A 144,179-nucleotide genomic window follows, 5' to 3' on the forward strand; every position below is an offset into this window, starting at 1 on the left:
CTAAGACCTTATCTGGATAAATAACTGGCAACTTTTTGCAAAATTTGGAGACACATCCTAAATGCTAAATGTTTGATAACTATGTGAAAACGTCATCTTCCATGGAAAATGTAGATTATATATGCTGGATATGTAAGAATCCGGATCCTTTCTTTGAGTTTCATTCTGGCCCATTTTGAGATTACAGGTAAATCACAAAGCCCTCCCCCAAATCCCTAACCTTGTTTTCAAATGAAATCAAAGTTAATTTTGAAGGGAAAAGAGGTTCTCAAGTAGAGTCTGTGATATTATAGAGATGTGTGGCATCCTGAACAATTGCCTTAGGATCCAGGCTTCTGAGGCCAGGTTAAGATAATCCTGCCCAATTGCTTACCTTTTCCCATCTGGGTGACAGGAGCTCCTAAAGTTGTGACTCTCAACCAGAGGGAAGGTGAAAATGTTTTGTTTGAAAGAATCCTCAGAAACTTGGAAGAAAAGACCCACAGCTTCCTTTGACATTGAATACCAAAACTAATTTTATAGATGAAAATCCCGACATCAGCGAAATGGCATTTTGGTGTTCGAAACAAGCAAGGCCAGGACTGAACCCAAGTCACCAGATTCCCAGGTCCTCTGCCTTTTCTTCTACTTTTGTGGCAAGGCTGGCAAATCCTCTTGTATGAATATTCCTCCTTCTGATTGCCCATTTACAATTAGGCCTGGTAATTGCTCCTGATGAGTCGTCTGCCAGACTGGTAATGAGCACCCCGAACATGGGTGGGATTCCCATTGAGCAGTCTGGAGGCAGGCTGGTTTGCACTGCGTACTCTGAAAGAGCGAGTAGTTAACCTTTGCTTGGGTTTAGTAATGGAAGCAAGACAAGATCAAGTCTGGCTTTAAAAACCTCATGTTATTTCTGCAGAATTGTGCTCATTTGAGAGCTCGATTACAAGTGTGCAGTGTCAACAGGCCATCCTGACAACAAACTGTCAGAACTTCAACAGCTAAGGCAAAAGAGAACTAACCAAGGAATCCATGTGTAGCTATGTATCTCATTGTATTCTTAAGGTCAGTCTTCCTGAATTCTCTGGTTTTATTTTGGAAATAGCCCAGTCTCAATTCCGGAAAATGATCCTTACAGTTCTATGAAATAAGATTTGAGGTATAATAAGTGTCCCTTGGAGAGAGTTCTAGCTCAATATCATGAAGTCAAACTTCCAGGCAAGAATATCTTAGGGTTGATATTTTCTGAGAACAAGTATAATAGGGTAGTTTATATTAACTTCCAAGTCTGAGCAAGCAGAATGTTTTATACTTAAAGTATCACTTCAGCATACCCTGGACAATCCCTTTTGCCCAAAGAGATTAATTATCCACTACTATGTAAAAAAAGAAAAAAATTCCAAAACATAAGTGACTTAAACAATAAACATTTATTATCTCAATTCATTGCATTGGGAATTTGGGAATGGCTTCATTTGGGTGGTTCTGGCTCAAGGTCTGTTATGAGGTTGTGGTCAAAACAATGGCTTGGACTGCAATCATCTAAAGTTGCCCTGGGATTAGTCACACTGAGTTGCAAAGAGCCATACTAAGTAGTGAACTGTGATCCTCCGGTCTCAGCCTCCCAAATGCCAGTATTATAAGCATGCACCACTACGCCTGGCTTAAAAAAGATTTTTGATAAGACTTTTTTTTAAAGTTTTGCTGCTTAAAGAATGGATTCTTAGTCATTTAGAAAATAATAAGACTATTCAGAAGAATGAATTTCCTCAGTTTCAAACAATTAAAGCCTGATAGAATACTTTGTAGACATTAACTGAAAAATAAATTCACCACTGTCATTTACATCAAAATAATTTCATTAACTGCTGTTCATATTAAATAAGGGGTCCTCAGCTGGGCGTGGTGGCACATGCTTGTAATCCCAGCATTTGGAAGGCTGAGACAGGAGGATAGCGGTTCACAGACAGCCTTAGCTACTCAGTGAGGCCCTTTGCAACTCAGTGAGACCCTGTTTCAAAAAAAAAAAAAAAAAAAAAAGGCTGCGGGGTGTAGCTCGGAGGTAGAATGCCTCTGGCTTCCATCCCCAGTACTGCAAAAATAAATAAATGAGAAGAAATAAATAAGGGTTCTCAATTAGTTAATTCTTCTTTCCTTAATATTTTAAAGCTGATGCATCTTACTTTAAGATAACCCAGGAAGCTGGGTGTGGTGATGCACGCTTGTAATCCCAGCATTTGGGAAGCTAAGACCGGAGGATCACAGTTTGCGGACAGCCTCAGCTACTTAGTGAAGCCCTCTGCAACTTAGTGAGGCCCTATTTCAAAATAAAGAATAAAAAAATAGGGCAGGGGGTATAGCTCGGAGGTCGAATGCCCCTGGGTTCCATCCCCAGACCCGCAAAAAAAAAAAAAGATAGCAGAGGGTAAATTCCTCCCCAGCCTCACCCCACTGTTCACACATACCCTCTTGGTACTAAACAAAAAGAAGTAATATCCTTGTTAAGAAAATTCAAATTCATACAAAGATTAAAAAAAAAACAACACAAGTTTGCCTCCAGTTTTTGACCATTCCCAGCACCCCTGACAGACATTCAAATGACAGACATAGATACCTAGTTTTTTCAGTAGTAAACAAATATTAAAAAATAAATATAGGCCGGGCATGGTGGCGCATGCTTATAATCCCAGTACTTGAGGGGTCGAGACAGGACCACAGGTTTTTGGCCAGCCTCGGCAACTTAAGTGAGGCCCTCCACAACTTAGTGAGACCCTGTTTCCAAATAAAAAAGATCTGGGGGTATAGCCCGAAGACAGAAGGCCCCTGGGTTCCATTCCCAGTATCACACACACATACACACACAAGATACAAACTTGTGTACTTTAGAAATATAGCCTAGAATTTATCTGTTCCTCAGTTATCAGTTTCATCTTTATAGGACTTTTATTGTTTTTGTTGTTGTTCTCTTTAAACTCTGAAAATTAAGCTTAAAATCAAAATAAAACCTTCCCCAAGTTCTACTGCATACGTACTTTGTTGAGCATGGTGGCACACACCTATAATCCCAGTTCTTGGGAGGCTGAGACAATAGAATGGTGAGTTTGAGGCCAGTTTCAGCAATTTAGTGAGATCGTATTCTAAAATAAAGAATAAGAATAGGACTGGGGGTATAGACAGAGGTAAAATGCCACTGGGTTCAATTCTTAGTATCAAAACAAAACACTCTCTCCCCAAAATAGCTACAAAAGTATCACAATTTCAAATAGCAATGATCTTCCCAGTAGAATTTTTCTACTAAAAAACTATGGTTTTAACTATAATTTAGTATTTAAAAAACATGTTCTTCATATCATTTAATTCAACTCAAATCGTTAAGTGAATATCTACCACAGGCAAAGCAGTATGCTCTGTGCCAGGTAAGATGCAGCCTCTCCTCACAAAGAGCCAGGTGCTCGTTTGGTAGAGGGAAGGTAAGCAAGAGGCAGAGGAGAGAGAGAAGTCAATGTATAATAAGTTACCTGAGGCTGAGGAGGTGGCTGGGACCATGCTGCGTTAAATGAGAAGAGAGGAAAGAGCTAGCCAGTGACCGGAGAAGACAGACTTGGCGCTCTCTCACTTGCTTCCAAGCTCCTCACTGCCTCCTTTTCATCACCGTGTTTTTCCCACCAATTCCAAGCTGTCTGGGCTTGGCTGCTTACAAACACTTTTGAACCTCAGGTGACAATGAGACAGTGAACCTGGACTAGGATTAACAGTGCTACAGGTCTGAAATTACAAAGGAAAGAATAACAACAGACAGCATGCTTATTATCTGGGTAGAGACTTTTACATATGATTTTGCCTCTGTAACACTTAAAAAATTTTTTTTCCTAATGTAGGGTAGGGTAGAAAATCATGGTGGTCTCACCCAGACCATGGAGGTGACAAAGAAATAAAATTAGAATTCAGATTCTTTTTAAAAAAGAGACAAGGAGGGATTCAATAAAGATACATGTCCTTCCAAAGTCTAAAACAACACAGTATCACTGAAGGTACATAGTCCTCTATTCTTCAAGGCAACAATAACAGTGTGACAAATAATTTTTGGCTTAAAAACTTTATAACATTATAAAAGTCTGTTTCCATTCTAAGTCAGCCAGAACTCTAAAGAACCTACTAATTTGTTCTTCCTCTCATCTCCATGGCTATGGTCCTCCCACAGAAATAACAAAAGACCAGAAAGAGGGAAAGGTACAACATGTTAGCACAAGCAATGTTTTCCCATCAAGTCAGGCACTGACATATGGGAACATTACTGTAGGTTTTTCCAGGAAAATATTTTCTTTGCTTTTAGAATAAATCTGAAAAAAAAAAAAAGAAAAGAAAAGAAGAAAAGAAGACACTCTAGATAACAGCATCTTTACGAAAACAGAACCAAAGTGAATCTGAGATGGCTATTAAATACAGATGTGGTATTCATTTTTTCTCATTATTTGAAGTCTACTAGTAAATGGTTTATAGATTTGAGTCTTACTTCAAAATGCAATAATTTTAGATGTGAAAGCTTACCCATTTTTGATGAAAATTCTGGACTACATTAACACTGAATAAAATATTTATTATTAGCCAGGTGTGGTGACACAGGCTTGTAATGCCAGTACTCCTGAGGCTAATACAGGAGGATTGCAGGTTCAAGGACAGACTCAGCAAGTAGTGATACTCTCATCAACCTAGTGAGATACTTTTTCAAAAATAAAAAAATAGCATTGGGGGTGTAGCTCTATAGTAGAATAACAGTAGGTACAATCCCCAGTACCACACACAAAACAATATATATATACATTTTAAATATCTAATACATATAAAATCTATTGTCACTTTTTCTCCTGTGATGTGAGATTGTTTAATTTTCCTAGCTCTCCAAATGACACAGTTGCAGAACCTCTTTCAGCTGGTCTTGCCTGAAAATAATAACAAAGATTAAAGATATTAGAAATGGACATAGATAGCCCTGGTTAATCCCTTAATCTTGTCACACAAGAAAAACCCACCCTGTTAATAATGAAAAATAAACAGAAACATGATCCTACTAAGACAAGTGATGCTTTAATAATATTACCTGAGAGTCATGATACTTCCATCCTATCATATAATAGATCTGGTATGTGGCAGGAACTGAACCATCCTCATTTCTGTACATTTCTATAAAGATCAATAATGATTAAAGTAAAATACATGCAAGTGGAAAAAACAAACAAAAACAAAACTGATATTTGCTCAATTAAAGTCACCTCCTCTAAAGAGAAATAGGTACTTGGACTGTAGGATTCTTAGAATTTCTCACATAAAAAATTCTTAATACGGAAATAATAAGGAATCTTTAGAAAAAGTTACAGTGCTGCAGGATCTATGTTTTGAGAAGGAAGGACATAAAGTTCAATGGTACCTTAACAAAAAGAAAAAGCAATGGCCATCTAAAGGGAATCAACATGACCTGGCCCAAGCTCCTCAGTGAGACCAAGGTGGAGAAGGCAGTCATCCCCCTTACCTCTGTAAACTGCGGCAGCTGCCAGCATTGTGTTTCGGTGCAGCAGGGATTTTCTATTCCAAGAACAGTTACTTTCACCCATACCTGAAAACATACATGCAGTTCAAGAGAATACAGAGATATCCTGAGTAGCTCGATATTCTAAACTTAATATACCTCATCTAACAGTGTATCTATCGTCAGTTTCTGAGTCATGTAAAATAACATAAATCTCAGTTCACTTTCGGATTTAGCCAGGCTTCTTAGTGATTCTGAAGCAAAACTACTTGAAGTCTCTTGAATATTAAGACAGGCAAAGAAATCACATTTTAGGAGGAAAACCCTACAATGCTTTTTTTGCCAGCAACAGTCTAAAGTAAGCAGATAGGTGACTGGCTCTCCAGGTGAGCCATCAGTACTGACAAGTGCCTTTTGAAGAATACCACATCTCATGCCCCTTTGTGCTGTATTGTCTGAAGGAAGACAGGACAGTGCCTGTCTTGGGAGAGGGCTGTGAGATTCATTAGAAAATACTAAAGATACCAGATATTATGAGATTTTACTAATCCCAGATTAAAAAAGAATTTTTATGTCCATTCTTTCCAGAACTACTTATCTTAATATCGTAAAGTTATTTTTGGACTTCTTTAAAGCTGATGGTTAAAAGGATGTTATTTTGTTCACTAAAAATTAACATATATTTTTCTTTATGTCTATACTTAAAATTGCTTTGAAAAGCCACATTTTAAACCTGCAAACTCAAAATTAAAAAATTTAAAAAACATGAAAGCCCTTTAGGTTCATCTTCATACTAAACTTGACTACACAATCAAATGTCACTTTCTTATTTTAGTTTTTCTTTCACAAATCAGAAAATGAATAAGCTTCTCAATATCAGTATTCTTCAAAAGCTAAAAAATAAACCAGGCGTGCTGACACACACTTGTAATTTCAGCTGAGACAATGAGGCCCTTTGCAACTCAGTGAGACCCTGTTTCAAAATGAAGACTAAAAAAGAGGCCTGTGGGTGTAGCTTGGAGGTAGAATGCTCCCTGGGTTCCATCCCTAGTATTGCAAAAATAAATAAATAAACAAACAGACAAATAAATAAATGTTAAAAAATAAACCTATGAAATTTTCAATAGCTTTATTTTAAAAAATCAAAAAATTTAGCAAGCCAGGTGCGGTGGCACATGCTTGTAATCCCAGCATTGGGGAGGCTGAAAGAGGAGGATCGTGGTTCGTGGACAGCCTCAGCTACATAGTGAGGCCCTTTACAACTCAGTGAGACCCTGTTTCAAAATAAAGAATAAAAAATAAGACTTGGAGGTATGTATAGCTTGGAGATAGAATGCCCCTGAGTTCCATCCCCAGTACCACACACACAAAAAAAATTTTTTTAGCTACAATAACTAAAATGGTTTCTTCTAGCCAATCTCAAAAGGTTCCATTTATTCCCTAAAATAATACATTTTTTATAAACTCATCTGGTATTCTATGGCTTAAAAAGCCTCAATTCGTGAAAAAAATACAGAAACTGGTAGATTAATCATCAAGAAAAGTATGGAACTTATGCTTGCTAACACAAAGCAGCTGGATTATTTCAGACCAATTCCTCTAGGTCTTCAAGAGGGCAGACTAATTAGATGAATTCTACAGGCTTCTGCTGCTAATATTTTAGATGAGATTGGGCACGTTCAGGGTGGTATGGCCGTAGACTGCTGCTAATATTTTAGACTCACTACACAATCTAACTTAAAACCATTTTCCTTGCATAGTGACTATAAACTGCATAGGGACCAACAGTAAACCAGAATAGCCTATCGCAGATGAATACGGTACTTCTTTTCAACTTCCCAGTGCATTAGCTTATTAACACGTTAGACACAGATAACGCCACAGTAAAAACCATATTAAATGTTTTGAATGTAAATCTAAGATGCACTAGAGAGTGTAAAATGCCTCCTAAACAGTCAGTATTTGGATATACTAATATACGAGGTATATACTGTCTCTGCAGGTCTGACCTGGTCAGACATAGTGAAATTCAAGAACATGACTGTACAGTACTGGCAGTAACTCTGCTGACAGAACAGCCCTCTCTTCCCCCATAGTAGAAGCAGTGCCATGCTCTTCTTGTGAAATTAGCACGAAGTGTTGAAAAGAATCAAGACTTCTGATTCACAGACTTATGTAACCTGGAATAAAGTAACTCAATTTCTATTAAGTTCAATTTTAACACCTTTAAAATGAAATAATACTTCATGGCATCTTGGCAAAGTTTACTGAAAAGGATCCAGAAAAACCATTTGTAAAGACTTTGGACTTACTCTGGGTTTTCGGATAACAGAAAAATATCAGCCAGTAACTATTTAAAACTCTCACAGTGTTTTTAAGGTTAAATTCAAATGCTTATTAAGAAAAAATGAAAACCTTATGACGGTTTACTAAGAACAATACTGAGTATTGCCTTAAAAAATAAACAACTGAACTTACCTTAAAACCACTGTGAAAGCCTTGAAAATTTCTCATGTATTCATCAGTTGATATGTAAAACTTGTTTTGTAAAATTAGGTCAATATTCTGGACTTTTTTCTGTGAATTAATAATAATGGCAGCTTAAAAGAGACACACGACAACCACTGAGAAAAAAAGTGTAAGACAAATGTAAAATACCAACTAATATGACAGTAACACCATTTCCAGTCAGCAAAGCTGCACACTCGGAAGTCTCCTAGGCTCCTCCACAACCATCCCATCTCCCTCTGACTTTTTTCCATGATAGAGTGGTTGAGATTTCAAGATACATAAATCACACTGCTTGCCTGGGTTTAAATCCTGGCTCTACTATATGTACTAACTACATCATCTTGTATAGTTATTTAACCTCTCTGTGCTGCCATTTCCTCATACATAAAACACAGATGAACTATGCTAGCTTTAGTCTTACCTTCCTCATAAACAATGCTGGACAGTGAGCTTTCCAACACACTAATATGACCATCTCTCCTCTGTGAAAAACTCTCCAACATACTACAATGCTCGCCTAAAAGAACTCGAGATGAGTCTGATCTTCTACCATTTCCCATCATCTCCCCATTCTATACGCTCAAGGGATACTGAGTTACTGTGGAGTTCTTCTATCAGGAGTGTGACTTTATACCATCCTCTGCCTCCATGACTTTACACCATTCATCCAGCTTGCTTCCACCCTTCATTCTCCTGGCAAACTCATTAGAGCCTAGATGCTGTCTCTTCTGCAGGTTTCCCTGATACCCATGGTGGATTTAGGGTGTTTTTTTTTTTTTCTTGCATGTCTCTCATTTTACAGTTGAAGGCTTGTCTGTTTATTCATGTCCATATTCCTTTCTGTACTAAAATACGAGACCCTTGAGATCAGGAACTCTGTGTTTCTATCACTGGCTCAGGAGTTGGCATATAGTACAGGCTCAATAAGTGTTAAGAATGAATATAATATCAATTAATGTTTATATTTAGCTTGTTACATATCACTTTTACAAGTTATCTTTAGATAATTCCTCTTAATCCCTCCAATAATTAAGAGAGACCAAAACCTCAAATGTGCCAGGAACAGTGGCAAATACCTATAATACCAGCTAACTTGGGAGGCTAAAGCAGGAGGATCATAAGTTCTAGGCCAGGCTGGGCAACTTAGTGAGACCTTATCTCAAAATAAAAGTGAAAAGAACTGAAGATACATCTCAGTGATAGAGTGCTTGCCTTGCCTGTGTGAGACCCCACATTCAATCCCCAGTGCCACAAAAAACAAGAGAAGAACTGACAAAGTCTCCTAAAGGTAAACATAAGGAATAGTTCCTCAAAAGACTTATTTAAAAAGCCTTCGGGGCAGAAGGCATTATAAATTAGAAAAAGGCCAGAGGCAAACTTCTACGAAGCTAGAAATATTTCATAAACTGGTCTGGAAGGTGATTAAAAGTTCAAGCTATACAAACAATGCATCTTACTGAACACAAGTTCAATTTTTAAAAAATGCACACATAGCCAGACGTGGTGGTGCATGCTTGTAATCTCAGTACTTGGAAGACTGAGACAGGAGGATCCCAGGTTCGCAGACAGCTTTAGCAAGTAGTGAGACTCTTAGCAACCTACCAAGACTCTGTTTCAAAATATAAACTAAGAGCCAGGCATAGTGGTGCATATTATAATCCCAACATTTGAGAGGCTGAGACTGGAAGATCAAAGTTTGCTGACAGCCTCAGCTACTTAGTGAGGCCCTCTGCAACTTAGTGAGACCTTGTTTCAAAAATAAAGAATGAAAAATAGGGCTGGAAGTATAGCTCGAAGTTCAAATGCCCCTGGGTTCCATCCCCAACCCCCCAAAAAATAAATAAATAAAAATTAAAAAGTAGAGCAGGGAGGTCAGGTGTGGTGGTGCATGCTTGTAATCCGGGCATTCAGGAGGCTGAGACTGGAGGATCGCAGTTCCCAGACAGGCTCAACTATTTAGCAAGGTCGTTCGTAACTCAGCAAGACCCTGCTTCAAAATTAAAAAGACTAAAAAAATGGGGCTGGGGGTGTAGCTTAGAGGTAGAATGCCACCAGGTTCAATCCTCAGTAGAGTGCGCGCGCGCGCGCACACACGCGCGCGCACACACGCGCGCGCGCACACACACACACACACACACACACACTCACTTATCAAGTATGCAATATAAGACTATGGATTCAAATTAAAACTCCAGACTTAGTGTACACAGCCAAGATGTTTCTTGATACCAAATTTGTTCACCTATAAAATTAGAATATTAGAAAACCTCAGAGAACTATAAGAAGTTTAGGATAAAAAATGAATTTTTAAATCAGTGGGCAATAACCTTTTCCAACTAATGGTCTAACTTCTAGTCTCTTTTCAGTCTTGACATGAATCATAAGCACAGCATTTATTATAGAGCAGAACAAAAATAAATGCTGTATTTGTAGAAAAGTTTTATCATTAGTGTGCCTAAGTGAGAAGTAATCAGCTCATTACCATCTCTCAAGCCTTGGGATGGAAGGGATCTAGACAGGTCTAAAATTTTTTAACCTACTCATCTCTACCAAAATTCTCCATTACTCCATCTCTGCCTCTATACCAGGGACATGTCATCAACAACTGCTTTACTTCCAAAATCATTAATTAAACATCCCATTTTCTGATCATTATCTTTCTGTTCTTCCACATGTTTAGGTATTTCAGCCACCACCACTCTCTGACTGCTTTTGGGATTGCTGATATCCAGATCTTTCTTCCAATTTATGAGTTCACATCCCCCCAAACACACGTCTCCTCCTCTAGTTGTTTTTCAGCATATTATTTCTATTACATTCCTGAGTTATCTTTGCTTTTTGTCTTTTTGTCATTCCCATCTTGCAAAACCCCAAACCAAACTAACACAACTACCTGCTTATTTGTGCCTAATCCTGGGCAGCCAACGACTGTTGACTTAACTGACCAACTTCAACTGTGCCCTTCAAACTCTCTAATTTTTCTCTGGTTAATTCACCCTCCCAGTCTCTCCAAAGACTATTTCAATAATTTCCACATAATTCTTAAACTTCTGACCCTTTCATTCTCCACATATGGTATTATTCCCTGACTGACAAAGAAAACAGACCCATGAGGTTGAAACTTTCTGTTATCAAGCATAAACACCTACACTGCTTAGGACTAGCCTTTCTCCTTTCTTTTTTTTTTTTTTTTTTTTTTGGTGGTACTGGGGGTGGAACCCAGAGGCTTTCTACCTCCGGGCTATACTCCCAGATCCATTTTCTATTTTATTTGGAAACAGGGTCTCACTAAGTTGCTGAGAGCCTCACTAAGTAGCTGAGGCTGGCTTCGAATCTGCGCAATCCTCCTGTCTCAGCCTCCTAAGCCCGGGGATTACAAGCGTGTGCCACCACGCCCGGCTTCTCCTTTCCTTTTTTAAACCCACAGTCAACTCTATCTCTTGGCCTTCTTTTTTGAATACTGTTTATACAAATGACTCTGGAACTTTTTTTTTTTTTTTTTTTTTGCAGTACTGGGGTTTGAATCCAGGGTCATTCTACCTCTGAGCTACACCCCCAGACCTATTTTTTATTCTTTACTTTTGAAATAGGGTCTCACTAAGTTGCAAAGGGCTTCACTAAGTAGCTGAGTCTGACCACAAACTTGCGATCCCCCGTCTCAGCCTCCCAAGTACTGAGATTACAAGCCTGCACCACCATGCCTGGCTGATTTAGGATTTTTTAATCATTCCAGCAGCTTCCACTAAGCTACCTGCTCATATACCCAGCTGCCTAGCTGACATTTCTCAAGCACTTTATATTCCATACATACATATAGCAACACAAGAGCTGTTCCTGCCCATCCACACCTGGGTCTTCTACTGTTTCCTCTCTCTTCGAAGGGCACCGCTCATCTGATGATGAGCCCAAAACTCAGCAGTTATTTTTGAAACATTTCTGTCCTTCATCTGCCCACATCTAATCCATTAGCAAGAACTGTCAGATTTTCCCCCTAAATATCTCTGGAACCATTCATTTCTATTTCCATTGCCACTCTTCTAGTCCAAACCACTACCATCCCTTCCAAGCTTACTGCAGTGAGTCTCCCTCCTAGTTTACTAGCAATTAATTCTTTCAAAATATAAATCTGATATTGTGACCCATTCCCTTTCCCCCTAGTATGCCTCACAGGGTATTTTAAGATAAAGTTGCACAAAGCATAACATGGCCTGTGAATTTCTGCTGCATAACCTCTGGCTCCCATTCACCCACCAATCCATGTAATTCATCATATAAACAGAATAAAGACAAACCATCACTCTCACTCTATTGTGCTTAGACCTGAGATGACACTGTTGTTAGAGTCACTGATGTGTAATACCACCCTTAAATACACCCTTTGAGAAAATTCTGCCATCTTTCTAGAAGCAGCCATGGTACTGTCTGTCTCTATTTGGCAGCACTGACTAAAATTCTAGTATAAAAGTTATCTTTGTGACAATGTCTGTCACAAAGTGTGGTGACTGTTGTGTGTCTCCTTTATTTGACATCATAAGCTCCATGAAGACAGTCTGCTTTCTCCTCACCAATTCTTAGTGCTTACTTAAATGTCTACCATAGAGTGGACTCTCAAAATATGCCTTTTAAATGCAATCTAAAAATTCATTAAAATGCTTACCTTGTAAATCTTCCATCAATTCAAACATTCCAGGATAGTTAACTTGAATTTCATCGGTATCCTAGTTAAAAAGAAAAATAAATATTCCTTAGATGTTCATCATAAAAAATTCCAGGGTTGAGAAAGGGCCGTAGAGATTTCCCAAAGCAATCTCTCATAATAAGCAGAAACTTCTCCTTATAATACTTTTCACAGACATTACTTGGCTTATACCTGATTTAAGATCTCGCTGGGTGTGATGGTACACACTTGTAATCCCAGTACTTGGGAGGCCGAGACAGGAGGATCACAGGTTTGCAGCCAGCCTCAGCAACTTAGTAATACCCTCTACAACTTAGTGAGACCCTGTTTCAAAATTAAAAATAAAATAGGGCCGGGGTATAACTCAGAGGCAGAATGACCCTGAATTTAACTTCTAGCATATACACATACAAAAGATTTCATATGGCTGAATAAAAAAGTTCCCCCATTGTGAGAGAAATCTTCACAAAACCCTAACAACTGATTCTAGCTCTCTCCTTGGGAACAACAAATAACCCTACTGTATATTCTACAAGTCATCACTCTCTTCTCGAAGTTTTAAGAATTCTTCCAGGAGACTTCCGGGAGGATGGCAACTGAGAAAAGCAGCATATACAAGTCCCGCTAACAAGTGATCTCTATTGCCACAAAATCAGCACTTTTCATAGCTAGAAAACACCATCAGCAGATAAACAAAAACTGTAAATATAAGGGACAGAGAAAAAGAAGACTAACCATTATTCTCCTCAAACTATATCGTGAAAGAGAAAAAACCGGGACTCTCCCAAATAAATACATCTTATGAAGCCAACATCACACTATTACCCAAACCGAATAAAAGACAGTTCAAGGAAGGAAAACTACAGGCCTATATCTCTGATGAACTTGGATGTAAAACTATTAAACAAAATACTAGCAACACGCATTCAAAACCACATCAAGAAAATCATACACCATGACCAGGTAGGGTTCATCCAAGGGATGCAAGGCTGGTTCAATATACGAAAATCAATCCATGTAATTCACCATAGAAACAGAATCAAAGACAAAAATCACATGATCATTTCAATAGATGCTGAAAAAGCATTTGATAAAATTCAATATCCATTTATGATAAAAACACTGCAGAGAATTAGAATAGAAGGAACATATCTCATCATTATTAAGGCAATCTACAATAAGCCCACTGCCAACATCTTTGGAGAAAAACTTCAAAAATTCCCCCTAAAGACAGGAAGGAGACAAGGATGTCCATTATCACCTCTTCTCTTCAATATAGTACTAGAGACTATAGCCAGAGCAAAAGACAGAAAAGGAAATCAAAGGAGTACATATAAGAAAAGAACTCGAACTTTCACTATTTGCAGATGACATGATACTATATTTGGAAAACACAACAAACTCAACCAAAAGGCTTATAGAACTGATCAACAAATTCAGCAAAGTATCTGGATACAAAATCAGTATTAAAAACTCAGAAGCTTTTCTGTACACCAACCATAAATAGACTGAAAAAGAAATTCAGAAAACACTTCCACTCAGGATCTCCCACAAAAAAATAAAATACTTAGGAATAATATTGACCAAGAAGGTAAAAGATCTCTTCAAAGAAAAGTATAAAACACTGAAAAAAGAAATCGAATAAGATCTTAGAAGATGGAAGGATCTTCCATGTTCATGGATTGGCAGAATAAATATCATTAAAATGGCCATCCTTCCAAAAGTGATCTACAGATTCAACACAATGCCCATTAAACTATCAACATCATTCCTCACACACATAGAAAAATCAGTCCTTAAATTTATCTGGAATAACAAAAAGCCCAGAATAGCCAAAGTAGTTCTCAGCAACAAAAACCATGCAGGAGGAATCACAATACCGGACTTTAAACTATACTACAAAGCCACTGTAATAAAAACAGCATGGTACTGGCACAAAAACAGATACATAGACCAATGGAACAGAATAGAAGACCCAGAAACAAGTCCACACACTTTCAGCCAATTGATTTTTGACAAAGGGGCCAAAAACATACACTGGAAGAAAGTCTATTCAACAAATGGTGTTGGCAAAACTGGTAACCATAGGCAGAAAATTGGAAATTAATCCCACTTTCTCATCCTTCACAAGAGCCAACTCAAGATGGATCAAAGATTTGGAAATCAAACCAGAGACCTTGAAGCTCCTTGAAGAGGGCATAGGTCCAACACTGCAACACATAGGCACAGATAAACACTTTCTCAACAAGAACCCAAAGGGACAACAAATTAAAACGTGAATCAATACATGGGATTGCATGAAACTGAAGAGCTTCTGTTCAGCAAAGTAAACTGTCAAGAACCTCAACCAAAAGGCAACAGAATGGGAGAAGATTTTTGCCACCTACCCCTTTTACATTTTGCCTTATATAATTTGGTTTATGTTTTTGTATTCTGAACATATTGGTCAATAAGATTTCCTCGAAGGAGGTGCAGTGAGTGAGCAAAAATGTCAAACCCTTTCCAGATTACTGATAACACATACAATTTTCTACCTCTCTATTGAGAACTGAACCCAGGGAGTTCTACCTCCAAGCTACAACCTGAGCCCTTTTTATTTATTTTGAAACAGATCTTGCTAAGTTGCTCAGTATGTCCTCAAACCTATAATCCTCTTGTCTCAGCCTCCGAAATACTGAGATTACAGGTGTGAGCTCAGTTTTCTATAATTATTTATTTTTGTGGTACTGGGGATGGAACCCAGAGGCTTTCTACCTCCAGGCCTATTTTATATTTTACTTGGAAATAGGGTCTCATTAAATTGCTGAGAGCCTCACTAAGTAACTGAAGCTGGCTTTGAACCTTGCTCAATCCTCCTGTTTTAGCCTCCCAAGTATCAGTTTTCTATCTTTAAAGGAGAAGTTGTGTCTGAACTATACAATTCATGTGTTACATGGTCTTCCTGGTAGTTACCACAGTCAGTGTATTAAAGCCAGCTCTTCCAAGCAGATGTCCTAGGTCATTGACAGCAGTGAAAGGAGAAATGTGTGGAGAAAATCCTCCTTCCCTTTCTGTTTCTGCTAACTGTAATGAACACCGAAGTTCATAAAGCGTGTCGCCTCCAAACATTGCACCAACAAACACTCCATCTGGTTTTAAGACGTAATGAATCTGTAATAAATACAAGACAAAAAACTATTTAAATATTTACATATAAAAATGGTAAAAGAATATATGATGTCCTAAATCAGCATTTTATGACTCCAATCTTATTTTGTCAAATTAATTTTGGATAGTCATTTCTGTGTGATGTAGTTGTAAAGACTACATAAATAAAAAAAAGCCCTCTTTTTTATTCTTTATTTTGAAACAGGGTCTCACTGAGTTGCAAAGAGCCTCAATAAGTAGCTGAGTCTCTCCGCAAACCACAATCCTCCTGTCTCAGACTTCCCAATGCTGCGATTACAAGTGCGCGGCACCACACCCAGCTTCAAAGTTTATACTAGATACAACTTGCTTTCATAGTCAGAAAATACTGAAAGAAAAAGAAATTTAAGTGTGGAAGACTTAAAATCACAATCCTCCCAGTGTCTGTGCCTCTAAAATGTCATTTTGTAATTACTTCCATAAGAGATGGAGTCTCTTTCCCTTTTCCTTGAATCTGGGCTGACCAAGAGAAGTAGCAGGAGTGAGAGTACACTAGTTTCCAAATGGCCTTGTAGGCTTCCACCTGCTCTCTTGGAGCCTTGCCCAGCGACCACACTGTGAACAAGCCTGAGCTAGCCGGGCAGAGGATGAGAGAGATGTGCAGCAGAGATCAGCCACTTGTTCCAGTGGAGGCCATCCTAAAACAGCTGACTTCCAATCTGGCTGATGATCAGACACGCGTAAGCCAAGCCAGATCCAGAAGAATTTCCTAGCTAAATCAGCCAATGTGCCAACCCACAAAAGTGTAGGCTAAGTAAAGTAGTTGTATTAAGCTATTAAATTGGAATGATTTTTTTATGCAGAAAAAGCTAGTCTAAAGAAAAATCATGATTCACAGCATCAACCAGTGGATGTTAGATTTAGGAAGTAATTTATTTTTAAGTTTAATAAAACATCTTAATTGATAACAAACAAAACAGTGGTCACACTGAATTTCACAATCAGAATTGTTTACTTGGTGATTCTCTTAACCTAGAATTTGTATTAAACTTTCTTTCTTAACCTACAATCTGTAATTAATCTTTTTTTTTCTTGGAGGCAGTGAGGATTGATTTCAGGGGCATTCTACTTCTGAGCTACGCCCCCAGCCCTTTTAGGTTGAAATAGAGTCTTGTTAGGATGCTGAGAGTCCCGTTAAGTAGTTGGCTAGGTTAGTCTTGAACCTGAGATCCTTCTGTCTCAGCCTCCCAAGTTCTAGAATTACAGGCATGTGGCACCATGCCTGGTTTAGTACGCATGCACGTGTATGGTACTGGGGACTGAACCAAGGAATCTCTGAGTTATACCCATAGCCCTATTTTATTTATTTATTTATTTTAATTTTTTTTGCGGGTCTCAGGATGGAACCCAGGGGCATTCGACCTCCGAGAAACACTACCTGCCCTATTTTTTTTTTAATTCTTTATTTTGAAATAGGGTCTCACTAAATCGAGGAGGGCCTCACTAAATAGCTGAGGCTGTCTGCATACCGTAATCCTCCAGTCTCAGCCTCCCAAATGCTGGGATTACAAGCATGCACCACCATGCCCGGCTTTAATTTGAATTTTGAAACAGGGTCTCACTTAGTTATTGAGGCTGGTTTTGAACTTGTGTTTCTCCTGCCTCAGCCTCCCAAATACTGGGATTATAGGCATGTGCCACTAGACCCGGCTCTGGCTTAGTTTAGACTATTCTCAACAATAAGGACAAATGGGAATTCTGAAGTTAATGAGAACTCACATCACAGTAAGCTCAGCTCTTCTAAGCAATGCATGTTTTAAATTCATATTTAATGTATTATGAAACACAGTAGTATACAAACAAACCAACTAAAATTCTTGGTCTCTTCCCTTATGCCTCTTCAGTGTTACTTCCATCTCTTGTCACTCAACTCTATTACATCAAGTACCTAAGATTTAGCCCTCAGCTACCTGCAGCCCCTCTTTACCTCACAGGTCTTATCAACATCTATGACTTCTCAAGGCTGACCTTCCAATCTCTATCTTCAGACTGGACATCTTCCCAGAACTCCAAGCTCATCTGCAACTGCCATCTTCATGGGCATGTGTCTCTCACAACGCCCCACTCTGTACAGTAAAACATCTATTCTCAAATCAACTTCCCCTTTCGGTTATATTTTGCTTAATTTCCATCTTCTATTCCCTTTATCTATCATCATTATCATTTCCCCCCTCTATTTTTACTAATATTCCGGTAGGCATCCTGAATCAGAATGTTATATGAGCTTTGTGTCTTCCTTCTTTTTTATTCAGAGCAAACACACTCCTGAATGTTGATTCTCTGCAGAGTCCTAGAAACCTTTCCTTTTTTTTTTTTTTGTGGAACTGGGGCTGGAACCCCGGGGCTTTTCTACCTCTGGGCTATACTCCTAGACCTATTTTATACTTTATTTGGTAACAGGGTCTCACTAAGTTGCTGAGAGCCTCACTAAGTAGCTGAGGCTGGCTTCAAACCTCTGTGATCCTCCTGTTTCAGCCTCCCAAGCGCTGGGATTACAATCGTGCGCCACCACGCCTGTCTTCCTTTCATTTTAACTCCTATCATGTCACCTAGGCTTGTTTCCCTCAAGCTTGGACCTTTAGAACAATCTCCCTTCAAATTAACCAATTTCACTATGCTCTAGTTTTCTAAGAAATGAAATATATTTTGTAGGATTAACTCGCATATAAAACAGAACACAGTAACCAGCAAATAATATGTGCCTAGCTATTATGGGGATTATTATACTGCCCTGCAAGCTTTTCAATCATGTCATATTCCTCTTCAAAGTTCTTCAGCAGCTCTGAATTAAGTAAAAAATAAAATCCAGCTTCCTAACCTGGCACCTAAATTCCTTCTGTATGCGGTCTCAACGTACCTCGTGGTCTCAACATACCTGTCTCCTAGCATGACTAACTTTGCAAATGTTTCGTCTGTTGCTTCATGCTGCTGAGGCTCTTGTATCGCCCAAGTATGCTACGTTTCTGCTTAACTGGAAGGCCTTCCCAATTCAAACCTCATTTACCCTCTAAAGATCTGCTGAAGTAATTTTTTTCCCTTACTGCTTTCCTAGACAATTCCAAGCCACAGTGATCTCTTTCCCTCCTTTGAACACATACTTTTTACCTAGTCCTCACTAAAAAATGTGAATTATCAGGCATTCATCTAGCACAAAGTATTAGGCGTGGAGAAGATACAATATGAACAAATACCTTCTTACACAGAGAGTTTTACAGGCAAAAAGGGACAGAAGGAAATCACAAAGAAAATGTCTTTTTAATCAATATTATTTTTCACAGTTACTAAGTATTTCCTAAATATTCAAAAGTTACTTTCATAATAGATTTCTTGAAAATTTCAACGAAAGAAATCGCTGTCCATATTTATATGCCAAAGGGCACCAAGAAATAATAAATACTTGATTTGATTTCATTGTCATGCCCATAATGGGAAAATCTTTAAGTTTCTAATAAAATAATGCAGAATAGTAGAATCAATCTGTTTTTCTCACCTGTTCAAGTGCTCTAGGAAGGTCATTCACCCAGTGCAAACTAAAATGTAGAAACACATACTTGCTTTAACTTAAGTAGTATAATTACCACTAGTATGATAAGTCCCCCAAAAGATATTAATTTTGAAGTCTGAAATTACATAAAAAAACCACTGATTATTTTCATACAAACTTTAAATAACAGACATTTCTAGGCTGAAATCTTCTGTCACAATACAAAATTCTCTCATATCAGTATATCATTTTGCCTGAGTAAAACTGAATCTAGTTGTTCATCATTTAATAAAATAAAAATAAAATAAAAGCCATTCCTACTTAGCATTTCATCCAAATAATTGTACTCATTTTTCTTTTGCGGGTCTGGGGATGAAATCCAGAGGCTTCAACCTCCAAGCTACACCCTCTGCCCAATTTCTTATTCTTTATTTTGAAACAGGGTCTCACCGAGTTGCAAAGGGCCTCACTAGGTAGCTGAGGCTGTCCGCAAACCGCGATCCTCCTGTCTTAGCCTCCCAAATGCTGGGATTACAAGCACGCGCCACCACGCCCAGTTAATGGTACTCTTAATATCTTATTTGAAGTACAAAACAAGTATCTGATAACATGTTCAAAGAAGTTCATCAATTAAATAACTAGAGAAATACAGTATATAGTATCATAAGTCCTACTTTCTTAGAAAAAATAAAAATCAGATTTAAAATTTTCCTTAAATAGCAATCTTCATCAAGAGCTTGACTAAGTTTTCTAATAAAATGCCACTTTTTTCATTATTATTATTATTATTATTTTTTTTTTTTTGGTGGTACTGGGGTTCCTGGAAGCCCTTCTACCTCCGGGCTACACTCCCAGACCTATTTTTACATTTTTATTTGGAAACAGGGTCTCCTAAGCCAGCGTGTGCACGCAGCTGGCTTTGAACCTGCGCGATCCTCCTGTCTCTGCCTCCCAAGCGCGGGGATTACAAGCGTGCGCCACCACGCCCGGCTTTTTTCATTATTTTTTATGAATGTTTTTAAGTTTTAGAAATTGAACTCAGGGGCATTCTACCTCCAAGCTACAACCCTAGCCCTATTTTTATTCATTATTTTGAAACAGGTCTAAGTTGTGGAGGGCATAAGTAGCTGAGGCTGGATGCAAACCTATGATCTTCCTATTTCAGCCTCTCAAGTACTGGGATTACAAGTGTGCACCACCATGCCCAGTTAGGTTCTAATTTTTTTAAAGCAATTTTTAAGTTCACAGCTAAATTGAGAGGAAGGTATATAGATTTCCCACATGACCCAATCCTTACCAAACTGTGATGGCTGGTCACCATAAAAACAATTACCAAAAGGTCTGACTAGGATATGGAGAGCACAACAAATCTTTGAAAGAAACACTATCAAAAGACATAAGATGGGGTGTGGTGGCACATGTCTATAATCCCAGTACTTGGGAGGCTAAGACAGGAGGATTGCAGGTTTCTGTCCAGCTTCAGTAAGTTAGCAAGGACCTCAGCAATGTAAGGATACTATTTCAAAATATAAAATAAAAATTGGGCTGAGTATAGTTTGGAGAAAGAATGCTCCTGGGTTCAAACCTTAGTACCACCAAAAAACCAAAAAACAAAACAAAACAAAAAAAAGAAGATGCCATAAAGAATATTTTATTTGTTCTATTAGACTCTGAGATCCCTGTCTGAACTCAGGTTTGTATTCCCCCAAAGCATCTAGCTCAATACCTTATATATTATAAACTATTCAATAAATATTTATAGTATAAACATGTGATAAGTAAACAGTAAACTTGAAGATTACATTAATGTAAAGAAGAATTAAAGTTAAAGGAAACACTAGCATTCTTTTATTTGCCAGACTATAATAAGAGTGCTCTAATACTTGAAAACTGGAGCCAATATGTATACTCTTTCAAATTCCTGTACCATTAGTATCAATTACAGAATACTAATGTACATTGGGGGAAAATGCCCTTCTTTTACAGATGTGCTTTAGCAAGTTGTAGAAAGTTGGAGAGAAAAATAAAATTGAGGAAGCCAGGCATGGTGGCACACGCTTGTAATCCTATCATTCAGGAGGCTGAGACTGAAGATCACGGTTCACGGACAGCCTCAGCTACTTAGGACTCAGTGAGACCCTGTTTCAAAAATAAAGACTAAAAACAAAAAGAAAAAAAAAGCTGAGGCACTATATTTAGAGTCTGTAAATTAAGATGATTAGTTTTTTAGTTTTTAAAAGTTACTAAGCATTGACTTTATTATTTTCTCTACAGCATAAAACTTTATTGCATAAATCATCAATTTAAAACATATATATTTTTAATTGGTACTAAGAATTAAACAAAAAGGTCTTCTATGTCCAAGCTACACCCCTAGCCCTATTTTATTATTAATTTGAAATGGTCTCACTAGGCTGATGAGTCTCACTCCTTGCTGAGGCTGTCCTTGAACCTGTGATCCTCCTGTCTCAGCTTCCCAAGTATTAGGATTGTAAGTGTGCACCACCGGGGTGGACCGGCTTATACACTCCAGCCTTATTTTTTTATTTTTTGAAACAGGGTCTTACTGAGTTGCAAAGGCCTCACTAAGTAGTAGCTGAGACTGTCCGAGAATCATGATCCTCCTGTCTCAGCCTCACAAATGCTGGGATTACAAGCATGCACTACCACACTTGGTTCTAACATATATTTTAAAAGTGGATTTACCAACCTTAAACTGCTTACCACCAAGTCAAATGTATTTTCTCGGAATGGAAGGAATTCTTCATCAGCTAAAACACTGACAGTAGGAATTTCTGTTTCTAAGGAATTTTTCTAAAGGTAAAAAATAAAAGATTAGCTATGTACATGCATATTTTTATTACATTACACCTCATTATGATATGTAATTGCAATGCATCAATAAAATAATTTAAAAAAATAAAAGGCCAAAACATATTTATATAGTCTTGAATACTAACAAAGTCATTGTTAAACTTAACACTGTTAAGTTAACTGTTAAGTTAACTAATTGAAGTTAATGGTATAGTCACTTCAATTTCTCTCTTCACAAAAGGAAGTGGCCAGGCATGGTAGTGCAGACCTGTAATCCCAGTAATTGGGAGGCTAAGACAGAAAGATCGCAGGTTCAAACCCAGCCTCAATAACTTAGTGAGACTCTCAGCAATCTAGCAACCGTTTGAAAATAAAAATTAAAAAAGGCTGGGGGTGTAGCTTGGATGCTCCAGAATGCCTCGGATTTCAATCTCTAGTACCACACACACAAAAATCAGCACATAGAAAATACTCAAAAAAATAAACTGGGGGAAATGTTAGTAATATACATGATGGAGGATTAATATCCCTAAAACTCAAGCTCTTATAAACAACCGAGAATATGAACATGTGGAGCTGGAGCCAGGCATGGTGGCACATGCTAAAACAAGGAGGTTCAGGGCCAGCCTCAGATACTTAGTAAGGTCCTCCAAACCTTTGTGAGACCCTGTTTCAAAATAAAGAATAAAAAACAGGGCTAGGGATATAGCTCAGAATAGAATGTCCCTGGATTCAATCATCAACACACTCACACACACACACACACATACACACACACACACACACACACACACACACACACACAGAGAACGTGTGAAGGCTATAGTCAATAAAAGTATAGGCATGACACAAAATTATTTACAAATGACTGAGAAACAGCAATAGGCAGCCAGGGGTGGTGGCCCACGCTTGATATGTCTGCATTGGGAGGCTGAGACAGGAAGATCAGACGATTGTAGCCAGCCTCAGCTATTTAGTGAGGCCCTCTACAACTCAGTGAGATCCAATTTCAAAATAAAGAATAAAAACTAGGGCTCCAGGGGTAACTCAGAGGTAGAATTTCCCTGGGTTCAATCCCCAGTACCAAAAAAAAAAAAAACAAAAAAACAAAAAACAAAAGAGAGAGAGAAAGAAATAGCAACAGGCAAAAAGCATTAAATAGTTGTTTGGCTGATCTAATAACTATAGAAATACCTCCTCAAAAAATGAGACTTCTAATTTTTGCAATTCAGACTGACAATGGAAAAAGGACTAGCCCAGTGCTGCCAAAGAAAAGGAGGAAAAAGGGCTTTCATATAATGCCTCATTCAATCTTTCTTAGGGCAGCCTGAAGATGTGTACTGAAAACCTAACATCAATGAGTTTATTAATTCCATTACCAAGAATTTATTCCCAGGTAGAAAAATAAATGAAGCACATACAGTTACTTCACATAAGGATGTTCACTGCAGTAGTTTACCAATAAACTAGAAATAAAACTGCCTTTCAGCCGGGTGTGGTGGCGCATGCCTGTAATCCTAACATTCAGGAGGCTGAGAGCAGAGGATCGCGGTTCGCGAACAGCCTCGGCTACTTAGTGAGGCCCTCCGTAATTTAGTGAGACTCTGTTCCAAAATAAAGAATAAAAAATACAAAATAGGGCAGGGAGTGTACCTTGGAGGTAAATGCCCCTGGGTTCCATCCCCAGACCCGTTTAAAAAAAAAAAAATTACTGCTTTTCAATAGAAATTTAGCTAAATAAACTCGAAATAGTCAAATATTGGAATACTATGTAGCCACTTAAAAAGATGATACACACACAATACTCAATGACAGAAAAGAATGAATTTCTGTGAAAAACATAGAATGTTAGCATAATACAGTTCATAGGAAATTGGGGGAGAGAAATATTTGTATGTTGGCAAAAATGGAGACCAAATATCACCAGTAGTTGCCAGAGATGATGTTTCTTTTCTGTTATTTTTTAATACTGTTTAATTTTTCTTCGTGTGTATAATATTTATAATAAGGGGAGAAATAAAGCTATTTTCATTTGGAAAGAAAGAACTAAAAGTCAAACCAGGAGATCAGAAACAAACAGTGTTAAAAAGCTACCTACCAAAGCATTTTCTGCAATGTCTGTCTGGAAAAACTTTTCAACAGTTTCCTGTAATGGAATAATTAAAACTGATCAGAGGATACAAAAACAAGTAAATATATAAAAGTGCAGTAACAAAATAAAACAATTGCTGGGAAGTTATTCGTTATAAATTAATTTTCAGCTCTGTGAGAATATTTCTCTGCAATACTAACTAGTATGGCACATAAGCTATTTTGGGGGATGGGGGAGTGCTAGGGCTTGAACTCAGGACCTTATACATTCCAGGCAAGTGCTCCACCACTGAGCTAATTCCCAGTCCCATAAGTATCTTTAATAAAACATGGTTCAGTGGTAAAGTGCTTGTCTACCATTTACTGGGGCCCTGGGTTCCATTCACAGGAAAATGCGTGAGCGCGCGTGCACACATGCACTCTATTTAGTAATTTTAACTTTATTTAATAAAGTGAAGAATACAGCTGTGAATACCAACATCTTTATTTTACTCCACTAGGTTAGGGCTTCCAATGTTGACTCTTTAATGGTTTGATATACTGAGTGTCAGTTCCTATACTCCTCTGTCACAAAGACCTGGAATGGGTTTCCTGTTTTTGGTTTTTCACTCCAAGAGTTTACAAAGGGTAAAGAAGGTCTTAACACACGGAGACTAAAGGTAGGGTTTCACTTGCCCTATTTCAACTATTTTCTCTTTCTTCCAAAAGGAAAGGCGCTGTGCCATTTCTGTCCCACAGTAACACTTTCCACTCGGCTCTTTTCTCCAGTACCTGCTCTTTCCATCTCTGCCATTACCAATTTTCTGTCTGTCTTCTGGTCTTTTTCTCTCACCTTACAACAGACAAAAGCCTCCCATTCTTTAAAAAACTCTGCTCTTGCCGGGCGTGGTGGCGCACGCTTGTAATCCCCGTGCTTGGGAGGCAGAGACAGGAAGATCGCGCTGGTTCGGAGCCAGCCTTGCTGGCTTAAGAGACCCTGTTTCCACATAAAAAGTAAAAAAAATAGGTCTGGGAATGTACCCTGTGGGAGTGTAGCACAGAGGTAGAAGGGCTTCCAGGAACCCAGTACCACCACCAAAAAAAAAAAAACAAACAAAAAAAAAAACAAACAAACAAAAAAAAACTCTGCTAAGGACCTGTTAGTTGTTTGGTCTATAATCCAGTATAACCCAGGACTCTACTTACTGAGATCTTTCTTCACAGTTCTTGGTAACCTATCTCCCCTTTCACTGCTCTATTATCTCAAGACTCACAAATAGCCAACACAGCAGTCTGTTCTCAGTCTTGTTTCACTTGACCTCTTTGAGGCACAACACATTTGTGTGTGTGTGTGTGTGTGTGTGTGTGTGTGTGTGTGTGTATGTGTGGTACCAGGGATGGAACCCAGGGGCAGTCTACCTCCATGTCACACCCCTCAGCCCTATTTTTTAGTCTTTTTATTTTTGAAACAGGGTCTCACTGAGTTGCGAAAGGCCTCACTAAGTGGCTGAGGCTGTCTGTGAACCACGATCCTCTGGTCTCCATCGCCTGAATACTGAGATTACAAGTATGCGCCACCATGCCCAGCTATAACACTATTTTTTTTTTTTTTGGGGGGCGGTACTGGGGAGGTAAACCCACCAACCTATATCCCCAGCCCTATTTTTATTCTTTATTTTGAAACAAGGTCTCACTAAGTTGCAGAGGCCTCACTAAGTAGCTGAGGCTGGCTGTGAACCTACCATCCTCCTGTCTCAGCCTCCCAAGTACTGGGATTACAAGTATATGCCACCACAACATTACTGAATGTATCTTAGAAACTTCTTCAGTGCTTTCTCCTCTGGCCCCTTCCTATATTAGAAAGGCCAAACCCTTTTCAATTCACCCATTATCCACTTTTCCCTGATTACTTGAGGGTAACTGGTGCACAGGTAAATGTTTAATGATGGGCTCTCAAAAGACAGAGACAGAGAGAGCACACACAAATGTACTCTGAGTTGTACTGTTTGCCAATCTCCACGGTGTAACTACAGCAATGGCGGATTTCATGCTACCGATATGATGTTGCTAAGTGTAAGAGTTAGGAAGAGATGGTTCTCGTGAGTTAGCTCCAGCACACCACTGTGGGAACTAAGGCCAATCAGACTCTCACTTGAAAATCTGAACTAAGAGAATTAAAATTGGAACACAGGCCCCTGATTTGGAATAACAAGACTTCGGGGTTTAAGCAATGAGCAATGGTATGATGATAAACACTTAGTAACTGATTCTTGGTGGGGGGCTTCTCTGAAGAATTTGCCAATTTTCATTGTTTAAATACTTGCACCATAGCTGATTTCACAATGTCACTATCAATACAATGTCACTGAACTCAGAGTTGGGGAAGAGATACTATCAAATCTCATGAGCTAGAATGAACTAGCTTCAGCGCTGCACTGAAGATAAGGTACTCAGGTTGGGGCCACACACACCAACGAACACTATGAATAGTGTACATGCTAAGGGAAAACTGTCTGCAAGCAAACACACTTCCTTGAACTGGATGGGGCTGGCAGGTGGACTCTGATGACTTCCTATTCTCCCTGAAATGTTTACCATGCTCCTCCTTAAACTTAGCTTGTGATTGCTACTCTAAACAAGCTCATGAATACCTCTCCCTGAAACTTAACTTATGACCTCCTTGCCGTTTACTTTATTAAAACCCTCAATTAAAAGCTGGACGTGGTAGAACACACTTGTAATCCTAGCATTTGAGAGGATGAGACAGGAGACTGGATTTTCAGAGAGCCTCACCTACTTAGTGAGACCCTTTGCAACTCCTTGAGCCCTTATTTCAAAATAAAGAATAAAAAATATGGCTGGGGGTGTAGCTCAAAGGTAGAATGCCACTGGGTTCCATCCCCAGTACCACAAAAATAAAGAAATCCTCAATTTAAAAACAGGATGCTGAGCCGGGCGTGGTGGTGCACGCTTGTAATCCCTGCGCTTGGGAGGCAGAGACAGGAGGATCGCACAGGTTCGTAGTCAGCCGCGCTTGCTTAAGAGACCCTGTTTCCAAATAAACAAAAAAAGATCTGGGAGTATAGCCGGAGGGAGAAGGGCTTCCAGGAACCCCAGTACCACAATAAATAAATTAATTAATTAATTAATTAATTAATAATAATAATGAAGGATGCTGGATACAGAAGGCCAGGACAATTGTCATCCATCTCCTCCCTAATCCCACAAATATTAAATACAAATTTCTCCTAAATATTATATCTGACTCAGTGTCACTTTTGTATGAAACGACTTAACACAAAGCTGCCTTGAGCAGTGACCTTCGGTAGCAAGGAACCATGAAAGAATTTTCAGAGAGCTGCCTGACTCAGCAACCTTCTGTGGCAAGACTATCGATCAAGAAGTGTCTGCTAGAGCCCAGAATATATTCTTGCCAGAGAGCTTCCTATTGCAATGGCTTTAGTTGTCACCTCTGAGATAAATAAGCAACATAGCCTCTACTTTACTAGACATGCCATGTTTCAATCAGTGTACTATTCTTTTCAGACATACTCTTGCTCCTTGCCCCACTACATCCTCATTTTCCCCAACTACTAAAGTCCTAAGTTTAAGGTTACTTTGCGTCTGTTAATAAACTAATCATTTAGTAAATATTCATTTGTATGTTCTAGATACTATGAATTTAGTAATGAACAAAAATGAACAAGTCCAGTAAGAAGAGACACCAAAATACAAAACAAAAACAAACCAAAAAAACCCCATACATCAGGGGCTAATTAGTACTACGAAAACAAAGCAGCTAGCCAGTGGAGAGTAGGGGTACTCTTTAAAAGGTAACCAGAGAAGAAATCTCTGATGAGCAATTATTTGAGCAAAGACATGACACGGGTGACTAAGTAAGCCACGCAGATATCTTAGAGAACAGAGACCAAGAGCAATGCAAAGTTCTGTTGGAGAAACAGCAGGGAGGCAAGAGATGCTGAGAAATAAAGAATGAGAGGAAGGAGATAGGGTCAAGGTCATGATGAAGATGCAGAACACTTATGGCTTTACAAAGTAGGACCCCAGAGAATGACTCAATTAGATGCAGAGTCAGCAGTTCCAAGTGGGACAAAGAATGATTTATGTTTCAAAAGGACTACTTTGCTATGAGAATAGCCTGCTGGTGCAAGGGCAGAAGCTGGAAGACCAAGCAGGAAGGTGCTACAATAATTCTAGGCAAGAGGTACGTAGCTAGAACAGACAAGTTAATGGTAAAGGTGGGCAAGAAGTAGTAGAGTCACAGATATATTTTGAAATCCAAATAGCATTTGCTGATCCAGTCAGTCATCAAGTTCTGTTCATTCTACTAGGTGTCTCAAATCTCATCTTTTCTATCTGCCCCCAAATGGGTGGCGTGTCTTAACTTCCATGCCTATACTACCTTTAACACAGCCTCTTGGTTAGTCTGTTTCTCTGTTCTTTATTCTTTAACCCTTCCTGCATGTGACTCCAATATTAATCTTCCTTAAATGTCACTATATCACATCCTGGAGCATTCTGCCTTTCTACTAATGCTTTGACTTCCAATGCCATATACTACCAAACCAAATTCTTTAAAATACCAGGTAAGATTTTGTGCCTCTGAAAAGCCTAAAACACATGACTGCTACTGATTTTTCAGTATATTCTGTTGCACTTTAATGACTGTATCATTTTTATAGCACTTACCATTTATCAGTAATAGAGTTATGGAGCTTCACAACCCCCACCCCCACTCCAACCTGTATGTTTTTATCTAAGTAGTTTTTTTTTTTTTTTTTTTTTTGTGGGTCTGGAGGTGGAACCCAGGGGCATTTGACTTCCAAGCTACACCCCTGCCCTATTTTTGTTTTTTTTTATTCTTTATTTTGAAACTGGGTCTCACTGAGTTGTAGAGGGCCTCACTAAGTAGCTGAGGCTGTCCACAAACGGCGATCCTCCGGTCTCAGCCTCCCAAATGCTGGGATTACAAGCGTGTACCACCACGCTCTCCAAGTAGATTTTATATAGAAATCCCATCTTAATCTTTATGTCCAGCAGTATCCTACACATAAGGGCTAAAAGAAGAGATGTATCTCTTTATGAACTAGATTAGAAAATGCAAAAAAAATAGTACAAACATTAATAAAGATAACTATATTTAATTATAAAAAACTTCACCAACTGATGAAATTAATATTTTTCTAGCTAAAATATCTTAATCATACTTTTTTGTTTTTGTTGCAATACTGGGGATGGAACCCAGGAGGATTCTACCTCTGAGCCTATTCCCCCAGTAGTATTCTTTATTCTTTATTTTGAAACAGTGTCTCACTGAGCTGTAAATTGCCTCACTAAGTAGCTGAGGCTGTCTTCCAACTGCATCTTGTCTCAGCCTCTCAAATGCTGGGATTTTAATCACACTTCTTATGTAAACATCAATCTGATTTGTTTTTTTCTTTTTTGCCTCACACATGCTAGGCATAATCCCTCGCCCCTGGATTTTACTGTGAATTGTCAAAAGTTTTGAAACAAAGTGAGAACAAAGAAAAATATAGATTTAAAGAAAGAATGGCAGTAGTGTTGAACACTATTAAATAAAATAAGTTAGCAATTCTAATATGATCTAAATATGATTCAATTGACTAATTAGGAAAGTCTTCCCTTAAAATTAACCCACTTTCCCCCTCAAAACAAATTAAGTTATTGAATAAATATACCTTATTCAAATGCTGTGCTATATAACCTCTTCCACAACCAACATCCAAAGCAAGGGAGAAATTTCTAAAAAATAAGACACAAAAGTTATGCTTTGTAAAACAGACCATAAAATAATACTATTTTTATTCAAGTTTTAAAAACATTTTAGTAAACACAACTTTCAAAAAGGTGTTACCATCTGACTTTTCTGACTTGACTCACAAGCTATAACTCCCAGACAGCAAAGAGTGTAGAACTAGTTTGTCTGATCCAGTCACTCTTCTCAGGACCTCCTAAGAAACAAGCTTTCCAAAAGGTGGCTCCATGATATGTGTTCCAAGAACACATTTAATGAGGATATTTTAACTCAATAGTAATCCAGATAAAGAATAAGAGGTTAAATATAAATTAACATAAAAAGAATTGGCATACTCATCAGGAACTTTAGTAATTATCCCCATTTCTCAAATTTGTTGAGGCAGCAGTATACTTAGCAATCTTAACATAAAATACAATGTATTAATATGTTAGTTTTAAAAATATACCTAAATAATAGAGGTGACTTTTGCTAAAAACTCATCATGTTCAAAGTAAAACTTATGAATGTAAATTTTAGAATTAAAAATATGAGTTCAAATTTAGGACCTGCAATGTACTAGTCCTATGACCATAGACAAGTGATTTAAAATTGTTGGATCTTACTTTCTTCATTTATAGCATAGAAAAGTTAGTCAGGCGTGGTGATATACTCTTGTAATCCCAGCATTTGGGGGGATGAGACAGGAGGATTGCAGTTTGAGGGCAGCCTCAGCTACTTAGTGAAGCCCTTTGTTATATGAAATAACACCTGTAAAATATTTAGCACAGTACAAATACTTAACAAAAATTAGTTATCATTTATTACCACTGAATACAGCAGTATTAAGTGAATCTCAGATCCAACAAGTAAAACATTTAAAAAGTCTATGGAAAAGCCAGGCATTGTGGTACACACTTGTAATCCCAGCATATAGGAGGCTGAGATGAGGATCTGATTTAGTCGAGGCCCTTTGCACCTCAGGGATACTCTGTTTCAAAATAAAGAAGCAAAAATAGGGCTGGGTGTGTGGTTCAAAGGTAGAATGTCCCTGGGTTCCATCCCCAGTACCACCAAAAAAAAAAAAAAAAAAAAAGTCTATGGAGGAGCTGGGTTTGGTGGTGCACACTTGTAATCTCAGCATTTGGGAGGCTGAGACAAGAGGACTGTGGTTCGAGGAAAGCCTCAGTTACTTAGTGAGGCCCTTTGCAACTCAGTGAGACCCTGTTTCAAAATAAAGAATGAAATATGGGGCTGGGGGTATAGCTCAGAAGCCGAATGCCCCTAGGTTCCATCCCCAGAACCTCAAAAATATAAATAAATAAAAGTCTATGGAGTTTTATTTAAAAGTTACTCAAAGATCATTACTGTAGCATTCTTTCTAATAATAGAAAATTCAAGGATATTTAATAATTTGATTCCAAATATCTAATGTTTAAAACAAACTTTTAGCCATAATCACAGGTCTCTTCAAAGACTTGTGTTTTGCTCAGTGTTATGACATATAAAGTTTATAAAATCCAAAGTGATTTGCAATATTTAATATATGCTTTATTAAATCACAAATGACCCATAATCCAGGCAAAATGACTATAGTAGCTATTAGGGGAAGGGCTATTTAAAATAATGTTAATCATAAAACAAATGAGTTGGGGAACCTATTTGCAATGATGAAGTTTTTTTTTATCTTATAAACCTAATTCATTCCAAGATTCTTTTAAGTTGTGAAGATGTATCTGTTTCAAAGTTCTTGTGATTCTAAAAAATTATTATATTTTTTGGGGGCAGTACTTAGGATTGAACCCAGGAGCACGCTACCTCTGAGCTACACCCCCAGCCCTACTTTTTATTCTTTATTTTGAATCAGGGCCTCACTGAGTTGCAAAGAGCCTCACTAAGTAGCTGAGGCTGGCTGTAAACCTACAATCCTCCTGTCTCGGCCTCCCAAGTATTAGGATTACAATCATATGGCACCATGCCCGGAAATAGATGTCTTTTTTAAAAAAAGGTTCCTGTAGTCTCAGCTACTCAGAAGGCTAAGGAAGGAGAGTCACTTGAGCCTAAAAGTTTGACAACACGGCAAGACCCCTTCTCAAAAAATAAATAAAAAAGAGCTGACTGTATTTTATTAAAGTCATCACTTACCTGGCTATGTCATATATACGGTCTGCGATTCGATATCCAACCTGAAAGATTCCAAGAGGCAATTATGTGTGTATGTGTTGAGTAGGTTTAACAAAATTAACACTCTTTTCCCAGTCTTCACCAATTCATTAATTTCAACATAAGTACTTCCCTTTTTCCTTTTGTTCCTATTTTGTCACAACAGATTTGTTTTCAAATTTCCAATTGAAAAATAAAATATCCCAGGAAACAAACTAAGATAAATTACTTCAGAAGTCAGCTTAATGAACTCAAGACTCAATATTCTTTTTTTTTTTTTTTTTTTTTTGTGTGTGTGTGTGTTCCTGGAAACCCGTCTACCTCCGGGCTACACTCCCAGACCTATTTTTTTAATTTTTGGAAACAGGATCTCTTAAGCCAGCACAGCTGACTTCGAACCTGCGTGATCCTCCTGTCTCTGCCTCCCAAGTGCGGGGATTACAAGTGTGCGCCACCACGCCCGGCAAGACTCAATATTCTTAAAAACCTGTTTGTGTGTGGGCATATGTGCACATGTGTATACATATACACCTTTACATTTCATGATGAAAGATCACAAGAACAAAAAGTAACAGGAACAGCCAGATGTGATGATGTATGCTTGTAATCCCACTACTTGGGAGACTGGAGCCAGATGTGGTGGTATAATCTTGTAATCCCAATAACTGGGAGGCTGAGACAGGAGGATCGCAGGTTCAAAGCCTACCTCAGCAACTCAGTGAGGCTCTCCACAACTTTGTGAGACTCTGTTTCAAAATTAAGAATAAAATAGTGTTACAGGTGTAGCTCGGAGGTAGAAGGCCTCTAGGTTCCATTCCCAGTATCAAAAATAAAATAAGATGAAAGAAAAAAGAAAAAAAAAGAAGTCATTCTACTGGGCTGCCTTTATCTGTAAGAAAAAAATATATGGGAGTATGATATTGTCCACATTCTACTAACTCCTTCATAAACATCCCAAGGTGCTATTAGGGACTGAATGTTCAGAATATAGTAGTGTTTATTTTATTTTATTTTATTGAGGGAAAGAAGGCAAGAAAAGAGAGGTAAAGCAGAAGTTTTTTCTCAGAGGAGTCCACTCTGTACATCATTCCCAATATCAACACTTTTTGTTTATTATAAAAAGAAGTCTAGCTGGGCATGGTAGCCCATGCTTGTAAGTTGTAGTACTTGGGAGGCTGAGACAGGAGAATCACAGGTTCGCCACCAGACTCAACTACTTAGCGAGGGCCTCTGCAACTAAGTGAGACTGTCTCAAAAATAAAGAATAAAAAATAGGGCCGGGAAGGGGTGGGGTTAGGTTAGCTTAGAGGTAGAAGGACTCTGGGTTCAATCCCCAGTACCATAAAATAAATAGAAGTCTAATATATTATCTCATTTATTCCAGTTCTACACATTAGCAAGGCTTCAAGTTGTAATCCTGATGCTTCTCTTAGAAAAGGAAGTAGGAATGCACATCTGCTAAGTACATGCCATCATGAACATTTCAGGAAGAAACCAGCAAATGGCAGGATCACTGTAGTATGTGCCCTGTACCTTACAGATACATAAAATTTACTGCCAGTTGACTTACTCTCTCTGTAATAGACTTTTCTAATCCCTAAGCTGCAGTCTCATCTAAGGCTTCCTTAGAACTAACACACCGTCAATCATCTGATCATACCAGAGATTATCCAAAGCTCTGCTCAAAGGAGCAGTAAATTAATATTTGCCTTTTTTCATACTAAATCATTGAAATCCAGTGTGTATTTTATACTTAATAACACATCTCGATTGAACTAGCCACATTTCAAAGGCTCAAAAACCAATGCATGGCTTGAAATTTTCAACTGGACGGAACACAAAGAAGGAAACCCAAAGTTCTTACCCTATAGACCCTAATAACGTGCGCCCTCCTGACCTTTCTAAGTTTCACTGCAGCTCCAGTGAAACCTCCACAGGTTCTCTGGGCCTCAGAGGCTTTGCACTTGTCTATCCTTTGACCTATGAGGCTCACCCATCAAACCCCATCGAATGCCCCCAGGCAACTTCTCTGCTGGGCTAATTCCTCATTCAACTCCTCTGCTGAATCCACCATCCAGGACCATCCCGTTCTCTATACCACTTCATTTCCCTCACCTTACTTATGTGAAATGGCGTTCTTGTCTTCACTTGTCTCGCCCTCTCCCCTAAAGTAAAGGCCTGGAAGGGCAGCGGACTTGCTCGGCAAAGCAATAACTGCTAAGTAAAAGACTCAGTGAAAAGTACGTTCCAAGATAGCCGAGCCTGTGCGGGCGCAGTGGCGCGGGGCCATAAATCCTAGTACTTGGGAGTCAGCCACAGGAGGATCACAGGTTCGAGGCCAGCCTCAGCATCTTAGCAAGGTCCTGTTTCCAAATGAAATATAAAACCGGACTCAGTGGTAGAATATCCCTGGGTTCAATTCCCCGTGCCAACACACAAACAAAATACCCGAGCCTTTCTTTGGGGACGGTGGACCCGGAAAGCCAAGGCCGCTGCTCAAGGTCACAGGACCAGGAGGTGGTGAGGGCCGAGTGGAGGGTCGCCGCCGCCCCAGCAGGCCGCCCGCAGCCTCACCTCCTCCTTCAGGTAGTCAAACTTCATTGGCTCGGGCTGCACAGCCGCCCAGTTCTTCTGTTTCCTCTTCAAATCCCGATCGAAGATATTGAGGGCTCCGGGCGAGGTGCGGCCGGGAGGAGAAGCACCGGAGGCGACCTCTCTGCGGCCGAGGTTCTCTATCGAGCCCCCTGCCACCCGAGTCCGGCGCCGCCACAGGCGCCACAGCCCACACGGCTTCAGCATCTCCCCCGGCGTCGCCACTCGCGGCGTGTTCCGTCGCGCGCATGCGCAGGCGCGGCGACGCAAAGACCGCGTTAGAAAGAGGTTCGCGGAGGAGCGCAGTGGAAGTAGTTTGGCCCCGTGCGCTTGCCGTTACGGCGCAGCGTCACGCGGGGGATTGTGGGTGTAGGTCCCTTGTGAGTCTCCGCCCGGGGTCCCAGACGGTGAGTGAGGATGGGCTCGGAGAGAAAGGCTCTAGGCTGGCAGGACCAGTGACCCACAGGATTTGTGAGGGCTCCTGGTCTTTCTTCCCCTTCGGGCCTTATGATTCAGGCTTCCTCAGTCCGCCTCTAACTTAGTCTCTTGGAACCTCAGCCCAGTAGCTTCCTCCTGAGGACTAGGAGGTAGGGAGGAGACCCTCGTTCTGCAGCCAGCCTGGTGTTCGCCGAGTCAGAGTCGGGTGGACGATCGATCGGGAGACAGTCTTCAGAGGTGAGGTCGGGTCACCCTCCTTTCTATGACTCCGACATCTACCGAGTGATCTCCTTCTAAATTTTAACACGCATTATCCTTACTAGTAGGATGAGGTTGTACCTCTGTCATAAGGCTGTTCAGGGGGTTAAGTTCTGTAATACAGCTAAAATGTATAAATACACCAGAGAAACATTTGACTATTAGTGGTTGGTGTATCGAAGTCTTTTCTTTTTTCAAATGTAAGAAAAATAACAGCTTTAGAGTCAGCCTTCGGGGTGTGTGTGTGTTTTCGGGTTTTTTTGTTTTTTTGTTTGTTTTTTGCAGTTCGAGGGATTGAACCCAGGAGCCTTCTACCTCCGAGCTACACCCCCAGCCTTATTTTTCATTCTTTATTTTGAAACAGGTCTCACTAAGTTGCAGAAGGCCTCTCTAATTAGCTGAGGCTGGCAGAGAACTTGTGATCCCCCTCTCTCATTCTCTCAAGTATTGAAATTACAAGTGTGTGCCGCCACTCTCGGCTAGCTTTCGTGTTTTGAAATAAAGCAGTACTGCCTTGTTTAATTAGTCCGTTTGGGGGCTTTTAACAGTGACTTTGGCTTTTTGCAAAATTCAAGTCCGGAGACACTAAACCATAAGAGATTACCTGCAAGTGAGCAATACTAATTTACGATCACATACGTGGAGATTTTAATGTGTTTTGAGGGAAATCTGTCCGTTTGAGCCCTAATTATTTCTAGAATAAGAAACTATAGAAATAAGTGATATTAACTTGAGTGAAGAGTTTATCTGTTTGGTTTTGTTTGGATTTTGATTTGGTACTAGGGATTGAACACAGAGGCATTTGCCCTTCAGGCTACATGCTCATTTTCCCTTTTTATTGCTGCTATTATTATTATTATTATTATTATTATTATTATTCTGAGAATTGAACCCAGGGGCATTCTACCCCTGAGCCACACTCCCCAACCCTATTTTAGTCTTAATTTTGAAATAGGGCCACGGTAAGTTGCAGAGGGCCTCACTAAGTGGCTGAGGCTGGTCTTGAACCTGTATTCTGTGATCCTCCTGTCTCAGCCTCCCGAGTTCTGGGATTACAGGCATGCACCACCTCACCCAGCTGAGTTTACCTAGTTCTGGAAGGGTAATCTGATTTAAAGAGGGAACTTTTTGAGCTAAGCCTGATCTAATTTTCATCTTTAGCTAGGAAACCAATCTTGTAGTATCTTAAATATTGAATCTTCCTGGTGGGAGGAGCAAGAGGTAAAGATTAACAGAGAAAATGGGACCAAAGTATGAAGAAACAAATGAGATTAACTGAGACATAATAATCTTTTTTTTTTTTTTTTTTGTAGTACTGAGGATAGAATCCAGGGGCATTCTACTCCAAGCTACACCTGCACCCCTTTTTTTGGGGGGGGCGAGTCTGGGGATGGAACCCAGGGGCATTTGACCTCCGAGCTACACCCCCTGCCCTATTTTTTATTCTTTATTTTGAAACCGGGTCTCACTGAGTTGCAGAGGGCCTCGCTAAGTAGCTGAGGCTGTCCGCGAACCGTGATCCTCCAGGTCTCAGCCTCCTGAATTCTGGGATTACAAGCGTGTGCTACCATGCCCGGCTACACCCCTGTTTTTTATTTTTTACTTTGAAACAGGTCTCACTAAGTTGCAGAGGGCCTCACTAAGTACTGAGGCTGTCCTCGAACTGCGATCCACCTGTCTCAGCCTCCCGAATGCTGGGATTACAAGCATGTGCCACCATGCCCAGCAAGAATCTTTTAACTGAATTAGTTTTTAGTTTTCTGTAGGATACAGAGCTAGAAATACAGAAATTCTCAATGAGTGCAATGTGTTAGTATTTGTCTCCTGATAAAAAATCTTGTGAATTCTTAAGTTTATTTCTCCAAATGCTCTGTAATGAAAAGAGGATTTTTATTCTATTGTTAATGTTTATTGTAACATTTTGTTTGTTTGTTTTTAGTATTTGATTTCTTCGAACATATTTTCAGCAAGACATTTAAAAATGGCATCCAAACAAGAAATAATGAGTGACCAGCGGTTTAGACGGGTTTCGAAGGATCCCAGATTTTGGGAAATGCCAGAAAAGGATCGAAAAGTCAAAATCGACAAGAGATTTCGAGCTATGTTTCATGACAAAAAGTTCAAATTGAACTATGCTGTTGATAAAAGAGGGCGCCCCATCAACCACAGCACTACAGAGGACTTGAAACGTTTCTATGATCTTTCAGATTCGGATTCTGATTTTTCTGATGAAGATAGCAAAGCACTGAATGAAAAGAAAATTAAGAAGAAAAAGCCCCAGACCAAAAAAGAAATAGATTCAAAAAATCTGACTGAGAAGAAAAAGAAAGAAACTAAAAAAATTAATCAAAAGGATTCTGGAAATAAAAATGATGTAGATAATACTGAAAGAATTCAACAAATGAAAAACTCATGTAAAGATGAGAAGATAGATTCAGAAATAAGTTCCAAAAAGAATAGTGAAGAATTTATACAAAAAAGTACAAAAGAGAAAAAAAACATTGAACGTAGTACAGACTCTTTCCCCAAAGGAAAACGAAAGACAGTGGACCCAAACACCTCTGAAATTGTGAACTCTCCCAAGATCATTTGTTCTAAGACCAAAAGAGGAAAGCAATCAGGTTGGTTGGAAAGAGATTCTTTGGTGTTCCGATATTTAATTTTATACTCTTTCTTAAGAGTGAAATATATATTAACAATTTTTATACTATATTAGGAATGGTCAAATGTATATTTGTAAATATAAGGCTGTGAAAGAAAAATATCATGCAATGAATTTTTTTTGGGGGGAGTGCTAGAAGACAGATGTAAAAATTAGATTCTTAATTTTGACTTGTATTGGGCACCAGTGAGAGCTATATTCTCTAACCAGATAGGGTGATATGTTATCACATGATAAGAGATATGTTTAAAGAAGGTAAGCAGACTTTTGGTACACATTCATTAATTTATTTAGCTAACTACTAATTTAGTGACTAGTGTGTAGCAGGTAGAATTTGAGAAAGGCATGGTTCCCCCACTCAGAGCTGTTGCTAGCTTATATCATGTCTTTATGCAAATTAGTAAAAGGCATGCCCTTTTGAACACAGAGCTCTCCGGGGATTAGTTTGGTGTAGGGGTGGCACTTTGAGTGAAGCCAACTGATTCTTTTCCCCTGTGTGGAAATAACTCCCTTGCAGGGTACATGGCTTGATAACTTAATCTATCAGCTAGCTTTGATTTCAGCCCTCTGTCCCTCTTTGTACAAAAACAGCATGCTAAATTGTGCAGTGGCCCCTATCTAAAGTAGTACTGTCCCATAGGAATGTGTAATTTTCAATTTTTGGTAGCCACATAAAAAGTGAAAAGGAACAAGTAAAATTAATTTAATGACACATTTGTTTTACCCAACATAAAAAACTATTTCAATATGTAATCATTATTAACAATGACATTTTACATTTTACTTTTGTACTAATCTTAAGTTGGATTAGTCATTTCAAATGCTAAATTGCCACATGGACTACTTAAATCTAATGTGGAAGAAAGTCAGAACCATAATACAAAATAGAATAATAGTGTCATAAAATATGTTCAACAGAGGACTGTCGAAGTTCATAAGAAGGAGTCACTCAAAATGTGGTAATGAGAAAAAAAATTCCTGGAGGATGCAATATTTTGATGAAGGTTTGGAAAAAAATTAAGTTGGAGGACCAAAGTGTTTTATGTAGAACTACTTGAGCAACTTTATGGATGAGCATGTTCAGAAGAGATTAGCAGTCCCATTTGATTAGATAATAAGATCTTGAACAGGTGAATGGGTCATAAAAATAGAAATAGCTTTTTGAAACTAGTAAGAAACACCTGGCTCTAGTTGTGTTTACATCTTTTAAGTTTTGACTGTTTATGTTGTTGATAGTTGTTTCTGATATTTTGGTAGTTCAAATGAACCAGACTAAGATGATGAACTATGATTATAGGACCCAAGGAGGGCAAGCATTATTACATGGTAGAAAAAGGTCTTTAGGGACAAGAGATCGCGTTAGGAAGGTAGAGAGTATCAAGCAGTGGACACTTAACTGGATTGCAGAGACTTAGGGATGGAGTCCCATTCCATTTGTTATGGAATCGGGCAGCAGATGTCATGAGGAATAGGGAGCAAAGGAATAGAAGTCTGTTTACTGAAGCTGAATAAAATTGGCCTGGGAGCAGTTACAAGGTTGATTTGATGCTGAATTTGTGAGGTAAGTTAGTTTAGCATCTTTGAAGTTCCACTTGATTTAGGGAACTGGGCTAATATCGCATCTATATCATCCTTTGAATTGATTTTACAGAATCTTATTGGAAATCCTTTATTTTCTCAGTAACTTGGAGAAATGAAGTTATATTTTAAAAAAACAGGTTAAAATGATTTATGCAAGGACACACAGAGCTAAGAATGTAATTCATGTCTTCCGAATCTACATCATATAGAAATCTACATTTCTATAGTAGTTTATATTGGGTCCACGATCTAGACAAAGCATTATAAGGAAGGATCAACCCTCTTTTGTTCAGTAATTACTCATCCGTTATTCCACCAACTACTGTGTGCAGGAAACTTTTTAAGAAATTAATTTTGTAAGAAAATAGTAATATGAGAAGTTGCAGTTTGATGTTTGTCGTTATAAAATTTTCACAGCCAACCCTTGCACTCCTAAGAGTTTAATTTAAATAAATAATTGTACATGTGTGCAAAGAATGCATTCAGTATTATTTTTAAATTTGAAAATATTAATGCAAATCATGAAGAAATTCATTAAGTACAATCCAAACATCTGTTATATATTCTTTTCTTTTTTCTTTTTCTTTTTTTTTTTTTTTTTTTTGGTGGTACTGGAGATGGACCTCAGAGGCTTTCTACTTCTGAGCTACACCCCAGCCCTATTTTTTATTCTTTATTTTGAAACAGAGTCTCACTAAGTAGCTACGGCTATCCAAGAACCACGATCCTCCTGTCTCAGCCTCCCAAATGCTGGGATTATAAGTGTATGGCCACCACCCCTGGCTGATGTATGATATTTTAAAAATAGGTTATAAAAAAGCAGAAATAATATCAATCAATCCTTGATTCTTAGTATGTTGCTAACCGTAGAATTTTATTACAAAGTTCCAGAGTTAGCAGTAAAGTTATAATTATTTTTCTCTCTTTTTTTCTTTTTTAATGCTTTTATTTAGCAAAAAGTCCTAGTGATTTTGAAAAACATTAGGCATTCCATTTACAGAGGACAAAAGAGATCATTCCAAAACATTCCTTAATAATCATAAACTGATTTTGTTTATCAGAACAAAAAGAAAAATCCACCCAAAAGACCATTCTTGAGTTGAAATTATATATCTGGCTTTCTTAGATTAAGGAAATTCTCTCATACACACTTACATATATTAATTTAAAATCCATTTTTCAGAATAACTTTTACACATGACTGTGAATAGGTTCTTGAACAAAATGGTGATTCTTAACTGTTTTTAGCAAGAAAATTGGACGACTTCATATTATCCACAGCTGGGTTATAAATTTAATTTTGTAAACTTGAAAAAGAAATGGTTCCTGTCTAGTCTTCTCTGCCCAAAGCAAATCGAAATATCTATTTCTTTCTCTTCCCCTCTCTCTCTCCTGTCTTTTTCTTTTTTGAATGGAACCCAGGGGCATTCTACCTCTGAGCTACACCTCACACCTAGTTTTTTATTCTTTATTTGGAAACAGAATCTCACTAAATTGCGAAGGACTCCACTACATAGCTGAAGCTGGTCTCAAGCCTGCAATTCTCCTTTCTCAGCCTCCCAAGTAGTAGGATTACAAGCGTGCACTACCATGCCCGACTTATTTTTCTCTTTACAGGCAATTTCATCCATATCATAGCTTCTTTTGTTAACTATATATGAATGAGTCACAAATTTGATATCTAACACACAATTCTCAGCTCTTTTAAAGCTAACAGCTTTATGATATTTTCTCTTAGATAACTCAAATACTTCAAATTCAGTAAATCAGAGCTGAACTCATAATCTCCCTCCAATACACAAGGGAATTGATTTCCATTGTTCCATGCTCATCTGTCTGTCTAGCTCTGCAAGCCAAGAAGCCAGGACTCATCTTTGATACTTCCAAAACTACTTTTCCCCATATCATATACCCCTGTCACTACTATCGACTTTGTGCCTGTATCTGAAATCTTTTCACTGTTTTACATTTCTAGTGCAGTGGACTTAGTGCTGTCTTCATTTCTGAGTACTGAACTATCCTTCAGATTGCTCTATTCACATTTACTCTGCTCTCCAGTAAGCTTTCTACTGTATAGCAACTTTCTCAATATGCAAATTGTGTGTGTGTGTGTGTGTATGTGTGTGTGTGTGTGTGTGTGTGTCATGGCTCCTACCTAACTTTTCAGGTCTATTTGTTACTTGACTCCTTGCTTCCTGCAATCCAGACCTGATTGCTGTCTTTTTCCAGTTGGCAGATCTTTACAAAAACTTTCCTGTATTTGGAACAAACTTCCCTTACCTCTTAGTCTGTGACTTCTCTCTATCTTTCAGCCAACAACTTGGTTATCACTCACATAGAAACCTCTTAGAAAACATGATATAACCATCTTAGAACTTATCTTGTAATTTCTTATTTATGTGCATATATTGATTTCATTGGGCTTCTTTTTTTTTTTTTTTTTTTTTTTTTTCTTGTGTTGCTGGGGCTAAAACCCAGGGGCATTCTAACTTTGAGCTATACCCAGCTCTATGTTACATTTTATTTGGGAACAAAGTCTCACAAAGTTGTAGAGAGCCTCATTGAGTTGCCAAGGCTGGCTTCAAACCTGCAATCCTTCTTTCTCAGCCTCCCAAATACTGGGATTACAGACATGCACCACCAGGCCTAATTGGTTTTATTGATCGATACCTGCTCATTTATCCTCTTCACTCAACTGGAAGTTCAATGAGGGCATTAGTTAGTTCACTTTTGCCAATGATTGTATAGAGCACCTAGCATGTGGCAGGTACTTTGTAAGTATTGAATGAATGTATGAATCTATTTGCATGATTGGGTATCTGCTATAATTTCTATTAAATAAGGTGGTTAAGCATGAATTTTACCAAATATATATTTTCCTTTGCTCTGTTTCATAGAGGTTATATTTTTACTGGATCTAATGACAATTTGCAATCAGTCTAATTCAGCATCTACATTTCTCCTTAACATTTTGCAGTGGTTCCATTCATAATGGCAAAAGATAGCGATGGTGAAGTGTTTGACAAAGATGCTCTGGAGGAAAATTCGGACAGTGCTAGTGAAGTAGGAAGTGATGAGGAATCTGAAGATGAAATCCCAGGTGCTGGTAGAGTTTCGGCTGATGAGGATGGAAGTGAGGATGAGGAAGATGAAGATAGTGAAGAGGATGATGAAAGTGACAGTGGCCCTGATCTTGCACGGGGTAAAGGAAATATAGAAACTAGTTCTGAAGATGAAGAAGATTTGGCAGATTTATTTCCAGAACAGCCTGGTTTTGAGCATGCTTGGAGAGAATTAGATAAAGATGCTCCTCGGACTGATGAGGTAACCTTTTGAATAAGATTATTTGTGAACAATATGGCACAACTATCTTTTATGGGTGGTAGGATTGACATTTTTAAATAAAATGAGAAGAGAATAGGAAGTGTAGCTCAATGTTAAAGTTCTTGATTAGCATGCATGAAGCTCTGGGTTCAATCAATCCCTAATACTGCAAAAAATAAGTTAGAAAAACTGTTTTGGCAATAATGTTCTTTGTTTGGGGATATGTGTATATTTTGGCACTGGGGATTGAACCCAAGGACATTTTACCTTTGAGCTCTACCCTCAGTGCTTTTTATTTTGAACCAGGGTATTGCAAAATTAGTTGCTAAGAGTCTAAGTTGTTGAGAATGGGCCTCAAATCTGTGATCCTCCTGTCTCATCCTCCCAATATGCCTAGCTTGTTGTTGTTGTTGTTTTTTGTTTTGTTTTCCTGTTTATTTTGTTTGTGGTGCTGGTGACCAAACCCAGGGTCTTATGCATTCAAGGCAAGAGCTGTACCACTAAGCCATACTCCTAGCCCTTGGTGATAATATTTTTGATGATTCTTATTAAAACATCTGGATATGGAATATGTTTATATAAATTAGCTTCCACCCAAGCAGGTAAGGGAGAATTCCTATATAAGTAATTAAGTCAATTGAAATTCTTACAAAATATTTATGTACCTACTGTACCTTAAGGAAATGCCATGGGGTAATATTACTTGCCCAGGCATGCGTGGTTAGCCAGCTGACATTGGTAGCTACAAAGTCAGCTCATAATCATGGTCTGATTTAAGAACTAAGAACTAAGTAAAAGAAAGTGCTTACTGTAATATTATTACTGCTACTTGACTCAATTTTACTAATTGAAACCACTTAGAGTACTGATCATTTCAGAACATGAAGAAAGAAGGCATAGTATTTTTAAATCTTGTAATGAAAGTGGTATAGATTATATAATATTTAACTTTTTCCTTCTTCAGATTACACACCGATTAGCAGTTTGCAACATGGATTGGGATAGATTAAAGGCAAAAGATTTGCTGGCTCTGTTCAATTCATTTAAGCCTAAAGGAGGTGTTATATTTTCTGTAAAGGTGAGATTTGACTTCATTTTAAAATTAGTTATTCCTAGATACTTTTAGGGAACTATAACTTTTTAAAAAATGACTTAAGATACTATGACTAGTTTTCTCTTTAACAAATATAATTAATCTGGAAATTGTCTAGTAGAGTTGGGCATTTAACTGGTGTTAGAGGGAAAATTATTCTTGGTGGGTTACATGATTGTGTACTTTAAAAATCCAAAGAAATACAGAGTCAATATGGGATATAGTACAAGTATTAAGTTGCATAAATTGCATTTCTTATTGCTGACATTAACCAATTAAGAAAAATTTCTAATTATACTAACAACAAAACCCAATTCAAGTGAAAGTTAAGAAAAAAGTACCAGTTATCATCTAAAAGAATAAATAAGAATGGTTAACAAATTTTTGAGAAATCATTCAACTATAAAAGGAATCAGCCTACCAGTTACAGTATTTAAACATTTTATACTACTATGAGAATTAATAGTTTTGGGAGAAAATGGGAAATTTTCATGGGGCACAGGATAGATGAAGTCATACAATAATTTAGATTAAGCTTTTTGGCCAGGCATGGTAGCACATGCTTGTTATCCCAGCACTTGGGAGGCTAAGACAGGAAGATGGCCTGGGTTCGAAGCCAGTCTCAGCTATTTAGGCTCTCAGCAATTTAGTAAGATTCTGTTTCAAATAAAATATAAAATAGGTCTGGGAGTGTAGCCCGAAGGTAGAAGGCCCCTGGATTTTATCTCCAGCACCACAAATAACAATAATAATAATAATAATAAGCTTTTTAAAGATATTGCTGGGACAGTAGACACAAATTATTGGATAAAAAATAACAGAATCAGTAAGTGTGCCTATACGTAGCACTTATAACTTCTGTTACAATTGTATAAAACTCAAGTTAGTAAGAAACCCTTAAATTCTCATAATAAATGTATTAAACTCAGCGGTATTAAGTTTGTGTGTGTGTGTGTGTGTGTGTGTGTGTGTGTGTGTGTGTGTGTGTGTGTAGATTCCTCTCCGGGACTTGGGAGGGAGAGACCTGAAATGAAGGATCTGGAAAATTGCCTCTTGTGCAACTGACTATTTTATTCTCTGAAACTAGGTTTTTTATACCCTTTTTCCAACTAAGTTAAGTATCACATTCTCATGGGAAAAAAACAGACACCGCAATACCATGAAGAATGTTAGAGATAGGGAAGGTGCCATAAATCACTAAAATACAATCATCAAAGAAAACTAACAAACTAAACACAGGGGAGGACAGAGTGGCCCAGTCAAGAATTAAGATAAGCTTCCTCTTTCACTGGGGGGCCTTGGGGTGTGAATTCGGGAGGGGACTGGAGTGCTGCCTGGAGTCTTGAGGGAGTCTAACATTTCGCCAGCTCCCCTTTTTACTCCTTTGGAATCTTTCATTCCTCAGGCGTTTTCCGTGTCCTCCGTCAGTGTGTGTGTGTGTGTGTGTGTGTGTGTGTGTGTGTGTGTGTGTGTGTGTTACTGGGGATTGAACGAAGGGACATTCTATATCTGAGCTATGAAACAGGGTTGTGCTAAGTTGCTGAGGCTGTCCTCTAACCTGTGATCCTCCTGTCTCAGCTTCCGAAGTACTGAGATTACAGGCATGTGCCACTATTCCCAACTATAAATGATACTTCTTGACACTCAAAATGGCCAGGATAAGAAATACCAAATACCAGTGAGAACAGATCCTTTGTTTATCTCAAAATTACATCTAATTTATATGGTAGATTGTCAACATGGTAGGATTGTTCCATACTCTGAAGGAGGCATTCTATCTCTGAGCTGTACCCCCAGCCCTATTTTTTAACCTTTATTTTGAAATGCGGTCTCACTGAGTTGCAAAGGGCCTCACTAAGTGGGAGGTGAGGCTGTCTTCGAACTGTGATCCTCCTGTCTCAGCCCCCCACATGCTGGGATTACAAGCGTGTACCACAACACCCGACTCTGAAGAATTTTAAAGAAAATATTGGATAAATAGTATGACTTAGAGATGAGTTGGATATTAAAATTTTTGTTTTTAATGTTTTATGTATTTCATTATTATGTTTCATGTAAACTGTTTAATTTAGTCCTTTCTTTTAAATGTATTTCCATTTAAATTCCTTGAGTTTGTGTTCTTGCTTTTCTTAATTTTTCCTTTGAATCGTAGAACCATCTTGCTCTGGTTATGTGTAGAGATAATCTATTTCTGTTCCCAAGCCCCACTTCTGTTACTCTAGCCAAAGTGATTTATTTTAAAGGAAATTCCTCAGTACTCTTTACCTTTCTGTAGTTAAGTTTATTAATCAATTAATTTGTTTGTTTATTTTATGGTACTGGGGATAGAACTCAGAGGCATTATATCTCTAGGCTATACCCCAGCCCTGTTTTATTTTTTGTTTGGAAGCAGGATTTTGCTAACTTGATGAGAGTCTCATTACTTGCTGAGGCTGTCCTCCACCTAGGATCGTCCTGTCTCAGCCTTCCAAGTACTGGGAATTGCAGGTGTGCGCTACCATATCTGGCTCTGTAATGAGTTTAGAAGTCAATTTTATCTTCCTGTAATGAGTTTAGAAGTGAGCTGCTCTTTTCGTTGAATCAAGTTGTGACTCCTAGAGTTCCTGACCTTGACAGGTCTGCATATTGTATGAAAAGGAATGAATACGTTACATCAATCTTATTTTTTGTATTTAGATATATCCTTCGGAGTTTGGAAAGGAGAGGATGAATGAAGAGCAAGTTCAAGGACCAGTAGAATTATTAAGTATTCCTGAAGATGCCCCTGAAAAGGACTGGTATTGGAGTCATCATAGAACTTAATGCTAAACTTTATAAATTCCTATCAGTATCTCAGAATGCTGATGATTTTAGTAGGACTAAGGTTTACACTTCTGTCAATGACTCTTAACAAGTTGCAAAATATTATAGTCTGTCAGAAATGGCACACAATTCAAATATCATTTTTTGTGCATATTTATATACTCTTGAAAATAATTATGGCAGTTTTTAAAAATCCTTTCATGATTGAATTTATTTAGTATTCTTTTACACTCGTTGCTCTAAATTAGTTTTTCTTTTTTCTGAGATGTTACATGCCACAAGAGTGGTACTGAAGGTCTGTTTATCTTCAAATCATATATATATATATATATATATATATTTTTTTTTTTTTTTTTTTTTTTTTTTTCCAGTTCTAGGAGTAGAACTCCGGGAAATTCTACCTCCCACCCACACCCTCAGCCCTATGTTTTATTCTTTATTTTGAAACAAGGTCTCACTAAGTTTCGTGGGGCCTCAATAAGTACCTGAAGCTGGCCACAAACCTGTGATCCTTCTGTCTCAGCCTCCCAAGTAGTAGGATTACAAGTGTGCAACACCATACCCAGTTATAAATTTACTTGTATGAGGATTAAATAGAAAATAACAGTTCTTTTAGCAACAGCACAGTATAGAAAAAAAATTATTTTTCAGTACTAGGGATGGAACCCAGAGGCACTGTACCTTCGAGCTACGCCCCCAGCCCTATCTTTTAGTCTTTTTATTTTTTGAAACAGGGTCTCACTGAGTTGCGAAGAGCCTTGCTAAGTAGCGGAGGCTGTCTGAGCCTCAGGCCCGGCCTAGAAAAAAAATTTAAGATAATTTTTAAGCCACTAGATGGAGCTATATGTGCATGTAATAAAAATGCTGATTTAATAGATTGGTGATAGAAGGGGCTAATGAAACTCTTCAAAAAATATGTTGAAGCTAAGTGAAATTAAACATAATTGTTGAGACTTAATGGCAGATGAACCTAAAGCAAATGTTTTGTAAGATCAGGGATATCTTTGTAACAGAGTTAATGCTTTCCAAGCATATCTTATAATACAGTTATTTGGCCTAATGGTTTTACTTGAAAAGACTATTGGTAGCAAAACAAACAAAACAAATTATTCTAAGAAATAAAAGGATGAGTATAGATAAGTACATGCATTACTCATGCTCTTCCTCTTTTAGATACTATTCTAGTCCAAATACCAAAATCTGTACCTTGTCAGAATAATAAATTGAGCTTAAGCACTTAATGTTAATAAAAACAGAATAATGAAGGAAAGACGGCTTGGAATGCAGACCATCTTGTAATATATTATTCTTTAAACAGTTTGTTTTTTAAAGGAAGATAGGTTTTTGTGCTCTTATACCAGTAAGTTTAATGAGTTTTTCCCCCTTTAGGACGTCTAGAGAAAAACTGAGGGATTATCAGTTCAAGCGACTGAAGTATTATTATGCAGTAGTGGACTGTGATTCTCCTGAAACAGCAAGTAAAATTTATGAGGATTGTGATGGCCTAGAATTTGAAAGTAGTTGTTCCTTCATAGATCTAAGGTAACTGTGTGTGCTATACCAACTGAGTCTGATAGCATATCAGTAAAATATTTGAACTTGTAGTGCTCTGTTGTTTTATATTCTATAAGAATTACTTACTTTTGGATGAACTGTCATATGGAACATCACTCCTAAGAAGAATAGTAAGAAGAAAATACTAACATATTATATATGAATCATTGCCCTATTTTAAATACGTTGGCTGTGGTTTTTCAGTATATGCTGAGGCTTAGGTGGTTGTAAATGTCAGTTCTAAGAAACCAAGAAGCTGAGTTACTATACCATTTTACCATTTTGCCTAGTCCTGTTGAACTCACTAAACCATTCTACTGTGACTTGTTAAATAGAAATCCCTTTTTTGATCTAGTTTTCTTAGAGGTATTATTCTCAAAATGAAGTATTTCAGGAAAAGATGCATCATTTTATATTTACTTTGACCTTTTGTGCTTCAAACATTTAGAAAAAAAATTTAATTTAAAATTTAAGGTGAAATTTTATTAGCATGCTTAAGTATATAGCAAGAACTACATGATCTCATCAAGCAATTTATTTCCTTCTCTTTTCTGTTAACAATTTTACTATGAGGTTCTTGTTTTGAATGTTTAAGTAGCAGTTACCAAACATTTGTTAGAGTGTGAAACTGGGTATCATGAATTTGTACTTATTTTCAGGATAAGTACTAATTTTGTACTTATTTCAGTCCTTTTTCTTTTGGGAACATTTCCATGTAAGCTCTAGTGATACCTAGAAAAGAGATCAATTACCATGAAAACATGTATATTGCTACCATCCAGTTATCTAAGGAAACTTTTTTTTTTTTTTTAATGTGGTACTAGAGATTGAACCCGGGAGCATTCTACCCCTGAGTTATACTCCCAGTCCTATTTTATTTCTTATTTTGAAACAGGGTCTCACTAAGTTGTGGAGGGCATCACAAATTTGCTGAGGAACCTTCAGTCCTCCTGTCTCAGCCTCCCAAGTCCTGAGATTATGAGCATGCACCACCATGCCTAGCTTAGGAAACCTTTTTAAAATCAACATCAAATATTGATTAAAAAAAAAAAGCATGCATATTGATTTGCATTTAAAAATATTGATCTTAGGTAATTTTATTCTACTTAGTTTGTGCAAAAGTATACCTGAACAGGGGTTTTATATAAACCTAATGAACTTTATTTAGGCCAAAAAAAATAATTTTTGGTAAGATACATAGTAATTCCTTTTTTTTTGTGTGTGTGTGTGTGTGTGGTACTGGGATTCCTGGAAGCCCTTCTACCTCCGGGCTACACTCCCAGACCTATTTTTACATTTTTATTTGGAAACAGGGTCTCCTAAGCCAGCGCATGCGGCTGGCTTCGAACCTGCGCAATCCTCCTGTCTCTGCCTCCCAAGCGCGGGGATTACAAGCGTGCGCCACCACGCCCAGCCATAGTAATTACTTTTTTTTTGCACATACATAAACAATCTTCTGTGTAAATTGTGAAAAGTTTTATAACCATTGATTACTTAAGTCTTTAGGATGGTTTTTGTTTTGTTCCATCCCTTAGTCAAAGCTTAAAAATTATGAGTGACTAATTTACCTTTTTTGTTTTTGTACTAGGAATTGAAGCCAGGGGCCTGTACCTTTAATTTATATGCCTAGGCCTTTCTTTCTCTCTCTTTTTTTTTTTTCCCCCCCTGGGGGGGGCACTGGGAATTGAACCTAGGGACATTTTACCTCCTGAGCTACACCCGCAGCCCTATTTTATTTTTGTTTTGAAAGTGTCTCACTAGGTTGATGATCATCTCACTGTTTGCTGAGGCTGTCCTGGAACCTGTGATCCTCCTGTCTAGCCAAGTACAAGGATTATAAGCTTGGACCACCATACCCAACGTTAGCCCTTTGATTTTTTATTTTCAGAACTGGAGATGGAACCTAGGGGCATTCTACCTCTAAGCTGCACCCCCAGCCCTATTGTTTTATTTTTTATTTTGAAACCAGGTCTCTCTAAGTTGCAAAGGGCCTCACTAAATAGCTGAGGCTGTCTGCAAACCATGATCCTCTGGTCTCAGTTTACCGAATGCTGGGATTATAGGCGTGAGTCACCACGCCCAGCTCTAGCCCTTTGATTTTTAAATCAGAGTCTTTCGAAGTTGTTGAGGCTTCCAGCCTGAGACTCTTCTGTTTCAGCCTCCCAAGTACTAAGCTTATATAGGTTTGTGCCATCTGCACCTTTTTCTTGATTTCTCTTTTTCATTTCAGTGATACTTTATGTGTATAATACTTTGCATTCAGAACACTTAACCATTAATAATTTTGTTTGATATTCAGAGTATCATAAAACAAGCTAATGACTATGCTATTACGAGTTAACCCACCTGCCTATAATCCCAGTACTTGGGGAGCAGGGACAGGATGATCAAAGGTTCGGGACAGCCTTAGCCATGTAGCAAGACTCTCAGCAACTTAGCAAGACCATGTTTCAAAGCAAGTAAATATAAAAAGCGGGGGGTATAGCTCAGAGGTAAAATGTCCCTGGGTTCAATCGTCAGTATACCACAACAACAAAGAGTTCAGGCCTTTTTGAAACATGATGGATCCACATGTGCTTACATTTGACTTTTGTTGACTCCCAATATAAGGTATCTATCTGCGTAGCATTTTCTTTTGTGGAATTTCAGATTAATAGTTTTTGAATTTTAGAAATTTTGTGCCAAGGTTATTTCTAACACTGCATGCCTCTTCTACATGGGTATTCTGTTGAAACTTTTATATAGTATGTCTATAGACTGCAACTAATTAATTGAGAGACTGAACTCTAGTTGTTTATGTTATGCTTAAATAAATTTATTTTTTTTTTTTTGCTTCATAGGTTTATACCAGATGATATTACTTTTGATGATGAGCCCAAGGATGTAGCCTCAGAAGTGGATTTAACAGCATATAAACCAAAGTATTTCACATCTGCTGCAATGGGAACATCAACGGTATTTCTTAACTTTTAAAACTGCATAGCTGGACTCTAGGACTTTAAGAAGAAGCTTGTGTATTATTTACCTATAGCATCTTTAGAAATGGAAATTATTGCCGGGCGTGGTGGCGCACACTTGTAATCCCCGCGCTTGGGAGGCAGGAGAATCGCGCAGGTTTGAAGCCAGCCGTGCGCGCTGGCTTAGGAGACCCTGTTTCCAAAATGAAAATGTAAAGATAGGTCTGGGAGTGTAGCCCGGAGGTAGAAGGGCTTCCAGGAACCCCAGTACCACCAAAAAAAAAAAAAAAAAAAAGAAATGGAAATTATTCAAAATTTTAATGCACATAGTATAAATAGAAATGAGACATAAGTATACAAGTGTGTTTGTTTTCAGATTCTAGTTATCTAGTTACCTGTCTAATCCTGAGTCAGCTGCCTGCTAATGTATATAGGTGTGCCTGGCTTTCCTTTTTTTTTTTCTTTTTTATTATATTTGGAATTGAATCTAAGGGTATTCTATTTCCAAGCTACACCCCCACCCCTGGTCCTTTTTATTTTATTTTGAAACAGGGTCTTACTCAGTTGCAGAGGCTGACATCAAACCTGTGATCCTTTTGTCTCAAGTCTCTCAAGTACTGGTGTCATAGATGTTAAACTTTGCCCTTAGCTCCTTCCCACATTCCCTTAGTAAATTAGTTTTTTTGGGGACAGGAATGTAGCTCAGTGATAGAGCACTTGCTAGGATGCCATGGACCTAGGTTTGATCCCAGCACCACCAAAATAAAACTCCAAATAATTAGGTGTGTGTGTGTGTGTGTGTGTGTGTGTGTGTGTGTGTGTGTTACTGAGGGTGGAACCCAAGGGCTTTTCTACCTCTGGGATATACTCCCAGACCTATTTTCTACTTTATTTGTAAACAGGGTCTCACTAAGTTGCTTAGAGCCTAAGTAACTGAGGCTGGCTTCGAACCTGTGTCAGCTGTCTCAGTCTCCCAAGCGCTGGGATTATAAGCGTGTGCCACCACACCCGGCTTCAAATAATTAGATTCGTTAATAGGTAATATGCCAGCTATTAATATCCAAGACAATAGAGGTAAAGAAATAACATTATCTCAAATGACAGGTAAGCAAAGTAGTGAAATTTTAAAATAGGAGCACATCTTTCTGCATATATGATAAAAATATTTTTAAATTTTTATTTATAATATATTTTTTGCCATACGGGAATTGAACCCAAGGTATTGTACATACTGGCCAAGCATCATTCTACCACTGAACTACACCTCAGCCCCCCCCCCCCCGGCCCGTGTGTGTGTGTGTGTGTGTGTGTGTGTGTGTGTGTGTGTGTGTTACTAGGGGTGGAACCCAGGGGCATTCTTCTTTCAAGTTATACCCCCAGCCCTATTTTTTATTCTTTATTTTGAATCAGCTGAGGCTGTCCTCAAACCGCCATCTTACTGTCTTAGCTTCCCAAATGCTGGGATTATAAGTGTGCACCAACATGCCTGGCTAGCCCTTTTTAAATTATATTTTGGGACAGAGTCCTCCTAATTACTCAAATTGACCCCCAACTTGGAATCCTCTTGCCTCTGCTTCCTGAGTAGCTAGGATTACAGGCATGCTGCAACACCTGGCGTGATTTAAAATTTCAAAAACAACAGAAAAAGGATAATGTAGGACTATTTGTTATCACAGCAGTGCTTAAGAACAAATAGCTGAAGGGTTTCTGTGTGTTGAAATAGTTTGTTACTTAGCTGAATGACTTTTCTTTTTTCTTATGCTAACCCTCTTCCCATAGTTGTACTCTCCAACAGCCACACTGGCTTCCCTTTGCCTTTCCTGTGTGATAGAAAACTGTGATCTTACTTATTGCCACTCACTGTGTTGTGGTGAGCACTATGTGGTATTGATTAGTTACTGAGTATAGTAAAACACTACTACTGTGGGATAAATGCATTCTAGAAGAATCAGTCCCATAAGATAATGACCACAGCAGCATATCCAGCCAGCCATTCTGGAATTCCTGAGTCCTGGATGTTTCATCATCTCTCCCAGTTTCAGCAGTGGTTTGGTGATTATTAGTTTAGACTTAATTATCAGAATAAAGATAATTCTGAGTCCTGGGACTAGCTGTAACTTCTAAGACAGTGGCAGTGACTTTAAGGGTCCCTTAGTCAATTGGTACCTATTATTTTTGTCTGGGGTTGAAATGACCTAAAGGGAAAAAAAGAGGACATGGAAACTACCCTGTGTTGAATATAAAATATCTAGTAGGTCTCCATATAAGAATAAGTACTGAGCAGAGATAGAAGCCGGTCACCTACCAATCATGAGGTGAAGTCAGTATGATGAAGGTTTTTATCCTTCTAACCAACAGATGTCTTTTTCATCAGTGACACTTTTTTTTTTTTTTTTTTTTTTTTTGCGCAGTACTAAGGATTAAATCCAGGGACGTTCTACTTCTGAGCTACACCCTCCGCCCTATTTTTTGTTCTTTTATTTTTGAAACAAGGTCTCACTACATTTTGGAAGGCCTCACTAAGTAGCTGAGGCTGTCTGCAAACCACAATCCTCCTACCTCAGCCTCCCAAGTACTGGGATTACAAGTGTGTGCCACCACCCCCAGCTCAGTTACTCTTACTCATCTTTCTTCAAAAGTGAACTCCACGGAGATTGAGTTGCTTCATCAACAGATCTTCTATAATCTAAGAATTTCTAATGAAAACTGTTTTCACTGGTTTCTAATAGTATTGACATTTTTACCAGTACATTTTCGTATTTTTTTCCACACAATTAAATCAAACACTGATTTGTACTCCCAGTAATGAAGTATTCTGCATATAGCAGAGAATTATTAAGAGGAAGAAGGTACAAGTTTCTAAAAGTTATTCCCTTTCCACTAATAAGATACTGTTCATTAATCATCTCATTAATGTGTTTGTTTTAGTTTAACTTGTTTAATGTACTATTAAACATCCAAATTAACCATATTCTTTAACAAGTATGAATTACTGACATTTGCTTTTCGACACATTTTTGTGTCATCTTTTTCTTATTCATTGGTGAAAGGTGGAAATCACTTGGGATGAAACTGATCATGAAAGAATCACAACACTCAACAGAAAGTTTAAAAAGGAAGAGCTTTTAGACATGGATTTTCAAGCCTACTTAGCTTCCTCTAGTGAAGATGAAGAGGAGATAGAAGAGGAACTACAAGGTACTTGTGAATCTTTTAGTTGTTTGACAGTGTTTCAAAATAGGTCTTTAGCACAGTGACTTAAAGGGGAAATCCAAACTCATTCTTAAGCTGTCTGCAAAGCATAATATTATATACATCTATATAATATATACATCTATATAATATCTGTAGCTTAATATTATTTACATATATGGATAATTTATTTTATTTTATTTTTGCGGAACTGGGGATAGAACCCAAGGGCAGTCTACCTCTGAGCTACACTCCCAGCCCTATTTTTTTATTCTTTATTTTGAAACAGGGCCTCACTAAGTTATGGAGGGCATCACTAAGTAGCTGAGGCTGGCCGCAAACCTGTGGTCCTCCTGTCTCAGCCTCCCAAGTAATGGGATTACAAGTGTGAGCCCCCTAGCCCAACTAAAATTTGAAGTGTTTTCTTAGACTGAGTTTCTTTGACCATGATCATTTTGTTTAAAATACTGACCAAATTAAAAAAAGGGGGGGGGGCTGGCCTTTTAGATTTGTCCTTATTTATGTAGTTACATAATCTCTTGATAAACTTGTAAAATAGCCCTTTTTTTTTTGGCAGTACTGGGGATGGAATTCAGGGGCATTCTACCTCCGAGCAACACCGCTAGCCCTATTTTTTATTTTTTATTTTGAAACAGGGTCTCACTGAGTTGTGAAGGGCCTCACTAAGTAGCAAAGCTGTCTAGAACTGTGATCCTCCTATCTCAGCCTCCCAATGTAAAGTACTCTTATTACCTCTTTAACTTTTGACCCCATGGTCCTGAAAGGCTGCCAAAACTATAGTTGAGTTTTAGAGCAATTTCTTCTATGGATCAAAAAGGAAATACATTTCAGTGTAAAACGGGTCTTTAACAGTAGGGTCATCCCTATGATAATGCAGTGGTGTTTGGTTTGGTTTGGTTTGGTTTGATTGGTACTAGGGATTGAACCCAGAGGCATTTTACCTCAGAGTCAAACCCCCACCCCTATTTTCTTTTTTATTTTGAAAAAGGGTTTCACTAAGCTGAGCATGGTGGTGTATACTTGTAATCCCAGCATTCGGAAGCCTAAGACCAGATAAGACACTTGAGACCCTGTTTCAAAATAAAGAATAAAAAATAGGGCTGGAGGTGTAGCTTGGTAGTACGATGCCCCTGGATTTCATTCCCAGGACCACCAAAAAGAAGAAGGAAGGGAGGGAGGGAGGGAGGGTCTCACTAAATTGAGAAGGGTGTTGCTGAGTTGCTGAGGCTAGTTAAACCTGTGATCTTCCTGTCTCAGCCTCCCAAGCATGGGGATTATAGGTGTGTACCACCACACCTGGCTTTCCTTCTTGATTTTGACATGGTAATTCTTCACTGACTTGTCACTTCCTTGGAAATTTTTTTCTTTTTTTTTCTTTTTAATATCTTTGAGTCGGGTGTGGTGGAGCACATTTGTAATCCCAGTATTTGGGAGGCTGAGACAGAATGCCCTCTGCAACTTAGTGAAACCCTGTTTCAAAATAAAAGACAAAATAGGGCTGGGAATGTAGGTTGGTGGTAGAATGCCCCTGGGTTCAATCCTCAGTATCACAAAAAAAAGCAAACTTTGAAACTTTTTAAAAGATTTTATCTAGCCAGGTGTGGTGGCTCACAGCTTTAATCCCAGTACTTGGGAGGCTGAGACAGAAGGATCACAGGCTCGTGGCCAGCCTCAGCTACTTAGTGAGGCCTTCTACAACTTGGTGAGACTCTATTTCCAAATAAAGAATAACAAAATAGGGCTGGTGGTGTAGCTCAGAGGTAGAATGCCCCTGAGTTCAATCCCCAGTACTCCTTCCCCCCAGTTTGATTTTCTCAGTGAGGGTTTGGTCTGAAGTACCTAGTTTGCCTAATAGAAGCAAAAATTCTCAATTTTAGTATTTTTTTGATGATTGAAATGATTAAAGGACTACTAAATTATAAGTGTTGTTTGCTTAAATAACTTACTTTGTAAAAGTAAAGCCAAAACAGTTTTTCCCAACCTTAGATCTATCTCTGGAAGTTTGGTTGTAATTTCATGTTGTTGTTGTTTTTTCTTAAACTATCTGCCTGATCCTTCACATGGTCAGGCAGATAGTTTAAGAAAAAGACTTCTCAATAGTGAAAAATTATGAGTTAGAGGCTAAATGCTGACAGAAAATGAAGAACCATGAATCCTACACAGAAGTATTTTAAATTAGGAAGAATAAGCCATGCGTGATGGTACATGCCTGTAGTCCCACTACTTGGGAGATGGAGACAGTAGGATTGCAGGTTTGTGGCAAGCTTTTGCAACCTCATGAGGCTCTCTGCAACTTAGTAAGACCCTGTTCCAAAATAAAATGGAGCTGGGATTGTCGCTCAAAGATAGATTGCCCCTGAATTCAATTCCCAGTACCATGAGAAAAAAGTATTAATAAATAAAAATAAAGTAACAGGAACAAATATTTTTTAACTTAATAGTTTAACATTTTCCTGGTGTGTTTGGTTTTCCTCTTTGCATATTGTATTGTTTTTATAGCCCAGTGGCAAATTAAATAAATCCCAAGAGATTAGTTAGTATTAACATAGACTATTAAGCTGTGGATTTTTTAGGTCCTATGCTTGGTCTTTTACTGTTTCTTTTACACTATTGAAGACAGTGCCTCATTTTTAAAGTTTCCATAAAATACTACTCTTGAACATACATGTATTGGAAAATTATATTAAATCATTCCATTTTATTTGTTCAGACATCACATAATAAAACTACATATTTGCTTAAGCATTTAATAGCATTGATAATGTATAATTTGCAGTGGTAGTTATGTTAAGCACAGAAGTCTTCACAATTTTGGGGGATCTCAGTGGCTGTTGCTTATTAATTTTTTTGGCATTCTGAAGAATTGAGTGACATTTTGTTTCTTACTGTACAGAGAACAACAGTCTTTCTTTTTTCAAATAGCCTGTATGTTCTTTCCCCAGATAAATATAGGGAGAGATATCTACCTTTCCCTAATATAATGAATAAGTGTGTATTAATTTGTTAATACATTCTTTTTAGGACTTTGGCCTCTGCTGTTTTCAAATCTTAACATAGTGAAATAACTTAGGTGAAATTTTCTAAGTGCCTTGTTATACTTTCTTTTGGTATCTATGAAATAAAGATTTTAATAATACCTGGACCATGCTTGGAAAGATTCAAATTATGTAAATATTTTAGTATAATTTTTGTATCATATAGTTTTGCTTCTTAAAACTCTAAAGATTAGTGCCGTTTTTGAAATACTAATTTTTTTAAATAAAGTGTTTTTTTCTTCGATACTTTAATCTGTAATTTAGCCCCTCTTAAAAACTCGGTTAGTATATTTGAATGCTCTAGAGTCAATAGATGTTCATGAGAGTAGCTTACTGTTAGTTTTTTTTTAACTTCTTATATAGTATTAAGGCTTTCACAAAGTATTGTCCTTGAATTGGGAAAAACAGACTTATATGAGTTATTCCACATTTTAGAGTTTGAAAAAGTAAAATTTTAGTACTGGAAAAAATCAATTTAAATAAGCCATCAGAGACTTACCACTAAAATTTCAACCTGGAAGGAGCTTGCTTCTAATTATATTTTCAGAAGTAAGCTTTTAATAGAAAGAAATACATTGCCATTTTTTAAATGTGTTCCTGATGTTTTATCCATTGAATTACAGGATACATGACCGAATTCTATCCAACATTATTATTGTGGCACAAAGCACAAACAGGAAAAAAATGAATTTCAGCTGTTTGAATTGAAAATGTAAAAGTGTGATAGGATGGAAAGAATGTCTTTAACTTTTTTTTTATTCTTTTAGACAAAATAAAAAACATTTTACCAACATTTTTTCATATCTTTTTTAAGATTTAAGGATAGTGGGTTACTGATGCTTCACAGCTATGTGTTTAATAGTGTGAGGCATTTTGGGTGACCATTTAGTCATGGGTTGTAGAAGAAAGGGACTTCCTCTTTTTGCTTCTAAATTTTCCTCTATTGGGGACATTTTGTCAATTCAATAAGTCTGTATGTTTTACATTAAATCTCAAGTTTCTAATTTATGTTTTTGACTTGGAGAATTATAATGGAAATACAGAGCAGACAAACTTTATGTATTAGTTTTATTGTCCATGAATTTTCTATTGTTCCTTTGTATTCTAATTATTTTTACAAAACTAGGAAATAAAAATGTGAATAATTGTCCACGCAGTGGAATTATTTGAATTAATTACTAGTTTATTGACTGTTATACAGTAACAAGATCCTTGGAGTAAGTATGTTTACAATCAAATGGAAAGGAAGTAGTATTCTTAGGTTTGGATTATAAACAACTTCCTGTATCTCTTTTCTTCAGCCTGAGAAGCAAAATCCAACTTACCAAATTCAATCCAACAACATTCAGCATCCTTTAATGAACAGGACATTTCTAAAACCACTGTGCTAGATGATAAGGAACAGAAAATCCCTTGTATCTTGTAGGGAAGGGGAGTCCAAGATTGTTATGTAATTGGAGAATTATTTTGAAATAATGAATTAATGAAAAAGATAGCTCTCAAGTATACTACTATGACTGTGCTCATAGCAAAAGAGCTAAATTTTTCAGTTAATTCATTAAATATTCAGAAGTTTAAATCTGATTTTGATATTCTGTGGTGATAGTATGCCAGACAACATTTTTTCAAAGACTACTGGTAGCCAGGGGTGGTGGCACACACTTGCATTCCCATCATTTGGGAGGCTGAGACAGGAGGATCGTGGTTCTCAGACAGCCTCACCTACTTAGTGAGGCCCTTTGCAACTCAGTGAGGCCCTGTTTCAAAATAAAGAATAAAAAATAGGGCTGGGGGTATACCTTGGAGGTAGAATACCCCTGGGTTCCACCCCAGTACCACAGGAAGGAAGGAAGGAAGGAAGGAAGGAAGGAAGGAAGGAAGGAAGGGAGGGAGGGAGGGAGGGAGGGAGGGAGGGAGGGAGGGAGGGAGGGAGGGAAAAAGAGACTGCTGGTGTGACGGATCTAAGCACTGGAGTTAAAAATGAATTGTTTCTGCATTCTAAGTGAAGTTGATTTTTTGTTAGGTGATAATGGAGCTAATGTAGAAGATGGAAAAACAAAGAAAAGTCAAAAGGATGATGAAGAACAAATTGCCAAATATAGGGAGCTCTTGCAAGTTATTCAAGAAAAAGAAAAGAAAGGAAAAGAAAATGATATGGAAATGGAAATTAAGTGGGTTCCAGGTAAGTATTAAATACTTACTGAATGTTTCTTGTCTTTATTTGGGATTATTGAGTATGTTTTAGGTATGAAGGTAAAGAAGCTAACTCTTCTCTGGGAACCTAAGTTTAAAGATCTTATTTTCCAGAAGTATTTTTTGGTGAGTCAGTTAACATGGTATTATAGCATTTGGTAAGTCAATTAACATGGTATTATATCACAGCAGGACTAGAATTTTAATAAGCTTTCTAGCTTCCTCTTGATTAGTTTATTTGATTTACTAACTACACATAATTCCTATCCATTTATTTATGAAAGGAGTCCTTTCCTAAGTTTGATTCTTACATCTTCAGAATATAGAAACTTGAATACAGGTGATCTAAAATTACTATTGTGTGTGTGTGTGTACTACTGGGGATTGTACTCAGGGGCATTCTACCTCCCAGTTACTCCTCCAGCCCTATTCTTTATTTTTTATTTTGAAACAAGGTCTCACTAAGGTGTGGAGGGCCACACTAAGTAGTTGAGGCTGTCTGCAAACCTGCAATCCTCCTGTATCTGCTTCCCAAGTACTGAGATTACAAGCATGCACCACCACACCCAGCTCTAAAATTATTACACTACACTTCTTTTCAATATATATAGTTCTCAAGTGTTTTTTTTTTTCTTTCATACTGCATACTACTTCTTAATTGGTAAAGCTTTACTAACATAAAATATATATTAGTCTTCCATCCAATTTTGCCATAGTCAAAGAAATATGGCATAATAGAGTAGTACAATACTAGTATAATGCTAATTAAAACAATATCAAAGCTAAACAAAGATAAAAGATAAAAAGATGACTACAATGCATCAATAAAAAACAGATAAAAATAGTATAAACAGGTTTTGTTCTATAGCATACACATTTTTTTTCCTAACACTCTTGGGCAAATGAGCATGTACTTTTGCAACCAATACTGTTTTTGTAAATTTTTGCTTTTTTTTTTTTTTTTTTTTTTTTTGTCCCTCAGTCTCCTTGGGGGATTGATCCCAGGATCTCCCACCAATACCAAAATCTTGAAGATGTTCAATCCATTTTATGAATTGTTCTATTATTTGCATATAACCTATACATATCCTCTTATAGACTTCAAATCATCTCTAGAATACTTAAATGCCACCTGATAGTCGTTACACTGTATTGTTTAGGAAATAATGACAGTACACAAAGTCCACATATTCAGTGCAGATGCAGTTTTTTAAAATATATATTTTGACCCATGGTTGGTTGAATCTGTGGGTGCAGTATTCATGGATAAAAATTTTTACCCCTTTGTTAATGAGTTTTAAACTATAATTTTTTTCAAAGTTTTTGCTTTCAGAGTAATACTTCAGGAAGTGAATTGTGAACTGTACCCTCTGATATTTAGCACATTTTTATCTTGACTCTTATTTGTGAATGTAATGTCAGCATTATATAAAATATATTGAAAATGTAAAATGAAAAAATGTAAGGGTAATTTCACTACCCTTATTCAACCACTATTAAGGTACATTACAGTTGAATTTACCATTTCTCTGTTGCTGAATATTTAATCATATTTAATCTTACGCTGTAGTAGACCTGTGGCATTGACAAAAAAATACAACAGATTCTAAACCTACAAATATCAGTCTTCAGATCTCTTCACTTTTATCATTGGCCAAGTAAATGGTTTGCATTTTTAGGATCTTTTAAATTAAAAAAACTTTTCTTAGATGTTTTTCCTTTTTTTCCCCTTGCTTTAGAAATACTTTATGTGCATGAGGACTTCTAGAGAGTAACCAGGGCAGAGTGTGATGGTGGCAGTCCAGGCTAACTTACTAGCTAGTTACATGACTTCCTCCCTCACAGACCACCTATACATATGCAGTAGGTCAACCTATGGTTTTCTCACAAGCTGTTAAAACTACCAGGGTCAAAACCTCAAACGTTAAATCTCAGATGCCAAGTGTCTCGGTTTTTATAATCTATAGCTTTTTCCATATCTTGAATTATTTTCTTAGGATAGTTTCCCAGAAATAGAATTACTAGGAAAAGGCATGAGTATTTTTTATGCCTTGAGATTATTGCCAAATTTCTTTCCAAAAATGTTATACCACCTTAAAATGCTTTGAGCAATTGATATGAATGCCAGTTTCATGGAATTATGATCATTGTTATGTATATATTTTGTATTTTCTAATTGAGTGCAAGAAAATTGACTTTTTCAGATAGACAAGTGAATACTGGAATTTAAAATAATGTTTTAAATATCCTAAACTAATATTTTTGAAGACCTCTAAATAGAGTGTTGCTACCTGTAAACTCTTAATACATACATGGGTACATATGAGTGTAAAGATGTAAATGGTCTTTTACTACTTTACATGTTATATGAAACAATTGATCTAATCTTTCTGAATATCAATCTACTTTTGGAAAGTAGGACTAAATGATACCTTTCTTGCTTGAGAGATTTATAAAGTACTTTATAAACTACAAAATGCTATTCATGTCATGTATATATTTTGGCAGATATGTGTTTTAAGAAATGTGTATTTTCAAGCCAGGCATAATGGTTCACACCCATAATCCCAGTACTAGAGAGGCTGAGGCAGGAGAATTGCAGTTTTAGGCCAGCCTTGGCAACTTTAGCGAGACCCTTGGCTTAGCAAGACCCTGTTTCAAAATAAAAACTAAAAAAGACTGGGGATATAACTCTGAGATAGGACATCCCTGGGTTCAATCCAAGTAAAAGAAAGAAGGGAAGGAGAGAGAGGGGTGTTTTTATTAATGGTTACCCTGAATCCCATCTCTTCTGATGTTATACTTCAGTAAACCACAGAGGGGCAGCAGGAGATTGTCATTTATTGGTCCTTTGTGACTTGAATCTCCAAAATATTAAACTTTTAGAAAAATAAGTACTCTTTTTTTATTTTTGTAATGCTGAGGATTGAACCCCAGAGCATTCTAACTCCAAGCTACACATCCAGTTTTTGTTTATTTGCTTTTTGTTGTTTTTAAAGGCTTGCTAAGTTGCTGAGGCTGGTCCCAAATCTACAATCCTCCTGTCTCAGCCTCTCAAGTACTGGGATTACAGGTATGTGCCACCATGCCCCCCGCATGGAGTATTGTTTGGTTTGATTATTAAAAATAATTTTAGTTGCAAGCTGAGCATGGTGGCACATGCTTGCAATCTCAGTATTTGGGAGGCTGAGACAGGAAGACCCGGGTTCATGGCCAGCCTCAGCTACTTAATAAGGGCCTTTGCAACTTAGTGACACCCAGTTTCAAAAAGTAAAGAATAAAAAAGGCCTGGAGGTATAGCTTGGAGGTAAAATTTCCCCAAGTTCTATTCCCAGTACCTCAAAAAATAATAAAAACAATAATAATAATAATTTTACTTGAGACTGTTTAAACCATTATTTTCTAATGGGTTATAGAGTATACTAACATACAGAGTTTAATCCCTTAAATATAAAGTATTAAGAGAGATAGATAACAAGTTTATGGGTATAACAACTGAAATGAACTATTCTTCTATTGGTATTTAGCTCCTGTGGAAATGTAATAGTACAACCTTATTAATTACAATTTAAAGAAGTAAAATAAGCCAGGCATGGTGGCTCATACCTGTAATCTAGTACTTGAGAGGCTGAGGCAGGAGGGTCACAGGTTCAAGACCTGCCTCAGTAATTTAGTGAGACACTATTTCAAAGTTTAAGCCGGGCGTGGTGGCGCACGCTTGTAATCCCCGTGCTTGGGAGACTGAGACAGGAGGATCGCACAGGTTTGAAGCCAGCCTCAGCTACTGAGTGAGGCTTTCAGCAACTTAGTGAGACCCTGTTTCCAAATAAAATATAAAAAAGGTCTAGGAGTATAGCCCAGAGGTAGAAAGCCTCTGGGTTCCACCCCTAGTACCACCAAAAAATAAAAAATTAAAATTAAAAAAAAAGAAAAAAACTAGAACTAGGGTTGTAGCTCAGAGGTAGAATGCTTCTGAGTTCAACCTTTAGTACTCCCCTCAAAAAAAGTTAAAATGTTAATTGTAAGATTTTTTAAAGAAAGTTCTAATTCATTATTTTAATGTATGTGAAGTAATGTCACATATTGTAATGTCACATATTTCTGTGGTGCTAAAGTTATCCTGACTCACTCTGACTAGTAGATAAAGTGGTGTATGTAGTTAGCATTCGATTTTCTTTTTTTTTTTTTGCTTTTTTTATTTATTCATTTGTTTTGATGGTACTAGGGATTGAATAGGCATTTTACCTCTGAGATACACCTCCAGCCCTTTTTTTTTTTTTTTTTTTGCGGGTCTGGGGTTGGAACCCAGGGGCATTCAACCTCTGAGCTACACCCCCTGCCCCCTATTTTTTATTCTTTATTTTGAAACTGGCTCTCACTGAGTTGCAGAGGGCCTCACTAAGTAGCTGAGGCTGTCTGCGAACAGCGATCCTCTGGTCTCAGCCTCCTAAATGCTGGGATTACAAGCGTGTGCCACCACACCCGGCTTTTATTTTTTATTTTGAAACACATCTTACTGAGTTGCAGAGGTCCTCACTGAGGCTGGCTTCAAACCTGTGATCTTTCTGTCTCAGCCTCTCAAGTGTGGGATTACAAGGGTATACCTCCCCACCTGGTATATATTAGGTTTTCACTAATGAATGTACCTCATTAGGGAGCTTATGATACACATACAAATAAAATGTATATCACTTTTGTCTTTTCCATCTTTCCCAATATTAGTACTTCATTTAAAATATGTAAGATTTTTTGTTGTAAGTTTGGCATGGTGGCTCATGCTTATAAATCCCAGTACTTGGTAGGCTGAGACAGGAGGATCATATTTTCAAAGCCAGCCTTGGCAATTCAGTAGGTTCCAGCAACCTAGTGAGACCGTTTCCAAATAAGAAATAAAATCAGGCTGGAGGTGTAGATTGGAGATAGAATACCTCTGGATTCAATCCACAGTACCAAACACACACACACACACACACACACACACACCCCAAAATTTTTTTGTTATAATTGATAAAAGATAACTCTAATGTCTGAAATTCTCTCCAGAACACAAAGAGATAACACCATATTTCTAATCTTAAAAGAGACTACATATGATAAAGATCTTTTTCTTAGCTGTCTCTAGCTTAATAGACTCTAGTAAAAAGGCTATCTGATCTTTTTGTCAACTCAGTGTCTTAAGTACCCCCAGCTTTCGTTTATTAACCAATCAAATACTTTTTGAGCACCTACTACATACCAAAAAAATTATTCTACATATCATGTGAAGAAAAATATACAAGATAGGCATGGTGGCACACACTTATAATCTCAGTATTTGAGAGGCTAAATAGGAGGATTGCCAGTTGAAAGCTAGCCTCAAGGCTCTCAGCAACCTAGTGAGACTCTTGTTTCTTTTTTGTATTATTACTATTATTTTTTTTATTGGTGTACTATAGTCTCACATCATAGTGTAGATCATGAGCCGGGCGTGGTGGCACATGCTTGTAATCCCAACATTTGGGATGGTGGATGACGGTTCGCGAACAGCCTCAGCTATTTAGTGAGGTACTCCACAACTTAGTGAGACCATGTTTCAAAATAAAGAATACAAAAACAGGGCAGGGGGTGTGGCTCAGAGGTCGAATGCCCCTGGGTTCCATCCCCAGACCCGCAAAATATAATAATAATAATAACATAGATCATATTGACAGTGGCATATATTCACATGGTACTTGATACCCTTCCTCCACCCCCACTTCCACTTTTTCCTCCCTCCCAATACTGAGTGTCCACTGAGACTGTTTCTAAATAAGAAATAAAATCAGTCTGGGGGTATAGATTATAGATAGAATGCCTTTGGGTTCAACACCCAATACCAAAAGATAAAAGGAAAAATATACACATATCTGACATCATAGATCTTATATTTTGGTGAGGGGAAGACAAAAGACAAAGAAGAAAAGTATTTGAGCAGAGACTAAGTAGCGGTCAGAGTAAGCAGTGCATAGGAAGACTATACAAGTAGAGGAAATAGAGATGAGTGTAGTTTATCTGTTAACAGTGAACAGTGTGACTGCAAGAAGTCATTTAGGTCATTAAAAAGACACGAACTGCTGTGAGTGAGATGAGCAGCCAATGGAATGTTTTGAACTAGGAGGAAAATCTGAAACTTACCTGGCTGCTCTGATTATTAAAGTGGGAGAGAAGGACAAATTGAGATCAATTGAAATGATTCCAGTAATCCTGAAATAATGAAGATGATGGGTAGATAAGATTTACAAGAAAACATAAAGAATTCTCCTTCTTTCACATGTTAAGTTTATGATGTTTACTAGATTTCAAATAGATATGTCAAGAAATCAGTTGGGGCTGGGCGTGGTGGCGCACGCGCACACTTGTAATCCTGGTGCTTGGGAGGTGGAGACAGGAGGATCGCGCCGGTTTGAAGCCAGCCGCGCTGGCTTAAGAGACTGTTTCCAAATAAAAATATAAAATAGGTCTGGAAGTGGAGCCCGGAGGTGGAAGGGTTTTCAGGACCCCAGTACCACCAAAAAAAAAAAAAAAAAAATTAGTTGGATGTATAGTTAAAAGTCCAGGAAAGAAGTCAGAGGTAGAGATACAAATAAGGAAATCCTACATTTTATAGCCCTCTGAAAGTGAGTAAGAGCAACAAGGTAGTGGATATAGGTACAAAAGAAAAGAGGTTGAAAAACTGATCCTCAGAACCCTTCAGCATTTAGAGAGGTAGAGGAAGTGAGGAGAAACCATCCAGAGTCACTCAGAAGAAGCTACCAGAGAAGCAGGAAGAAATTCAGGTAATGGACTGTCTAGGAAAGAAAGCATGTCAATGAGAATATGGCTCAATAAAATAAAGACGAAGAATGACCATTGGATTTAGCAGTGTAGAGATCATCGGTGATACGAATAATTTTGGTGGAATGGTGACTAATTCAGGAAATGATAAGAGAATTGGAGACAAATATAGGCAACTCCTTATTCTGAAATATTTCAGTATTAGAAAGTTGCAAGCATCATGACATTTCGTCCCTTAAAAACACTTCAAAGTGTAACTTCCCAAAGCAAGACATTCTTCTACAGTAACACAATGCCATTACCTTGCTGAGAGGATTTAATATCAATAGAGTATTGGTTAAGTTTCTTACTCATTTTAGTAATCTTTATACTTCTTCCTGGTCTAGAATCCAGTCATTTTTAAAGTGTCCACAATAGTTGATAATCAAAGAATCATACTGTCTGGTTTTATATTTCCTTACAATTCATTTAATTAATTCTGGCAAGAAGCCTTTTTATGAGGTTGTATATATCCCTTCATTGAGATATATAGTATCATCTATTACCCTATTATTTGTGATGGTAACTTTACTCCCTCAAAGGAGTATCTGACTGATTTCTCCATCATGAAGGCATATTTTTTCCTTTATAATTGGCAAGTAGTTTGTGGGGTAGTACCGTGTGCATATCCTGTTTTCCAGCATATTACTTGGTAGCTTTAGCATTCATGATGATCCTTGCCGGAGTATATTTGTGGTTGCAAAATGCTAATTTTTAGTTTCCTTTATTCCTCCTACGTTTATTAGCATTCTAAGTAGTAGAAATCCTTCTCCAACCCTTTTACTATGAATTCATGGTTTGATGACTCTTGAAAAGTTTTCCTGTAACGTATCAGAAAAATTGGGAAGAAACTAGAGAGAAAAATAAAACAAAAGATCATTTTCTTTAACATGGGAAAATAACAGTATGCCATAGGCTTCTGGGAATGATTTTGAGACAAAAACTAAAATAATAATTCAGAGAACTATATCTTGAAGTAGGTAAACAGTTGGAATATTTTTGTACAAGTAGGGGAAATTGTTTTTGTAGGTGTTTATACAGTTCATTATAACAGGAGAGGAAAAGCAAAAGAATATGGCCAGAGAAAAGGTAATGGGTAGATATAGGAACTTGTAGTTTTTCTATTTGTGTGTGTGTGTTTTTTTTTTTTACTAAAATATAAGGTAATATCTTCAGCTGAGAGTAGGGATAAGGGAAGAGAATTTAAAGGTTTGAAAAGGAGAAAAGGTATGAAATAGTTGTTAAAGAGCATGTAGGAAGCCAAAACTCTGTCATAAAAAAATAAAAAGGTTGTGGATGAGGCCTAGTGGTAAAACACCCCTGGGTTCAATCTTTACTACAGAGAGAGGGCAGGGGGAAGAGAGAGGGAGAAGGGGAAGAAAGAGAGAATATAGGCTGCAGAAAAGGGAAATGTAATAGAACTGCTAAACAGGAATAAGGATGTCTTTGTAGTTCATGGTTATATAAAGTAACATGTGTTGGTGTGATTATTTCTTTTTCTTTTTAAGTTCATAATTTTATAAGAAGACTGTGATTTTCAAAGTTAACAATATGAAACACTAGCCAGGGATGGTCATGCACACTTGTAATCCCAACATTCAGGATGCTGAGACTGGAAGATTGCAGGTTCATGGCCAGCCTCAGCTACTTAGTGAGACCCTGTTTCAAAATAAAGAATAAAAAATAGAGCTGGAAGTGTAGCTCGGAGGTAGAATGCCCCTAGGTTCCATCCCCAGTACCACAGACACACAAAAAAACATATGGAACACTTCACAAATTTGCATGTCATCCTTGCGCAGGCCCGTACTATTCCTCTCTATACTGTTCCAGTTTTAGTATATGTGCTGCTGAAGCGAGCACAATTTTATCTTTTTCTTTAGCCTCTTTTTTTTTTTTTTTTTTTTGCGGGTCTGAGGATGGAACCCGGGGCATTCAACCTCTGAGCTACATACACCCCCCTGCCCTATTTTTTATTCTTTAATTTGAAACAGGGTCTCACTTAAGTTGCAGAGGGCCTCACTAAGTAGCTGAGACTGTCCACAAACCATGATCCTCTGGTCTCAGCCTCCCGTACGCTGGGATTGCAAGTGTGCGCCACCACGCCCAGCTACTCTTTAGCCATATTTAATGTAGTGGTCCATGCATGGAGTAAGGAGAGTGTAAACCACACTAGAAGTTTTGTCAGCCAATAACAGCCAAGCAAGAGAGGGGCAAGGGAATTGAGTTATATGCAAGGAGTGATTGTAGTGGTGGATCATGGTGTCTATGTCTGGTTAGGAATGAAATGAGGGTGACAAAACGTGAGAGAACTGATGGATTGTCAGTCCTTATAAGACAGAATTAGCCTTTGGGTACTAGAGAGAGTGAATGGAAATGTTTTAGGTAGTGATTGAAGAGCAGGATGCTTGAGATTAAGATTATGGTGAGATTGTAATTTTTGGTTATGCCATGGCCACAATCTTAGAAGTGAGTTTTTGAGATAAGAGTTTATAAAATCATAAGAGGTCAATGAACTGTAAAGTCTAGGGTAGGGGAAAGATCATCTCTTTGAATATTGAAATTACCAAGGATCAAACTTTCTACTTTGGAGAAAGTAGTAGCTAGCCAGGAACTAAAATCTTCAGGAAATTAGGAAGTGATTCCAGTTACTAAATACCTACAGTGAGGAGGAATGGTGGATGGTATAGTCTGATAACATTCAAAGTTGAGGGGTTTGCAGAGAGTGCCAGTTCACTAGAATTGGTAATCACTAGCAAGAATGCTAGACTATGGGAGAGAGCTGTTCAGGGGAATTAGTGTCACCCACAGAAACAGGTTTTAGTGAGACCCAGATTAGCAGGCAGATAGAGGTTTTTTATTTGTGCCCCCCCCACACGAATGACAATTAATGGCTGACTAATGAGTAGAAGGAATTCAGTCATTGGGGAAGGGTAGGAATTGGATATGTCCAGCAGGGCTTTGGAAGAAGAGAAGACTTGCAAGTTGGAGACTTCTAATAGTATTAATACTGTTAATAGTGGTAAGGCTGTCAATGTCTTGAGGGAGATCTTGTCTAGAACACCAGAATTCTAGGATGTTTACTCTGGGAAGGAGGCGTGGAGTCCCTTTCTTGACTCCTACTCATTGAGGCCTGGAACAGAGGAGCAGCTCTTCCTTTGTTTTACTTACTCTCTTTTTCACTCTTTACAATTATAATCTCATTTTATTACGGTATCTGCTTTTTATCCTTTGTCCTTTTCCTCCATTTTTATTTTATCCCTATTGTTCTGTTCAGGCTTCATTGGGAAACTTAAACATATATCAAGGATACACATAAGTATTATTCATTCTTTATCCAGAAATAAAGTGTTCTTGAATCAGTTACATGTTCATTTTGCTAGGCAGCCATGTTCCAAACATTTTAATTTTCAGACATCTTAAAACCTGTTCACTATTTACTTTTGGCTATATCTCTGTTTCCATTTATTTCCAATGTATTCATTATTTGTAATATATTGGAAAAATAGGGTTTTTTTAGTCAGAACTTTTAAAATAACCAGATGTTAAATTTTTGAGTTGAATTTAGAAGAGGACATTAAATGGAAAATGTGATCTTAAAAATAAGCTGAAAGAAGCGGGGCATGGCGTAGTGCCTGTAATTCCAGCATATAGGAGGCAGAGACAGGATTGCAGGTTCACAGCCAGCCTTGGTTACTTAGGCCCTCTGCAACTTAGTGAGTCCCTATTTCAAAATAAATAATTAAAAATAGGGCTGGGGTTGTAGCTCAGAAGTAGAATGTCCCTAGGTTCAATCCTCAGTTCTGCAAAAATAAAAATAAAAAATAAATAAGCTGAAAGGCATGGTGGCTCATGCTTGTAATCCCAGTACTGGGAGGCTGTCACAGGAGGATCACAGGTGCCTGATAAATAAGGAAGGGAGGGAGGGAGGGAAGAATAATAGGGCTGGGAATGTAGCTCAGAGGTAGAATGCCCCTGAGTTCAATCCCCAGTACCTCAAAAAAAAAAAAAAAAAAAAAAATACTTGCAGTTTGCCTCCTCTTTTGTGGATGGGGAAGGTCACAGTGCAATGTTATAACGTATACAAAGTCACACAGCTAGTGAGTGGCTATAGTTTTACAACTGAAGTGTGTGTTTCTTCCTTGAATTATCCAGATAACATATTAGCAATAAAGACTTTGTAAGATCATAAACTGAAACTTCATACTGTTGCAAAAAAAAAGTTGGAATCATGTGGAATGTATAAAAATGAGAAGCAACTGTGGTTATCTAAAATGTTACTAACAAATTTTCTCCAAAGAGTTGCTACTAAAGTTTTCTGTATTTCATGGATCATTGAAAGATTATTTTCTTTCGTCATAATATTAAGATTTAATTTTTACAAAAAGGTTTTCCAAAAAGCTTTAGAAAACAATTAAGAGCAGAAACTAAGGATATTTTTATATTAGTAGTTTCAGAAGGTGCTAAAATTTCCATACCTCAAAAAGTTTCAGGTTAATTGGTTTTATTATTTTATTTATTTTTTTATTTTTATGTGTATCATATTGAAAATGGCATACATTCAGACTGTGCTTAGTGCCCTCTCCCACCCCGCACTTCCACTCCTCCCCCCCAACAAGGAATGTCCAGGTTAACCATGCTACATTCATACTTTTACACATATTCAGATGTAGATGCTCCATTAATCAACCTCAGCCTTCTTCCTCTCATATTCTTCCATTTCAGCTTTGCTGAGGTTTCCCCTCCATTATCTGGAGTCCCTCTGGTATCCCCAGTGCTCCCAAGTTTGGGCATATTAGAGAAAACATATGTCCCTTCTTTTTCTGTGCTTGGCTGATCTCACATAACATAATGTTCTCCAGATCTTTCCATCTTCTTGAGAATGACATGATTTTGTTCTTTATAGCTGAGTAGAATTCCATTGTGTGTATTTCTCATAATTTTGCAACCCATTCATCTGTTGATGGAGACCTAGGTTGGTTCCATATTTTGGCTATTATGAATTGTGCTGCTATGACCATGGGTATGCATATGTTACTGTAGTTCTCTGATTTCATCCTTTGGAAAGATACCTAAGAGGAGCATAGTCGGGATCATGGTGGATCCATTCCCAGTTTTCTAAGGAATCTCCACACTGATCTCCATAGCGGCTGAACTAGTTTGCACTCCCACCAACAGTGTAAAAGAGTTCCTCTTCCCTTGCATCCTTGCCAGCATTTATTGTTATTTGATTTCTTTATGCTTGCCACTCTGATTGGGGTTAGATGGAATCTCAGTATAGTTTAATTTGCGTCTCCCTAATGACTAATGATGTTGAACATCTTTTCATGTATCTATTGACCATTTATATCTCTTCTTTTGTGAAGTATCTATTCAGTTCAGCTGCCTAAGTTTGTTTGTTTGTTTGTTTGTTTGTTTGTTTGTGGTACTGGGGTTCCTGAAAGCCCTTCTACCCAGACCTATTTTTATATTTTTATTTGGAAACAGGGTCTCTTAAGCCAGTACGCAGCATGGCTGGCTTTGAACCAGTGCGATCCTCATGTCTCCACCTCCCAGGCACAGGGATTACAAGTGTGCACCACCACACCTGGCCAGCTGCCTGTTTCTTGGTTGGGTTATTTGTTTTGCTAGTGTGGAGTCTTTTGAGCTCTTTGTATATTCTGGATATTAGCCCTCTATCAGAGTGGTGGCTGGTAAAGATCTCCCATTCTTTAGGCTTTCTCTTTAGGTTCTTGGTGGTTTCCTTTGATGAGAAGAAACTTTTTAGTTTAATGCCATCCCACTTGGTAATTCTTGCTTTAATTTTCTGAGCTTTGGAGGTCTTGTTGAGAAAGTTACTGCCTGTGCCTGTATCTTGGAGATTGGAGGCTATGCCCTCTAATAACTTCACAGTTTCTGGTCCAATTTCTAAGTCTTTGATCCATCTCAAGGTGGTTCCTGTGCACAGTGAGAGGTAAGGATTTAGTTCCATCCTTTCTACAAATGGATAGCCAGTTCTCCGAGCACCATTTGTTGAAAAGGCTGTCTTTTCTCCAGCGTATGAGTTTGGCCCCTTTTTCAAAGATTAAATGACTATAGGTGTATAGGTTTGTTTCTGTATCTTCTATTCTGTCCACTGGTCAGTCTGCCTGTTGTTGTGCCAATACCATGCTGTTTTACTACTATTGCTCTATAGTATAATTTGAACTCTGGGATTGTGATGCCTCCTGCATGGTTCTTATTGCTGAGGATTGCTTTGGCTATTCTTGGACTTTTCTTTCTCCATATAAAGTTCATGACTGATTTTTCTAAGCCCATGAAGAATGTCATTAGTATTTTTATAGTAATTGCACTGAATCTGTAGAACACTTTTGGCAGAATAGCCATTTTGGTGATATTTATTCTTCCTATCCATGAGCAAGGGAAATCTTTCCATCTTTCAAGGTCTTCAGTTTTTTTCTTTGTTTTATAGTTTTTAGTGTAGAGGTCTTTTACGTCTTAGGTTAGGCCCTCAGCCATGAGTGGTGCGGGTTTCTTTTCTGGTCTTAAGCTCCGTTCTGGATCCCAGGGGGGCATAGTGAGCTCAGCCGCTGGAAATTGTAGCTGGTATTTGCGCAGGAAGAACTGATGACTTACAACCTGTTGCTCTGCAGCTGTCACCTCAAGTCCTTGTTTTCCTTTTCGTCCCTGAAGTCCAGAACTGTAATGCAAGATGGTGCTGCCGCCATGGGCATTTTCTTTTCTGCTCTCTGGCCAGTCTTCTAATCTTCTTCTTCTCTGTCCCTTGTATTTATTGTTTTTATTTCTCTACTGATAGTATTTTGTGGCTTTGTAGAATGCCATTTTTGAAGCAATGGAGGTCAGGTGTCAGCAGGACTCGTCGTAAGTGCTGCTTCTCTAGGTCACCGTCTTTCCGGAAGTTCCCTCTTTTTTTTTTTAACCTCCTTTTGGATCCCACCTAAATATGTAAATCAGTAAGGGCCTCTGTCTGCAGGGATCTAGGATTAGTCTTTTAATGTAGTCCTTCCTTCTCTGCATGTATCACACCAGTTGTACTATGCATCTGTAGTCAATATTTCCAAACCATAGTCATTTATTTTGTTACTTTGCCTTCAAGTTGCAGTGCACTGCACTCAAAGTCAGCTCAAAGAGAGAACTTGCTGCATGTATTGTTTTCTCAGAGCTTTTTTCTATTTTTTTGTCCCACATTGTCATATCTCTATACTAACTGCCTAACAAACTGTCGTTTTTCTTCGTACATTTTCCATATATATATTTTTTAAGTACATCATGTGCTTTAGAGAGTTTTCCTCTTCCCCCCCTCCCATCCCCTCAGTTAGGTCTCCTTATTTGCTCCTCTGTAGGATCGCCTTCTTCATCTAGAGTTCCTCCTGTTACCCATTTCTCCCTAGCTTTTGCATATTAGGGAAAACATCCAATTTCTTATTTTTTGTAACTGACTAATCTCACTTAGCTTAATGTCCTCCAGTTCACTCAGAGTACTTGCTTTCAAGTTTCATTACTGCTATCCTTTTTTTTCCTAAAGTTAAAGTCAAGTAATCCATAAATTTACTACCTTTGCACATTGTTTTATACGTAATCTTCAAGTACACATTAAGTACACATAATTGATTATACTGCAGCTCAACTTTACATTTGCTTTTGTTTCGTTTATCATTTATTTTTATGTGTGACTAAATCATCCTTATAGTCATAATGTATATCTCTCATTTGATTGTGTTCCTGATTCATAAATTATAAAACATTCTCCTGGTATTACACTATAGGCTCTTTATGTTTTGCTGTTATAATTAACAAACTTAAATTGTTATTGCATTTTCTTATAGATAAATTTCTAAGAGTAGACTATCACATTTCTTATCATGTATTATTATCTGAAAAGATTCTATTAACTTGAGTACTAACTGGGGAACTTTTATTTATTTACTTGTTTGTTCATATATTTATTTTGTAATGTTGGGGATTAAACTCAGGGGCATTCTAGTTCTGAGCTACCACTACCCCCCAGCCCTTTTTATTGTTTGTTTAGAAACTCGGTCTTGCTAGGTTGTTGACAGTTTGACTGTGTCGATGAGACTGTTCTCGAACCTGTGATCCTTCTGTCTTAACCTCCCAAATACTGGGATTAAAGACATGTACCAGCAAGCAAGCCCATATTCTTTCTTAATTTTTGAAGGCTCAGTAATGCTGATATAGTTACACATAAAAACAAGTCTAGTTTCTATAGTAGGTTCAAGTTTTGAAGCTACATAAAGGATAGGGCATAACGACTTTTTTGTAGATTTTTGGTTTGGTACCAAACTTAATTCTACTCTGGGACCATTCACCACATTCTTATGCTCTCAAGGATTTACTGACCTAATGATGCTTTTCATCCTGTAGTTCCTAGGTGAAAGCTGGTAACATTTCCTGTAGGTTCAAGTAGTGGTTAGGCCAGCTGACTTTGCTGTTTTCTTGTGGGTGGGGCCCTGTGTTATATATTACCTATTAACGTTTTCCAGGTATAATATACTGGGGGAAGGGAGCACAAGTGAACTTTCCTTCAAAACATTAATCTTTGTTAAGAGTAGGTGGAATAGCTCTCATTAAGTGAGCTATCAAAGGACAGTTTTACTTTGGTTTATTCATTCAGCAATATGAAAACATCTATAAAATTATTTGGCAGGAACTTAAAAATCTGATCTTATGTATGCCTAAAGATAAGTACCACTAATTTGACTTGGATGAGTTCTTTTTGGTATTTGGAATGATGTGCTCTTAGTAGTAAATTGAAGCATGTACCTTGAAGGCATGTGCTTCCCAAGAATTGGCTTGCATAATTAGGGAAGTCTGTCTGCATAGGACCTAACCAAACTTTTCATAAGCATTGTCAGCTTTGATTGTCTTAAATGTTTCATTTTAAGCTGGGCATGACACCACACCCTTGTAATCCTGTATATACATACGTATGTATGTAAATACATACTAAAAAAGAGATGGCAGTGTAGCTTGGAGATAGTATGCTCCTGGGTGCAGTGCTTCAATCCCCAGTGCCATTTAAAAAAGATAGCAAATATCTTCTAGTTTACAGTACCCTCTATTTTTATGTCACCTAATGAACAAGATTAATTGATTTTAATATTATTAGAGTTATATCTTATAGTTAGTACTGTGTTTCATTTAAGAAATCCTTTCTTATTCAGATGAGAGCAAGGTTTCTCTTTATTTTATACTAAGAGACTTAAGGTTTTAGACATTTGAGGCCGTTATCCATTTGGAGTTGATTATTTTATATGAAGTAGAGACCCAGTTACCTCTTGTTTTACATAGAAAACCTATTTTATTCTGTTCAGTTTATTGAATAATCTCTCCTTTCCCCCAGGAATCTGATAGTTACTCTGTTATATACTAGAGCTTGAAAACTGCTTGGGTTATTGTTTAGCTTTATTTTATTAGTTAGTTAATCTGCCTGTTCCTGGATCAGTATCACATTCATAAAATTGAATAAAAGAGCACAAATGACCACTATACCTAGTGCACCTCTATGTCTGTTGGTATGAAGATGTTATGAAGAAAATAAACCCAAAAACAAACCAGCAGCAACGTGTGTGTGTGTGTGTGTGTGTGTGTGTGTGTGTGTGTGTGTTCTACTGGGGATTGAACGTAGGGGCATTCTACATCCAAGCTATACTCCCAGCCCTGTTTTTTATTCTTTGATTGGAAACAGAGTCTCACTAAGATTCAGAGGGCCTCACTAAGTAGCTGAAGCTCACCTCAAACCTGCACTCCTCCTGTCTGAGCCTCCCAACTACTGGGATTACAAATGTGAGCCACATGCCCAGCCAGCAACATTTGAAAGGGCTACATTATACAGTATCCTGAAAGGAGATCTACGTTTCAGTTAAAGCAAGAAGATGAAAATAGTATTCAGAGATGGAACAAGTTTTTGTTGATGATGTATTGTGCATTCCATAAAATTTAGTGATAGAAGGTTGGTGGCAGGGGCCAGGGCCAAAGAGTGGTGATACAGTTAACCTTTTGGGGATCAGAATATGGGATATTAGGGGGAACTTGGTGACTAGGGGCTTTTTGTGATGACTAAAATGAACTGGGTTAAAAGATAAGAGAGAATTTCTAGAACTAGATGGGGTGGCGAGGTTGTGAATGTTGTAAATTAGGGAGGGAACAGTATCTGCTATTTTTAAAACTCCAAGCCAATTTCCCTCTCACCCTCTTCTTCGGGAAGGGATAAATTTACTGTGATCTTCCAAGAAGTACAAGTAAAGAAGCCAGTGTGACCAAAGAACAAACCGTCTTCATACCCCAAGGCTCACTTTTGAGTCATGTCAGGAATGGTGTGACCTTGTTCGATAGCACTATCTTGGGCTCGTGGTCCTTAAAACACATTTAAGCCGGGCGTGGTGGCGCATGCTTGTAATCCCCCGCGCTTGGGAGGCAGAGACAGGAGGATCGCGCAGGTTCGAAGCCAGCCGCGCGCGCTGGCTTAGGAGACCCTGTTTCCAAATAAAAATGTAAAAATAGGTCTGGGAGTGTAGCCCAGAGGTAGAAGGGCTTCCAGGAACCCTAGTACCACCAAAAAAAAAAAAAAAAAAAAAAAAACACTTTTAATATGTGTTTTAATTTGATGTATTTTGCTCTTTTTAGAAATTTCCCCTTATAGTACTGTAACTATTCCTTGGAATTAATTGGGTACCCCAAATTCTAAAGATTAGTATCTTTCATCAATTCTGAAAACTTTTTAATAATTTTCTCTTATTTTGTTTTCTTTGTCTTCTCTATTTTCTCTTTCTAGAAATTGTTTCTGATATGTGTAGTACTTTCCCCGTTTATAATTTTGAATTTATACAGCATGCTGGGTAATTTCTGTTCTGTCTTCTACTTCATTAATTCTTTCAATACCTCTGTCTAATAGGCTGCTGAAGTTAGCCATTGACTTTACATTCTAATTATGTTTTCTATTTCTTTAAGTTTGTTTGCCAAGCCTTTCATCCTTTTGATAATATGACCTTTTAATTTCTCAGTTTAAGTACTGATTTTATATTCTATACCTATAATTCCAAATCCATAGTTGTTATAGTTGTACTTTGAGTTTTGTTTTTCTCTCCTTACTGTAGCTTATAGTGATTTTTGATTATTATTTTCTTGGATCTTTCTTTTTGGGGGGGAATTATTAGGGGCATGAGTTAAAAAGTGCTTCTTTTAAAAAATATTGCCAGGTGCCTAAGGGCATTTCTAATCCAAGACTTCTTCATACTGAATTTTTGGATTGGAGTATTTGGGGCCACACAAGCAGTGTGAATTCCAGCCACAAACCCATGGTTTGTAGGCTTGTGGTTATGAATTCTCTGGGGGTAAATGTATTTTTACTTCCCTGTCCAAATCCAAAGACCAAACAGGCATGTATTTACTCTGAATTGTAGAGGGAGGTATATCATCTACTGAGGGCTTGCTGAAGGATCCTGGCTTTATGTAGTGGTCTCAGATGGGACCTCCCAGTATGATCAAACTCCAGACTTTGTCTTCTGCCTGCTTGGCCAGCAGCCCCTAACCCAGGATCCATCCTAGACCATAGTAGGTTAGTATATGTCCCCAAGGAAAGCCCCCTGCTTCTGAGTGAGTTTAGTATTTCTATTTTAGCCTTCTTGTGACTAGGCTCTGAGAAATTCCCTTCATTTTTTATTTGTTAGCCATTCATTTAAATATTTTGCGTATAGGCATCTGTAAAAGTAGCAATAGGACAAGTCCTTTTGCCATAATTAACTAACAGAATGTCTTCATCAGACTTGGCCAGAATTATAGTCTGTTAGTACTGGGACAGCTTGATATTCTGTACACTGTGATTACAACCCGCTTGAAAGGCAGAGAAAACATACAAATAAACTGCAGGCAATACAGGAAACAATAGCTCCGTAACGTGGCCCAAATGTTGTCTTGTATTGAAGTCAGCCTTTTTAAGAACCTTTGATTCTAAGAAGCAAGGACAGTTTGATTTACAGAAAACCAAATATATTTGCAAACGGAAGACATCTTTTTAAAGAGGGGGAAAAGGAAATGTAAAGAGGTTAGAGTAAGATAAGCACAAAGTCGCGTGTGGTGACGCATGCCGGTATCACAGCCTGGGAGGCAGAGAAAGGAGAATCGCTGATCTGAAGCCAGCCTCAGCAGCTTAGTGAAGCTGTCAGCAAGTCAGTGACACCCTATGTTAAAATAAAACTAAAATAGGGCTGGGGTATAGCTCAGAGGTAGAATGTCCCTGTGTTCAGCCCCCAGGATGACAAAAAAAGAAAAAAAATGGGAGACAAATGTCAGTTTCTTATCTTTGTTCTCATTTTAGCTGTGTGTGTTGATTCCATATAGTAGAAATAACAGTATTCTAACAATATTAAGTGTAGCCAAAGAGCATTTCGCGGCTCTGGCTGAATGGTAGTTTTTGCTGTTTACTATTGTTCCTAAGTCTGGTTTTCATTTTACTGTAAAATTTTGTGTGCCCTTGCTCACAGTCCATAGGTTGGGAACAAATAAGAGTTTAGGAAAGAGATATTTATAGAAGTTCAAACAAATTATGAAATCCTAAACCAAGTCCAGAACACTTCAGATTTTCATCTTTCTCGTTAGAAAGTTTGATAAGTTAGTTTATTCAGTGTCTTTTAAGGATACCTTAAGTACGTAGTCACCTTACCTTACCATCGGAAAAAAGACTAGCAAAGTCTACTGTACTTCTCTGTACTAAGTATTCCTTTGACCCTTGTTAATAAGTAATTGTGTTCTTCCTTGCCCTCATACCATTGGATAACAGTGTGAAGGGTGCCTGTGTTGACAGTATTTCTTGATACATGGTTGGTGGTTTTGCTGTATGAAGCCTCATTCCCAGAATGAATTCCAGGTTTGGAGTTTTGATGATAGTTACATTTTAAAAGCTTTTGGAATTGAGCATTACACAGTATTATTTATAACTTAAAACCATAAAAAAAGATTGAGCCATAAATATTTATAAATGTTCCCAATGAATTCTAAATCCTCATTTAAATAAAAAGTACCATTTCAGTCTGTATGAGAAATCTTAAAATATATATTTTGTTTTATCAGGAAAGCCAGTTGTAGTACCTAGTATTTTAAGTTACTCATATCCTTTGAAGATCTTTTAAATATTTTTTATAACTAAGATCAGGAGAAATGTATACTTTTGTTTTAGTGGAATTTGTAAGGACATTTACAGGTATTTTTATATGTATGCAGACTGCCAAAATAATGTTGGATGGATTATGGTTAAATTATTATTGTCGTGATTGAGTCTTCTGTGTTAATGCTTGGCTTTGAAAGGGAGTCTTGCCCTTATTTGTAGGATTATTGATGAATGGCTTGTTTGTTTGGTACTGGGGATTAACTCAGGGGCATTCTACATCCCAGCTATATCCCCAGCCTTATTTTATCTTATTTTATTATTTGGAAACAGAGTCTTGCTAAATTGCTGAGGCTAGCTTCAAACCTGAGAGCCTCCTCTCTTAGCTTCCCAAGTACTGGGATTACAAGCATGTGCCACCACACCTGGCTGTTAATGTCATTTTTAACTAATTCAGCAGACCTTAGAGATATGCTTAAAATATCTTAAATTTGTGCAAAGCATAAAACAGTTCAAATAAAATTGTTTTCCAGTCACACAGTGGCTTCTCTCAATGAGGCTAAAATTCTCCAAAGAATGTTCTTGTACATTTGCCAGGAGGCTTCTGGGACAGGCATACTTTTAAGAACTTAGAACATAAACAACTGTGATATGTGGCAAGAGATTTAAATGACTGTGATGACAGTGAGAACAAAGCATTTCTGTTACCGTGGTGATGTGTTCATTCTTTGAAATGTGTTTGTCATTCTATTTCGGTGGAGTAAGTGAGAGCCAGGCCAAAAAAAAAATTACAGACTGTATTTAACTTTAGATACTATTTCTTTATTGTTTGCAAGTACCAGAAAAATATTACTTCCTAACAGTAAATATTTCAAGAATTATTCTAGAGCTAGAGGTCTTTTTTATAACCACATGAACCACTTAAAGATAAAGACCATTTATTTAGATCTTAAAGTTTTGATTCATTTCTAGTTGAAGATAATATGTTGCAAACATGAAAGATCAAACACTTGGCTTGAAATAAGAACGTATTTATTAAGGACTTTCTATGAGTCTGGCACTGTGCTTAAAGATTATAGAATACAAAAGAAGGTGATTTACGCTGTTTTTGCTCTAGTCTAGAAGAAAAGGCATACCCAAAGGAAACTTACAAAGCAGAAAGACATTATATAGTCAAGTACCGAATAAAATAACATTTTGCTTATTTGGTACAAATGACTACATAGTCCATCTTTTTAGAAGGGACCTCTAATCATTGTCTAGAACAGTAGTTCTCAACTCTGGGTAATTTTATCCCCATTGGGCATTAGCAATGTTTGAAGACACTTTTGATTATCATAACTAGGGCTACTGCCTTCACCAGAGGTACTTCTGAATATCTTAAAATGCACAAAATAGCCCTTCGCATCAGATATGTATCTGGTCCAAAAGGTCAGTAGGGCTAAAATTAACAAACCCTGATAGGGAACCTATACAAGTCAATGCTGGTGAGTTTTGAATGTGTAGTAGATGGGATCTCATCTCCCCCCTAGCCAGTTAGCCCCTATAAATGTTCTTTGCCTGAGGCCCTTGAATATTTATATAGAAATGATCACTTGATATCCATAAACCAGCTAAATAGAAGTTTGTTCAGTATAATGTTCCAGGGAGACCACCTGTAATTTTATCAGAGTCTCAAGTTATCTCCAGAAAAGATTGTGATATATCACACCAATACCCTAAAGTCACCTAAAATAGACAACACAGAACCTTCTATACCATTCTCCTGGGATATTTTAATGGGATTGACATACTAATTAATTTTAGCTAGTCACCTGTGGTTCCTAGGGAACACAGATTTGTAGTTGGGTGACAGAAGCAAATAGAAGTAATTTTGTTCAATTAATAAGTAATCAGATCCTAAGGTTTTGCTCCAGGATTTTTCTTAAAGGCTCAAAAAAAGGATAGAACAATGAAGGTTGAACATAAATGGTTTTGTTTTTTTTTTTTCTTACTGGCCTGACCGTTTGTCAAATTGCTGAGTTTAAGTTTTTATTTCATCTGGTTAGTTTTTTGTTTTTGTTTTTGTGGTACTAGGAGTGGAACACCGGGGCATTCTACCTCCGAGCTACACCCTCAGCCCTATTTTTTATTCTTAAAATTATGTTTTGAAACAGTCTTGCTGAGTTGCAAAAGGACTTACTAAGTAGCTGAGGCTGGCCACGAACCACAGTACTCCTGTCTCAGCCTCCCAAATGCTGGGGTTACAAGCGTGCACCACCATACCCGACTGCTTAGACTTATTATTGGTTATTAATTTTAAATAATTTGTTGGTTCCCTGTCATTTTGTGATCTTGAGGTGTCATAAATGTTCACCATTGTGTATTATCTTGTTACTCTATTAAAATGTAACTACATTTACTTTTGTAAACTTAAAAATGGTTGAAAATACAACATTTTAAACTAACCTATTTGGATTTTCCCTTAGGTCTTAAAGAAAGTGCAGAAGAGATGGTCAAAAACAAATTGGAAGGAAAAGACAAACTGACCCCTTGGGAACAATTTTTAGAGAAAAAGAAAGAGAAAAAAAGACTGAAGAAGAAACAAAAGGTATCCGTGATAATTATGACCATTTATTGAATACCAACTATGTTTCAGAAAATACCAGGTCCTTGGTATCTATTATCTCACAATGTAACTATTCACTGGATTAGGCCTTGTTATCATCCTAATTTAAGAAAAAATTGAGAATATAGTTAGAAGTTTTCTGCAAGGTCACATAATTATGTACAATCCAGAGCCCCTTTAGCTACTGTAATTTTAATAGCTTACATTTATATCCTACCCAAATCAAATACATTTTTAGTCAATATCTAAATATAAAGCAGTATGATTCCACTCTTGTTTTTTGAGGAAGAGAGGCACATGCAGACTTTTTTACTTAAGGATATATGTGTATGTACATTTTTAACATAGTGAAATTATGCTAACATGTTATTGTCATTAAATCTTGATAAAAAATATTTACTAGCCAGGTGTGGTGGTGCACACTTGTAATCGCAACATTCGGGAGGCTGAGACAGGAGGATCTTGATTCGCGGACAGCCTCAGGTGCTATTTAGTTGAGGCCCTTTGCAATTCAATGAGACCCTTTTTCAAAATAAAGAATAAAAAATAGGGCTAGGGGTATAACTTGGAGGCAGAATGCCTCTGGGTTCCATCCCTAGTACCACACACCAAAAAAAATTGCTAATATGGCATCTATGGAAAACATGATTTGACTCCCATCACTTAAGGAAAATCATCTTTTCCAGAGTTTGAGTCCTCGTTAAAAGCAGAGGCCACTTAAGTTACCTTTTCTCTTATTAACAGCCCTTTATATTGTTAGTGAAATGTAGTGTCATTGCCTTTCAGTGGTATCACTGATAATCACAAAGTTTTTATAACCTAGGGAATCTTGAGTGGTTAGTTCTGTACTCTTAATAGCTTACTCATAATAGTTCTAGACCACCTCTGGTATTTCATATTTGTAGAAAATTAAGTGATTTTCCTGAGGTTATTACACAGTTTGCCAGTGGCCAAGCCAAGACCAGAATTCATGATCTTTCAGTGCAGTGTTCTTTCTCTGTACTAAATTGTTTCTTTCTATGCCACATAAGCTTATAATGCTTTTGATTTTATTTGATACAAGCTTAGAGCTTATCTTTTACTTTTTTCCTTTATTGGGCTAAGTCTGAATTCATTTTATCAGCAACATTCAAAATACATTTATGTATCCAGTATGTTCTAGACGTAATGTTGTGTACCAAACTTGAGGAAGGCAGCAGATCCCTTCCAACTCAACAGATTCTCTATATATAGAAGAAATTATTTCTGAAGAAATGAATACATGTCTGTATACCATAGTATTTAATATTTTGATCTTACTATGGTTTAGATCTATAAAATAGTTCAGGAAATATATGAATAAATAAATAGCTAGATATATGTGTTCCATACTTTTAGTTAAAAACATATTACTAGCCGGGTGTGGTGGTGCACGCTTGTAATCCCAGCATTTGAGAGGCTGAGACAGGAGGATTGTGGTTCGCGGACAGCCTCACCTACCTAGTGAGGCCCGCCCTCTACAACTTAGTGACACCCTGTCTCAAAATAAAGAGTAAAAAATAGGACATGGGTGTAGCTCAGAGGTCGAATGCTCCTGGGTTCCATCCCCAGATCCCCCCCCCAAAAAAAGAAAAAAATATATATATTACTGCCAGGTGTGGTGGTACTTGTAATCCCAGTACTTGGGAGGCTGAGACATAATCGCAGGTGCACAGCCAACCTCAGCAACTTAGTGAGGACCTTTTTCCAAATAAAAATAAAATAGGACTGAGGATATAGCTCAAGTAGAATGCCTCTGGGTTTAATCCCCAGTTCCACCAAAAAAAAAAGTTTACAAGGATAGGCTATGGATACAACAAGGTAACTGTAGAAATCAAGTGATGATAGCAGAGGGATCATTACACTGTTCTTATTGGTTTTCATACATTTTAAATTTTCATAATAGAGCCAGGCGTGGTGGTATACACCATAATCCTAGCACTTGGGAAACTGAGACAAAAGGATCGCAGGTTCAATATTAGCTCGAGCAACTTAGACCCTGTTTCACCCCCAAAAAAAGAAAGTTGGAGGTATAGCCCAGTGAAAGAATGCCTCTAGGTTCAATCTTTGGTAACACAGAAAGCAAAACAAAACTTCACAATAGAAATTGTTTTCTTCTGTTAACCAGCAAAAATAGTTTTAAATAATTTAAGAAATACTCTACACTGTATGACTTTAAGCTAGCAACAGTCACTGCTGTTTCTTAACTTTATCAGGAATCAAGCCCTCTCTCTACTAATCACTCATCTAAATATTCTTCTTTGGATGTCTGTATTCCTTTTGGTCTCTTCTAGCACTTTCTCTATCTTGAATTTTTACTTAAACATATGTCTCTGTGTCTCATTTCCTCTCATAAATGGTAAAATTTTTGCGAAAGAATGCATGTAATAAAGTTCATCCCCCCCCCCCCAAAGCCCTACAAAGTTTTCTGCATTAAGTATTCCCTAAATATCTATTGGGGAAAAAAAATAAAAGAATAACTTGGAGAATTATTTTATAAACAAATCATTTAAGAGGTTTAATTTTAGATTGAACTACTTGATTTTAAAAAATGCATATATTTTTCTTCATATATACGTTATAGTTTTTCTAATAATGAAACTGTATGTATTTCACATTCAACTTAAAGGCTCTTGCGGAAGAGGCAAGTGATGACGAGCTTCCATCTGATGTTGATTTGAATGACCCGTACTTTGCAGAAGAAGTTAAAAAATTAGGTAAGCTAGACCTTTATTTGTAGTTTTTAATTGGAATCGAAAGAAAATGATGACATAGGTGGAAACAACATGAATAATCATTCTTTTGAAAACCACTACAATTTAGATAGTTCCTGTAGTGGCTTACAAATAAGTCTGTCCTTTGGGGTCTCATATTGGAAAGGATCAGTGTACCCCTGTACATACAAAGAATGATTTCATGATAGAATTTTGATAACATGGCTAATTTAACTGTTTAATGGGGTTTCCTTTCTGGGAATTATGTTTATAGGTAACTGGATAGACTCTATAGAGAATGAAAGGAAAACCAGGAATGGTGGCACACTTCTGTCCTCCCAATATGAGCATCTGAGATAGAATTGCACGTTCAAGGAGTGCCTCAGCACCTAACAAGACCCTGTTGCAAAAAAATAAATAAATAAAAATGGCTGGGGGTGTAGCTTGAAGGTAGAATGCCCCTGGGTTCAATCCCAAGTACAAAAAGAAAGAGAGAAGAAATAGGAAGAATCATCCTTTTGCATCACTCTAGATATCTCGGCAAAGCCTCTGAAGAATTAAAACTATAAAATGAGTTTGTGTTGAGATATATGTACATATAATTTTATAATTTGTGTATGGGATTATAGTATAATAGCTTCTTCTTCCCAGGAAGCATATATGTCTCATTTTTCTTTGCATTTATCCTGCTTTAGTATAGCTAAAAGCCAGCTTTTTTCTTTTTCTTTTTTTTTGAAGCCTTTGTCTGGCATCTCATTTCATATATTCAAGGAAGCCTTGTTTCCATTGCGTATGTACCCCTCATTCTTTCCAGAATGCTTTCATCCATTTTTTTTTTTTTTTTGGTATATGTAAATGTGTTTAGTATGGTTTAGACCATACTTGGACTAGTCAGTATAGAAACTACTGTAAACATTTTCCATTTATTCTCATGCATTTTGCCTCCCCCTAATCTATATACCACACACATGAACCCCAAAAGGCTTGTTCTTGGAGCAACTCCAAGCTAGTATTATAAAGAGAAGGATTTTATGAAGTTTCCCTGCTTCTTATCCCTCCTGACTAGTAGGCCAGAATCGTTCTCAACAGGAAAGTCAAAATTGCTCAAAATTATTTCCTGGTTGTTATGGCCTTTTAACACTGACATTTTATTGATGAAAAGGAGATCAGGATAAATAAAGTTTATTATAGGATGTGAGATTCTTGAGAATTGGAAAGGGAAGTGGAAACTTAGAATATTCTGCTTTTTATCATACCTGCATGGTCATTTCTAGATGATGGATTTTAGCCTTCTCCTCTGGCTAAAACAAAGTTCATAATGGAGAAATATAAAGCATTTAGTTTCCTTTGTCTAAAGTTAGTATTAAAAGTTCCAAGTGAAAAATAGAGATAAAATTTGCTCGCTTTCATTGTATTTTTTATTTCAGAGTGCTTCTGAGGAGTAATTGTTTCTATCTGAGCTTAAGTTATTGGATGCTGGTAGTTGTTTTATTATTTATTTATTTATTTATTGCAGTACTAGGGACGGAACCTAGGGGATTCTACCTCCAAGCTACACCCCCAGCCCTATTTTATATTATTTCTTTTGAAACAGGATGAAACAGTTGCAAAGGGCCTCACTAGCTGAGGCTGTTCGCAAACCCTGATCCTCTTGTCCCAGCCTCCCAAATTCTGGGATTACGAGCGTGTGCCACCAGAGCATGTGCCACCATGCCTGACTTATTTCTTTATTTTTGTGTTACTGGAGATTGAACCCAGAGGCATTCTCCCTCTGTGCCTACCACCACACCCCAGCTTTTTGAAAGAGGATTTCACTAGTTACCATGCACTGACCTTGAACATTTGACCCTTGGGTCTTTCTCCCAATTGGTACTTTAAAGGAAAAACAGGAAGGCTGTAAAACTTACAACTAATGTGGCCAACATTTGGGAGGTTGAGACAGGAAGATAGAGGACAGCCTCAGCTACTTAGTGAGGCCCTTTGCAACTCAGTGAGACCCTATTTCAAAATAAAGAATAAAAAGTAGGCCTGGGGATATAGCTCTGAGGTAGAATGCCCCTGGGTTCCATTTTTAGTACAGTCCAAAAAAAAAAAAAAAAACTAAAGCAGTTACAGTGATTGTTTATATTTTGATTGCCCACCAGGTGCTGGGCACTCTTGTAGACTAAAGAAATGACAATAATAGCCGGGCGTGGTGGCGCACGCTTGTAATCCCCAAGCTTGGGAGGCGGAGACAGGAGGATTGCGCTGGTTCAGAGCCATCCTCGCTGGCTTAAGAGACCCTGTTTCCAAATAAAGAAAATATAAAAAATAGGTCTGGGAGTGAAACCCGGAGGTAGAAGGGCTTCCAGGAACTTCAGTACCACCAGAAAAAAAAAGAAAGAACAATAATAATATAAGCAAGACTCTATCTGTTAAGGAATCTGGTTCTAGGGAAGAGATGCTGAACAGATAAATAACACTATTATACAAGCATGGTAAATGTTTTAAAAGTAAGAAATAGAGTAGTAGAGAATATTACTAGCAGGAACATGGGGAAAGAGTTTATATAAGGTAGGCTAAGAAGGCCTCGCTAGGTGATAATGGTATTTGAGCTAAGACCTATAACACAAAGTCAAGCACAAAATGCTGTGAAGAGCACTGTTAGTCAAAGGAGAGAAAAGTGGGTGGAAAGGCTTTGATGTGAGGAAGAATGTGTTGTGTGGTACTAGAAGAATTGAAAGATATGGACGTGGCTAGAACATGGCCAAAAAGAGAGTTTTTTGTGGCCGAGATGGAGACCTATAACAGGAACTGACCCTGCAAGACTTTGTTGTGGTGGCAACAAATTTCCATTTTATTACTGATAATGGAAAGCCACCAATATTCTCTCAGTAAGAAAGTTGCATGATCTGGCTGTATATTAAAATATTACTCTGGTTTCTGCAAAGGGAACAGATTAGAGAAAGGCACTGATGAGAGCCTGGAGACCTGGCTTTTACAAAGATCTAAGCAAAAGGTGATGATAATGTAGACTGCATACCATTAACAGAATTGGAAAGAAAAAGAGAATGGAATTCTTTTAGATTTTGGCTAAAAAATAGATTTGGCTAATCCAAAAGTAGATTTGGCTAATGTATTTGGATATCGAAAAAAAATTTAGCTTAATTTCTGGACTTTTGGTTTGAGTCTCTGGGATAACTCCATTTTATTAACTGAGTAAGAAAGGAATGTGGAAACAGTAGGTTTGAGTAGGACCTAAATTAAATAGGTCCGTTTTGGGCATAATTACAAAATGTCAATTAGATATCCAAATTGAAATGCTAAGTTGACACTTAGACTGAGTCTAGGAGATCAGCAGAAAGGTCAGAGGATGGCTATAGACTGAATCAGTAGCATATAAAGTCCTTGAAACACTGGGACTGGAAGTAGAATCAGAAGAGAGTCATGTGAAGCCTACATGGTACTATTCCTGTGACGTGCTGGAGGAGACATTACCAGGAAGGTAGGGAAAACTTAAGCTTAGAAGGAATGTCTGTGAAATAGGGGGAAGAGCATTATCTTAAGCATCATGGGAACCAAGAGAGGAGAAAAGTGCATAGAGGAGAGATGTGGTTGATTTAAAATGCCAGTAGTCTTACAGACACTGGGTGAGATCTAAAGGACATTGAGTGACTCTAATTGTAATTTCAATAGGTTAATGTGGGCTAAAGAATGAGTAAGAAATGAGGAAGTAGAGACTAAGAACAATGATCATTTTCCAGGAATTTTACTGTGAAGTAGTAGCTGAGTGGTGGTAGATAGAAGCTTGTTTTGTTTTGTTTATAAATTGTTAGCTTTTTGGGCTTGTTTTACGCCTTCTGGGATTGCTCCAGTAGAGAAGATATGTTGGGAATCCAGCCCAACAGCGGCGGGGCTTGGCCAGATGATGAGTACCGAAGGCCCGATCACCACACGGAGCCGGAGCCGGGAGATATGTCAAGCAAGATCTCATTTATTTCTCTCCAAGCAATCATATATATAGCACCAAGCCACGAGGGGAATTCCCATGAGAAATAGCCTAGCCTATCCGGGATAAAGATCACTAGCGCGTAGTTTACAGCCAATTCCAGGCCAGTTCATGAGCCGTTCATGTGTGCAGAAAGCTCCTTTAAAGGTAGAAAGGGAAAAACCGCTCAGTCTCCCCACCCATAATGAATGGGGAAACCACGCCTTCGTAGCTTCCTCCAGGCGCCATCTTTAGCCCATTTTCTGCTGAATCACTTTACTTAAAGTTTTGCCTTAGGCTGCAGGCCGCTCAGGCCGCTGCATCTCCTTAGGCACTGTATGGATACACCCCATCAAAGATACAGAAACTAGAAGAGATAAATGCAGGGATGGAATCCTTGAGAAGACAAGAGGGTAAAACCTAGACCACAGTTGGAGGGATTTAGCTTTGAAAGAGCCAGGATGCAGCCTTCTTATCAGGAGAGAAGATACATAAATACTAATGCAGGTACATGTGTGTATTTGGTAACTGGAAGAGGAGGATTTTTCTGATTGGTTTATGAATTTATACTGTTCATTCATTTGCAGAATGAATGAATACAGATCATTTTGGTGTTCATTTAAGGTAGAGGCCTAGAAACATTGTTCCAGGGAGGGTTAATGGCTAAGGCAGTGATTAAATGAATTGCCAAATTTAACTTAAAGGAAATGTTCTAGTCAGGATAACTGAGAATGGAGAAATATGGAGCTTGTAAATCTGAAGTCCAGGCCAAAAGTAAAACCATAAAATGTGCAATAAAGGCAGCAGTATGAGATGCGTAGGTAGAGAGAACCAGTTGAGCCACAGTTAAGTCAATTCACAAAAGGAACCTGTCTTTTAGGTTTGGGGTTTTTGTTTTGTTTGGGGCAGGCCTGGGGATTAAATACTAGGCCTCGGGAATGCCAGACAAGTGCTATACCCAAGCTATACTTCACCATTCACCACTCCCTTTTCTTTTTCTTTTCTTTCTTTCTTTTTTTATGACGGAATCTCACTAAGCTGCCTGGGCTAGCCTCAAATTTGTAATCCTTCTGCCTCAGCCTAAAAAGTAGCTGGGGTTATAGGCAAGCATCATCCTGCCCTTGGGCTGTGTGTCCCTTTTAAACAATTCTGAACATCACTTTTTATGCCTTCATTCATTATTTATCAGTGAACACACGAGTGTCAGAGTCACCTATTAGCCAGGTGTGGTTGTGCAATACTTGGGAGGCTGAAATAGGAGGATCACAGGTTCACAGCCAGACTCAACAACTTAGGCCCTCTGCAACTTAGTGAGATCCTGTTTCAAAGTAAAAAATAGGGCTGAGGGTGTAGCTTAGAGGCAGAATATCCTGGGGTTTAGTCTCCAGTACCACCCCCCCACACACACACACACACACCACTCAGTCGTTCCTTACCGTACATTAGAAGATATTTATAAACACTTACTTGCCATAAAATGATGTATATGATGGTAGTCTCTTAAGATTGTATCATAGCAAACATACTGGTCTGGGTGAGTATTTTCCATGGTATTCACACAACAGTGCAATCAACTGACAGTGCAACCATAATCCATGTCATTAGCAATTTATGGCTCTGTATGAAAAGGTTATAGTCTTTTATAATTGCTGAAGCTTGCCTTGAACCTTCAGTCCTCCAGTCTCAGCCTCCCAAGTATTGGGATTATAGGCATCCTCCACCACAGCCAGCCCCATGCTTTCTTTTTTTTTTTTTTTTTTTTTTTTCGGTCTGGCAGGTCTCAAGCTCCCAAATGCTGGGATTACAAGCGTCCGGCTTCATGCTTTCTTTTTTTTTTTTTTTTTTTTTTTTTTTTGGTGGTACTGGGGTTTTTGAAAGCCCTTCTACCTCCGGGCTACACTCCCAGACCTATTTTATATTTTATTTAGAAACAGGATCTCACTAAGTTGCTGAAAGCCTCACCAAGTAGCTGAGGCTGGCTTCGAACCTATGTGATCCTCCTGTCTCAGCCTCCCAAGCGCGGGGATTACAAGCGTGCGCCACCACGCCCGGCTTCATGCTTTCTATTTTAATCTGACTGCTGAGAGTATAACTAAGCCTTAAAAGATTCATGTATGTGCAGAAATAGTAGAACCAATCCGAAATTTTCACTCAAGTCAAATACTTATCTTCCTAGGATAAACTAAATTTATATTTAACAGTATCCAGAAGATACAAAGATATAATAAATGTTGATGTTAATATTTTATACTCCTGATTAGGTTGACAGTTTACAGGTAAGTGCAAAGCGTGCTTTTAGTTATAAAGAAGTGGATTCTTCTAAGGAAGTCAAAAAATGTTTTTTTCTTGTGTACAATTAGGGATTCGTAGTACTCTTCAGGAGAGTTGGATTTTGGCTCAGATTTCAACAATTTGTAATTTTTTTAAAATATAGATATTAAGTAACTTAGGTGACCTAAAAATTGGTATATTAACTTATCGCTGTAGTATTGCCTTATTTTTATCAAGACATGTTGTGGATGTTAGAGCCTTTGAAATAAAATATAGTCACTATTTAAGAATATAGTGCTAGTTTCCAAAAAGTTGCTGAGACTGGCCTGTAACTTGCAATCCTCCTGCCTCAGCCTCCCAATACTAGGATTACAAATGTGTGCCACAGTGCCTGGTTTGTGGGCATTTATTCCCACATGTTTTCCACAGGCAATCCCATACAGCTGTATTTAAAACATCTTTCAAAATATGGAGGAATTGAGTTCATTAATTGATGCTAGATCTGCTGTTTGACTTTGGTTAAGAATCAGTGTGAGTACTGGAGATCTTTTACAAATATTTCCCTCCAAGCCAGGCTTGGTGGCACATGTTTATAATCCCAGCATTTAGGAGGCTGAGATAGGAATTCTCGGTTCACAGCCTCAGCTACTTAGTGAGGCCCTTTGCAACTCAGTGAGACCCTGTTTTCAAATAAGGAATAAAAAATGGGGCTGGGAGTATTGCTCAGAGGTAGAATGCCCCTGGGTTCCATCCCCAGTATCACACACACACAAAAATTTTCTTCCACTTTTTTTCCTAAACTGAAGACTTGATATCACAAATGAGAATTTTGAAAATATCTAAAGTGAATTATATTGGAGTAATCTGCTAATTGCATAAATTCTTTTTTTTTGGTTGTTAGAGATTGAACCCAGGACCTCACAAGTGCTCTATCACTGAGCTACTTCGCATCCTTAATTACATGAACTCTTAAATAGTATTGTTTTTGAAAAATAATGAAATAAAGTATGTCACTATTACAATATCTTTTTTTGTCTTGACAGTTTTAAATATTGATAAATAGCCATAAAAATCTAATGGTATAGTACGTTCCACTTTTCTCTTTTCTGGTGATGCTGAAGATTGGACTTGGGCATTCTACCTCCAAGGGACAGCCTCAGCCCTGTTATTTTATTTGGAAACAGGGTCCCGGTTTCTGAGAGCCTTGCTAAATCTCTCTCAGCTTCCCAAATATCGGGGTTCCAAGAATTCACCACCACGCCCAGTTCAGCGCCCCTCTTTGTGTGTGGTGGGGGGGGTGCTGGGGATTAAACTCAGAGGCATTCTTCCTCTGAGCTACACCCCCCAGCCCTATTTTATCTTATTTTTATTTTGAAACAGGGTCTTGCTAGTTTGATGAGAGTCTCACTACTTGCTGAAGCTATACTCAGAACCTGTGATCTTCCTGTCTCAGCCTCCCAAGTACTGGGATTACAGGTGTATGTCACCACACCTGGCTCTCGGCCCACTTTATAGATGAATAAACTGAATCTCAAATAATACAGCTGGCTGAGCGTGGTTGAGCATGCTTGTAATCCCAGTACTTTATAGACATTGCTTTTTCAGATTGATTTGTTTATAACTTATCCTTTTTCATAGATATATTCTGTTAGATTTTTTTTTTTTTGCATGGATAGTAGCATCTCTAAGGGTTGTGTAGATTAAACTATAAAATTCTTAACATCTGATTTTAAATCTTGGTTGGTATTTGACTTACTAGAACTGACTGTATGTACTTTTTGCAGCAGTCCCAGTAGTTATAATGTCTAACTTGATAGAAACTTCCTTGATATAGTATTTTAGATCAGGAGTTTTCATTTTCCTGGTGTGCTACATCTAACTTTAAAAACTTTCCAGGGAGTCAGAAGACTTAAAAAAGAGTAATAAGATGTGCTCTCTTATTATGATCTTATTAGCAGTGCAGGGCAGTAAGGATCTCAACACATCTTTTGACTAAACAATTCAGTCTAGCACACAGTAAATTCTTGTGAGCAAAGAAATTTCCATCACACTAAAATTGGTATCATTTTTAGCCTTGACCATCTTAGAGGTTTTCTCTCTCTCTCTCTTACTAGTCTTCCTTTCATGTTATTTTTATAACTTTTCACCAGGTTGTTATAAAAATCCAGAACAGTTCGTTATAGGCTCTTTGAAATTATATTCCACAGCTGTATGTGAAGATTTTTATCTCCTTTATGTATTAATCATATACACCCTGGTTTTTCTCCCTGCCATATTCTGCATATGGCACTTGTCCGTTCATGTCAAAGGCACTCTTTACTTGGAGGAGAGGGGATAGAGTTTAGACCCTAAGAAGGTAGAATCTTCAGCATATAAAAATACATGTAAAGAAATACACAAAGAAAAGGTTAGAATCTTAAGGTAGATACAGCATTTCATGAAAAACGTTTCGTATAGGACTAGTTAAAATTTTTATTTTAGAAGAAAGGGATACATGGAACAAATATTTATTCTTGAAAATGCAAAACAAGCCAGGTGTGGTGGCACATGCCTGTAATTCCAGTTCTTAGGAGGCTGAGACAGAAGGATCACAGGTTCATAGCCATCCTCAGCTACTTAGTGAGGCCTTCCACAACATAGCGAGACCCTGTTTCAAAATAAAGAATTAAAAACTAGGGCTGAGGATATAGCTTAGAGGTAGAATGCCCCTGAGTTCAGTCCCCAGTACCACAAAAAAAGAAAATGGAAAACAAATGCCTTGGTAGCACCGAGAGGTGAGCCTGGCAGTGCTTACCTGCTAGAATGTTCTCTCAGTTGGGTAAGTCACCCAGATAGGGTTGTATGAGTACAGCAGGGACTTACTATACATGGAGTAATTCTAAATCTTTTTTTGACTTAGGCTTTTCTTATTGTATTATCTCCCCTTATATACAGTTAATTAACCACCATTATATGTTCTGTGACTTTAATTTTGTTGCTTAGCAACAAAATGTGTATTCAGAATTGAAAAGGCTATTACAACAGGGAGAATAACATTTGATAGCAAAGGAGTAAAAATATAGTGGTTACCAATAGAGCCATAGTGCTTGAGTTTCAATCATGACTCCTTCACTTACAAAACCTGAGACGAATTACTTAACCTCTCTCTAGAGCCTCAGTTTCCTCATCCATAGAATGAGTGCTACAATAAATAAGGAAAATCTGATATCTTTTTGAACAGGCCCTGTGCATAGCTTTCAGATCCTTAAATACCAGACTTCTTCATACCAATTTACAAGTCACTGTATCCAGAAATACCTAAAGTTATAAGCCCTCAATCAAGAGCCACTTTTACTATAAGCAGCCTATTTGGTAATAGAGCCAGAAAGTTTAACTTAAGATCAAATTTGTGTTTAAAGAAGAAAAAAAGATTTTGTTAACCTTGTACAGGTAGTGACTATCATTATCATAAAGGCAAGTTTATTTTACAGATGAGTTTTTTAATGTACAGCCTTAAGAGTTTATATATTCAAATTGCTCATTTTTCTCCCCTTTTATCTCTTCAGTCTTTATTGCTTAGTAAATCTTTTTTCTGTTTATGATCAAGTAGATTTTCACTTTTATTTTCTCAGAAAGTGTGTGTGTGTGTGTGTGTGTGTGTGTGTGTGTGTGTGTGTGTGTTAATGTTTAACTCTCAAATCTACCTGCAATTTATTTTTCTATATGTTATGAGGAAAGGCTATAACCAGTTTTTTCTCCCCACTGCAAAAGTATTAAGCCATATTGTTTGTCTTTCTTATATAGAATAGTAAATGTTTTTGTTATTTCACTATGTTGGTGTGGAGTACTATTTGGATCAAACCCAGAGTCTTGCTGATAGTAAGCAGATATTTATCAGTGAACTACACTGTATCTTAAGTACATTAAATCCATCATATCAATTTTTATAATCCATTCTTGGATGGATTTTATTTAGAGTCTCCTTAAATTTTATCATTAATGGATGATAGATTTTATCAAATGCTTATTCTGCATCTGTTGAAATTATTTGATTTTTCTCTTTTAGTTGATATTAGCCTTTCTTATAGTATTCAGTCACCCCACCCACAAGCATTGTGTTTTTATTTCATACCCGTAGCCTTCTTTCAGAAATGTTTTTTTCTTCCTTTAGTTTTGACACATTTAATGTTCAGATTATTTCTAGATGTTTTGCATTTTTGTTCATAATATAAACATGTTTACAGTTAGTCCTATAATTTTAACCTTCTTATATTTGTTGTTCCAGATATAAAGAAAAAATCAATGAAATCTGCAAAACATGGCACATCTGCAGAAGAAGAAACTGAAATAGAAAGACAAAAGGTAAAATGTGATCATTGTTAAACATGCTTAGTAGATAAGTGATGTTAATGTGTGCTTTTTTTTTTTTTTTTTTTTTTTTCTTTTCTGGTGGTGGTGGTACTAGTGATTGAACTCAGGGGCATTCTACCTCTGAAATATTATTCCCCTACCTTCCATCCCTGTTTTATTTTTTTATTTGAAAACAATATCTCACTAAGTTGCAGAGGGTCTAAATTGTTGAGACTGGCCTGGAACCTACAATCCTTCTGTCTCAGCCTCCCAAGTATTGGGATTAAAGGTGTGCACCGCCATGCCTAGCTGATGTGTTCAATGCAAATGAAGTTGTCCACATGAGTTTTCAGTGTCCCTGATCTTCAAAATAATTGATCTTAATAATGAAGATACATAATTATATTAGCAGCATAGGTTTAAAATAGGACCTTTTTATCAAACATTTTTCTAAATAGTATAAAAATTTGCCTCAAATTTGCCAGGATGTATCCTTTTATGATTAAGAGGAAAGCTTTGCATTATTTAAAAAAAAAAAAAAAAACCTTTTACTATAAGTGAAAAAGAAAATACTAATAAAACCTAAATCTAGCCAGACATGGGGGCCAACACTTGTAATCCCACTACTTGGTAGGCTGAGATAGAAAGATCACAAGTTCAAGAATAGTCTTAGCAACTTAGGAAGAATCTCAGCAACCTATAGAGACTCTATTTAAAAAAAAAAAAAAAAAAAAGTAAGCCAGGTATGGTGGCACATGTCTGTAATCTCAGTACATGGGAGTCTGCAACAGTAGGATTGTACATTCGAGGCCAGCCTCAGCAATATGTCATGACTCTCGGCCACCTAGCAAGAACCTGTTTCCAAACAAAAATTTAAAAAGGGCTGGAGTATATAGCTCAAAAGTAGAATGCCTCTCGGTTCCATCTGTGGCACCGTGAAAAATAAATAAATAAATAAAATAAAAAGAGATGCCGGTATAGCTTAGAGGTAGAACACACTGAGTTCAAGGCCCAATACTACAAAAACAAAACAAAAAAACTAAAAATAGCTGGGCATGGTGGTATATACCTATAATCTCAGTACTTAGAAGGCTGAGACTAGCAGGTGGTGCACAATTGTAATCCTACTACTTGGGAGGATTGCAGGTTCAAAGCCAGCCTCAGCAACTTAGTGACACCCTCTGCAACCTAGTGAGAGCCTATTTCAAAATTTAAAATTTTTAAAAATATAGGACTGGGAGTATACCTCAGAGGTCGAATGCCCATGGGTTCAATCCCTAACACCAGGGAAGAAAACAAAAAAGATGATTTGCAAAAGTCTGAGAACATACTTTGTCATTTTTAGCATGTGGGTTGTTAATTTTTTGAGTTTTCCCATCTAATCTGTAGCTGATAGAATATATCTGTTTAGTAGAAGTAGACATACTAGATTTCAGAAGCAAATATTAAAATTCTGCCTTCATATAAATGTGTCAGTGTTAACCAGTGTGGTGGCGCACTCCTGTAATACCAGTACTTGGGAGGCTAAGACAGGCGGTCACAGGAAGGAGGGAGGAAGGGGAAAAAAGCAAAAGAAATCTCCTTGTTGTTAAAGCACACATCTGGAAAATATAATTTGTGTCACAAAATATATTCAGTTTGGCAATGATGATTTGTGCAGCTATAAACATAGATAAGCATATATTATTTTGGTATTCTGGTTTCAAGTCTTTTCAATAGATACCCAGGAGTAGTACAGTCATATGGTAGGTTCATTCCCTTTCTTCTAAGGACCCTCTACCCTGTTTTCCAAAGTAGTCGCACTAATTTGCAGTTCATAATTGTCAAAACTGTGGAACTAGCCGAGATGTCCCTCATCAGATGAATGATTACAAAATTCTGGGACGTAAGCACAATAAAAATTCTGCTCAGCCATAAGGAAGTACACAATCATGCCGTTTGCATGGAAATGGATGGCACTTGTGAATATCATGCTGAGTGAGATTAGTCGTTACAAAAAGTAAAAGGTTGGGTGTTCCCTCTCAGATGCAGAAGCTAGGGACGAATTAGAACACAAGAGGGACTCTAGACAGAGGAGGAGAAACCTCAGTGTGGAGTGGAGGACCTGGGGGAGACTGGGGCGGGGGGTGGGGTTGAAGAGGGACATGAGTGCAAATAAACTTATCAAAGCTAATTACTGTATTGAGCACAGAAAGGGGGGAGGGGGAGAGGGGTGGGAACAGGGAGGGCTCAGCGAGCACTGTGTGCTTGCATGCCTGTTACACTGAACTCATAAAATGTGTGATTACAGTGCACACATATAGTGTATGTGTACACACACTAAGTATCATTTGCTAGAGTTTATTTGTTAAAAAGAGCAGTGTCTTTTTTATAAGCGTGGTGGCTCATGCTTATAATCCCAGTACTTGGAAGGCTGAGATAAGATGACTGCGCAGGTTCGAAGCCAGCCTCAGCTACTTAGTAAGGCTCAGCAACTCAGTGAGACCCTGCTTCCAAATAAAATATAAAATAGGTATGGGAGTGTAGTCCAGAAGTAGAAAGTCTCTGGGTTCCATCCCCAGTACCACCAAAAAAAAAAAAATAGACTGGAGGTAGAAAAACCTAGGTTCAGTCCCAAGTACCAACAAAAAGAACAAGGTGTAGCTCAGGAGTACAGTGCTTGAGTAGCATGTACAAGACTGGGTTCAGCCTCCAGTACAAGAAAAAGAGCAGAGTAGCCAGGCACAGTGGCGCACACCTGTGAACCCAATACTTGGGCTGAGACAGGAGGATCTCAGGTTTGTGGCTCCCTCGCCAACGTAGTGAGGCCCTCAACAACTTAAAGAGACCCTGTTTCAAAATAAATAAAATAGGGCTGGGGGTGGAGCTCAGAAGCAGAATACCCCCAGGGAAGGGGGGAGGACGGTAGAGAGGAGAAGGAGGAGGAAAAGAAAAGGAATGGAAAAAAAGAATAAAAAAGAGCTAGGTGAAAATGATGGGTTTGGAGGCCCTTTGCTAACCAGTTACACCAAGGGAATTGAATCCTGGTTTTTATTGATATATTTATTTTCATTTGGGGGATATAATGGGAATTTGAACCCAGGGGTATTCTACCTCCAAACTCCACCACAGCCCTTTTTATTTTTTGTTTGGAGAAACAGTCTCACCATGTTACTGAGACTATCCTCAAACCTGCTATCCTTCTGTCTCAGTCTCTCAGGTACTGAGATTACATGTGTATGCCACCACACTCTGCAAGGTCAGGTTTTAAATACAAGCTCTCACATCTCTCCTTGCCCTTGTGTGTGATATTCATATCACTGCCCAAAAGGAAGCCTGATTGGCTATCTAAACTGTGCATCTTAATGTGTCTTTCTGTTCTCAGTTCATTGTATATAAATAATATTCTTAAAGTAACAGTGGGGAAAGAAAGCCAATATTATACATTTGGACTTCTTTTTCTCTCCACAGGCTGAAATGGCTTTACTCATGATGGATGAGGAGGAGGACAGCAAGAAACACTTCAATTACAACAAGATTGTGGAGCACCAGAATCTGAGCAAAACGAAGAAAAAACAGCTTATGAAAAAGAAGGAATTATTAGAGGATGATTTTGAGGTAACCAAGGATACAAGTCATTAACCTTGTAAAGATGGAGTTGAGTCTGAAGTCAGCTTTGGAGATAAAAATTAGGTGTACTCACAGTTACCCTTGAAAATGTCTTAGGAAGGGCCCATGGTGGAACTAATCCACCATCTTTTAGCCTAACTAAAACTTTATTCCAAAAATAGATCAAATCACTCTTTTTTTGGTTGAACACTAGAGAAATAATTGACCTATGTTTGGTAGCTCTGTTGTACCAAAAACATGTAGCTTTTAATATTAGAGCCACATTCAGTGGCACTATCCTGGGAAGAGCGAGCTTACCCCCAGTGGGGATAGCACGTTCATGTCACAATAGGTACACTCTCCTGTATACAGTGGCCGGCACAGCAGGCCATGCTTTTGTAGCTACTTGTGTCTTACTTCATATTACTCTTTTTTTTGTCTTTGCTAAGCATATAATCCTAATGGCCACAGAGTTCCTCTGCATGAGTTTAAACCCTCTACATAAACCTTACAAATAAGCTATGCATGGTGGTGCACACTTGGGAGGCTGTTTTTTTATTTTGCAACTGGTGTCAATACATTGCTGAGACTGGCCTTGAATCTGTGATCCTCCTGTCTCAGCCTCCCAAGTACTGGGATTACAGGCATGTGTCACCACGCCCAGAAGTCATTTATGGCAATAAAGACTCATAAGAAGGCAGGAAATCTTTTAATTTATTCACAGAATATAGGGCAGTGTACCAGATAACTTCTGACTAGCATATAGAGGAGCTTTAGGCCACTTGAGGATCCAGTTTATATGCATCAGTTTCACATTTGCTTCTGTTCCACCAAAGTTTTTGGTGAATTGGTTTTCTTATGAAAAAAAGCACAGAATGAAAGAATGATTTATAGTCAAATCTTATAAGATCTACCTTCACATATGAATAATCATGCATAAAAATGTTTCTTATGAGATTTTCTTTGTTCTTGGTATCATGTCTGTTCACCTCACATATAACTTAAGTAAAGCTATGACCCATCTCCAGGTAGATTTCTCTTTCTTGCTTGCTGGTTTCCCCTGTTCCTGACAACACTCAAAAGCCTGGCTGAAGTGAAGGATACAGTCTTAAAGGTGGAACCACAATGTTTTTACAGAAAGATAGAAGGCTGCGTGTGGTGGCGCACACTTGTAATCCCAGCACTTGGGAATCTGAGACAGGAAGAATAGTGAGGCCCTCTGCAACTTAGTGAGACCCTGTTTCAAAATAAAGAATAAAAAGTAGGTCTGGAGGTGTAGCTCGGAGGTGGAATGCCCCTGGGTTCAATCTCTAGTACCACAGAAAATAAAGGGGAAAAAAAAGAAGAAGATAAAGTTGAGGATAAAGAAAATAAAGTATCTGACCAGCTCTTGGTCTGAGGAGTGGGTTCAATCTGTGATTCACCCTAAGTACCAACTTAATCTTCACAGCAAGTTTAAGATTTCTTAAAATGTACTCAGAATACAATTGCTTTCAGCCTGGTGTGATGGTGCACGCTTGTAATCCCAGTTCTTGGGAGGCTAAGACAGGAGGATCGCACAGGTTCAAAGCCAGCCTCAGCTACTTAATGAAACTCTTAGCAACTTAGTGAGACCCTGTTTCAAAATAAAATATAAAAATATAAAATAGTTTGAGGGTGTAGCCTAGAGGTAGAAGCCCCCGGATTCCATCCCCAGGACCATTTAAAAAAAAAAAAAAGAATATAATTGCTTTGCATTAAACTTTAGCAGATGTCCTGATTGGCTTAGGTATGCTGTCCAGAAATTGATTTCATGCTGTAAGCAAGGCAAATCCCTGCCTCGGGAACTGCTCCTGTAAGTTGAAGTAGTCATTGTGGTTACAGGGCAGTATGTATGGACCACCTTCAAATAGACTGTTGTTGTAGTAAAAGTGGCATGCCCTGTACAGTGTGTCTAGGGCGTAGATGATAAAACTCCCTTGAAAATCTAATATAAAACAATTTTCTAATGAATAATGCATAGTACTCAAGTTTATATTTCATATGACCAACAACTCACCACCTTTTTTCTTTCTTTTTGTGGCACTGAGGATTGAATCCAGGGGCATGCTACCTCCTCAACCTTACTTTATTTTTATTTGGAAATAGAGTTTCACTGGGGTGATGATGACTACTCTCACTACTTGCTGAGACTATCCTCGAACTTACAATCCTCCTGTCTCAGCCTCCCAAATACCAGGATTACAGTGTGCGCCACCCCACCTGGCCAGCTCACCACCTTTCTAAATGTGGCGTCATTATCTGGGCCTTTTACTTTGCTAATTTTATTTATTCCTTTTGAATTTTCAGGTCGACGTAAGTGACACACGGTTTCAGGCAATGTATACTTCCCATTTGTTCAATCTGGATCCCTCAGATCCTAATTTCAAGAAAACAAAAGCTATGGAAAAAATCCTTGAAGAAAAAGCCCGGCAAAGAGAGCAAAAAGAACAAGAAGTTACTCGGGCAGTAGAGGAAAGGAGGAGTGAGTTTGGAAAGGCATCACAAAAGAAGGCCATTGACCCAGCCTTGTCGATGCTGATTAAATCTGTGAGAGCCAAGACAGAGCAGTTTCAAGCAAGAAAAAAACAGAGAGTCAAATAACTGGATATTGCCTCTTTGGGGATTGAAAATGTGTTCTCCAAAAGTCTACGGAGACAGAAGAAGGAATATTGGGGCTAAACCACCACCTTTCAAGAAAATGAAAAAATATTTTTCTGACCATTGTAAAATTTAACACTGTACATAATTATTGTACCTAATTGTGGATAGTTGACAGATTCGTACCATATATTTCCACATATTATTCATAATTAAATTGCCTGAATTAAAGGATTTATAAAAATTTTATATCTTAAAAAGTTTGGGGCTAGGCGAGGTAGCACCCACTTGTAATTCCAGTACTTGAGAGGCTGACACTTACTTTGAAACAGGGTCTCACGAGCTTGGTGAGAGTCTCACTACTTGCTATCCTTGATCCTCTGGTCTTTGCCTCCCCAAGTACTGGGGTTACAAGCATGTGCCACTATGCCTGGCTTATTTTTATTTTGAAATTGGGTCCTTCTCGGTTGATGAGAGTCTCACTACCTTCTGAGGGCTGTCCTCAAACTTTCAATCCTGTCTCAGCTTCCCAAGTACTGGGAATACAGGCATGTACCACCAGGCCCTGCTAAATTAGTTTCTTGTAAAAATCTGTTTACAATTCTATGTAAAAATATAGCAGTCTACTTTTAAGTCTGTATAAAGTTTTAGAGACCATTTGAAAATATGCATATGTAATACATTAATTTCTGTGAAAGCAAGAGGCATATTTAGATAGCTACTAAAATAATTGATTTTCTCCAACTAAAAAGGATAGAAACCAAGAACTTTGTGTTGTCATGTTTAGTAGTTTGCTTATGGAATTAATTTATAAATACAAGTATAAAATATTTTTTGTTTTGCATAACACTGATTTATTTCATTTATCCACCTCAAATAACTCCCTAAAAATGTGGCTTTAACTATTTAAGAAGACAACCCCATGAAAAGAGTTTTAAGTTTGCATTGCTCATAATAGCATTTGGAATGTTGTGAGCTCTACAATGGCTTTTCTATTTGTAGCAGCAGAAAACTCTTTTCTCTGTCCTTCACATTTTTAGAATGTTTTAGAAGGGTGGATATGCTGCTATAGAATTTAAGGAAACTCTAATTCTTTTTAAAATGAAAATAAAACACCTTCAAGGCTTTATCATTCTTGGATCTCATCTGGGCTGGATTTTATAAACTATCAGCTGACTACTTGAGCAGGAAAATTAGATGTGTTATAAAAAGTAAGTGGAAATAGAACCAAAATAGTCTGTTGGAGCAAATTATAAATATGGTAACTTCTGGAAAGAGTAGGAGTTTGACCAGGATTGTGGTTAATACTAAACTTGAATTTTTGGTATAAAAATTTAAATGTATCAATACAGCATATTTTTAAAAGCAAGAAGATATAAAATTAATAACAAAATAATAAAATTTAAGCAGTGTCTAAAAAGGGAAGAGAAAAGGGATGTTTAAATCATTCATCCTAGCAGAGAAAGAAATGCAAAGCATCAGAATTGTTTTTGTCATAAAGCACTGTTAGGTTATTCAGTCAAACCAAGTTGTCCCTCTTGATGCATCCACGACCTTCCCAGGGTTCACTCATCACTGAGTGGTCACGATTGTGTTTGCAAGTGTGATTCAGAGACAGTTCTATAATACTTTATATTTCATTCTACTCAAGGAAGAAGTTTTGCTCTCTTAAAAACTGTTTGATCATAGTGCGTACATTATTACTCAGTTTGATTTTAAGGTTGCTGTGAAACTTTTTTATCTTTGTGTGTGTGTGTGTGTCTATGTGTTACTCAGGATTGAACCCAGGGGCATTCTATTACTAAGCTACACTCCCAGCCCTTTTATTTATTTTTTGTTTTGAAACAGGGTCTCACTAAGTCGTAGAGGGCTTTGCTAAGTTGCAGAGGCTGACTGGGAACCTGCGATCCTCCTGTCTCAGCCTCCCAAGTACTGGGATTACAGGCATGCACTAACATATCCAGCTCAGTTTTTTGTTTGTTTGGTTTGGGTTTTTGTTTTATTGTTGCTACTATTATTGAGTGACCAGCAGAGAACACCGCTCAGACTTAGTTTAAGCCAATAGAAAGTCTTTATTAGCTGGCCTGCGACTACACTGCAGGGTGTCTAATCCTGAGTACACCCCCAAGCGTTTCTTCGGGCTCCTTTTATATGTCAAAATCACAAGCTCAGGAGTAAAGAGTTAGGTTCTCACAGATAAGGATAATTCCCAACGGTTTCTTTCAGAGGGTATGCAAGTCAAGAAAACAGTACAGAAACCAGGAACAACATGGTACAGGAGCGCAACAACCCACGTTGGTCCCATCTTTTGTCTACTTTTCATTTGTTTGTTTTAAGGATAGAAAGTTCCTAATGGCCTTTGTTTCTTTTGCAAGCTAAGCAGGAGTTATAGGCAGTAATGCGTGACTAGCAAGGTACCTGGTGACAAACATTAGTTCTCTGGCTGACGAACATTAGTGCCTTGGGGTCACCTAGGGTAACATCATGGTGTTACTCAAGCTAAGGCCTAGGCTCACTTGATCACACTATGAAAAGTAAAATCTAGAAAGGGTCATAAATGACTCAGTTGTAGTTACTCAGAATTTATAGAAAAGCTATATATACTGTGGTCATTACTTTCTGAAGGAGTTACATTAGAAGCACCAAGCAAAGGGGCAAAGGTTGTACTCATTCCATATTGGTTACAGAGTAGGACCATATAAGATAGGTAACATCTTTGCCTTTTGTGTGTTTAGTAGAAATGCTTGGTGGATCTAGTGGCCAGGCTGCACCCCAGAGCTATTAATTCGTACCCATGGTGCTTGTTCTGTTTTTCAAGTAATTGTGTGTGTGTGTGTGTGTGTGTGTGTGTGTGTGTGTGTGAGAGAGAGAGAGAGAGAGAGAGAGAGAGAGAGAGAGAGAGAGAGAGAGAGAGAGAGAGACTGGGAATTGAGCCCAGAGGCATTCTACCTCCAAGTTATACCCCCAAACCTATTTAATTTTTTATTTGGAAACAGGATCTCACTAGGTTGATGGTGAGAGTCTCACTACTTGGTGATACTGTCTTCGAACCTGTGATCCTCCTGTCTCCGCTTCCCAAGTACTGGGATTACAAGTGTCTTACAGAGAATTTTATTTTTATAAATTCTAATGATGGAGTCTGCACTGATTGTTATTAAGAGCTGTATTAATTGCTAATAACAAGTTTTCATACTTAGGCAAAACAATAAAGTCCTTTTATCTCTTAAGCTGTCAGCCAAAGGCTGCAGTCAAGGTTGACATTGGTCAGCTAAATGTTGGCTTTTACCCCAACTGAACACTAAAGATTAAAACACAGACCCCGCCAGGCATGGTGGCGCACGCTTGTAATTCCCGCACTTGGGAGGCGGAGACAGGAGGATCTTGCAGGTTTGAAGCCAGCCTCGCTGGCTTAAGAGACCCTGTTTCCAAATAAAAATATAAAATAGATCTGGGAGTGTAGCCCGGAGATAGAAGGGCTTCCAGGAACCCCAGTACCACCAAAAAAAAAAAAAAAATGGACCCCCTACACTTCAAAGCTGGGCATGGTGGCTTATACAAAGAATTAAATAGACTCTCACAACAGTTTAAAGAGATAAAAAGCAAGCTATATTAACCCAATATTAATTCCTAATTACACAAAATAGTTATTGCCCAAAACTTCCATACTTTAAAGACTGTATTCCTATGTTTTTCTTTTCCTTATTATAAAACAAGTTTTCAACCTAATAACTTCTAGCAGACAGAAATAGGCAAAAGCTGAGAACTCACCAAGGACACAGGTGGACAATATATGCTTCAAACTTTGAAAATAAAACTAAAAACAAAAACAAAGCAAGTGTCTACCACGCAGCCTCCTGACCTTGCTAACCAAGTAACACATTTCGATCTGTGATGTCAGACTTGTCTGTCCCTATGAGGATGAACAAAAAAGGCTAACAGAAAAGGCTTACGCAGCAGAGAACTGACTGCCCTGCACCTGCTTTTGGAGGGAAAAGAAGACTATTGGCACTGAGTGCCCACTTAAGAAAAAGAGAAAATTATCAAATAAATAACCTAATGACCCACCTCAAAGCCCTTGAAAAACAGGAAGAGTATAACCCCAAAGGCAATAAAAGGAAATTATTAGAATCAGAGCAGAAATCAATGAAGTAGAGAATAAAAGAACAATACAGAAAAAAATCTAAAAGCTGGTTTCTGAAAAAAAAAACAAGATAAACCACTAGCCAACCTAACCAAAAAAAGAATCAATCAAAATTACTAAAGTAAGAGATAAAAAAGGAGATATTACCACCAACAGAGTGGAAATTCAGAGGATTATCACAGACTACTTTGAAAAACTGTACTCCAACAAAATGGAAAATCTAGAAGAAATTGACAAATTTTAGACACACACAATCTTCCTAAATTGAGTCAAAAAGATCTAGAAAATTTAAACCAACCAATAGCAATCAAAGAAATTGAAGCAGCAATAAAGAGCGTTGCCATCAAACAAAAGCCCAGGACCAGATGATTTTCCAAGTGAATTTTAAAACCTTTATAGATGCCAATACTTTATAATGCCAATACTCCTCAATCCATTCCATGATATAGAAAGAAACAGGACTCTCCTAAACACATCCTATGAAGCCAACACCACCTTAATACCAAAACCAAGTAAAGACATCTCTAGAAAAGAAAACTACAGGCCTATATCCTTGATGAATTTTGACACAAAATTGCGAAACAAAATGCCAGCAACGCGCATTCAAAATCATACCAAGAAAATCATACACCGTAACCAAAGTAGGGTTCATCCCAGGGATGCAAAATTGGTTCAACATACAAAAAACAATCCAGCCAGCTGTGGTGCGGCATACTTGTAATCCCAGTACTTGGGAGGCTGAGACAGGAGGATAGCAGGTTCTCAAACAGCTTCAGCTACTTAGGTCCTTTGCAACTTAGTGAGAACCTGTTTTAAAATAAAGAATAAAAACTTGGGCAGGGGGTGTAGCTCAGAGGTCAAATGCCTCTGGGTTCCATCCCCAACCCCGCAAAAAAAAAAAAAAGAAAAAAAAAATCAGAAGTTTTCCTGTATGCCAAACATGGTTCCACTGAAAAAGAAAATCCAGAAAATACTTTCACTCACGATATGCCACACACACACACACACACACACACACACACACACACACACACACACACCTTAGGAATTAACCTAACAAAGGAGATTTTTTTTTTGTGTGTGTGTGTGTGTGTGGTGTGGGGGATTGAACCCAGGGGCATTGTACCTCTGAGGTAAACCCACCCCCAGTCCTATTTTATCTCACTAAGTTTTGGAGGGCCTCACTAAGTAGCTGACGCTGGCCACAAACCTGCAATCCTTCTGTCTCAGTCTCTCAAATTCTGGGATTACAAGCTTGTGCCACTGTGCCTGGCTGGAAAATTATAAAATATTGAAAAAAGAAATTGAAAACAGACATTTAGAAATGGGAAGATCTTCCGTGCTCTTGGATAGGCACAATAAATATCAAAATGGCCATTCTTCCCAAAGTGATCTACAAATTCAGTGCAATATTCATTAAGTTATCAAGGTCATTCCTCACAAACATACAAAAATCAGTCATTAAATTCATTTGGAACAACAAAAAAAACAGAATAGCCAAAGTAATTCTCATCAATAAGAACCATGCAGGGGGCATCACAATACCTGATGTCATGCTATACTTCAAAGCCATAGTAATAAAAACAACATGGCATTGGCATTAAAACAGACACATAGGCCAATGGAGCAGAATAGAAGACTCAGAAGAAAATCCATACATTTACAGCCAATTGATTTTGACAAAGGGACCAAAAACATACACTGAAAAAAAGATAGCCTCTTCAACAAATGCTGTTGGCAAAACTGGTTGACGTTATGCAGGGAAGTGGAAATAAATTTCTCTTTCTCATCCTGCAGAAGAGTCAATTCAAGGTGAATCAAAGAGTTGGAAATCAGACCAGAGACCCTACATCTTTGTGAAGAGAGCATAGGCCCAACACTTCAACACATAGGCACAGGTAAAACTTTCTCAACAAGACCCCACAGGCACGAGAAATTAAAAGGAGGATATATACATGGGATTGCATTAAACTGAAGAGCTTCTGTGTAGAAAAGGAAACTATTAAGAACCTCAACAAAGAGCTGACGGAATGGGAGAAAATTTTTGCCAACTACTCCTCTAATAGAAGACTAATACTTAGAATATACAGAGAACTAAAGAAACTCACCACTAAAAAAAAAAAAAAAAAATCAAAAAATGAGCAAGTACCGGGCATGGTGGTACATGCCTGTAATCCCAGTATACTTGGGAGGTTGAGACAGGAGGATTGAAGGTTTGAGGACAGCCTTAGCTACTTAGTGAGGACCTCTGCACCTTAGTGAGACCCTGTTTCAAAATAAAAAATATCATTTAGTGAGGCTCTCTGCAACTCAGTGAGAGAGACCCTGTTTCAAAAAATAAAGAATAAAAAATAGGACTGGGGGTGTAGCTCAGAGGTAGAATGCCCCTGGGTTCAATCCTCAGTACTGCAAAAAAATAAATTAATAATAATAATAATAATAATAATAATAATAATGTAAAAACTGTATGCTCTCTCTGAGAAAAACTAGGGAGAAAATGGGTCATAGGAGGAATTATAGACAAAGGAGGAGAAACCATAGATGAGCAAACACGGTGACCTAACTGAGGGTGCTTGAGGTGGGGGGAACTTCCATAATGCTCAAGATGTACATTACAAACATATCAATTCAATCACTAAACCAAACATGAGAAGGAGGGAGGGAGTAGGGTAGGAATTGGAGAAGGGCTAAATGAGTGATGTGTGCATGTATGCCCCTGCCACCATGTACCCCATTAAGATGTATGACTATAAGCCAGGTGTGTGTGTGTGTGTGTGTGTGTGTGTGTGTGTGTGTGTGTGAAGTGTTTTATTGGGGTTAGGCCCCACCTCTGAGCTAGACACCTAACCCTATTTAATTTTTATTTATTTGTTTGTTTGTTTGTTTTGTAGTTCTGGCAATTGAACCCAGGGGCATTCTACCTCCGAGCTACACCCCCAACACTATTTTTTATTATTTATTTTGAAACAAGGTCTCACTGAGTTGCAGAGGGCCTCACTAAGCAGCTGAGGCTGGCCATGAACCGCAATCCTGTCTCAGCCTCCCAAATGCTGGGATTACAAGCATGCGCCACCATGCCCAGCTTTTAATTTTTATTTTGAGGTAGGGGCTCAGTAAACTGCTGAGGATCTTGGTAAATTATTGAGGCTGTCCTTGAACCTGCAACCTTCCTATCTCAGCCTCCTAAGTACTGGGATTATAAGTGTGTGCCTCCATGCCCGGCTTTTATCTGGTTTTTACACCAGGGTAAGTCTAACTTTATAAAATTATATAAGTGGCCCTTGTATTTTATAAAAACAAATGTGAAGAATTTGTATTATTTCTTCTTTAAATGATTGGGAAAACGTACCAGTGAACCAGTTTTCTTCATTTCTTTAATACAGAGAAGACTGTTCAGGTTATCTGTTTCTACAGTAAATTTTGTTAGTTTGTGTATTTCAAGAAATGGGTCCAGCTGGGTGTGGTAGTGCACACTATTTTTTGCAGCACTAGAGATGGAACCCAGGGGCATTCTACCTCCGAGCTACATCCTCAGCCCTATTTTTTACTCTTTATTTTAATATAGGGTCTCACTAAGTTGTAGAGGGCCTCACTAAGTAGCTGAGGCTGTCCCTGAACCCTGATCCTCTCATCTCTGCCTCCTGAATGCTGGGATTACAAGCGTGCGCCACTATGCCCAGCCCGGTGCACACTTTTAATTCCTGTACTTGGGAAGCTAAGATAGGAGGATCACAGGTTCACAGCCTGCCTCAGCTATTTAGTGAGACTCTCTGCAACTTAGTGAGACCCTGCTTCAAAATAAAGAGTAAAAATAGGCCTGAGGTGGTATAGCACGAGGTAGAATGCCCCTGGGTTCAATCCCCAGTACTGCAAAAAAAGAAGAAAAAAAAGAAATTAGTCCATGTTATGTAGATTGGTAAATTTATGACATGATATTATAATGTTCTCTCATTATCCTTTTAATGTTTTGAGGATTTATGGAATATTTACTTTTTTCTTTTTTAATTTTTTTCCCTGCAGTACTGGGGATGGAACTCAGGGGCATTCTACCTCTCAGCTACACCCCCAGTTTTATTTTTTATTTACTTATATATTTTTTACTTTTTGTAATACTGAGGATAAAACCCAGGGGACTTTCTTCCTCCGGGTTACACTCCCAGACCTATTTTAGATTTTTATATAAATGGTCTCACTGAGTTGTTGAGAGCCTCACTAAGTAGCTGAGGCTGGTTTCAAACTTGCAAGATCCTCCTGTCTAGGCCTCCCAAGTACTGGGATTACAAGCGTACCTCACCACGCCTGGCTTATTCTTTAATTTGCAACAGGGTCTCAGATGGTCATGAACCTGTTATCCTCCTTTCTCAGTCTCCCAAGTACTTAGGGATTACAAGTGTGCACCACCTTACCTGGCTTGAATATCTATGTTTTCATTCCAAATGTTGATAATGTATCTGCCATGTATTTCTTTGTCAGCCTAAATAGAGATTCATTAGTGTGTGTGTGTGTGTGTGTGTGTGTGTGTGTGTGTGTGTTTGAGTATTGAACACATTCTATATCCCTGGCCACTTATCTATCATCTATCTATCTATCATCTATCATCATCTATCTTTATTTTCTTTTGTGGTGCTAGGGATTGAACTCAGGGGCATTCTACCTCCAAGCTATACCCCTAGCCTTATTTTACTTTTTATTGGAAACAGCATCTCGATTAGTTGCTGAACGCCTCACCAAGTTCTAAACCTACAATCCTCTTGTCTCAGCTTCCCAAGTCCTGAAATTTACAGGCATGTGCCACAACAACTGGCTTCTTTATTCATTTTTGAAATGGGATCTCACTAGGCTGCTGAGATTCTCCCTAAATTGCTCAGGCTGCTCTTAAACCTTTGATTTTCCTGTCTCAGCCTCCCCTGTACTGGGATTACAGGCCGGCATCACCACTCCTGGGTTTCTCTTAGCTTTTCTTGTCCAACTCCTTGTGGATATCTTCCTCCACTCTCCAGAAGCAAGATGGCTAGTTAGCCCCATCAGTGTGGCACCACAGATAACTTCTCACAGTCTAGTGGGTCAAACTGCCCGCTTTCTGAGTCCTGGACCTCAACCTCAAGGCAGGAGAAGGCTCTTCCAGACTTGCCACTACAGTTCTCTGCCTCAGCCTTAGGGATGATGGTTGTTCCCTATATCTGCAGCTCCTTTGGGTTCTTTCCTGCCTAGTTACCTCTTAGATGTCAGTCCCCTTTTCTTAATCCCATTATGATAAATAACTATTTAAACTTTCCTTGTTCAAATATTTTATCTGTCTTCTGATTGATTGATTGATTTTTTTTTTTTTTTTTTTTTGGTGGTACTGGGGTTCCTGGAAGCCCTTCTACATCCGGGCTACACTTCCAGACCTATTTTATATTTTTTTATTTGGAAACAGGGTCTCTTAACCCAGTGAGGTTGGCTCTGAACCAGCGCCATCCTCCTGTCTCCGCCTCCCAAGTGCAGGGATTACAAGCGTGCGCCACCATGCCCGGCTGATTGATTGATCTTGACTGAGACCCAATACACACAAGATAAACTAGTCGCCTGAACTATACCAGATCCTGAAAGATCCCTCCCTCCGTTCCTAAATTTATATTCCAGTACATACAAAGACCAGTTACAGTGCCCTTTCTAATCATGGATGTCTCCTTGAGTCTTAACTGTTCTGGTTATCTGTTGTTTATAGCCTCCAAAATCTCATAGTAGCCAGGTGTAGTACAAACCTATGAATCCAATACTTGGGAGGCTGAACAGGAGGATCGCAGATTCAAGGACAGCCTCAGCAACTTAGTAAGACTTTCAGTAACCTAAAGAGACCCTGTTTCAAAAATAAGTAGCCAGCCATGGTGGGGCATGCTTGTAATCCCAGCATTTGGGAGGCTGAGACAGGAGGATTGCAGTTTGTGGACAGCCTCAGCTACTTAGTGAGGCCCTTTGCAACTCAGTGAGATCCTGTTTCAAAATAAATAGGGGAAGAGGGCACCAAGCACAGTCTGAATGTATGCCATTTTCAATGTGATCCACATAAAAATAAAAATTAAGACTGAAAAAAGGTGTATGATTATACTGCACCAATAAAACAAAACAAAACAAAAAGAATAAAAAATAGGGCTAGGGGTGTAGCTTGGAGGTAGAATGCCCCTGGGTTCCATCCCGAGTACCACAAAATCAATAATAATAATGATAATAAATAAATAAATAAATAAGTGGCTGAGGATGTACCTCAGAGGTAGAATGCCCTTAAATTCTATCCCTAATATCATCCCCCCAAAAACTAAAATCCACAGTGGTTGATTTTTTCAAGAATCTTCAATTTGCTGGGAAGCTCTCCTATTCCCCACATGGCATGAGCTGGGGTGGGGGGCTGGAGGGCTGGAGGATTTGCTCTCAAGATGGTGCCTGCATGGGGTTTGCAAGTGAGTGCCAGCTGTTAGCTGAATGTGGTGGCTGAGTTCCAAGGGTGACTATCACGTTTTGTGACCTTGCCTCAAAAGCCAGAATTTTATGTCTGCGGTCCCTACTCTATTAGCTAAGGCAGTGAAACAGGTCTCCCCAGGTAAGAGAATATAAAATGCACTCCTTAATGGGGAAGTGGCAAAGTTCTTAAAGTCTATATATTTCAGGAAATATCATAATCATTTTTTTTAAAAAATGAGATCTGCCATACTAGCCATTGTATGAAAATCTACCAATACTTTAAAAAATGTATTAAAGCCAGCCTTCCATATTCATGGGTTCTGCATCCATGGACTCAAACAATTGTGGATAGAAACTATTTGGAGAAAAATTGTACTGAATATATACAGACAATTGTATAATAACAATTTGTATAGAATTTACATTATATTGGGTATTATAAGTAATCTGGAAGTTACTTAAAGTATATAGGAGGAGCCGGGTGTGGTGGCGCACGCTTGTAATCCCTACGCTTGGGAGGCTGAGACAGGAGGATCGCACAGGTTCGAAGCCAGCCTCAGCTACTGAGTGAGGCTCTCAGCAACTTAGTGAGACCCTGTTTCCAAATAAAATATAAAATAGGGCTGGGAGTATAGCCTGGGGCAGAAAGCCTCTGGGTTCCACCCCTAGTACCACACATAAAAGTATATAAGAGGATATGCATAGTTTATATACAAATAACTACATTTTATATAAGAAACTTGAGTATCCACGGAGTTTGACATCTGTACTGAGTGCTGGAGCCAATCTCCCAGGGATCTCCAGGGATTACTATACAAGACAGTAAATGTTCATTATTTGACATCACCTGCATAAATTTGCAAACATGAGAGTTTAAATAACACCCCAGATCATCAGAGAACGCTCTCCTGCAGAAGTTGGACCACAGTACACGGGATCATTGAGTAGGTCAGACCAGGAAAAAGGATATACGTAGTCCCTGAGGAACTGTAAGTGTTTGTAAGTGAAAACAACAGTTGTTCCTTGTTAAAATCAGATATAAGCCGGGCGTGATGGCACACGCTTGTAATCCCCGTGCTTGGTAGGTGGAGATAGGAGGATCGCGCAGGTTTGAAGCCAGCAGCGCTGGCTTAAGAGACCCTGTTTCCAAATAAAAATATATAAAAAAATAGGTCTGGGAGTGTAGCCCAGAGGTAGAAGGGCTTCCAGGAACCCCAGTACCACCAAAAAAAAAAAAAAAAAAAAATCAGATATAAAATGTCCCCTAAAGAGTTCAGGGTTGATATAGTTAAGTCATGAGGGTTGTAATCTCATCAGTTGACATATCCATTATAATGGGTAGTAACCTAGGCAGGTAAGGTGTGGCTGGAGAAGAAGGGTACCTGGGGTTGTGACCCTGGGGATTGTATATGGGCCGTAATCCCCTTGCTGGCTCTCTGCTGCAGGCCTCCGTGACGTGATGTGAGAGCGGAGCTTTGTCCTCTCCCTCACTCTGCTTCCCACCACCATGGTCTGAGCTCCAGACAGTGGCCTCACATGGCCTGAACCCAGAATCTTCAAAAAACTGTGAGCAAATAAATCCTCCATCTTCTAAATTGTGTGGCTAGTTGTTTGGGATTACAGCAGTGAGAATGCTGAGGGAGACATCCCCCATTATTTGTTCTCTCCATCTTCCATGGTAATAGAACCATTTAGTCGAGCATAGGACTTTCCATAAATAAATATTATTTTACCCATCCTCCTTTGCAACTTGCTGTGGAAGCAAATGACAGCTCCTAGTAATCTTCAAGGTCAACACATTAGTAAATATCTCTTGCCTTACTTTCTCCTTTCATTCTCCTGTCTGTAATTCAAATATAACAGTTAGAGCTTCCACAGACATCCTGGATCCTGAAGACAAAAGCTGCATTCTGTTATCCAGAGACAACGGAGCAGTAAACGGGAAGGAGCTGGATCAGGATCCCTGGGGACATTGTAGAGCCTGGCCACCATTTCATCCACGGATGATCTTTTCCAAAAACTCCGTGTGACAAAAAATTAAATTCTATCTTGTTTAAGCCCCTGTTTTCTTAGGTCTCTAATACTTGCTGCTCCATTTACATCCTGATTAATACAAAGACAAATATAAGGGCAGTGGGCTATAGTCTTTGTGGACTATCTTGCCCTAGGTGGAGACTATTGTGGATCTTTTCTCCATATGCTTAAAGATATTCTTTATATTTGCTTGTACCATTTGCAACTTGAAATTTCTAGAATAGGATTCTCAGTGATATAAGGTTTCCAGATTTCTGGATGTGGACATGAGAAGTGAGACAGACAGACCCTCTCGGAAGGCGACTGGGGCCCTTTGTTCCATCAGCACTGCTGGCATTGTAGTTACAAACTATTTTCAGCATCTGTGGGTCCATATTATCACCTCCTTTTAAAAGTTTATAAAGGAGCATTTGCCAAAGACAAGCTAGAATCAGGCTCATGGGAAAATGAAAAAGCGTGAGTTAGAGTCTGTGCCAGCCTGAAGTATGGGTTCTATATTACCCAAATTCTGCCAAACTGTGGGGATGAAATTGCCACACGGTGAGACGGTGCCAACACAAATAGACTAACAGATCGTATTTTTTAGAGAAAGTTGTGAGGAATGCCTACTTTGGGCTTATGTAGGAATGCCTACTTTGTTTTCATTAATTTTTAAAAATGAAAATTGAATCACTGTCCATCATCATGATTCTTACTTTGGTCTCAATGGCCTGTCGTGTGTTTTTTGAACCTCTCTGTACTGAAGTCTGAAGTTAATTATCAGTATCTTTCCTCCCGGGCCAGTTGGAAGTAATGTGCCTTATCGTACTTCAAAAGGTTCATCTGAAGAGAAAGGCAGGCAGGAAGTGATCAATAGAGTGCATTCGATTTTTAATATACTTTTATTGGTGCATTGTAATTATGCATCATACTGGGTTCAAAGTGACACAAACATACATGCGCACAGCCCTTGAGTGAGTCCCTCAGGGTCCTCCCCACTCCTCCCATGCATGTCAGTGAGGTTGATTTGATTTTTTTATATATGGACATAGCATTATTTGAACGGTTTCCTTCATCAAGCCTTCTGTTCCCTTCCTCATCGCCCTCCTCACCCCCTTCTACTGTGCTCCTGGTCTCTCTCTCATTTATCTGGAGTCTTTATGTTTCCTGTTTTCTCTCTAGCTACCACATATGAGAGAAAACATCCAATCCTTGACTTGTTGAGACTGGCTGATCTCAGCATAATATTCTCTAGTTCCGTCCATTTTTTTTTTTTATATTTTTGGTGGTACTGGGGGTGGAACCCAGAGGCTTTCTACCTCCGGGCTATACTCCCAGACCTTTTTTATATTTTATTTGGAAACAGGGTCTCACTAAGTTGCTGAAAGCCTCACTAAGTAGCTGAGGCTGGTTTTGAACCCGTGCGATCCTCCTGTCTCCGCCTCCCAAGCGCGGGGATTACAAGCGTGTGCCATCACGCCCGGTCATCCATTTTTTTTCAAAGGACATAATTTTGTTCTTTTTTATGTCTGCATAATTTTTTAATCTTGGGAAAATTGAACTAAACTAATAATTAGTGAAGAAAGAAATTTTAGATGGAAATAGAATAGTTTAGCCAAGTATAGTGGCACACACCTGTAATTCCAAGTACTTGGGAGGCTGAGACAGGAAGATCTCAGGTTCAAGACCAGCTTCAGCAAGTTACTGAGACTCTCCGCAATCTAGTGAGACCCTATTTTAAAATAAAAAGTTAAAAGAGCTGGGGGTATAACTTGGAGGTAGAATGCCCCTGGGTTAATCCCCAGTACAAAAAAAAAAAAAAAAGAGGAAGTGTAATAACTCTGAAAGACAGAACAAGTTTATTTTTTTCCCTTTGTCTTTTGAGACAGGGTCTTGCCATGTTGCCCAGGCTGGTCTTGATCTCATGGGCTCAAGTGACACTCCCACCTTCCCTTCCCAGTGTCTGAGACCATAGGCGGGTGCATCCACCCTCAGCTTGCAACAGGTTGATTCTGATGGCAGCTCATTCATTAATGAAATAAAAACTCTGAAAACAATGATTTTATTTTATTTCTCCATTTGGACCTATTATCTAGACTTGAAGTTCTGTGATAACTTTAGGAATTTTTTTGTTGTTGTTGTTCTGAGGATTGAACCCAGGGGCATTCTACCTCTGAGCTATAACCCCAGCCCTATTTCTTTATTTTTATTTTAAAACTGTGTCTCACTAGCTTGATGAGAGTCTCACTACTTGCTGATGCTGTCCTCAAACCGGCTATCCTCCCATCTCAGCCTTCCAAGTACTGAGATTACAAGCATGGGCCACCATGCTCAGCTTTTATTGTTCTTCTGGAAAACTCAAAAGGTATCTGAGATCACCTTAGAATTGTTGTGTTCCTTTAGATTTTTTTTATATGAGTAAACCTCAATTTCCCTATCTACCACCTCAATTTCCCTATTCATGTAACAGAAACAAACTGTATTAGTCCATTATCTGTTGCTATAATGGAACACTTGAAGCTAGGTACTTCATAAAGAAAAGAAGAAGCTGAGCACGGTAGTGTACAGCTGTAATCCCAGTACTTGGGAGGCTGAGACAGAAGGATTGCAGGTTCAAGGACAGTCTCAGCAAATAGTGATTCTCATCAACCTAGAGAAATCCTGTTTGAAAAGAAAAATAAAATGGGGCTAGGAGTGTAGCTTAGACGTAGAATGCCCCTTGATTCAATACCCAGTATGCAAAAGGAAGGAAGGAAGGAAAGAAGGAAGGAAGGAAGGAAGGAAGGAAGGAAGGAAGGAAGGAAGGAAGGAAGAAAGGAGCTGGACATGGTGGCGCACACCTGTAATCCTAGTATTTGGGAGGCTGAGACAGGAGGAATTCAGGTTCAAGACCAGCCTTAGTAACTCATTGAGCAACCTGGCAAGACCGTATTTCAGAACAAAAAAATAGAAAGGGCTAGGGGTGCAGCTCAGAGGTAGAGTGGCCCTGGGTTCACTTCCTAGCACCACCAAAAGAAAAAAAACAAAAACAAAAGAAAAGTCTGTCATAGTTTTGGAGCCTGCAAGTGTATGGCTGAGCGGCCTTATCTGTTCTGCTCTGGTGAGGGCTCCATTGCTTGGGTCACAATATGAAGGAGAAGCACAAAGGGAATTGACAGGTCCATGCAGAAGGAGCCAAGCACACGCAGTGGGCTCACTTTATAGCAACTCAACTCACTCATGAAAGCTAACTTGCTCCGGGTAAAGACCAGCATTGACCTTGCCCAAGGGTGATGGCCCTGAATGACCTAAAATTACCTCCCATAAGGCTCTACCTCTTAAAGGCCCTGCCACCTCAAAACTGCCACCCTGGGGTCCACAATTCCAGCACATCAGCCTCTAGGAGACGTGCCCAAACCATTTCCTTTTCTTTTTTCTTTTTTTCTTTCTTTCTTTCTCTTTTTTTTTTTTTTTTTTTTTTTTTTTTGTAGTACTGGGGGTGGAACCCAGAGGCTTTCTACCTCCGGGCTATACTCCCAGACCTATTTTATACTTTATTTGGAAACAGGGTCTCACTAAATTGTTGAGAGCCTCACTAAGTAGATGAGGCTGGCTTCGAACCTGTGCGATCCTCCTGCCTCAGCCTCCCAAGCACTGGGATTGCAAGCATGTGCCACCATGCCCGGCTTCATGCCCAAACCATTTCTAAAACATAGCACCTACTCAAACCAGCTTAAGCAAAATGTACAAAGATGTGAAAATGGATACTTACTGTATGTCTCCTATGGCGTCTCCTAGAGTGCCAAGGCGGAAAGCAGTGCCCTTCACTCATCTGTTTTCCTTGATTCCCCTCATTTGCTCGTTCACTGCCAACAGGCCTCGTTTCTTAGTTCACTGAGCAAGTGAATAAGAGGACTCACTTGAGTTCCAACTTTTTTTGGGGGGGTAAGGTACTAGGGATTGAACCCAGAGGCCTTCTGCCTATGAGTCCCACCTCCAGCCCTATTTTTTATTCCTAATTTTTTATTCTGAATTTTGTAACAGAATCTCACTAAGTTGCAGAGTGTCTCACTAAGTGGCTGAGGCCGGCTGTGAACTTGTGATCCTCCCGTCTCAGCCTCCCGAGTACTGGGATTACAAGCATGTGCCACCACGCCTGGCTGAGTTGCCACTTTTTAAGTTATAGGTCCATGTTTTTTATATAATTAAGATTAAAGAATGAATCTGAGAATGTCTTTGAAAGAAATAAACATTAAATTGTCTAATGGTAAGCCAGGTGGTACACACATTGTAATCCCAGGATTCGGGAGGCTTGAGACAGGAGGATTATGGTTCACAGACAGCCTCAGCTACTTAGTGAGGCCCGTTGCAACTCAGCCTTACTTTTTATTCAAATAAATAAAGAATAAACAGTAGGGCTGGGAATATAGCTTGGAGGTAGAAGGACCTGGGTTCTATCCCCAGTACCACAATAATTAATACATGAATAAATAAAAATTTAAAAGTAAAATAGGCCTGAGAGTGTAGCTCAGAGATAGAATGCCCCTGGGTTCAATTCCCAGACACACACACACACACACACACACACACACACACACACACGTCAGTGGTGACCTGGCTCAATCTTGCAGATTTGCCAAACTTGTGAGAAGTCTCAAGTGTTTTGGAAAGTGTGCCTCACTCCAAAAAGTATTTCTGTACCTTCTGTATGTAAAGGGCAGGGGGAAAATATGCTTCACTAGCCTACTATCAAATGAAGACCCTTTTCTATACAAGCATTGTTCATTCTCTAAAGGAGAAAAAATTAATATTCATTGTCTACCAAATCATCCTTGGGAATTTACTTTTATTGAATGTCTACCGTGTGAATTAGTATTTATGAAGTGTCTACAAAGAGTTTCCGGGATAAAGAAGCAAAGTCAATCTGTCAGGCTGGAGGGCCATTTTTACGGTTCAGATCTTAATTGCTCCCCAAATTCCCAAGTGCTGAAGTCTTGCTCACCAGACTGCAGTGCTCTGAGGAGGTGGTGGGACCTTTAGGAGGCGGAGCCTAGTGGAAGGCAGTTAGGTCATTGGGCTGTGCCCTTGAAGGGGGGACCTTGGAGCCTTCATCCCTCTCTCTCCTTCTCTTCTCTCTCTTCTCTTCTCTTCTCTTCTCTTCTCTTCTCCTCTCTTCTCTCCTCTCTCCTCTCTCTCTTTCTTTCTTTCTTTCTCTTCTTCTTCTTCTCTCTCTCTCTCTCCTCTCTCCTCTCTTTCCTCCCTCTCTCTTCTCTCTTCTCTCTTTCTTTCTTTCTTTCTTTCTTTCTTTCTCTTCTTCTTCTTCTTCTCTCTCTCCTCTCTCCTCTCTCCTCTCTCTCCTCTCTTTCCTCCTTCTCTCTTCTCTCTTCTCTCTATCTCTCTCTCTCTCTCTCTCTCTCTCTCTCTCTCTCCTCTCTCCTCTCTCCTCTCTCTCCTCTCTTTCCTCCCTCTCCTCTCTCTCTCCTCTCTCCTCTCTCCTCTCTTTCCTCCTTCTCTCTTCTCTCTCTCTCTCTCTCTCTCTCTCTCTCTCTCTCTCTCTCTCTCTCTCTCTCTCTCTCTCTCTCTCTCTCTGCTTCCTGAACAGCCATGATGCTTTGCTTTACCACAGGCTCAAAAGCAATGGAGACAAGTGAACATGGAATGAAACCTCTGCACCCATGAGCCAAAATATACCTTTCTTCATCATCAGCTCATTATCCAGGCATTTTGTCACAGTGATTGAAAGCAGACTAACGGTCTGTGCGATGCAGACCACAGCTGCCACGTGGGTGACTGGTGACATGCTGGCAAATAAGCACGTGGAGAGTCAGGCATCAGAGAGAAGCAAGAGTGGGAACAGGTCTACAGAAAGACAGGGAGCCGGCTACTGTGTAAATCCAGAGACAAAATGGCTACCAGGTTGATTCCTGCAATTTAAATCCATAAGTTTCCCTGGAATCCTTAAATAAACCTATCTTTACTTTGTGTGTGTTTGTGTGTGTGTGAAACTGGGGATGGAAGCTAGGGGCCTTCTACCTCTGAGCTACACCTCCAGAACTATTTATATATTTTATTTGGAAACAGGGTCTCACTAAGTTGCCGAGAGCCTCACTAAGCTGCTGAGGCTGGCTTCGAACCTGCGATCCTCCTGTCTCAGCCTCCCAAGTACTGGGATCACAAGCGTGCGCCACCACACCCTGCTCACCCTGCTCTCTATCTTTACTTAAGTTAGCCTAGGAATATTTCTGTTTCTTCCTGCTCAGTGTTTTCCTTCCTTCCTTCCTTCTTTCATTTTTCCTTTCTTCTCTTCTCTCTCTCTCTCTCTCTCTCTCTCTCTCTCTCTCTCTCTCTCTCTCGTACTGGGGGTGGAACCCACGGGCTTTTCTACCTCTGGGCTATACTCCCAGACCTATTTTATACTTTATTTGTAAACAGGGTCTCACTAAGTTGCTGAGAGCCTCGCTCAGTAGCTGAGGCTGGCTTCGAACCTGTGCGATCCTCCTGTCTCAGCCTCCCAAGCGCTGGGATTACAAGCGTGCGCCACCACACCCTCAAACCTGTGATCCTCCCGTCTCAGACTCCCAAGTACTGAGATGACAAGCGTATGTCACCACACTCGGCTCCCTAAATTCTTAATTGTAAAGCAATTTGACCAGAAGAGGTTCCATAATGCCCAAACCAAGCTCTAGCTGCAACAACCTAAACCTCCTTCAACTTTACTGAACATCTAGGTCCAACACCAAGATTCACCATACCAGGTCCCCCTCTGTTTACTTTCTCTAATTGAGAAGCTTATGTCTGGGCAGCTGGCTCCCAATGTCTATCTCATCATTAGAATCAACAGTGGGCTTTGCTCTGAACACAGATTACATGAAAAATAATGTATACTTCTCTTGAGCTTTTTTGCTTACAGATCATAATCTGGCAGCTGTCAATGCACACCACTGGAAATAACACTATGTCCATTGGTATCAATGGCGTTCTGCAGAATCTAGGCTTCTATTGGGTTGTATTTTCACATTTGTTTTTATTTTAATATCCGTGTGTGTGGGGGGGGGTGTGGTACTGGGGGTGGAACCCAGGGGCTTTTCTACCTCCGGGCTATACTCCGAGACCTATTTTATATTTTATTTGGAAACAGGATATCTATCACTAAGTTTCTGAGAACCTCCCTAAGTAGCTGAGGCTGGCCTTGAACCTGCGATCCTCCTGTCTCAGCTTCCCAAGCTCTGGGATTAAAAGTGTGCGCCACCATGCCCGGCTGTCCCATGGGTACATTTGATAGAATAAAGTGTTCATGAACATTTTGGAAGGCACTGACATCTTTTTTCCATCTGAATATTCTTGTTGCTGTGTATAATTCATTCTGCCCTAAAAGACATCAAATAGCTGTCTAAGCAAGCACAGGCCACATATTTCTAACACTCTGAAGACACAAGTAGGGCAAGCATTTCCCCTCCCATTTCACTAGTGAAGAAACCAGAGGCTCAGAGAAAGTATGTTACTTTCTCCCGACTGCACAAATAAATCACAGCAGAAAGGATATTGAAAGTCATGACACGAGCCGGGCATGGTGGCGCACGCTTGCAATCCCTGCGCTTGGGAGGCTGAGACAGGAGGATCGCAGGTTCAAAGCCAGCCTCGGCTACTTAGTGAGGCTCTCAGCAACTTAGTGAGACCCTGTTTCCAATAAAATATAAAAATAGGGCTGGGAATGTAGCCCAGAGGTAGAAAGCCCCTGGGTTCCACCCCCAGTACCATACACACACACACACACACACACACACACACACACACACACACAAAGGAAGTTATGACACCACTTTCTATTTGCTAAGCCAAGACATACCCCCAAACAACATTTAAGCTGTTGGGATACAGATAAATTAGTTAATATAGGCCAAAGCACCCAGCTGGTCATGTTTCTAGACATAGTGATATTCCAGTTCTTCCATCGGTCCACTTCTGTTTCAAATGGGTGGTAGTCATCTGACGAGGGATGGAATATCATCAATCAACAACATTTCCCTTATATGCTTTTTACAAAAAGTTTCCTAACCTGGAGAACATTATGTTAAGTGAGATTAGCCCATCACAGAGTGAAGGGTCATATATTTTCTTTAATACGTGCAGAATAGGGAGTCATTGGGATACAAGAGAGACTCCAGATGGTGGTGAGAAACCTCAGGGAAGCCAGGGAGGAGATATAAGAGCAGAGGTGGAGGAAGACGTAGGTTTATTAATAGAAATCCTACCATAGACTTGTATACTTGTGGATATACTCCAATGTCAATCTGGATACTCCGTATTGGGAGGAAGGGAAATGGGGAGGGAGGGGGAACCAAGAGTGTGCACGTACCTCATTGTCAACATGATTTACCTTATGATGTGAGACTATATTGAACCAATAAAAGTACAAAAAAAAAAAACATGTGACTTTATATTCTTTGGTAGAATTCTGGAAATAATTTTTTTGAACATTTTAAAAACAAAGGTTTCTAAACAGGTGTGGTAGTGCATGCTTATAATCCCAGTACTTGGGAGGCTGAGACAGGAGGATTCCAATTTCAAGGCCAACCTCAGCCGCTTAGCAAGACTCTATTTCAAAATTAAAAAATAAAAAAATAGGGCTGGGGGTTGTAGCTCAGAGGTAGAATGCCCTTGGGTTCAATCTTGAGTACCAAAAAAAAAAAAAGAAAACAAAGAAACATATACTAGAAACATATACTAGAATCTTATTATAGTTGGCAAGATGTTCACACCAGCAGAATAAGCCTGTCCAAGGGAGGAGCTGCTGATGCCTGCCGTCTGTGATTGATACCTGCCGTCTGTGATTGATACCTGCCGTCTGTGATTGATACCTGCCGTCTGTGATTGATACCTGCCGTCTGTGATTGAGGGAAGAATGGTAGATGAGGCACGCTGGCAATTTAAACTATTGCTGCCCTCTCTCCTAAGCTGAGTGTTCAGAGGCTATACCCCGCTGTGTGCAACCTCTCCTGAAACGTACGCTACTGCTGGTTTTTCTCTTTCCACTACTCTAATGGGGCGTCTCAGTAGCACCCTTTGACTCTAAGTGCTAGAAGTCAACTCATACTAATACAGACAAAAGGAAGAAATTTCTGTGTGTGGCTGTGTAGTACTAGGGATGGAACTCAGGAGCACTCTGCCTCCGAGCTACACCCCCAGCCCTATTTTTTATTTATTTTGGAACAGGGTCTCACTAAGTTGCAGAGTGCCTCGCTAAGTAGCCGAGGCTGGCCTTGAACCTGCGACCCTCCTTTCTCAGTCTCCCAAGTACTGGGATTGCATGCGCCACCACACCCGGCTAGAAATCATTATTTTTATTTTTATTTTTTTGTGGTGCTGGGATTGAACCCAGGGGCATTCTACCTCCTGGCTATACCCCCTATTCCTTTTTTGTGTGTGGTACTGGGGTTTCTGGAAACCTTTCTACCTCCGGGCTACACTCCCAGACCTATTTTATACTTTTTTATTTGGGAACAGGGTCTCTTAAGCCAGCACGGCTGGCTTCAAACCTGCTCAATCCTCCTGTCTCTGCCTCCCAAGCGTGGGGATTACAAGCATGCGCCACCACGCCCGGCTGTGATTCCAGTTCTAACTCTTAGGATGGGACAAGTGGCCCAGCCACATCCAGTCAGCATAATTCATCCAGTCCTCAACTCCATGGCCCCAGTGATGGGTGGTGAGACGGGCATGTGACCTACATTAGTACACTCGGGACTCGTGAGCTTCAGCGGGGATCTGGACTCTCTTTCCTCCTAGGTGATAAAAAGCAAGATCCAGCTCTGAAGGATTGTGGGAGCAACTGTCTTGGCAGAATGAAGAGGTGCCAAGAAGTCAGTTCCTTGGCAATATTTTCTATTCACTGGATCAAGTCTCACCTGAAAAGAGAATCCTGTCTTTTCAGTCTTAATGAACCAAGAAAATCTCTCTGTCACCCTCTCCCCCTTTCCATCTCCCTTCCATCATCCCTGTGTGTCTTATACCTTACTCTCCCCTTCCCTTCTACCAGCTTCTTCTTCCTTCTCCCTCTTTTCCTTCTCTCCTCCATCTCCTCCTCTTCTCTCCTTTCCTCCCTCCTTTTAACTTTTGAACCATGCTCCCTAACCATAGAGCCCAACATGGCTCCCCAAAAGGCCGATAGTGCCTGAACTGACCTCAATTAAGCAAACAGCCCACACTGGATTAGAATGTCTTGTTCCAGCCAGATGCAGAGGTGCACATCTGTAATCTCATACTTGGGAGGCTGAGACAGGAGGATTTCAGGTTTAAGTACAGCCTCAGCAACTTAGTGAGACCCTCTGTGACTTAATGAGATGTTGTGTCAAAGTAAAAAAATAATAAATAAATAGGACTGGGGGTGCAGCTCAGAGGAGAATGTCCTTGGGTTAAATTCCCAGTACCAAAAAAAAAAAAAAGAGTTTTGCCCCAGTATTACATTTCTGGAGGTCCAAATCTGGTTGGTATGATCCACAGTACCCTTGAGGGAAGAGGAGGTAGAGAGAGGAAGGCCAGAGATAGAAACACACTCCACGGACAGACGACTCATCACACCAGTTTAAACAGAGGGCAGCTGAACAGACCTCAGGTCAAATTTGCGCCCTAATTAACCAGGTGAGTCAAGAACCCCAAGAGCAAGTGAACTGAACGCAAGGAAAAAAGAAATTTCTTTTTGAGTAGAAGATAGGTTGTCAGCACATAAATTCTCTCAATACTTTGTTTTTCTTCAACAGAAATAAGAATGTCCTTTTGAAGAAGTGTGTGTGGTGCAGTATTTCATAAAGCAATCCAAAGGCGATTCCTAGAAGCCCTTTGAAAAGAGAATACTGGAATTCCTCTGAACCCAGGACATGAAAGATGGATGACAGCAAGCAAAGGCTGGAGAAAGGCAGGGCCACGCGCGCCGCTGGCACCGCGTTCAGAGGGACTGCTAAAAATGATTACCTGTTGATTTAGGGAAGATCTGGCTTTTACCATTGTAATTCTTTCAAATGAAAGCACCATGGGTTTCTTTTAACTCTGGCACCCACAAAAAGCTGCTGGTTCAAGACTCTGTGTTATGATTATCCCGTTGTGGCAGTAGACAGGGTTCAGGAATGCTCCCCGCTAAGCTGAGCTCATTCTTCCAGCTCAGAAATGTTTTACATTCTTACTCATTTCAACTTTCCTTGGGGACAGGAGAGCTTTGAACTTCAGAAAATTTTATTTGGTCTGCTTTCAAAAAGGTATTCTTAATGAGCAGATTTTTTCCATAGAGCCAAAGACCACATTATGAAAGATATTTTGAAATTCTGTAGTAGTCAGGATTCTTTTGACAGAAACCCAATCCAAACTAGCTTCAGCACAAAAGAGAATTTACTTATGTATCTGAGAACGCTAAGCTTGGGTATGCTTCAGGCATAAATTTGTAATTTGCCATCAATAGAGACATAAGAAAGCACCAAGATCTCATGGGTTCTGATACATATTCACTCATATTTATAGCTGTACTGATTATAAGAGTGGAAAAGCCAGGTGGAAATTACCATAGTAACATCAACAGATCAGCAATGTCAATATAGCCATACAATGGAATATTATGTGGCCACCAGAAGGAAAGAAGAACTGATACATGCTACAGCATGGATGGACATTTTTATTTTATTTATTATTTATTATTTATTTATTTATTTATTTATTTATTTATTTATTTATTTATGGTACTGGGAATGGAATCCAGGAGCATTCTACTTCCGAGCTACACCCCCAGCCCTATTTTTTAAATTTTTTTTTTTTTTTTTTTTTTTGGTGGTACTGGGGTTCCTGGAAGCCCTTCCACCTCCGAGCTACACTCCCACACCTATTATATATATATATATATATATATATATATATATATATATATATATATATATTTTTTTTTTTTTTTTTTTTTTTTGGTGGTACTGGGGTTCCTAGAAGCCCTTCTACCTCCGGGCTACACTCCCAGACCTATTTTTACATTTTTAATTGGAAACAGGGTCTCCTAAGCCAGCGCGGGCGGCTAGCTTCGAACCTGCGCGATCCTCCTGTCTCTGCCTCCCAAGCGCGGGGATTACAAGCGTGCACCACCACGCCCGGCTATTTTATATTTTGAAACAGGGTCTCTTAAGCCAGCGCGGCTGGCTTCGAACCTGTGCGATCCTCCTGTCTCCACCTCCCAAGCGCGGGGATTACAAGCGGGCGCCACCACGTCCGGCTCTTTTTTTTTTTTTTGAAACAGGGTCTCACTGATTTGCAAAGGGCTTCACTAGTAGCTGAGGCTGTCTGTGAACTATGATCCTCCTGTCTCAGCCTCCCAGTGCTGGGATTACAAACGTGCGCCACCACGATTGGCTCCAGATGAACATTTTTAATATTTATTTGATCATTTATTTTTTTGTGTCACTGGGGATTGAACCCAGCAGCATTCTACCTCTAAGCTGAACCCCAACCCTACTTTTATTTTTATTTTGAAACAGGGTCTCACTAAGTTGTGGAGAGTCTAAGTTACTGAGGCTGGCTGAAAACCTGTGATCCCAAGGTCTGAGATTATAAGTGTGCACCAACCATACAGGCCATGAATGAACATCGAAAACATTATACTAACACACACACACACACACACACACACACACACACACACACACACACACACACACACGACATGAGGATGAATATTGAGTTATTTCATGCTTATGAAATATTCAGAGAAAGCAAAGTCATACAGAACACATATTCCTAGAAGCCAAGGGAAGTAAGGGATAGAAAAGAACTACTTAGAGCCGGGCGTTGTGGCGAACACTTGTAATCCCCCGCGCTTGGGAGGCAGAGACAGGAGGATCGCACAGGTTCGAAGCCAGCCGCATACGCTGGCTTAGGAGACCCTGTTTCCAAATAAAAATGTAAAAATAGGTCTGGGAGTGTAGCCCGGTGGTAGAAGGGCTTCCAGGAACCCCAGTACCACAAAAAACAACAACAACAACAACAACAAAACACTTACGCCAGGCATGGTGCTGCACGCTGTAATCTCAGCATTTGGGAGGCTGAGACCGGAGAATCGCTGTTTGAGGACAGCCTCAGCTACTTAGTGAGGCCTTTTGCAATTCAGTGAGACCCTGTTTCAAAATAAAGAATAAGAAATAGGACTGGGGTATAGCTTAAAGGTAGAATACCCCTGGGTTCCATCCCCAGTACCACGCCCCCCCCCAAAAAAAAGCTGCTTCATAGAGATTCCTTTTGAAGCGATGACGATATTGTGGAACTAGATAGAAGTGGAGGTTGTACAACATTGCGAAAGTACTAAATGGCACTAAATTATGCGCTTTAAAATGGTTCGTTTCAGTCGGGCATGGTGGCACACGCTTGCTGGCATTTGGGAGACTGAGACAGGAGGATCGCGGTTCACAGACAGCCTCAATACTTAGTGAGGCCCTTTGCAACTCAGTAAGACCCTGTTTCAAATTAAAAAATAAAAAAAATAGGGCTGGGGGTATAGCTCAGAGGTAGAATGCCCCTGGGTTCCATCCCTAGTACCGCAAAAGATAATAAATAAATAAATAAATAAATAATAAATAAAATTGTTAATTTTGTTATGTGGATCTCACCCAGTGAACATTTTAAAAAGCAAAGGAAAAATTTCCAAATGGTATTTGGTGTTCTGACCTTTAAAACAATAATATTTTTTTTTTCAGGTCTGGGAATGGAACCCAGAGGCAATCAACCTCCAAGGTACACCCCCTGCCCTATTTTTACTCTTTATTTTGAAATTGAGCCTCACTAAGTAGCTGAGGCTGTCCATGAACCGCGATCCTCCGGTCTCAGCCTGCGGAATGCTGGGATTACAAGCGTGCACCACCTCGCCCGGCGATAGTTTTTTTTTTTTTTTTTTTTTTTTTTTTTTTTTTGTACTTGGGATTGAACGCAGGGGCACCATGCATGGCTCCAATGATAGGGTGTGTGTGTTTGTGTGTGTGTGTGTGTGTGTGTGTGTGTGTGTGTGTGTGTTCCTGGGGATGGAAGCCAGGGGCATTCTACCTCCATGCTACATTCCCAGCCCTATTTTTTATCCTTTTTATTTTTGAAACAGGGTCTCACTAATTGTGGAGGGCTTTGCTAAGTAGCTGAGGCTGGCCCTGAACCTGTAATCCTCCTGTCTTCCAAGTACTGGAATTATAAGCATAGACCACCACACCTGGCTTACCAAGTGCTTTTGTTTTGTTTTGTTTATGGTACTGGAGATGGAACCCAGGGGCATTCTACCTCCAAGCTACACTCCCAGTCCTATTTTTTATTCTTTATTTGAAACATGGTCTCACTGAGTTGCAAAGGACCTCACTAAGTAGCTGAGGATGGCTGCAAACCATGATCCTCCTGTCTCAGCCTCCCGAATGTTGGGATTATACACATATGTAAATACACATATATAAAATTTTACATATATATAAACATATATAAATTTCCATATATACACATATACATATGCAGAAGAATTACAAATTAAAGCCCAGCCTAGGCAATGTAGTGATACCATGTCTCAAAGTAAAATAAAAAGGGTTGGGGATGAGGCTGAACATAGAACACTTGCCTAGCATATGAGAGGTGAGGCCCCAGGTTCCATTCCCAGTACCACCAAGATAAGAAGGAAGGAAGAAAGGAGGGAGGGAGGAAAGAAAAAAGGAAATAAGATTTTAAAGTCACCTCAGAACCAAGAACTTTCTTTTTTATTTTATTCTTTTTTTGAATTGACACATAACATTTACACATATCTATGGGATATAATATAATAATTCACTACATGTACATATATGTAAGGAACAAATCAGGGTAATTAACTTTTTAATTCCTTCAAACATATTTTTATGTGTTTGGAACCTTTGGACTCTTCTAGCTTTTTTCTTTTGTTTTGTTTTTTTTTTTCCTTTGCAGTGCTGGTGATTGAACCCAAGAGTGTTCTACCTGAGTTACACCCCACCCCAACCACTATTTTATTTTATTTATTTATTTATTATTTATTTATTTATTTATTTATTTATTTATTTATTTGCGGTACTGGGGATAGAATCCAGGGGCATTCTACCTCTGAGCTACACCCCCAGGCCTATTTTTTTTTTTTTTTTTTGGTGGTACTGGGGTTCCTGGAGGCCCTTCTACCTCCGGGCTACACTCCCAGACCTATTTTACATTTTTATTTGGAAACGGTCTCCTAACCTGCTTCGAACCTGCGCCATCCTCCTGTCTCCGCCTCCCAAGCGCAGGGATTACAAGCGTGCGCCACCACGCCCGGCTCCAGGCTTATTTTTTATTCTTTACTTTGAAACAGGGTCTCACTAAGTTGCAGAGGGCCTAAGAAGCTGAGGCTGGCTGCAAACCTGTGACCCTCCTGTCGCAGCCTCCCAAGTACTGGTATTATAAGCATGCGCTACCTCACCTGGCTCTTGAACCAAAAACTATCTAACCTTCTCCCGCAGGGAGGTGCTCTCTGGAGTTCCCTGATCTTAGGACCAGAACACCAGATCACCAAGGAGAACATACCGCCTTCTTCCCCTCCTTGAAATCTCATCAGCCATGAAAGAAAAGGAGACTGAAGGATGGAGCTACACTTAGATAAGCTTCGTCACCCAGAGCTGTCTGTCTTCCAGGATGGAGCTACACTTAGATAAGCTTCGTCACCCAGAGCTGTCTGTCTTCCAGGATCATTCAAGTTCCAAGAGAATCATATACAAGGTGATTTCTGTTTCTTGGGTCCATCCATCTTTCCTAAACCCATGAAAAATCATCGACATTCCCTCATCTCTCTAAGCTCTATGAAAGAAGATATATAAACGCATCTAATTCCCACTATGTTGTTGAGTAATCACATTCTTGCCATTTTTCTGCTTGTACATGATAAATAAATTTGTATGCTTTTTTATTGATTAATCTGTCTATTGCCAGTTCATATCAGTGGACCCTCAGAAGGGATAGGGGAACCTTTCCCTTTAAACCTACACCTGCAACCTTAATAGTCTATGAATAATGGTGGATATTGAGGCAGAGAAACAAGCAGAATATAAATGCACACAGACAAATGCACAGAGCAATGTGTGTTTACCAGGCATTTGAAAGGTGCAATTTTGCCAGGTGTGATGGTGCAAACTATAATCCCAATACTTGGGAGGCTGAGACAGGAGGATTGTAGGTTCGTGGTCAGCCTAGGTAACTTAGTGGGAACATCTGCAACTTACTGCAAACCTGTTTCAAAATAAAAAATAAAAATGGTTAGGGGATATAGAGGTAGAATGCCTCTGGGTTCGATCCCTAGCACGAGAAGAAGAAAAAGAAGAAAGAATAGAAGAAGACAGAGAAGAAAGAACTGCATAAATCTTCCAACTTGATATCCTTCTGCCATTTTAAAAGCTATGAAGAGGCTGGGTATGATAGTGCACTCTGTAATCCCAGTACTTGGGTGTCTGAGACAGGAGGCTAATGGTTGGAGGACAGTCTCAACAATGTAGTGAGACTCTCGGCAACCTAGCAAGACCCTGTTTTGAAACGAAAAATAGTAGGGGCTGAGGGTGTATCTTAGAGGTAGAATGCCCCTGGGTTCAATCCCCAGTCTCTCTCTCTCTCTCTCTCTCTCTCTCTCTCTCTCTCTCTCTCACACACACACACACACACACACACACACACACACACACACACATACACAAACAAATTAAGAGCCAAGAGTGGGCCAGGCATGGTGGTGCATGCCTATGATTTCAGTACTTGGGAGGCTTGAGACAGGAGGATCACAGGTTTGAGGCTACCCTTAGCAACTTATTGAGGCTTTCAGCAATTTAGCAAGACCCTGTTTTCAAATCAAAATCAAAATAAAAAGCCTGGTGTGTTGGCGCTCACCTGTAATCCCAGCATTCGGGAGGCTGAGACGGGAGGTTCGTGGTTTGCGGACAGCCTCAGCTACCTAGTGAGGCCCTTTGCACCTCAGTGAGACCCTGTTTCAAAATAAAGAACAAAAAATAGGGCTGGGGGTGTTGCTTGGAGGTAGAATACCCCTGGGTTCCATCCCCAGTACCACATTAAAAAGAAAGAAAGAAAGAAAGAAAGAAAGAAAGAAAGAAAGAAAGAAAGAAAGAAAGAAAGAAGGAAGGAAGGAAGGAAGGAAGGAAAGAAAGAAAGAAAGAAAGAAAGAAAGAAAGAAAGAGTAAAAAGGGCTAGAGGAACGCCGGGCTTGGTGGCGCACGCTTGTAATCCCAGCGCTTGGGAGGCAGAGACAGCAGGATCGGCTGGTTCAGAGACAGCTTTGCTGGCTTAAGAGACCCTGTTTCCACATAAAAAGGTAAAAAAAAAAAAAAAAAAAAAAAAAAAAAAAAAATAGGTCTGGGAGTGTAGCCTGTGGGAGTGTATCCTGGAGGTAGAAGGGCTTCCAGGAACCCCAGTACCACCAAAAAAAAAGGGGGGGGGGCTAGAGGAGTGGCTCAGAGAAAAAAAAGCCAGGAGCCTGGATGAGAAGAGAGAGCAAGATGGCGATGACCGTAGAAAGGTCACAGAAGACAGAGGCTGGCGCACGCCTGCATCACCTCCTTCCCAGTTTTGCAAAGGGCTGGGCCTTCTGGTGGAAATACATCCTGAAGAATAGACCCGGGTTCTGCTGATTCTGCTGTGACCTCTGCTCCCCCACCCAGCCACTCGCCCCACTAGTGTACTCCTCCCGTTCCACACAGTTATGTGGGTATTTTCACCCTTTACTTTGAAAGTTGATTTTCCTCTCGTTACATAGTTCAGTGTTCATGAAAAGGCCTTTAGGAATTAATACAAGCCCAAGGCAATTTAAAGACCTCAGAGCCAAAAGCCTTTGGAAGGAAGTGTTTCAGGCCTTCGAAGGCCAGGTAGCAGCCAACAATTTGAACCACTGAGATTTTCTGGGCAGGAAAACTCTGGATACTGAAATGAGACTTTCTTCCCTCTCTCCTTCCTCTGTCTACAACTCGTTCCACAGGTTATTCCTCCTGGAATGGAGGAGACCTAAAATTTGATCTCCAAAGTTACAATTTATTCTCCAAAAATTTAGAGGAAGGAAAAACAATGAGAAAAACATCAGAAGAGTGAAACTACATTTGTCCCACTGGAAAGACTACAGGAAGAGAAGCCAAGAGACTGGGTTTCTGGTCCTTAAGCTGCTTCTAAAAGTAGCTCTGTGACCTTGGACAAAGAACTGACATTTTTTTGGCCTCTTCAAGAAGGAGGGGCTCTGAGCCTCATTGTCTTCAAGCACCCAGCTATACCACCACTACCTCTTCTTTCTTTTCTTTTCTTTTTTTTTTTCAATACCCAGGAGCCTTCTACCTCTGCTCTACACCCCCAGCCCTATTTTATTTTTTATTTTGAAACAGGGTCTCCCTAAGTTGCGGAGGGCATAAGTAGCTGAGGCTGGCTTTGAACCTGTGCGATCCTCCTGTCTCAGCCTCCCAAGTACTGGGATTACAAGCATATACCACCATACCCGGCTTCCCTCTTCTTTGTTAAAACTTGTCCAGCGGTTTCATTCCTGGTTCTGTGCCATCGTTTTCTTATTTTACTCAGTGGAATTGGGTTGTATACAACCAATGTTCCTGGGTGAAAATCTGTGTAGCCACAATGAGTTTCTATGAGTTTCTGATAACTTGTAAGGGATACAGTCTCCCAGTCGAACTTTCCATGGGTGTGTGTGAAGTGGGATTGAAGCTAGGGGCATTCTACCTCTGAGCTACAACCTCAGCCCGCTTTGTGTTTTGTTTTTTTATTTATTTTTTTCTTTTTTTAAAAAAAGAATCTATCTAGGTTGCTTGAGAGTCTCACTACTTGCTAAGGCTGTCCTCGAACCTCCTGTGTCAGCTTCCCAAGTACTGGGATTACAGGGCTGTGCCACCATATCCAGCTAGCTTTATGTTTACTGCTAAGATTACCTTCTTCTTCCTCTTTTTTTTTTTTTTTTTTTTTTTTTGGCACTGGGGATTGAACCCAGGAAGGTTCGACTTCAAACTACACCCCTAGCCATTTTTATTTTGAAACAGGGTCTCACTAAATTGCTGAGATTTTCACTACTTGCTGAGGCTGTCTTTGATCCTGTCATCTTCCTGTCTTAACCTCCTGAGTACTGTGATTACAGGCATGTGCTACTATGCCTTGCTAAAGTCTGTTATTTTCATAATTGCAAGGAATAATAGCTCACACATTTGTAGAATTATGTTGGAAGTCAGCAATGTGCTCCATACTTAGAACCTCATTTGAGCCTCACAAATGTTAACAAACCCACTGAGGTAGGCTGGGCAGACAGTACTAGTTTTGCCATTATGTGGTTTTGTATTTAGCTACCTAGTATAGCTTTCTTCTAATTGCAGCTTCTTCCTGGAAATGCAGTTTATTATCTCATGGAATTACAAAGTGCAAGGGTATGTCTTCAAGGTCAGCTGAATCAAAAAGCTCAATTTTTTAATTATTATTTTTACAGTATTTGGGATTAAACCCAGAGGCATTCTACCTTTGAGCTATACCCACAACCATATTTTATTTCTTATTTAGAAACAGGGTCTCCATAGGTTGATGAGAGTCTCATTACTTGCCGAGACTGTCCTCGAACCTGCAATCCCCCTGTCTCAACCTCCTGAGTACTAAAATTACAGGTGTGCACCACCATACCCGGTTTAAAGAGCTCACATTATGACATTAGAACCTCATCTCTCTCCACAATATGCTACTCTCGTGTATATTTGTTAATTGTGTAAATAAATAGTTACTGAATGCCTGCTATTGTATTTTAAAACAAAAATCTTAAACCAAGTGTAGTGGTGTATGCCTGTAATCCCAGTTCTTGGGAGGCCGAGGCAGGAGAATCACAGATTCGAGCCTCAGCAATTTAGTGAGACCTGGTTGCAAAATAGCAACGATAGTGTAGCTCAGAGGCAGAATGTCCCTGGACCCAATCCCCAGTACTCCTTCCCATACAAATCTTAATTGGCTTTACTTCTGATTATAGAATCGAGTAACACCCCATTCCATAATATGGGATAAGTGCTCTCACCTCTCTATGCAATACGCATTTTTATAAGTACAAGTGATACAGTAAACAACACATCATACTTAGAACAGTGACTCAAAACATAGATGTGATCCCAGCACTTGGGAGGCTGAGACAGGAGAATCACACAGGTTCAAAGCCAGCCTCAGCTACTTAGTGAGGCTCTCAGCAACTTAGTGAGACCCTGTTCCCAAATAAAATATAAAATAGGTCTGGGAGTATAGCCCAGAGGTAGAAGAGCCTCTGGGTTCTACCCCCAGTACCCCCACCACCACACACACACATAGAGCTGGGGGTGTAGCTCTAAGAATGCCCCTGGGTTCCATCCCCAGTATCGACCAAAAAAATAAAATTTGACCTGTGGTACATAAGTTGTTAACCTTTGGGGAAGCAGAGTGAAGGATGTACATGCATCTGTGTACTATTTCTGTAATGGTTTTGAAAGCTGGAATTTAGCTGGGCGTGGTAGCCTCTAATCTTAGTACTCAGGAGGCTGGGATAGGAGGATCTCAGGTTTGAAGTCAGCCTCAGCTACTTATCAAGCCCCTCAGTAACTTAGCAAGACCTTGTTTCAAAATGAAAAGGACTGGGATGAGCTCAGAGGTAGAATGCCCCTGGGTTCAATTCCCAGTGGGGTGTGTGTGGGGGGGGGAGCTGAGCTTGATGAAGCTTGCTTATAATCCAAGTAGTTAGGAAGCTCAGAAAGGAGGATCGCAGGTTCATGGCCAAGCCTCAGCTAGTGAGGCAGCTCCACAATTTAGTGAGACCCTATTCAAAAAAATAACAATAATAAGGCTAAGGGTATAGCTCAAAGATGAAATGCCCTAGATTAAATTGCCAGTACTTTGCCGGGTGTGGTGGCGCATGCTTGTAATCTCCGCGCCTGGGAGGCGGAGACAGGAGGATCGCGCAGGTTCGAAGCCAGCCGCGCACGCTGGTTTAGGAGACCCTGTTTCTAAATAAAAAATATAAAATAGGTCTGGGAGTGTAGCCCGGAGGTAGAAGGGCTTCCAGGAACCCCAGTACCACCACCAAAAATAAAAATAAATAAATAAATTGCCAGTACTTCAAAACGAAAAAAAAGCCGGGCGTGGTGGCGCACGCTTGTAATCCCCGCGCTTGGGAGGCAGAGACAGGAGGATCACGCAGGTTCGAAGCCAGCTGCACGCGCTGCCTTAGGAGACCCTGTTTCCATATAAAAATGTAAAAATAGGTCTGGGAGTGTAGCCCAGAGGTAGAATGGCTTCCAGGAACCCCAGTACCACCAAAAAAAGAAAAAAAAAGACCAAAAAAAAAAAGCTGGAATTTATTTCAAAATGAAAAATTAGATTTTTAAACCAGGCATGGTGGCACAAGCTTATAATCCCAGCATTGGGAATCAGAGACCAGAGGATTGTGGTTCGCGGACAGCTTCAGCTACTTCAAGAAGCCCTTCGCAACTCAGTGAGACCCCATTTCAAAGATAAAAAGGACTAGCCAGGCATGGTGGCGCACGCTTGTAATCCCAGCATTCAGGAGGCTGAGACCAGAGGATCGCAGTTGGCAGACAGCCTCAGCTACTTAGTGAGGCCCTCTGCAACTCAATGAGACCGGTTTCAAAATGAAGAATAAAAAAATAGGGCAGGGGGTGTAGCTTGGAGGTCGAATGTCCCTGGGTTCCATCCCCAGACTCACAAAAAATAAATAAATAAAATAAAAATAAAATAAGAAGGACTAAAAAATAGGGCTGGGGGTGTAGTTTGGTGGTACAATGCCCCTGCGTTCCATTCCCAGTAACTGGGGAAAAAATTAGATTTTTAAAATTAAAAAATCAAGTACAGGTTTGAAGTGGCCCTTTGTTAGTACATCAATTAGAATTTCTCTTGCCATATTCCATGGTTACAGAGAAGGTATGGGTCTCCAAAACTTCCCTGGCAGTCCATTCATTTACAAGATTCAGAATCCACAGTTGCTGTCCTGAAAGATACCAGGTTGAAGGCAATCTATTTCTTTCATGATGGTTTATTAATCTATTTCTTTCATGATGGTCTTGGAAGAATACAAAAAAGGAAAAAATGCTTTTGGTTTGAGAGGAAGACAGATGTCAATCCAGAAAAATTTAAAAGCAGGCAATTGTTCAAAGACGTTCAGTCTTAGATTGGTTAGCAAAAAGATTTGACAGAGAAATGCAGAAGAGACTCATCTGAAAGGGCTGTTTTGGCACCCACCAGTGAGCTGCAAGCCAGAGTTTAGACTGGGGGAACCTGGAAAAATAGAGTGATTCACTCACCAGTAATAAGAATGATAAATACTGCTGACAAGGAACTTTTAATTAGAAAAATGGGAAATAAGTCCAAGGCACATATGCTGAGTCCCTTAGAAGTGAGGTCAGAAAAATCTCTTTAAAACCGGGAACATTGGTAGAAGCTTCTAGCCCTGGAACCCATTGTTTTTTTTTTTTTTATGTGGGAGATATGTTCTCTCTTTCAGAGGAAATCTAATTACTTTCTCGCTGAGTTAACATGAAGATTACTCTGGAATGCATCAGAAGAGCACTTCACAATATATTTATTTCATTCTCCAAGTACAAAGAACCATCTTAAGTTTTATTTTTCAGAATCATTAACTGTAATTCTGATTCATATTCTGCAACTGGAAAAGGGGGCCAGGACCAAATTCTGGGAAGTGAGGTCAATCAAAAGCCTTAATTTGGAGACTTGTTTAGAGGACATCTTGTTCTAGAATGAGGAATTGACTAGGACTGAGTCTATGTCACTCTCTGGGCATTCAGAGGGAGCAGGGTTACAGTTCTGTGCATGGTGTGCTGGATGTCTACACCAGACGCAGGCCATCCTGTGTTAAAGAGAATCATCTTCGGCTACCTTTTTTTTTTACCATCAGAAAACAAATTCTCTGAAACTTCTCCTATTCCCTTAGGTCTCCTCCTTTATGGTATTGGAGATTATGTTGCAGGAGGCCAGGCACAAAGATATGGCAACCCAGAGACAGGTTGGGAAGGAGGCTTTTCTGTAGTCCTCTGAGCCAGGCCTGTGGAAGTAGAGTCCAAAGTCTGTGCCTTGACTTGCCTCAGCACAGATTATACAGATGGAGGGCGGCAGGACAGGTTTCACCTGGAGCAACAGGTGCAGAAGCTTGGGTTAAGTTTCAGTTTCTTTTCCTGAGCTTGATTTCTGATAGGTCAATATATCTGTCTCCTGGGCGAGTAGCACTGCTGCTGCCACAGGCTATATACACCACTCCATCAAGCTGGGGTTTTTTTTTTTTTTTTCCATTACTGGGGATGGAACCCAGAGTCATTCTACCTCCAAGCTGTACCTCAAGTCTGTGTGTGTGTGTGTGTGTGTGTGTGTGTGTGTGTGTGTGTGTTACTGGGGATGGGACCTAGGGGATTTCTACCTCCAGGCTACACTCCCAGACCTATTTTATATTTTATTTGGAAAAGTTCTTACTAAGTAGCTGAGGCTGGCTTCGAACCTGCACAATCCTCCTGTCTCAGCCTCCCAAATACTAGGATTACAAGCATGGGCCACCATCCCCGGCCCTCCCAGCCCTGTTTTTTATTCTTTATTTTAAAACAGTCTCGCTAAGTTGCAGAGGGCCTCATGAAGTAGCCAAGGCTGGCGGTGAAACTGCAATCCTCCAGTCTCAGCCTCCCAAGTACTGGGATTGCAAGTGTGCACCACCATGCCTGCCTGGCTCACCCAGCTTTTTTTTTTTTTTTTTTTTTTTTTTTTTTGCGGTACTGGGGATGGAAACCAGGGGCATTCTACCTGCGAACTACATCCACAACCCTATTTTTATTTTTTATTTTGAAACAGGGATCTCACTAAGTTGCAGAGGGCCTCACTAAGTAGCTGAGGTTGGCCGCGAACCATGATCCTCTGGGTCTCAGCCTCCCAAATGCTGGTATTACAAGCGTGCGCCACCACGCCCGGCTGCTTGATGAGCTTCTGTACTAGAACTCCAACTGCAGTTTTGTTCCTTTCTTAGCTAAATATGGGAGCCCCAGCCCTGAAGCTTCTTATAAATTTCCCTTTAGTACAGATACATTTGACTCACTTGATTAAAACTTGCAATATCAACCAGCAGGTAGACTTAGAACTAGTTTGTTTTCATGGTTCACTATCTACAAATTCATTTCCATGAGTTACCATAAGGGATGAAGCCATAGTCAAAATCCATGAGAGCTTTTATATAGTTTGACATAGATAATGTTTACCTGAGGGTCAAGGCCCAGCTAACAATAGCTAGCCTTTAATACTTCTCAGGGTGCCTTGGCACTTGCTGAGCGTTCTGTGCATCTTGGTCTATTTCAGTCTTCCATCCACCCCATAACATGGGTGCCGCTGGCATCCCGGCTCACAGATGAGGCCAAGAGAGATGCGAGGCTTTGAGGCTTTGGTCTCACCGCTGGTAGGTGGCAATGTCCTTCCCTGTTAAGTCAAAGTGCGCTAGACTTGAGTCCCTATCGTTTTACTATTAGAAGTGTGTATTTGCTTCTTCCTTGAGCAAATCATTTTCCTCCATGGGTCTCTTTCATACAGAGATGAGACGGCTTAATTATATCACTAGTTCACAACCTTGGCTGCAAGTTAGGATCACTTGGTGTGCTTTCCTAAGGTAATTTGTTGGGTGTTTGTTATGTAAAATATCTTGTTTACTTGGTATGTGTTCATAAGGTAATTTGTTGGGCATTTGTTATGTCAAACATCTTGTTTACTTCTACTACTGAGATTTAATCAAGGAAATAGGAAACACCTACACTCTGGATAAACTGAGGTTCAATAAGTTTGAAAGTTTTCCTGATTACAAAGTCCACAGGCTTTATGTATTTATTTATTTATTTATTTATTTATTTATTTATTTATTTATTGCGGCTCTGGGGATGGAACCGAGAGGCATTCAACCTCCGAGCTACACTCCCTGCCCTATATTTTTTTCCTTTTTTTTTTTTTTTTTTTTGGTGGTACTGGGGTTCCTGGAAGCCCTTCTACCTCCGGGCTACACTCCCAGACCTATTTTTTATACTTTTTTATTTGGAAACAGGGTCTCCTAAGCCACCGCGCGCGGCTGGCTTCGAACCTGCGCGATCCTCCTGTCTCTGCCTCCCAAGCGCAGGGATTACAAGCCTGCGCCACCACGCCCGGCCTTTCCTTTATTTTGAAACAGGGTCTTACTGAGTTGCAAATGGCCTCACTAAGAAGCTGAGGCTGTCTGCGAACCGCCTGTCCATGAACAGCTATCCTCAGGTCTCAGCCTCTCAAATGCTGGGATTACAAGCTTGTGCCACCATGCCTGGCTCAGTCCACGGGCTTTAACTTAGGTATGTGGGCCAATTACACAGCGCTTCTGACAACCACTACTAGGGCTCTGAGTATTCTTTCTCAAAACTTTGGCAGAATTTTGGCCAAATTGTTTCCATTAAAAAGTACTAATTTTAAACCGGGCGTGGTGGCACACGCTTGAAATCCCCGCGCTTGGGAGGCAGACACAGGAGCATTGCGCAGGTTCAAAGCCAGCCTCGCTGGCTTAAGAGACCCTGTTTTCAAATAAAAATATAAAAAGTAGGTGTCTGGGAGTGTAGCCCGGACATAGAAGGGTTTCCAGGAATCCCAGTACCACCAAAAAAAAAAAAAAAAAAAAAAAAAAAGAACTAATTTTAGCCGGGCATGGTGGCACATGCTTGTAATCCCCGCACTTGGGAGGTGGAGACAGGAGGATCACACAGGTTTGCACTTGGGAGGTGGAGACAGGAGAATCACACAGGTTCGAAGCCAGCCTTGCTGGCTTAAGAGACCCTGTTTCCAAATAAAAATAGGTCTGGGACTGTATCCTGGAGGTAGGAGGGTTTCCAGGAACCCCAGGACCACCAAAAAAAAAAAAAAGTACTAATTGTAGGGGCTGGGCTGTAGCTCAATGACAAAGCACTTGCTTTGCAAGCACAAGGCTCTGGGTTTGATCCCAGTACCAAAAAGACAAAAAATAGGTTCTGGTTTTAAAAATAACTTAAGACTGCCCACACACACACCAAAAAGGCAAAGAAACTCACAAAACTTTCCTCCCAAATGTTTTATGATGCATTGTTATCATTAACCAGTCTTTTACTATCAAACCTAAGGTGGCCAATCGAGACAAAGTTCTGAGACCATTCTTCCACCACAATTAAGATTGGAGTGGCCTAGGGTGATTAATTAGGGCATAAATAAATCACTTCAGCTCCAATAGTACCCATGTCCTTCCCTGGCAAAGTAACATAAGAATTGGTCTGGGTGTCTGGGGTCTCTGATGACTACACACCATATCTTTTGAACCTTCCATGGGTCACCCTATATGAAAAGGTGGCCACTCTACAAAGGCCCACTCAGAGGATCCTCAGCTTTCCAGGACTTTTTCTTGCCATTTTTTTTTTTACAGTACTGAGTATTGAACCTAGGGGCATTCTGCCTTCAAGCTACACCCCCAGCCCTGTTTTTTATTCTTTATTTTGAAACAGGGTCTCACTAAGTTGCAGGGGCTTCGCTAAGTAGCTCAGGCTGTTCTCAAACCATGATCCTCCTGTCTCAGCCTCCCAAGTACTGGGATTACAAGCATGCACCGCCATGCCTAGCTGAGTACACCCTCTCTTGAAGTTTTTAATTGTTTTGAGAGGAGTCTGCTTTCCTTGTGTCATTTCCATTTTGATGCAGAACATATAACACCCACTTTGCTGGTCTCTGGCCAGTCCTTCAGAGGGATATTTCAGGCCCCTCTTAGCTTAGGCAAGTCAGTGATCCTGCTATCATGTCAGTGCTATCCTGAGCTGTATGAAGTCGCCCTGGAACCGAGGATTGGCTCTCCATACTTGATTTGGCCCTGTGAACTGGGATCTGAATCTGCAGTCCGTTGTCCATTTCAGTCACACACCATACAGCTCTCAGACACTCAATACCTTCCCTTTCTCCTGGGTCCTCATTTCCCAGTAGTCACCTCGTGCAAATATTCAGAGGACTGTGGGGACTAATCAGACCCCCTTCTGTCCAGTACGACAGGTCCCTAGTTGCCCTGGAGCTTTCCTACTGTGATTCAGAAATCTGCTGACTTTCCTCATTCAGTTGCTAGTCTACACTTCTCTCAGGTGGCCACACTGAGTTTCCCACACAGGACCAAAGGAGCCCCTGGAACACTCAGTGGACTGGCATTGCTGGGAAAGCTGGGTCCCCTATGTCCAGTTGAGGGAGAAGCAAAAAATCCCAAGCTGAGATTTCCTTTAAACCCCATGTTGGGCGCCAAGATGATGCAGGCAGCCAGGTGCAGAGTTGATGACCTGGGAAGGAGAACTTTATTTCTGCTGGCATGGCTCAGAGGACTAGAATTCAAAGTCTGAGCTCCAAATGCCCTCGGCATACAGTTATACAGCCTCAGGGCAATGGGACAGGTCTTGATTGGCTTGACAGGTGCAGAAGTTTGGGTTAGGGTTCAGTTTTTTTCCCCGAGTCTGATTCCCACTAACTGCTCCCATGTGGAACATGCATTTGGTGGGGAGCCTGCTTAAAGGAAATGGGTTACAGATGGAGAAAGTTTCAGTGCCATCTTAAGCTCCTTCCTCAATTGAACTAGGAAACATTACTACTGAGCTATACCTGAAGCCCTATTTGGGAAACAGGATATTACAAAGTTGCTGAGTGCCTTGCTAAGTTGCTGAGGCTGAGCCAGGTGCAGTGGTACACACCTGTAATCCCAGGGCTTGGGAAGCCAAGGCAGGAGGATCACTGGCTTAAAGCCAGCCTCAGCAATTTAGCAAGACTCCAGCAACCTAGCAAGATCCTCTTTCAAAGTAAAAAATAAAATAGGGCTGGGAGTGTAGCTCAGAGGTAGAATGCCCCAGAGTTTAATTCCTAGTACCACGGGGGGTGGTAAAGTTGCTCAGGCTGGTCACAGACTTGAGATCCCTCAGCTTCTCGAGTCCTGACATTAGAGGTATGTGTTACCAGTCCAGCTCCTTCACTTCTCAGGTCCATAAACACAACATAACTTTATTTGCCCATTGCTTTGCAAAATAAGCTGCAGAACTTCATTTTGCATGATTCTAGAGAGAACAATATTGGGAACAGAAAAAACAGCTGACAGACAATAAGCATTCTGGGCTGGTGGTGTATTATGTTGAGACTCTCGTCAACCTAGCAAGATGCTGTTTCCAAGTAAGAAATAAAACCAGGCTGGGGGTATAGCTCAAAGGTAGAATGCCCCAGGTTCAATTCCCAGTAACACACACACACACACACACACGCACGCACGCACACACACACACACTTTCTGGACCCTCCAACTTTAGTTTTTTTTTTTTCCAGGGTTTGGTGGAATCATAAAAAAAAAAAAATCATTTGATCATTCCATTGGAGGCCAATGCAGATTTCCATCATGGTCTCACTCCTTAAGCCAGAGAAACTACCAACCTCTTTTATTCCTCTTTTATATACTGGAGGTCCTGGTTGACTGGATTGTTGTTCCCAGTTCCTCACTGCTTTGAATAGACCTTATAAGCCGGGCGTGGTGGTGCACACTTGTAATCCCCGCGCTTGGGAGGCAGAGACAGGAGGATTACGCAGGTTCGAAGCCAGCCGCGTGCGCTGTCTTAGGAGACCCTGTTTCCAAATAAAAATGTAAAAATAGGTCTGGGAGTGTAGCCTGGAGGTAGAAGGGCTTCCAGGAACCCCAGTACCACCAAAAAAAAAAAAAAAAAAAGAATAGACCTTATATATCCATGCTTTTTTCCAAGTGACTTTCTACTGTTGATGAGTAAAATATGTAGACACTTCTGGTTTCTGGTCTAGCATGGAAGTCAACATGCCATCCAATAGCAATTAAAAACTGGGACAAATTAGCTGGGCATGGTGGCACATGCTTGTAGTAATCCCAGCATTTGGGAGGCTGAGACAGGAGGATCATGGTTTGTGAAGAGCCTCAGCTACTACTTAGTGAAGCCCTTTGCAACTCAGTGAGATCCTGTTTCAAAATAAAGAATAAAAAATAGGGCAGGAGGTGTAGCTCAGAGGTAGACTGCCCCTGGATTTTATCCCTAGTACCAAAGGAGAAAAAACACTGGGACAAATTAAAACATCAACAATTCTTCTTAGATCTGTCAGAAAAGTGAGGTTAGGCCAAGCCTTATGGCCTACTATCCCCAGTATTTGGGAACCTGAGACAGGAAGATTGCAGATTTGAGGGCAGCCTCAGCAATTTATGAAGATCCTGTTCCCAAAGCAATTCATTAATGAATTGATCAAAAGGGCTGGGGGTTTACCTGAGAAATAGAATGCCTCTAGGTTCAATACTCCCCTGCCTCTACCCCACCCCCAAAAGTGAGATCAGGGGTTAGAGGTATCACTCAATGGTGGATTACATGCCTACCATGTGTGAGGCCCTGGGCTTTCATGCTAGCACAAAAAAAGTTAAAAAGAAGAGAGAGAGAGAGAGAGAGAGAGAGAGAGAGAGAGAGAGAGAGAGAGAGAGAGAGAGAGAGAAGGAAGCATTTAGTTGGAATTAGTGGTATTTGCCTATAATTTCAGCTACTTGGCAGGTTGAGACAGGAGGATTGCAGCTTTGAGAATAGCCTCAGCA

General features: G+C 39.2%; 2 protein-coding genes across 2 annotated transcripts; one reads left to right on the forward strand and one right to left on the reverse strand.

The window, feature by feature from the left end:
• Window positions 1-4,835: 4,835 nt before the first annotated feature.
• Window positions 4,836-34,987, reverse strand: NDUFAF5 (NADH:ubiquinone oxidoreductase complex assembly factor 5; the record flags this gene model as incomplete). The annotated part of the gene is made up of 11 exons (XM_080716777.1): window positions 4,836-4,922; window positions 5,081-5,163; window positions 5,510-5,593; window positions 12,675-12,735; window positions 15,648-15,845; window positions 19,372-19,411; window positions 22,076-22,179; window positions 24,278-24,325; window positions 29,970-30,033; window positions 32,171-32,211; window positions 34,763-34,987. The coding sequence occupies 11 exons, from the start codon at window positions 34,985-34,987 to the stop codon at window positions 4,836-4,838; spliced, it is 1,035 nt and encodes a 344-aa protein (XP_080572903.1).
• A 2,470-nt stretch (window positions 34,988-37,457) lies between these two features.
• ESF1 (ESF1 nucleolar pre-rRNA processing protein homolog) lies at window positions 37,458-101,955 on the forward strand (the record flags this gene model as incomplete). Its single annotated transcript, XM_080716710.1, has 13 exons — window positions 37,458-38,097; window positions 42,697-43,043; window positions 44,008-44,121; window positions 46,813-46,913; window positions 48,328-48,480; window positions 51,333-51,447; window positions 54,500-54,647; window positions 59,721-59,879; window positions 82,307-82,428; window positions 85,094-85,181; window positions 95,681-95,757; window positions 99,196-99,342; window positions 101,662-101,955. 13 exons carry the CDS (start codon window positions 37,458-37,460, stop codon window positions 101,953-101,955), a joined length of 2,505 nt encoding a protein of 834 aa, XP_080572836.1.
• Between the last annotated feature and the right edge of the window lie 42,224 nt (window positions 101,956-144,179).

The sequence above is a fragment of the Muscardinus avellanarius genome (assembly GCF_963383645.1).
Source record: "Muscardinus avellanarius genome assembly, chromosome: 19".
Lineage (NCBI taxonomy): Eukaryota > Metazoa > Chordata > Mammalia > Rodentia > Gliridae > Muscardinus > Muscardinus avellanarius.